Source organism: Odocoileus virginianus, chromosome 5, assembly GCF_023699985.2.
Source record: "Odocoileus virginianus isolate 20LAN1187 ecotype Illinois chromosome 5, Ovbor_1.2, whole genome shotgun sequence".
Lineage (NCBI taxonomy): Eukaryota > Metazoa > Chordata > Mammalia > Artiodactyla > Cervidae > Odocoileus > Odocoileus virginianus.
In genome coordinates this window covers 48,802,665-48,931,343 of record NC_069678.1, presented here as the reverse complement: position 1 = coordinate 48,931,343, position 128,679 = coordinate 48,802,665, and the positions used below count along the sequence as shown (strand labels likewise).

General features: G+C 39.6%; 1 protein-coding gene, 1 non-coding gene and 1 pseudogene across 2 annotated transcripts; 1 reads left to right on the top strand and 2 right to left on the bottom strand.

The window, feature by feature from the left end:
* The first annotated feature begins 7,355 nt into the window (after positions 1-7,355).
* GIPC2 (GIPC PDZ domain containing family member 2) lies at positions 7,356-100,383 on the top strand. The gene is made up of 6 exons (XM_070467870.1): positions 7,356-7,668; positions 34,857-35,042; positions 44,708-44,888; positions 68,805-68,911; positions 74,400-74,481; positions 98,879-100,383. The coding sequence occupies exons 1-6, from the start codon at positions 7,429-7,431 to the stop codon at positions 99,022-99,024; spliced, it is 942 nt and encodes a 313-aa protein (XP_070323971.1). The 5' UTR covers positions 7,356-7,428; the 3' UTR covers positions 99,025-100,383.
* Positions 39,603-39,709, bottom strand: LOC139035323 (U6 spliceosomal RNA). The gene has a single exon (XR_011487993.1). It is a non-coding gene; the product is annotated as a U6 spliceosomal RNA (small nuclear RNA).
* Positions 100,384-126,240: 25,857 nt separating the features above from the next.
* On the bottom strand, positions 126,241-128,128 carry LOC110134954 (E3 ubiquitin-protein ligase RNFT1 pseudogene; annotated as a pseudogene).
* Positions 128,129-128,679: the final 551 nt, after the last annotated feature.

Genomic DNA, 128,679 nt, shown 5'->3' with positions numbered 1-128,679 from the left:
AGGGCTTATATGCCAACTAATTAATACTTTCAGTTTTGAATACAGTTCTTGAGTGATTAAAATATGTGACTTTGCATAGCACTATTTCTGGTACAATAGGTGGGGTTAAGTGGGCTGATATTTCAGCCTCTCTAGACCCAATTTTCATTTTTTCCAATTTTTCCTGGAGACGTCTGCAATGTCTACAATATCAACAGACACTTTCTTTCTCCTCTGGCATCTGGTTTGGTTCATGGTAGAGTTTGGCCCAGTGACCTGGGGAGGAAAATGAGGTCAGGGTAGGCTTATATGTGGGACATGGAGGCCCAGATACCATATCCTAACTGCTGAAAAATAATTGCTTAAAAACAAACTGTCAAATAATGTATGATCTAGCTTCCTTTTGTGATCAATATATTTTAATAATGATCTGAAAGGTCAGGTTCAATATTTGAGGTTCCCAGTTACGTAGAGGAGTATAGCGGGACATGGGGAGAGACAGGTCTATGCCTGAAGTCTACCCCATTCTATTCCTCTGAGGATCTGCTCTGAGCTCCTCCCCTCCCCCCACCTCATACTGTGCAAAGAACGGCTCCTGGGCCACCGCCCCGCTCCCCCCCCACCGCCCCCCGCTGCCCCCAACCCCACCCAGGCATACCTTTGTGAACATTAGGTGTGGGCCTGCCTTGACCCTGGGAAAAACTATGCAGTTTTTGGAACCAGACTTCAGCCCACCTGGGCAGGAAAATCCAGGATCCTGGGTATCCAGAGCAGGTTCTAGAAGGGAGGGCATGAGCTCCAGTGACCATACCCCTTGAACCTATGGAGTCCATATCTTTTCCTCAGGTCTAAGGGTAATATTGGGCTTTTCCAGGTGGTGCTAGTGGTAAAGAACACTTCTGCCAATGGAGGAGACATAAGAGATGTGGGTGTGATCCCTGGGTTGGGAAGATCCCCTGGAGGAGAGCATGGCAACCTACTCCAGGATTCTTGCCTGGAGAATCCCAAGGACAGAGGAGCCTGTGGGCTACAGTCCACGGGGTCGCATAGTCGGACATGACTGAGTACGTATGCACTCGTGAACCTCAATTTGAAAAACAGAAAATTTCAGGCCTGAATTGATCCGTTAGGGAAAAGGAAAAAGCTTGGTATGATGACTCAAATATGTCTGGTTTGGGCCACAGAGTATGTGATCATGATTAGTGAAATCAGGAGAAACAAAGATATTTTCAGGAGAAAGGATGAGTTAGTACAATCTCAATTTTAGTTTCCTACAGTACATTCTCTTTCTGGTAGACTGAACTGCAGATACAAATTTGGAGGTTAACAACATCTACTGAAAGCAGAAGACTAGAAGTGGTCAATCAAGGAGAGTATGTAGGGCAGGAAGACAAGATAGCCAAGAAAAAATGCCTCGCTGAACACAGTTCCGGAAGAGTAGCACTTAGCAAGGACAGGAGAGGTACCCCAACCAGTGAAGTTGCCAACTAATGAAGGTTGATCACCATTCGGCTCTACAAGAATTGAGTTATTAGTCACTGCAGCTGCTAACCTTTAACACATTTTGACAGGGGTCAGACTGAGGTACTCCGCTTTGGCACATACTGGCAGAACAAGCTTTCAGATAGTTAAATATTTTCAGGAGAATTTGCTATGAACCTGGATTCTTGCATCTTTCCACACTTGAACAAGCACCAAAACCATTAATGAAGACGTCTGATCCTCATGACTAGCAGCAACCTTCTACTGAGATGTGTGCCTGCTTGTATGTACTCCCTTTGCCAAAATCACATACACTGACCTCCCCCCTTTACCTCTTCTGAGCAGTTCCTCAGAGCTCTCCAAGAGGCTGTCTCCTGGTTTATAGTCCTAAGTCTCTCAATAAAACTGAAACTCAGAGCTCTCAAGTTCAGTGTTTTTATTTCAGTTAATAATTTTGGTGACCTCTAAGGGAACCAGGGGCTTCCCAGGTGGAGCTAGTGTTAAAGAACCTGCCTGCCAACTCAGGAGGTGTAAGGGACGCAGGTTTGAACCCTGGGTGGGTGCAGAGGGGGGACGATCCCCTGGAGGAAGGCATGGCAACCCACTGCAGTATTCTTGCCTGAAAAATTCCACAGACAGGAGAGCCTGGAGGGCTACAGTCCATAGAGTCACAGAGTCGGACACATCTGAAGCGCCTGAGCACGAACACCAGGGACCCAGAGCAGACTTCTCTGCTCTGCCCGAATTCTATGTGGAGCTGGAGCCTCAGTACCCGCAGGGCTCCTAGTGCGTGTCCACCTCCTTGGTGCGTCCAGACAAACTGGAGCAAGCTCTTCTGGTTCTTAGATCTTCTTATTGGCTGATGAACCAAAGTTCTGTTTAGTGGTACAGAACAGGCTCTCCATTGGAAAGATATTGGAATTTTCTCAGAAAGACACTGAGCGGTCTGGGTGACTAGGCAGGAGGCTGGCCTAGGATCTTTCCTAAATGAGGGTTATCAGAAAGCCAGCCTCCAACCAACACTCAAGTCAGGTTATACAAAACTTATTTTTACAAGCATCAACTTAATTGAAAATTAAAGGAAATTTTGTCCCTCCAAATGGTCAAAATGGGCTCTTTTATTGCTTATGCAGTTAAAAAAAAGCCAGCTTGATGAAAAGTCTTTTCACAATCCTGATCCTAAGAGACAAGTCCTTCTAGGAGAAACTTGCATTTCTCTTTTTGTGTCTTGAGATGTGTATATTCTACCAGGGCTCTTAGGAACTCATCTCTTATCCTAGACCATTGCCAACTCCTGAGACTGAGAAAAAAAAAGAAGGGAAAGGCCTTTTAAAATTCAGGTGAGTAAACTTAATGTATTCCAATTGTCATTTATAAACTAGTGAGTTTTATACTGTAATACTTGGTTCATGGCTAAGTTTTAAAATCAAATTGTGAGATCTCTGTGTCTACATGGATGTATATATGTCTGTGTGTATGTTAGAGATAGAATATGTCTCTACCTCCAGACGGTATAACCAAAATTGGAAATGAGTACTAGTTAGTTGATTTAACAAAAATTAAGGGCTTACATAAATTCTGAGAAATATAAAAGCAACTAACCCAAATGACTTTCAGGTTTTTTTGAACTGGGAAATATTCAGTATTAAATTAATATTTGTTATTAAAGTTAGTTTAAGTTTACTGGTTTAATATAGACATATTGTTAGAGCTATCAACATTAAATATAATAGGATGATTGTACCTAAGTTTACTAGAAGTCAAATAAGACCTTATTATATCTGGTGCAAAATTTATAAGGAAGAAAAATCACTTGGCATGATAAAATTGTTTATAAGTAAATTAAATGTAAATAAGACAAGAATATTTAGGTAAACTCTTTAGGAATAATTATGTTTTAGGCATATCTACTTAAAAATAGCTTCTCTAGATTTTGGAAACTTAAAATTTTAGAGTTTTACTAAATTAAGTTAAATGATTAAAGTTTATTGACTAGGTCATTCTCAAATAAAATAAGATACTGAAACATTAATTACTGAACATTGGGTTTCTTTTACAGAGAAACTAAAGATATTTAGGACTATTAATAAATATGTCTGGTGTAACACTGGGACATTTTCTATAAGAAAGCACATGTTTGTAAACATTATGAATAATATTTAAAATCTTGCCCATGTATAGAATGATAATGTAAAAGTTCCTAAGTGCTTACTTCTTAGTTTTCACTAGAAATTGATTAAGAGTTGAGAATTCTAATTAAAATATGTATTAAAGCTACTAGAAATAATAAGGGAAACATTTCAGTATGCAAGAAAAGTAGAAGTTGTATTTTTAGTAAAAGAGATGAGGAATGAAAATGTGTTTTGTTAAGGGAAAAGAAGGGGCTTCCCAGTTGGCTCAGTGGTAAAGAATCCGCCTGCCAACGCAGGAGACGTGGGTTCGATCCCTGGGTCGGAAAGACCCGCTGGAGAAGGAAATGGCAACCCACTCCAGTGTTCTTGCCTGGAAAACCCCAAGGACAGAGGAGTCTGGCGGGCTACAGTGCATGGGGCCACAAAGAGCCAGACAGGACTTAAGGTCTACAAGAAAAACAATCCTTGTAAGCAGAATTGAAACATTTGTCTTTTCCTCTCTACCTGATCCATTCAGAAATTGGAAACTTTTAGGTTCCCAGCAGCCTTATCAGGTGAATAATGAAGGACACCTCCTGACAAGTGCAGGAATTTCAAGATATCTTAGAGATTTCAAGAAGAGAGGAGTTCATACCAATGTGTAGATATCACAGCTGGAATTGAGTTATTAGCCACTGCAGCTCCTGACCTTTAACACACCCTGAAAAGAGGTCAGGACACAGATTAAGAGTAAGACTCTGGGAACACTCATAGAACAAGGCTTCAGATAGTCAAATATTTTGAGAGGAAATTTTTTTATAAACCTGGCTTCTTGCATCTTCCCACACTTAGAAAAGCACTAAAGCCATTAATGAAGGTTCCACACGACTAGCAGCAGCCTTCTACTGAGATGTGTGCTTGCCTGCATGTACCCCCTTTGCCAAAATCACATACACACTGATCTCCCCCCCGTACCTGAGAAGTTCCTCAGGCTATCTAAGAGGCTGTCTCTTGGGCTATATTGTTGTTCAGTCACTAACTCATGTCTCTTTGTGACCCCATGAATTGCAGCACACCAGGCTCCTCTGTCTTCCATTATCTCCTAGAGTTTGCTTAAATTCATATCCATTGAGTCAGCGATGCTATCTAACTACTTCATTCTCTGCTGCCCGCTTCTCCTTTTGCCTTTAACCTTCCCTAGCACCAGGGTCTTTTCCAGTGAGTCAGCTCTTTTCATTGGGTTACCAAAGTACTGGAGCTTCAGCTTCAACATAAGCCCTTCCAAGGAGTATTCAGGGTTGATTTCCTTTAGGATTGACTGTTTTGACCTCGCTGCAGTCCGAGGGACTCTCAAGAGTCTTCTCCACTGTTTGAAGGCATCATTTCTTCAGCACTCAGTCTTCTTTATGGTTCAACTTCCACACTGCACACACTGGGCTATTGTTGTTGTTCTGTCACTAAGTTGTGTCTGACATTTCATCACCCCATGAACTGCAGCACACCAGGCTTCCCTGTCCTTCACTATCCTACAGAGTTTACTCAAACTCATGTCCATTGGGTCGATGCATTCCAACCATCTCATCCTCTGTCACCCATTTCTCTTGCCCTCAAACTTCCCTGGATCAGGGTCTTTTACAATGAGTCAGCCACATCAAAGCATTGAAAAGTATTGAAGTGACCAAAGTATTGAAGTTTCAGTTTCAGCATCAGTCCTTGCAATGAATATTCAGGGTTGATTTCCATTAGGATTGACTGGTTAGATCTCCTTGCTGTCCAACGGGCTCTTGAGAATCTACTCCAGGACCACATTTGAAAACATCAATTCTTCGGCGCTCTTCAGTCCTTAGTAAATCTCCAAATAAAACTGGAAACTCAGAACTTCCATACTGTACATTTTTATTTCAGTAGACAGAATCCAAAACAAAGGCATGATTTAAGAATAAAGGTGGTCAGTGTAGTCAGATACTCCAAAAGGTGAAGTGAGATAAAGATTGGAAAGTGTTCATCGTATCTGATGACTAAATGCTGAACATAGTAAGAGCAATTTCAGTGACATGTGGGGGTAAAGTCTGATCACAGCGAGTCTAAGAGCAAAGAGGAATTGAGGAAATGCAGCTAATAATTTAAGGCTGTTTTGTTTTGTTTTGTTGTGAAAATGTAGAGGTGACTGTAGGGGTGGAGGTATGGAGGACTTGAAAACAGTGTAAAATATTTGGGCTTTTGACCATCAGCGGGTGGCACCAGGTGGAGAGGAGAAAGACAAGAGTCAGCTGGTAGCTTCAGCATAGAGATCCTTGAGGAATGAAGAGATCAGAACAAGGGTCAAGTAAAAAGAAGAGATTTCTTCAGAGTTTGGAGAAAGGAGGTAAGTGGAGTTATAGACAAGGGGTTGGGAATTGAGGGAGTACAGAAGTCACACTGAATGGCCTTAGTTTCCTCTGTAGAATGAGACAGGGTTTTCTGCAGAGACCAAGGAGGGCAGAGGTGGAGAAATCACTTAGGTAGAGTGCTGAATGTTTGGGAGAGAAGGGTACCCAGGAAAAAGTAACAAGGATTGTTGAGAGTTGTTGAGGGCTCAGCTGAGGATATGTGACTATAAATCTAATATGGTACTAATCTCAAAACTTTTCCTTCCAATTCTGCCTTGCAGGTTATATGCTGCTGCTGCTGCTAAGTCACGTCAGTCGTGTCCAACTCTGTGTGACCCCATAGATGGCAGCCCACCAGGCTCCTCTGTCCCTGGGATTCTCCAGGCAAGAACACTGGAGTGGGTTGCCATTTCCTTCTCCAGTGCATGAAAGTGAAAAGTGAAAGTGAAGTCGCTCAGTCGTGTCTGACTCTTAGCGACCCCATGGACTGCAGCCTACCAGGCTCCTCCGTCCATGGGATTTTCCAGGCAAGAGTACTGGAGTGGGCTGCCACTGCCTTCTCCAATGGAACAGAGAAAAAAGATAGAGATTGTCTTCCACTTAAATTCTTATCCTCTGTGTACAGACATGAAAGCATGTGGCCCGGCCACAAACATGTGAGCACCTACCACACGTTTATGACTGTCACCAGAAGGCCATCATGTTTGTATCCTAAGATGTGGTGTTCTGTAGAATCAGCATCCTAAGGCTTTTATAGAAATTGAGTCACTTGTTTTATTTTTTAAAGAGGGAAAAGAAGCTAGGAGATGAGGGAGTGGGTTATCAACTGAAGAACATGCACAACCTAAAAGTTTCGAGTTAAGTTTCACTTGAGAGAGAGCCTCTCAGATGGCTCTGAGAAAGCTCAGAAGAGGTAAGGGAGGAGCCAGGATATATGAGTGTTTCTGTTGGATAAAAACATGTACTGGAATATCAAAAGATTACTGCTAATCACAAAGAACAGACATTTCAAGTTAATGACTGCAGAATTTTCCTATGTAAGGGAAGATGAAAGAGTCTGGGTTCACTGAAATTATTCCTTAAGATATGCATCTTAGCTGTCTAGGGACACTCTCCAAAGCACAGAATGCTTCCTTGTTTTCGGCATCCTGAATTCCCCTCAGGGCACGGGGTAGCGGTAGGGTCAGCAGCCGAGGCTGATGGCTTGGTCTTCGTAGAACTGGAAAGGCAAGCAACATTCCCTATCCTGAGGTCCAACTTCTCTTCTCGCAGATCCCTCCAGAGGGCTGGTGGCCGCTCCGCCTGCAGGTGCAGCTCCTCCCAGTGGAGGAGGGGGCCCTGACCAGACGGGGCCCGGCCCGAGGGCCTCTGCTATTGGCCCGGCCCAGGCTGCACCTGCCTCGAGCGGGCGGGCCGCTGGGCACAAAGTCCGGGGGGCCAGCCGAGGAGGCAGCAGCCCGCTGGCAGCGCAGGTGGGGCCAGGCAAGATGCCCCTGGGGCTGCGGAGAAAAAAGAAATTCAACACCAAGGAGACCTCCCGATTGGTGGAGGGCGAGCACACGGATGCGGCTGTCCGCAGTCTGCCCAGCCCTCCGGCGCCCACCCGCAGGCTGGCTTTCCACACGCAGCTGGCCCACGGGAGCGCCACGGGCAGAGTGGAGAATTTCTCCAGCATCCAGGAGCTCTACGCCAAGATCGCGGGCGTGTTTGAGATCCCTCCGTCGGAGGTAAGCGCCGGGCCCTGGAGCTCAGCCTCTCCCACTCCTGCTGCGCAGGTTTAAATTGGCTCTGGCTGCGCTTCCGCGATTCCGAGGTCGGAAGAAGGGTGGGGGGTCCCTCGTGAGCGCCCCAGGGGGAGCGAGAGAGTTTTACTGGGAAGGGAAGACGGCAGTCCCAGGACCGGGGAGAGTCACGTTCTCCAAGCTCGATCTGGCTTCTGGGAAACCCGGGGCGACCTTACTTCCTTATGCAAATGAATAGGCTCTAGTAGCCCCAGATTCAGCAGCTTCAGCGGCTTTCCAGCGTCGAGATCTGGTTGGTAAATTAACACCCTTCACTTTATCTGGACCTTGCCCTCCTGCTTCCTCTGCCGGGGTGAGATGACCATGCTGAGCATCTCCTGGATTGAGGGGCTAGGTGATGCTAAACTAGGTGATGCCTTCCAGGTGATGCCAAACTGAGCCCCACTTTGTCCCTCATATGTCATGTCCAGGACCAACACTTTGGTGTTTCCAAGATTATTATTCCAAGAGTGGATAACTAAGAAAGTTATACTGAACTGCATGGGACTAGTTGATAGAAATTTCAGAGGGGCGAGCTCTATATTTGACACGGTATCCTTGAAATGGGACTGAAATTTGCCTTAATTAGATTGATGGTATGTTTGCCAGGAACTGGAGTTTGTTATAGTTAGTTTCAGGAGACATTTATGTAACTTTTTATACTTAACAAGCTAACTGCAAATGCAGGTGTGAGAAGCTAGTCCAAGAAAATATTTTGTCCACATTTCAAGGAGAAGCACAAGGTCTTGAGGCCCTGAAGGCCTCCCTGGTTGCTTAGAGGGTAAAGAATCTGCCTGCAATGCAGGAGACCTGGGTTCATCCCTGGGTGGCAAAGAGCCCCTGGAGAAGGGAATGGCTACTCACTCCAGTATTCTTGCCTGGAGAATTCCATGGACAGAAGAGCCTGATGGGCTACAGTCCATGGGGTAGCAAAGAGTCAGACACGAACTGAGCGACTAACACTTTGTGGCCCTGAACTCTTGGGAGTACACAGAACTATCTTTGGCTGTCTGTCCTTTAATATTGTTTATCAGATTGGCTCAAGTGAAATCGAGGTAAAGACAAAATTCCAAGATGAGATGAAAGAGAGATTGAAGCTAACCTTTCAGGGTTCCCAGGCCCGCTGAAGGGCAGGCAAATCACAAACCCATTCTCTGATGTTTCAGTTCAAAAAGTTAAAAGTACTCTTGCAGGAGTAATGTTCTTTGATTTTCTCTAGAAGAGGTAGGTCATTTGGGTAGTTAAGTACAGGATTTGGAGACTGATAAACCAGGCTGTGGATCCAGGTTCTACCAGTTACTAGCTGGATGGCTTTGAACAAATTTAATTTCTCTCAGTTTCAGCCATTTGTAAAATAGAGGTAAGAGCCTCTACCTTGAAGTGTTGTTGTGAAGACTGGAGCGCCTAGATAAACACCAGATTGTGTTGGCATATGGTCAGTGCTTTATATATAGTAACAATTAATAATATCATTAATACTTAACAATTAAATGATGGGGCGGAGGTAAAATGTGACTGGCCTTTGGCCATGGTCACATAACTAGTAACAAAAAGGCTGGGCCATTATTTAAACTTGGATCTTCCAGTTTCTAAGCTAAGTGAGCCTGTTAGCATTCTTAATTGACAACTTTAAACTTCTCTCCTGTAACTAGGGACTCCAGATTTATTTACTTTGCATTGTCTTCATCATCATAATGTGTTATTATTTTGAGTTCAAGATGCATGACTTTACTCAATCCACTTAATACCTGAGAAGTACTATTATTAGCTCTGCTTCATAGATAGAAAAATAATGCTTTGAGGTTTAGAAAAGTTTCAAAATGACATGTGTTTGTGAGGTTGTTTTTTTGGCTGCCCTTCAAGGTATGTGGGATCTTAGTTTCCCGACCAGGGATTGAACCCGTGCCTCCTGCAGTAGAAGGGTGAAATCAACCACTGGACCTCCAGGGAAGTCCCTAAAATCAGGTTTTTTTCTGGCTCCAAATTCCATGAGGTTATATTGCTATATTGCTTCCCACGTTTTCCAGGGTGTCTCAGTAATAGCTTGACAACCATGTTCAGCGTTTTTGGTTTCCAATGCGCTGACTTGCATTAGAATTTCAAGACAAACGGTGGGTATTTTGATGTGTTTTATCAAAGTTCATAAATTTTTGTAACCCTAGGCATACATGTTAGTATGTTGTTGTTGTTTTGTCATTAAGTCATGTCTGACTCTTTGTGACCCCATGGGCTGTAGCTTGCCAGGCTCCTCTGTCCATGGGATTTCCCAGGCAAGAATACTGGAGTGGGTTGCCATTTCTTTCTCCAGAGGACCTTCCCAACCCAGGGATCGAATCCGGGTCTCCTGCCTTGCATCTGAGCTACCAGGGAAGCCCCATATGTTAGTATGTTTATGTACATAAACAACGTTAATGCAGGTTTTCCATTTGGATTGAAAAGAGTTAAGTATATTCAGGATAAAGTATGTGTATCATCATAGTATATGTCAAAGTATTTCAGTAATTACTTTTTAAAATAATTAATGTTTGGCTGTGCTGGGTCTTCACTGCTGCGCACGACTTTATCTACCTAGTTGTGGCATGCAGGGCTACTCTCTAGCTGTGGTGCATGGGCTTCCCTTTGTGGTGGCTTCTCTTGTTGCAGGCATGGGCTCAAGCTGTGGGCTTCAGTAGTTGCAGTGCATGGGCTCAATAATTGCAGCACATGAGTTTAGTTGCCCCATGGCTTGTGGGATCTTTCTGGAACAGGGATGGAATTCATGTCTCCTGCATTGGCTGGTGAATTCTTAACCATTGGACCATCAGGAAAGTCCTCAATAGTTACTTTTGAAACAAGTAATTTATTAAAATGCACATCAGGGAGATTCCATTTGTCATCCCATCCTCCCAGCAAGAGGAATAGTGCTATAAACTTGAGATGTCAGTGGTGAGGAAAATCCCCCAAACAAAAAAATGTCTCCCTTTTATATGATTATCCCAGAAGTCCTGCCTTTTCTCTAGAGAGGTGGCTCTAAGGATACAAATGGCACTGTCTGAAGATCTGTACTTTCTCGGCTAAGGAAGAAAGGGAAGGCTTTGGCCTGATGGTAGGTGCAGCAGATCCAGGTGGATTTACTGGGAGTCTATAATGTGCCCCGGCTGTGCCAGGCATATAAGTCTATATGGTGGTCATCCCATCCTTGCCATCGCACTGAGGCAAGATTCTTTTAATTTTGCCATTGAGCTAAGTGAGGCTCTGAGAAGCCAAGCAGCTTGCCTAGAGTCACGGGACTGGCGTGGGGTGGAGTTGGGATTCGAAATGTTTCCTGGTTCCAAGTCCACTACATAGCAGCCATGGGATTCTCAGTAACTTCATTTGAATTCCAAATACAAACCAGCAAAACTTCTTTTTTAAACAAATGATCTTTTTAAGAAAAGCCTCAGACTCAACCACAAAAATACTTATTGCCTCAGAAAGAGTCTGTTGTGAATCTGATAATTATGGATTTCACCTATTTCCTGGTTCCTGAAGGAGGAAGCTAACGAAAGCTATGGGTTGCTTGCAGGGTGCAGTCTGTAATCATTACCTTGAAACAGATGGCCAATTATGCAAAAAAATCTCTTACAGCTGATATCATTTTTCTAAACAGCTAAACGAGCAATTCAGTAAAGAGAAAAAAGAAAATCTCATCTAAAAGAGGAGTTAACTCATAAATACTGGGACACTCTTACAAAAAGTTTAACACCATCTTTTAAAATATTCAGGATTCATTTGAGTTGGTCACTACACTCTTGAGCTGTGGTCATAAAACTTGTTGAAAGTCATTTTGATTATCTGAACCACTGTAATTGTTTGACAAACAGTTTGTGTCTTGATGTGTTTTCTTAATTCTGTTAGGTGGAAAGATTGTAGGAAAAGAGTGAATTTGAAAGATATTAAGAAATAAATTTTGTTAGATACTTTACATATCCAGAAACTGAAACTGCTAAAGATTTCTGAAATGATTAACTTTGATTTAGTTATATTAGCTTCTGTGTGATGTATGTGTTGTCACTCAATCATGTCTAACTCTTTGTGACCCCATGGACTGTAGCCTATGAGGCTCCTCCATCCATGGGATTTTCCAGGCAAGAGTACTGGAGTGAGTTGCCATTTCCTTCTCCAGTGTGATGTATAATACTAAGTAATTTGTTGATTGAATGGGTCAAGCAAATACGGCCCCTTCTCTCTCAATACTTAAAGCAGTCAAATACATCAATGTACTTGGGAAGCAGAAAAGGCAAAAATTGTGATTTTTAATTTCAAGCTGTATATTCAACATGCAATCATGCTATTTGTCTTAAAAAATGAAACAAACTTTTTCTTGTCACCTGCTCCCATCCCTCACACTATTACCCCATTTGTCCTTTATGGCAAAACTCAAAAGTTGCTATCTCCAGTGAGATAACATTTTATATCTCATTCTCTGTTCAAGACTGATAGATCCTCATCTGACTTAGAGCAAAAGTCAACATCCAGTGATGGTTACAGGCCCTGGGGTCACTCTGTCGTCACTGTTCTTTATGCTCCAGCCAGTGTGGCCTCCTGGCTAGTCCTTGAACTCTAGAGCCTTAGGGCTTTTGCATCTTTCCCAGAATCTATCCCTCCTTAGCAGAATGCTCTTCTTTTTTCGTTTTTTTTTTTTGGCCAGACACCACCCAGTTTGAGGGATCCTAGTTCCTTGACCAGGGATCAAACCTGTACCCTCAGCAGTGAAAGCTCAGGGCCCTAACCAGTGGACAACCAGATAATTCCCAGAATGCTCTTCCCTAGGTTGGCTCTACCACCGCCTTCTCACTGAGACTGGTACTCATTGTTCCGTTTAAAATTACAGCACCCCTAAAAAAAAGGGAACAAAATCCCTAAATTATCGCACCTCCTGTTCCCTTCAGCACTTAATTTCCTCCATTGATACTAGCATCCTATGTATATTTAACTTGTCTTTTTCCTCTCCCATATACTAGAGTATAAGCTCCACAATGAATTTTGTCTATTTTGTTTTCTGATGCAGCCCACAAGGGCCTAGAATTGTACCTGAAACATAGTTGGAGTTCAAAATATGTTGAGTAAAAGATTCTTCATGAAAATACGGTATTTAAAATCCTGTATCTTTAGCATAAAGCTTTAGTACTGATTACAATACTGGTATCTTGTGTATGTGTTAATTTTTTTTTTTTTGATACTGTAGTGTGAGGAAAGAAACTAGCCTTTGAGGGCCTTAGGCATGAGGAGCATCACTCATATCTTGACTGGGGAGTAGTAAGAGGTGAAGTATGGAGACTGAGAAGCTAAGTAAAAATGACTTGGATCCAATGTTTACACGTCCACGAATTCCAGAAATTGCAAAGCTGGAATCTCTGTTTGTAAGTAGAATGCTTCCTAAGTAAGTTACAGTGTATGGGGTGCTGTCTTGTGAAACCTTCCAGAAACTGAAACTGCTTGCTTTTCTCAACTTGCTGATGCCAGCTCTGAGCCCCTGTGGAAGTCAATATTCTGTCATTGTGGCACTTTCTGGAGACTGTGAGCAGTGCTGCAAACTTGATCATTTCCCAGCAATGCGGATAACTGGCAAGTCGAACAGTGTCTTTCTGGTTCCCATATGAGAAATCTAGGAAGATAGAACAAAATGGGGCTCATTGACTTGTATACTGCTCTCCTAGGAAAACCAGTAAAAACACAGGTAAATGAAGGACTTGGGAGTTTGGTGTGCACTTTATCATTGAGATCTGAGGATTATGAAGCAAGCCCAACAACACTGAGCAGAAAGAGTGTGAGAAAGAGAAAGTCAGCTCCTGACATCTGGGAGCTGACCTGACACTCACAGGCAGGTTTTGATGGTTTCATGTTGGACATGATAATTTCACAGAAGATCATCATCAGAAGGGACCATTCTGTGACTGTGATGGGTCAGACAGAAATAAGACTACTCTGTAATCATGTCTAAACAGAGACAAAAAATGCAAACATTGTCCTTACCACAAAAATAATCAGATATCCCCTTGCCTTGATTAATATAATTGACTGAAGCTCCTTTTTACCAACCACAGCTTTACTTTCGACAGTTTTACCCACCTTGTAATAGGTTTACTAGGTTATTGAGTCATAGATTTGGCCTCACTTCCTGACATCAAGTCCAAGCTGCCCAAGACACAAGCCCAAATCTTTTCTAATACCCTCCTACTCAGACTCTCCCCACAGTTCTCCATGGTGTGCTGCCTCCTTTGTTGCGAAGGGACAGTAAACTAGAAATGAGAATTCCTGGTGGCTTTTGGCTGGAAGGCATTGACAGTGTCTATTACAATGCAGATTCTAAAGGAGCACCCTTAGTATGATTTCCCTGATTCCACCAATCCTTTATTTTTTTCTTTTAAAAGTTTTTTTTGAAAAAAAAAAAAAAAAAAAAAAAAAAAAAGTTTTTTTGGTGGTGCCACGCACTGTGTAGGATCCTAATTCCCTGACCAGGGATCGAACCCTTGCCCCTGCACTGGAAGTGGGAGTCTTAACTATTGGACTGCCAGGAACTGTCCCACACCCATCCTCTATTTTAATATTGATGCTCTGATCATACCAGTCTCAAAAAACTACAGGCCTCCCAGTTACTGTCTTATTCCTTTCAGGCTGCTATAAAAAAGTAACACCAACTGGGTAGTTTATAAAAAGCAAAAACTTATTACTCACAGTCTGGATGCTGGGAAGTCTAAGATCAAGGTTCCAGCATGGTTACCTCTGAAGGCTCAGTTTCCTAGTTCATCACCAGCACCTTCTTTCTGTGTCCTCACTTGGTGAAAGGGGCTAAGGATCTCTCTGGAGCCTCTGTGATCAGGCACTACTCCCATTTATGAGAGCTCCACCCTCATAATTTGAGCAACACCCAAAGACCCCACCCATTGACACTAGGATTTCAACATTTGAATTTTGGGGGAGGGAAGATAAACATTCAGACCATAGCACTTACAAATAACCCCCACCAGCCAAATGTTTTCTAGTCTGGCCTGCCTGTCTAGAGTCCTGCCTCATGCGTGCTTAAGTCTCATATCCTAACAACCTTTTTAATCCAGAATGATTAACTGTTTAATTCCTCTGTGCCTTTTCTCTTGATGTTCTCACTTCTTTGTTCTGATAGCTCCTACTCACCTCTCGAGTCTCAACTGTTACCTCCTCAAAGAAGCCTTCTTTGTGAATCTGTCAATCTAGCCATGTTTCATACCCACAACTGCATATTTTAACATAGCATTAGCACATTGAATTTAGTTACTTCCCTACCTCTTACTGAGGGCTGGGAGGATTTTTTTTCTTAACATCTCATTTTCATAGTTGATAGATGGCTTAGATGCTCCATTAAAGTTTAATAAATAAAAGTAGATGATGGAAGATATATGTATATGTCTAACAGATTCATTTTGCTGTACACTTGGAACTAACACAACATTGTAAATCAACTACACCCCAATAAAAATTTTAAAAAACAGATGATGAATCCAGTAGGAGATGAAGCTGAAGATATAGACAGTAGTGAGATTACAAACATCCTTAAAGCTGTGTAGGTTTTATTCTGTAGGCAATAACAACAACTCAAGTGTTTTTCAGCAGAGGAATGATCCCTGGCTGGTGTTTTATCAAGCTGAAACGCAACTGACTATTCATTTGCTCTGTTTTCTTCATAAAATTTGGTTTAAGTCAAATAGGATGGTATTTTCTGGAACTGCACAGTACTATCTGAGAAGTTCTAAATATACTACAGCCATTATGTGTGTTCGCTATGCCTTCTGAACATCAGCCTTGGTTTTATATGAAGAATGCAAGCAAAAACAAAGAAGCAAAACCCCCACAAGAGCTGTAACTCGTTTTGAGAAGTAGGAAGTTACTCACACCAGACTATAGACCTCGTTGCTATGAGGACGATAAGAAATGGGTTTAAGATTGTTGCTCTGTGTTCTGTAGATCCTCTGAGGTAGGTGTGTAAACAACTGTAGAATCAAGTCTCAAGCCCTCCCCAAGCCTCTGCTACGTCATAGACAGATGGTGGCCTCTTTGCCATCCCTCCCCTGCTCCCACCCCTCCAGACATCCTGAATGCACGTGGGAGTCTCTTGCAGGTGGTAAGAGATGGACACACTCAGGTTACCTTGGACAACGTGTATGTATTTGTTAGGACATACAGGGAGGTGAGGAAGCCCAGATTCACCTCTGCAGCTGGACAGTCCGGTTCCGTAGACTGCTGGAATATCACTCATGCTTGTCCGGGTGAGAGCAGTAACTTTAGACTCTGGAAAACCAAGAGCAAGTCCTTTACCTTCAGTCTCTGCCACTCTCTCCCTACTTCTTACTCTTTTATTTTTAAACTTTCTTTATTTATCTACTTTTTATCTGTTTTGGCTGTGCTGGATCTTTGTCGCTTTGCACAGGCTTTCTCTGGTTGTGGCGCCTGTGGGCTGCTCTTCGCTGTGGTCTGAGGACCTCATTGCAGTGGCTTCCCTTGTTACCGAGCCCAGGATCTAGGTGCGCGGGCTTCAGTAGTTGCAGCGCTCCGGCTTCATTGTTGCGGTGCGGGGGCTCAGTAGTTGTGCGGCACAAGCTTCGTTGCTCTGCGGCATATGGAATCTTCCTGGACCAGGGATCGAACCCATGTCCCCCACACTGGCAGGCAGATTCTTACCCACTCCGCCAGAGAAGTCCCTTTTACTCTATTCTTGACTATCTCTCTCGCCCTTTGATTTTGCTCCTTTAAGGCCCTCATTGCCTCCTCTTTGTGTCTTTGAGTTTTGGCCTCTGTATTTGTGTCCCACTCTGTCTCAGACTTGAGCTGCTTGAGAAGGCGTCTCTGCTGGTGAGTCAGGGTGCAGGACGCGTGGGGCAGAGGGGGCCTGGGGGTCAGTGCTCGTCTCCGGTCCAGTGTGTAGGTCCTGTGGTGCTAAGGCAGATGAACAACAGATAAGGAGTCCTGTTGGAGAGGATACTGGGGAGAATGTGTAGCCTGAGACTTCTTGATTTAGGGGTGTTGCAGGTATCTTCCACGGCTTGTACAGAACACGAGACTATTCCCAGTTCTCTGACTTTTATCTATTGTTCTTCCCTTTACCTGGAAAAATTTCCGTGATTCTTTCCCCATTTACTCTGTTAAAAGATAAACTGAACCTTATTAAAATTGAGTATATTTGAGCAAAAATTGATTTGGGCAGCGGCAAAAACCAGAAGGGGTTAAGGAGTGCTCCACCAACAGGAGTCAGAGGCAAGGTTTTTCTAGAGGAGTGTGTGCATGCATGCTCATTTGGGTGTGACTCTTTGCAACCCTATGGACTGTAGCCTACCAAGCTCCCCTGTCCATGGAATTTTCCAGGCTAGAATACTGGAGTGGGTTGCCATTTCCTACTTAGAGGATCTTCCTGATCCAGGAATCAAACCTGCATCTCTTGCATCTCCTGCATTGGCAGGTGAATTATTTATCATTGTGCCACCTGGGAAGCCCAATTTAGTTATATGTGTACATGTATCTTTTCTTTTTCAGATTATTTTCCCATATAGGTTATCACAAAGTATTGAATAGAATTCTCTATGCTCTACAGTAGGTTCTTATTGATTATTTTATATATAGCAGTATGTGTGTGTTAAACCCAACCTCCTAATTTATCCCTCTCTCTTCCCCTGTCTTCCCTCTGGGAAGAAGATGAAATGTTTTAAACTCAATAAAAATCTTGGGAAATAGAATGCCATGTATATGATTCAGTAAGGTACAGTAATATGAATTGAAATAAAATTTTAGGAGCTAAGACATTTTCTGCTTTTGTGACATCAAACATGTTTCTTAGACATTTGGGATTGTGGTATCACACAAGTTCTTTTGTAGTTACCTCAAAACTTTTTACGTATAAACATGAGAGCTATAATCAATATATAAGATATATTCCTAATCCAGCCTGTCTCATCTCTTGACCTCCTCTTCAATGTTATTAATTACAACCTACCTTCCCTTCCATTTGTTGGTTCTTAGTTAATGAGCATATCTGTGTTTGACCAAAGGCCACCAAAGGAAAATCTTTTCTGTGATTTTATTCATTCACTAAATCTCCAGGCAGAAATAACTCTCTGAAGCAGAAGTCCACAGTGGAGCTACATAGTAAATGTTATTTAAAACCAATGTTTAATTTAATTGAAAAAATAATATATGTACTTAGTGGAAAGGGTAGCCATTTTTTTGGGCGGGGGGGAGTGGGAACTGTAGTTCCCTAGTCCTCTTTCCCCAGAAGCATCTCGCTTGGCCACTTTTTTGACCATCTTTATAGAAAAATAAAATTTGTGAATTTATAAGTATGTGTGTGAAAGTAAATGCGTATCTATGTGGGTGTAAACCTCCTTTCTACTTTTAACCAAATTAGGAGCATACATTATATCTGTTCTGTACAGTTGGTAGTAGCAGAAACAAAAAAGTGGGCCTAACACTGAAGCCTGGAGATGATAAGAGTCCCTGCAGTCTTTTTAGGGTCACAGAGGGCCGTCAGAGTGTCATTCATGTCAGGAGAGCTGATATTGTGTCTTTAATGGCAATGAGCCAATTTTTAGTATTTCTAAGAAGCCTGTCTTCTGAAAATGTTTCCTGTATTTTTGTTTCCCTGTGTCTCCTTATGATAAACCCCTATCACCTGACATAACCAGAGGTATTCATTTTTTTAAAAAATTGAAGTATAGTTGATGCACAGCATTATGTTTCAGGTATACAACACAGTGATTCATAATTTTTAAGGTATATTCCATTTTTAGTTATTATAAAATATTGGCTACATTCCTGGTATTTTGCAATATATCCTTGTAGATTATTTTTTATATATAGTAGTTTGTACCTTTTAGTCCCCTATCCCTATCTTTCTCTTCCCTCCTTCCCTCTCTCTACAGGTAACTACTAATTTGTTCTCTATATCTGTGAGCCTGTTCTTTTTTTTTTGTTGTTTGTTGTACTTTTTTTAGAATCCACATATAGGTGATATCATATAGCATTTCTTTTTTTCTGTCTGATTTATTTCACTTAGCATAATACCCTCCAGGTCTATCCATGTTGCTGAAGTGGCAAAATGTTATTCTTTATGGCTGAGTAGTATTCCACTGTATGTGTATACCACATCACCTTTATCTGTTCACATTTAGGTTGTTTCCATTTTTTGGCAATTGTAATTAATGCTTCTGTGAATTTTGGTGTACATCTAAAGGTGTTCTTGAAACTATTTATTCAATCAAGCAACTAACAAATACTTTTGGGCTAGATACTTGCCGAAATAAAGAAAAGAGGAAGCCAACTGAGAATGGATGACTGTCACTGTTTCTCTGTACTGTGATCCAAAAACTGCTTTTTTTTCTCACTGTCTTAGCAACTCTAGCTTTTCTTTTTGGGGTGTGCTGAGTACTCTGAAGTTTTGGTGATTAAAATGTGGAGTAGGAAGTTGAAGCTTGGACATGGCTAATACCAGGGAGGTCCTATGGCTTCTACAGATAAGTGAAAGGGTAGAAAGGATCTTAGATCTTGTCAGTGATAGAATATTTATTTGCCTTTTAGGGACATATTTGGCTCCAGTTAGTAGTGGTTAAGAGGCTCATGAATACTAGCATTCCAGAAAGTGCATCCTCTATTGTATGAAAATCTCCATGGAGATAATCAAAGCACATGTAGAGGAAAAGTTCCAACCTTAAAAAAAAAAAAGGCTAAATCCAGGATCTACATTTTAGTCTGTAAAAGTCACAGGTTCTTAAGTTACAGTGTTAACTTTACATGGTCTTAAAGGGATACACAGTAACAAGGTTGAAGAAATGATAATTCTGTATCCATTCTTGGAACAATTTGCATAGCCATATATTGCATTAAGTAGTAGTGTTTGTAGTAGTGTTTGTGTGATTGGCATTAACAACCTGTTCTTCATGGTCTAGGGCCAGAAAGTAACTTGATCTAGGGCCAGAATGTAGCTTGAACCTTCTCACATCTGATACTAACAATGTGTCCTGGGTGTAGTTAAGTATTAGGTACTGATCATGATTTGTTACTCCCTTTCTCCTTCTGTATTCTTTATACTTCCTTCTTCCTGTCTTAATTTTCCTGCCTTTTTGTAAAGGTAAGTGGGGGAGGAAAGCACAGCTTGAGCATTGAACACGGAGTTATTGTTGAACACCTATTATTACCACTTAACCTGTGCTATTTTTTCTGAAATAGCAGTTCTTAATAGAACCCCCAGAAATGACTGTGACTGATAGATGAGGCAGTTGTAGCTCAGAACAAAAGTAAACTACTCAAATCATGTACTCCAAAGAGATATCTTTTATCTTATGTTTGTCAAACTCCCAGCTCATGCTCTTTTCTTTATATAAGTGGTTCTTAACCTTTCAGACCCAAAGTTCCCCTGTAATAACAAATATTTTGTGGCATCACTTTTACTTATCCTGAAATAAATATTTAAACAATAACATCTACCTATATATATAATTTTAAAAATTAATATATTCCTTAACAGTAATATTAGAAACAAATATGGATTTCAATGCAAATATTTGGAAAAACTATCCTAGAAGACACAATGAAGCAGTCAGTTGCTTGTACCTATGCTACTGCTTCTGCTGCTGCTAAGTCGCTTCAGTCGTGTCCGACTCTGTGCGACCCCATAGACGGAAGCCCACCAGGCTCCCCCGTCCCTGGGATTCTCCAGGCAAGAACACTGGAGTGGGTTGCCGTTTCCTTCTCCAATGCATGAAAGTGAAAAGTGAAAGTGAAGTTGCTCAGTTGTGTCCGACTCTTATCGACTCCATGGACTGCAGCCTACCAGGCTCCTCAGTCCATGGGATTTTCCAGGCAAGAGTAATGGAGTGGACTGCCATTGCCTTCTCTGGCTTATACCTATACTTAATAGCTAATAAATTTGAATTTAAAAAGAATAGGACAATAGGAATAAGACATGAATATTTTGATTCTATGTTATCTTTTGCTCTCTAAATATTTGCAGACATTCATAGAACTATATAATGTAACAATAAAAGGAGCAGCTGATATGCTATATGTTAAATTCAAGCAACATGGACAACACTGCTGTCAGTGACTTGACTTTCTGAGATGATGAACAACTCTTGATAAGGTTCTATGCGAATAAGAAAGGCTTTCCTTGGTTTACGTGGTAATTGCAGTCCAGGAAAACTCATAACAAAGCCTACTTTATCTGTAACCCAGAGGATCTAGGTTTTAATCATTATATGTATATATTCTCTTCCCAACATGAATCTCTAGTAGGACATTTGAAAATCATGCAGGGGACTTCCTGGTGGTCCAGTAGCTAAGACTCTGTGCTCCCAATGCAGGGGGCCCAGGTTCAATCCCTGGTCAGGGAACTAGATTCTGCATGCAACTAAGACTCAGCACAGCCAAAAAGAGAGAGAGAGAGAGAGAGAGAGAGAGAGAGAGAGAATATCCTGCAGAATGCCAAACAACTCTTCACTGAGCTGAACCTCTCTGAGATTAGAATTCACGCAGTATCCTTACCTCATCCTCTACCTCTCCCAGTGCCAATAGTGTCACATATTCATTGTAACAACCAAAAAAGCTCCCACAACATTTCAAACAGTTTTCCAGTACCACCCCACCCACCCACTGGCAACATTGCTTTATGCCAGTTTGCTTGAGGTGAAGCTCTTGCTCTGTGCCGTGAAGCTAGGCAGTAAAGGTGGGGGTGGGGGCGGTGGGCAAAATGGGAAAGCAACAGGAAGGGAAAAACAGTAGAAAGGCCTCCTGTTTTACATTTTAGTTTTAGGATCATCCTTATAGGATTGTAATTATACAGAGTAAAACATGGCTGGTTAAATCTGTGAGATTCCAAGCTTTTGCAATAGCTCAAAGCTACATATCTGCTGTGGCTACTTCACAGGCTTGTAGGATCCTGTGACAGTCAGTCGGGGTGGCATGACCACAGTGCTTTAGGTCCGTCTAGTGGGGAGGTGCTTTCAGGGTAGGATGGTGTGCCCTGAGTTTAGTGCCTAGAGATGCCACTGAGCAGCTTCAATTTTCTCACCTGGAAAATTGAGTAATGGACTCGAACCTGGAAAATATACAAATAATGCCTGCTTTATAGGAATGTTGTTAGAACTGAATGAAATAGCATATTAGGTATCTAGGACAATGATTCAATAAATGTTAGTTCTCATTCCTTCTTTTCCTCAAAAAAGACGCTTTTTAGGGGCAATTTTTGACTAATTTTTTTTTTTGTTTGTAATTTTTTCCTTTTAATATTTCTATTCTAGACCTGTACAATTTCATTCTCCTACATTTTGCCTAATCCCAGAAAGTAAGGAAAGCAAATTTAAAAGTTTGTCTCTATACATGATCCTCAAACTAAGCTATCTCAGTGTAGAATTCTATGTTACAGTAACTAACATGGACTCTTCTGAGAAGGGCTTCTTTAATAAAGCTTAGTGTAAACTTAATAAACAATTTCAGTCAACAAAAATCTCAGTTAAACTTGAAATATTAAATATATTAATTTATTCAAAATTATTTTTTATTGCATTATCAATGCTTATTTCTCTTGAGCCAAAAATAACTCTGTAGGAATACCCATATTTCTTTTTGTCATATCTCTAGACATCCCTGTGACAGAATTTTCCTCAGTGTGGAATTCTGAATTATTCTATTCCCTTTTGCCACAGAACACTTCGAGCTCATTTTCAACTCTCCCCACACTTGTTAAGACTCATAGAATCTTAATTTTGCTTCAATCATGGACACTGACTTCCAAGAAGCTTCTGGGTGAGATTACTTAGGCGCTAAACGATAGAGGAAGAACTCTACCGTTACCTTACTTCAACATGCAAATCATATGTTTTTCCTTTTATTTCATGTTGCCTGGTCTTATCATCCTGAAAAGGAAGTGTGCTTATTTGATCAGCTTAATAGAAGAAGTATTGTAAATAGATGGCCAGGTAACTTATATTTCCTACCCAGACACTTCACAGAGTTAAAAGGAAGGTATTAATAATTACTCTGGGAAAACAGGGGTAAACTAGGCCTCCGAGTCCCTCTAATTATAGGAAAGGAAAAAAAAACAGTATGTGAGAAAGTTTATTGTACATTTGCTAATTAATCTCCCACAAGACAAGCCAGTTTCCTGGGCAGTTTTGAATGGTAGGCATTTGGGGACGGTGTGGGGAGAGGAGGGTGTGGGGATAAAAATAGAAGCAGGTAGTGAAGGTACAGTGTCAGCACTAAGCTTGAAGCCAGGAGACTCTGGTACTGCCTGTCCTGGCTCTGGCCTGGTGACGCATTCTTGGGAGTTGAGGACGGAACTCTGCAGCAGCCTGCCAGCTTCTTCGGGAAGCTTCCTGGCCCTGCGGGCCGCCTCCCCTCTTCTCTAACTCCTCCCTCTGCCCGGGTCCCGGGAGTCCCACGGGCAGGAAGGGCAGGAACGTTGGCCAGCAGAGGGTGGGAAGAAGCTGCTTCGTGAGGGGGCGGGGTGGGAGCGGGTCATAAACAACTCTGGAGCAAAGGTGAGAGGCTCTAGCCGGCGTTGTGACTAAGTGTCTCCGATGCTATGACAGGATTCTATTCCTGGCAGCTCCTCTCCGGGTCTTCCCGGTCTCTCTTCTTGGAGCTCTCTACCCCTGGGGTGGGAGGTGGCTCAAAATTGAGCAACCCAAGCCTAGAAGAATCTTCACACACTCTCCCTTGCGTCTCACCGGCCCTACCCACGGGTGAGGTTTTCTGTGCATCTCAAGCCTTCTAATGAATTAGGGTTTAAGACGGTCAGTAAGTTGCCTCCACTCCCTCACCCCAGCCCTTAGTCAGCTCTCATGGAGGGAACCCCATGGTACATTTTCCTTTGTCTCCTCTTGCCCTGTCACTCTGCAGTACATTTTTCTAATGTCTTGCAGGTGTCCTAGTTTAGAATAAAAATCAATTGCAATCTTCCTCTCTCTCAAGATGTTTATAGTTTCTTGCATGGCCCATTTTCTTCACAAAGTGCTCATCTCTTTCTGTCAGGATCACATCCCCTCATCACTCTGTTTTGACCGCTGGTCTCCGAATGCTTGCTTTCCAGTTTTCCATGATTTCTTTGGGTGGGTTTTTTGTCTTGTTTTTGTTTGGCCATGCCGCAGGGCTTGTGGTCCTTTAGTCCCCTGACCAGCAATTGAACCCGGATCCTCAGCAGTGAACATACAGAGTCCTAACCACTGGACTGCCAGGGAATGAATTCCCTTGGCTGGTTTTGAAATATCACATACCTCATAGATATTTCATTGTAAGTGTTGCAAATCTGCTTCCTGGTTAACATGAATGTGGTCATACATGAGCATTCTGCGAAACAAATTTCAAAATTTTGTTTAAGGACCTGTTGGGGATCAAATAGCTACTTTTTTTAAAATTCATGTTTGTATATTTATAAACTGGAAAGTTTAGTCATAAGTCTCTTTACTAATAATTATAATTTAATGTCTCACAAACTGCTACATTCTTGGATATAAAACATCTCATTGTAGTTTCTCCTTTCCTTTTGAGGTTCTCTTGCATCTTAAGTGTCAAACAAGAGGAAGCTTTTAAGAGGATAAGTGGTTTAGAAATCTGGAAAATTTGAGACAGCTCCTGACATGGGGAATGTTGGTGATTTATGATGTCTTTCAAATTGGCTCGTAACCTTGCAGCCATTATTATACTAGGCTAAAGCTCAGATATCTCCTCTGACCTGAAGCATATTGTGGAAGAGGATGGATATATATAGCTATTCATGTTTGATTTATCTTACTCGTTGCTTTAGTATCTATGTAATATCCACAAAGGCAAGACTAAAACCTATCTCTATCCTTTTAACCTTTTCATATGTTTCAAGAATTGGTTTGAGCTTTTTACTCTCTTTGATAACATAGTTGGTTTGATTAAATTTCATTAACAAAGGAAAATGTTCTTTTGGTTACTCTGGGAAGTCATTTCTTTTTTTTTTTATTTATTTATTTTTATTTTTTTTTATATATATATATGTATTTTTTTTATTAGTTGGAGGCTAATTACTTTACATCATTACAGTAGTTTTTGTTATACATTGAAATGAATTAGCCATGGATTTAGGGAAGTCATTTCATAAATTAAAACATGTGACTTGATTTTCCCTTTTTGAGGGGTAGGGAATAAAATTATTTTTGTCACATTATTTTGTCCATTAAAAAAAAATGGGGGAAAACAGTGGTTGTACCAGGGAAAGAACAGTACAAAGGATGAATCACCTTTTATTTAAGACGCCACTGCTGACCCAGGACAGCTAATTTAGAAGTGAATCATTTATAGAAAGTTCTACATAGTTCGAGGCAGGGCTTTGTACAATATCCTTATGAAGGTCTAAAATAGAGCATACAGTATCAGGTTTCTAAATATCTGTCTTGTTGCCAATTTTATATCTTTGACAAACTGAAACTTTTTTCTAGATGACTGTAGCCACTGTCAAGGTGAAGGCAAAGGTATTGTATTTATAAAATGATATATATTTAAAAAACAAATCTTTCAAAATTTATTACATGTGTTATGCTGGGAAAATAATAGAGGTCTTAAATACCTATTTAATTACATTCATTTCTTTGGGTTATGGTCAGTTTTAAAATTAACTGGAAGAAATAATTTAAAATGACATATTAAATCAAATTAAACAATGTCTCAATATTTAAAAAAGTATTTATTTGTCTGTGTTGGGTCTTTTTTTTTAATTAATTTTTATTAGTTGGAGGCTAATTACTTTATAATATTGTAGTGGTTTTTGCCATACATTGACATGAATCAGTCATGGATTTACATGTGTTCCCCATCCCGATCCCCCCTCCCGCCTCCCTCGCCATCCCATCCCTCTGGGTCTTCCCAGTGCATCAGCCTTGAGCACTTGTCTCATGCATCCAACCTGGGCTGGTGATCTGTTTCACCCTTGATAGTATACTTGTTTCAATGCTATTCTTTCAGAACATCCCACCCTCACCTTCTCCCACAGAGTCCAAAAGTCTGTTCTGTACATCTGTGTCTCTTTTTCTGTTTTGCGTATAGGGTTATTGTTACCATCTTTTAAAATTCGATATATATGCATTAGTATATTGTATTGGTCTTTATCTTTCTGGCTTACTTCACTCTGTATAATGGGCTCCAGTTTCATCCATCTCATTAGAACTGATTCAAATGAATTCTTTTTAATGGCTGAGTAATATTCCATGGTGTATTGTGTTGGGTCTTAGTTGTAGCATATAGAATCTATAGTTGCAGCCTGCAGAGTCTATCAGTTCCCTTTCCAGGAATGGAACCTGGGCCTCTTGCACTGGAAGAGTGGAGTCTTAGCCATTGGACCACCAGGGAATTCCCTGTATTAGTATTTTGATGTTAATCAAATATATTAGATGGTTAATATCAATATTTTGATTGATATTTTATTTTTTAATACATTTGATTTTTAAGTCCAATTACAAAAACTCCTTTTTGTAAACTACCTTAACTCATTGTTTTAAAAAATTAAAAGATATATTTATTTATTTGGCTGCACCAGGTCTTAGTTGCAGCATTTAGGCTCTAGTTCCCTGCATTGGGAGCATGGAGTTTTAGCCACTGGACCACCAGGGAAGTTCCTTAACTCTTTTAAAGAAGTGGGTGGTTTATTAAATAAACAGTGTATTTGGCTCCATGTAGAGCAAAAACTTTGTAGTCTCTGCCTTCTAGGAGTTTTAGGTTTAAAGCTGAATTTATATTTACATCACAGCTATGCTATCATGGCTTAGAAAAAGCACAAAAGTCTGAATTCCAGTTTTGACTCTGTCATTCACTAGTTATTTGACCTTAGACGAATCATAAAAGGGATGTTGAGCCTTTTTTTTTCCTTCTGCATAGGGCGTGGTGATGCCTGCACTTACGAGCTGATGTGCTGAGTTAATGGATTAACTGAGCTAATGCTTTAGGAAGTGATCAGTAACTTGGATCTCTCTGTGCAAATATTAGGTATGAGAGAGGCAATGTTGTAGGGGAAAGAGCTTAGGGTTGGATAACCAGGGCTAAGTTACATATGCACCAAATACTGCTTAATCACAAACTGTTTTTATCTCTCTAAATATTTATGTTCTCATCTGTAAAAAAATGGGTGTAGTAATGCCTCTCACAGAATTGTCATAGGATTAAATGAGGTAGTAGGTGGAAATGCCTGGTACACATAAGTGATCAATTAGTGTTTCTGATATCCTAATTTTTATTTACTTTGTTCTTCCAGCCCTTTATCTTCCCAGTTCTTTCACTTTTACAGTGGTCTACTAGAGCTGGGAGCCAGTCTCCAAACTGTGTAGAGCTGAGAGGGATGGGCAGGTGTCCCAGTCATGAATGTCACTGAAGAGTTGTTTGAGTTCCAGAAGTTCCTTGATAAAACACATCTACCAAATATTTTTGGGAATCGTGTAGAATAAGACACTCAGTTTTTGGAAGGAGTTTTGAGTAATATAATTCTGTCACTCTGGCTTGGCTATAGTTTCTTTTGTTCAAGCACTCAGGATAAGTGGGTGATCTTTTTACCTCAATAATTATTCTTAGTTTCAGGCTGTTTTTAATTCCTGCTATTTTAAAGGCAATTGATTAGGTGGAAATACAGTCTTTTTTCTCTTTTTGAGAAAAAAGTCTGTGAGGTTTAGATAATAGCCTAAATAGTTATATCTGAGAATAGCCCAGATGGAACCTTAGTCATTAACAAAGAAAACGTAATCCAAGTGGTTTTCTTATGTACAAAGATGGTGGTATTAACTCCGGATGAAAGTATGGTTAATTACTAGGTTTAGTATTATTACGTACTTTCTCATCTTTATTTTCTGTAATGACATTGGCTGATATTTCTATAATGCTTATTTTAGAAAAATATAAAGAGTTAGCAAGGTTCTTGGTAGATTGAGATATAGGAAAGTAGTTGTATTAAAATATTTGGTAACACTGTTATTTTAGATAATCACAGGAGGTAACTGTTTTAGTTGCTTATGTTTAAAATCACATTCCCAAATACTGTAACGTGAGCCATATAAGCCCATAATTTCTTCCAGAGATTTTGGAACATGTGGAATCTTGGGCCAACTCAGTTCCTGTTTAAGGAAGGCATTAAACAAAAAGTTGGAAATGGACTTCCTGGAGTTTTAAAAATGAATCTGATGTGTTTTTGGAGAGATTTGTGATCTGTTTGTGGGTCAGAATATCTTTTGAAACACTAATGGCAAATGATTTATTTAAATGTATTCACAAAGCATACTTATGGAATATATAATGGCACCACCAGAGAAAAACTAATATTATTTTATGTTAATGGCTCTATACAGTAGTTTAGACTCTTATCATCCTAGCCATATTGAGTTTCTAGGGTGAATAATCATAATCATGTGATAAGAACTGAAAAATAGCAATTGAAATATAAAAGCATGGTAAAAAAATGGTCATCAGTTACACTCAACAAAAAACGTTGAAGTATACTGTAATTTATGGGAGAAAATGAAATCCATCCTGGTTATGACATGAAAAAGGAGCAAATCTAATTTTCAGGAAAAATAATGCAATTTAAGAAGCTGTCAAGCGTAGGTGTAAATATTATTCAAGGAGCACCTGTATTCCAGGGATAATACTAATAATAACCTTTAGAGTTTTTTAGTTTAAAAAGCACTTTTATGTATACTCTCTTACTGAGTTTTAGTAATAGCTGTGTGATGTAGACTAAGCTTTACTAATGCCAGATGTCCATGAAGACTAAGAAGGTCAGATGACTGAACTCGTGAGAGTACAGAATTGGGACTAGATGTGGGTCTTTTACCCCTTAACCCACTGTTTCCTTCTTTCTTTTACTTCTATTTTTCTCTTTCTTTTTCATAACCACTCCAGGTATAACCTAGCTCCTTTTTGGATATCTGTTTTGCTGATATTGAAGTAAGGGAAGGCTTTACCTTGTGCCTGAAATTTTTGACAGGATATGAAAGTATAGGATAAGAACGCATAACACTTCAATGCCTAGCATTTCATTGCATAACACTTCAATTCATAGCAATTACGTAATACTTCAACACATAACACTTCTATGCATTAAAGGAAACACAATTCACCATAGATCTCAGAGTTGCCTCTTTTTTTTTTTTTAGGGTTAAATGAGATAGGTAGAAAGAACTTTTAAACTGAATTTTAAGGAGTTGCTGATAGTCTAGTGGTTAGTATTCTGTGCTTTCAGTGCCTTGGCCCAGGTTCAGTCCCTGGTTGGGAAACTGAGGTCCTACAAGCGGTGTGGTGAGGCCAAAAACAAAGCAAAAAAGCCTCCTGTGAGTTATGAAGACACAAAGGATAATAATTGTATCAGTTAGAAATCTGTTAGCCCAGAATCGGTTGGTGAAATTATTGGCTTTTGGGATAGGACTGTGTATCAGATAGGATTTTTTCAGCTACAAGTAGCACAGAGCTAGTTTAACTGCCTAAGACAACTTGTTTTACAAACAAGAGGTATTGTGGTGGTTGTCAGAACTGGTTATCAGAGCAACTCACCAATGTCAAGGACCTAGGTTCACTCCAAGTCTTTGCCTTTCTTGGTGTTGATCTCTCCCTCAGTTAGTAGTAAGGTGGTGGTGGAAGTTCCTAGATCACATACAGATAAGGGTACCTACAGGGGCAGAGGGGACGGCTGTCTTACTGTGTTTGCTTCTTAGGAATGAAAAGACACTTCTCTGAAGCTTCCTGGACTTCCTCCCATGTCTTGTTGGCTGGGATTGGGCCACATGCTTACTCCTATGTCACCACTTTACTAGTTTGAGCCTTATGTCTGTAATGGAGGAGGTGAATTTTCCTCCAAAACACATAGAAGGTATCAAAGTGAAGTCACTCAGTCATGTCCAACTCTTTGCAACTCATGGATTGCAACCCACCAGGCTCCTCTGTCCATGGGATTCTCCAGGCAAGGATACTGGAGTGCTTTGCCATTTCCTTCTCCAGGGGATCTTCTTGACCCAGGGGTCAAACCCGGGTCTCCTGCACTGCAGGCCGATTCTTTACTGACTGAGCTACCAGGGAAGCACTTCATACCTGCTATCTGAAGATTACCTTAGGAGGGGAAGGGGGTAACAGCTTCCAGTGTCCATTACTGAATGTCTTTAGGTGAGACGGGATCCAGAGGCTCTACCCTTCTGCATGTGTCAGCTTTGTCCCCAGGGTCCGTCTTCTAATGTCGAAGTGACAGCTGCAGTTAGTCACATCAGAGTGGGAGAGATACCTTTCTAGGAGCTTCTGTGGAAAAGAAGATTCCTTCCCCAGAAACCTTAACAAATCCCTTCTTGTATCTCTTTAAAATAATTTTATTTGCTTGGCTGCCTTGAGTCTTTTGACATATGGGATCTTCTATTTTTAGTTGCAGCATGTGAGATCTAGTTCTGTGACCAGGGATCAAACTCTGGCAGCCTGCATTGGGAGCGCAGAGTCTTAGCTACTGGACCACCAGGAGAGTCCCTCTTCTTTGTATCTTACTGGCCTAAGTTGGGTTATGAATTAGTCATTAACTGATTTAAACCTAATCATGATTCATTTCTGATGGAACTGAGGGTGGGGTCACTCGTCCCCAAGTTGCCATATGGCAAAAACGGGGAATGAAACTTGAGGGGGCAGGGGAACGGGTACTGTAGATATTGATGTCCAGCACAATAACAATTTAAGGCTCTCCATCTGGCCCCAAAGGGCCGTGGCTTTCTCCTTGCCTTCAGCTGTCTCTCCTATAAATCACAGTGACAGGCATCCAGTAAGACAAATATGACAATAAGATGAATTCCTACCTGCCAGAAATTTACAAAGCAACACATGGTTAAGTTCCACAAGAAATGTATAAAATTTGATAGGTATATAGAAGATGAAGTAATAGCATTAGCTTAGGGTGTTGTTAGAAAATGCTATTTAGCTGGACTTTATTGGATGGGGAAGATTTTGATAGATATAGACTAGATTTAGAAATCGAGTATTAGTCATGGCATTTTTGGCCAAGGGAACAACATGCATAGATAGATGGAGATAGGAAAAATGCAAAGTATAAAATTATTAAAGACAAAAAAAAATTGTTAAAGACATGGGATTCTGGAACAGAGCTGCCCAATGGTAGCTGCTAGCGAAGTATAGATATTGAGCACTTTAAATGTGGCCAGTCCAAATTAGGGGTTTCTCCTGGTGGTTCAGATGGTAAAGAATCTGATTGTCATGCAGGAGACCTGGGTTTGATCCTTGGGTCAGGAAGATCCCCTGGAGAAGGAAATGGCAATCCATTCTAATATTCTTGCCTGGAGAATTCCATGGACAGAGGAGCCTGCTGAGCCCTAGTCTATGGGGTCACAAAGAGACACAAAAGGGTAAACATACATCAGATCTTAAAAAACTTATTAAAAATTAAATTCTCAATTTCATTTTTAAAATAAATGATTAGATGTTAAAATGATATTTTGGATATATGGGGTTATATGAGGAAATTAGATTAGTTTCACCTATATCTTTTGTTGATGTGACTTTTTTAGAAAATTTAAAATTATGGTGCTTGTGTTACATTTCTATTGGGTAGTACTGCTCTAGAAAGTGGAGTAGTCATAAATACTCCATCAAGCTTATTAAAATTGGCAATGGTGTTGGTAAAGCACCAAATATAGATACCCCAAAAGATGTTAAGCATTTCATTTTACAATAAAAATCATCAGAAAGGTATCTAATGGTTGGATAATTTTCCTTATATAGTACCTTACTCTGAGTTTACTTTCTTTTGATTTAATTTGTTCACCATAGCGTATAAAAAATGATGTTAAGTACCATGTTGTCCTGACTTTTTCTAGTATATCTCTGGAAGTGAGTATTTCTTAGAGGAGCATTGATGATATAACTGTTTCAGTGTTTCTTTTCTTGTATTTTTTTTCCTTTCTTTTGACATCAAACATTATAGTGCTAATTGGATAAAGTCATAATTTTCTCATCCACAAAATGAGTTTAGTAAAATGTAGTACACAGATTGGTTTTATTAAATGAAGTAAGTGAATGTGCAGAAAATGCCATTTGGATATAAACTGAGCTGGGCACTGTGTTAACCTTCATGGGAGAGAGAAAGATGACTAAGTTTTCATCTCTCTGAGTCAGGGTGACAAATACATGTTATACCAATTGAACTTGAAGGGAAGGTGACTCAGACACTCAAATGAGGTGCTAGATTTAAACGATGTGAGAGAAGTAGAGTGATCCCACCCAGGCAGTCACATCCCTGCAGAGTCTCAATAGACAAGAGCATGGGGATAGGGTGGGTGTATGGGTGGCAGGCTTTTTAGATTTTGGATTGAAGGAAATGTCTGGATGGAGATAGGAAAGTTCACAATATGTCATGAGATTCCTTTTTTTTGTCTCAAATATCCACGACTCTTAATATATTGCAACTGGATTATGTTGCCCCACTGTATGTCAGTGGGTCATTGCCTAGCCTGGGAGCTTCTTGTGTATGAGGACTGGTCCCAGTCATCTTTGTACATCTAGTATGCACCACGGAACTTGGCAAAAAGCACCTGTCCAATAGAGGATTGTGAGTAGATGAATCAACACGAACTTTCCGGCATTTAGAGAGTTATATACCACTTTTAAACTTTTCAGTTCAAAATACAGTATCTACGAGGAGTATTTGAATCTCTAGACCTTTATGACATATAGATGTATTCACTGATAGTTGTGCGTTGAGTTGTGTGACTGATAGGATTTTATCTTTCCTAAAGCCACAGAGCTTCAGTTTCCTGCTGCTACAGGGGGCTCTTCCTCCACCTCCCAGGGACTATGACATTTCTGCTGATTTTCAACACAACCTTTTGTGGAACTCCATTCCATGGCTTTACTCCTTCCAGGAAAGAAACCCTGATGCCTTGGCTGCCAACTGCTGGCTGCCCAGAGTGGAACATAATTCTGTCTTGGAGGAAGCATAATGGGGAAGGGTTATACCTAACAGGAAATCTAGTATTTGCTCTGCAGTGAAGTATGTGAAAAGATTGAAAGAAAGGACGCAGCTTAGCAACTAGACGTTTACTTTGTGTGGGATTTCCTTTTGGGTTTTTTATCCCCCTACCCTATTTTATCATCATTATGTTTTAATGTTTTATTTCCTGTCTGCTCAGTAAGGTGCTGTATTAGTGGTGGTTGGATCTGCTATGAACACCATTTACCGATTCACTGGAAAAAGAACAAGGAGAAAGCTTTTCTACTCACTTTCCATCATTTTGAGAAAGGAAGTGAGAAAAGCTGTTTTCTATGCATTACTACTTCTCCCCTTTATCCATTAATAATTATTTTTATTAGTGGACTAATTGATACCCCTGAGTTTACAATTGGAGTAAGAAACAGGGGCCATTATTGGCCTAAATGACTTCTCATCACTCCCCACCTTGAATAATAAAAATTTAACACCTGCAACTATTTGCAAAGAGTAACTACAAAGCCAAATGTATTATGTTGTGTTAAAGGCCCAGCAGTTATTAGCACAGCTCACCAAAGACCTGGGTGAGAAAAGGAAAGGGCAGGGGCAGCAGTTCTTGCTTGCAGGCACTGATCCTTCGTACCCTGCGGCCTCTTCCTTGTCCTCATCACTAGCTCCTTTCATGTACCTCTGGGATTTGATCAGGCCTTTGATGAACATGCTGGACCTTTCGCTGTAGAGCAGGGAGAGCTGTTCCAATTCAGACGTATTTTAATAGGGCTTAAAATCCATTTAGCAAGTAGTGATTGCACAGTTTTTGAGCTCCCAGGGGTTTATGGGTGTTTATGGTTTAAAACTCAAGCGGGGAAATCAGGAATGGTGTGAAACTTGGAGAGGTAGGGAGCGGGTTGGAAGTTGAGAGCTGAGGCAAGGCTCAGGAATGGCAATATCTATGGCAAATGTTACTTGATAACAAAAGGTACAATTTTTCACTTAGTCATTTTGGTATCAAAAAGCTGCATTAAAATATCTTTTGTGCACAGAAGGTACTCAGTAAATATTTATTGAACTTTAAACCAATGGCATGTTTTTTTAAATTTTTAAAAAATATGTATTTATTTATTTGGCTGCACCAAGTCTTAGTTGCCTCACACAGGATCTTTGACCTTTGTTACAGCGTGAGGGATCTTTAGTTGTGGTGTTCAAACTCTCAGTTGTAGCATATGGGCTTTAGTTCCCTGACCAGGAATCGAACCTGTGACCCCTTGATTGGGATCAAAGTCTTAGCCACTGGACCACTAGGCAAGTCCCCAGTGGCCTATTCTTAACCCTCCTTCTCCTCTTCCATTTTGTAGTTGGGCCCCACAAATTACTGAAATTATAGTTGGCAAGCTTGAGTAGCATTGCAGATTTTAGCAAAATAAATTGTATTTTTGAAGGAAAATGAGGTCAAACAAAGACTTGGTAAATGTAAGAAGTCCCTTTACAACCTCCACACAACTTCTACCATCCTGTGTATCTGACTAAGTTCCATTAGTCTTTCCAGCCCTCAGTTCCTCCATTTTTAGAGCCAAGGGATTGGACTAGTCTTCCAGGTCCATTTAGACACGTTTTAAACAATTAGAAAAAAAAGACTACATTCACCATTTACTTTTCTCAAGCACAAAAATGCAAGATAAATAAAATTTTCCTTATTTTAAAGAAAACTTATGTGTTTTCCAAAATAGTGTTGCCTCTACTTTTATTGGGTTATACGTATCATGACCTTTGGGAACACAGCCTTTGATGTCAGCATTGTAAATAACAGGTAACAAAGCAATGTAAACCTCTTTGAAGTTGGTGAGAACTGAGCTTGAATCCTGGCTCTGACAAGTACTATCTTTGTGACCTTAGGCAAATAACTTACTCTCACCAAGGCTCAATTTCCTTATTGGTAATAAGAAGATGATAATGTATTTAGAAAGCTGTTGTGAAGATTAAATATAATAATGGATATAAATTGCTCAACACAGAGCCTGGCCTGCAGGAAACACGCAATTCATATTACCTAATGTTAATGATATAACTGCTGGCATCGTAAATTGAAGACTATTTCACTGACATTGTAAATTGAAATATTTATTGAATAATGATCAGAATGTTTTCCTGATGCAAACTGACTTAAAATATTTCTTTCTCTTTGCAGATCTTATATTGCACTTTAAACACACCTAAAGTTGACATGGGAAAACTCTTAGGAGCACAAATAGGTCTCGAAGATTTCATATTTGCCCACATAAAAGGGATCAAAAAAGAAGTGAATGTGTATAAATCTGAGGATTCACTTGGTCTCACTATTACAGATAATGGTGCTGGCTATGCTTTTATAAAGGTAAGTATTTAAACAAAACAAAACAAAAATGACTGTGTGACTTAACTAAGGGTAACACTTAAGAAAAGTTACCAGGAGGGGGGACCGGGATGGGGAATACATGTAAATCCATGGCTAATTCATTTCAATGTATGACAAAAACTACTGTAATGATGTAAAGTAATTAGCCTCCAACTAATACAAATAAATGGAAAAAAAAAAACATAAATGGAATAAATGCTCCAACCAAAAAAAAAAAAAAAGAAAAAAATAAAGAAAAGTTACCAGGTCAAAGAAAGTTTGAAATGATCTATTGAGTGAGCACTAATTCAGTAGGAATGGATGGAGTGGTAATGTTTCCTTTAAAAACTGTTTCAAAGACACCATTCTTTTGTTTACCCTTTCCTTGAGTTTTTTCCCCTTCGGCTTAAACTTCCTCTAGGAGTTTGCATTTACTCAAGAGGAAAGCCTGGCCCTGGTGCCTACTCATCCATAAGGGCTCTTGTACATCTGTAAGCTCATCATCTGGTCACTTCCATGTTGATTTCCGTTGACTTAGTGTTATTTCCAAGTGCATATTTATTTGGCCACCTATTTCTTTAAAACAAGGCTCTTTAAAAATTTCTTAACTATATACAGTTGATTCTTGAACAACATGTTTGAACTGTGTGGGTCCATCTATATGCAGATTTTGTTCAGTAGGAAATGTTATACTATAACTATTAACCAACAGAGGTTGGTTAAATCTGTGGATGTGGAACTATGAATACGGGGAACTGCTGACATGGTGGGATTTTGTACAGGAACTTTCCACTGAACAAAGGGTCAGCACCCCTAGCTCCTGCATTGTTCAAGGGTCAGCTATAATTACTTTATCTAAATACAAAGAGCAATATAGAACTGCAAAGGCAAGAAAAGGAAGTTTGAAATGGTATGAAAAACTGTTAAGAACTGAAGAGAGGTAAAAAGATTCATCTCTTAAATAACAATTCTATTATTATAATAAGTAGTTTTTTTTTTGCTGGGGTGGGGGGACACAGGGCTTGTGAGATCTTAATTCCCCAAAATTGTGAGTCCCTCTAGTGAAAGCTCTGAGTCCTAACCACTGGACTGCCAGGGTATTCCCTGTAATGAGTAGTTGTAACACTGACTGTTATTGAATGCTTCTCAGGCATGTTGCATACATTTTCTCATTTAATGCTTACAACAGTTCTGTTCGAGACCATGTTTCCTTTTTAATTACTTAAAAGATATTTAGCTGCTCTGGTTATTAGTCACAGCATGTGGGATCTAGTTCCTTGACGAGATCAAACCTGGGGCCCCTGCATTGGGAGCGTGGAGTCAGCCCCTGACCACCAGGGAAGTCTCTTGATTACTTTTTTGTTGAGGTGTAACAGATACAAACCTTTAATGAATGTTCACAGATCTGTGTAAACACCGCCCACAGCAAGGGAAATTTCATTTCTACTCCTAGAAGGCTCCCTTGTTCTCCTCTCTCTCAATACCCTTCCTCAACAAAGGTAGCCGTTAGTTTGACCTCTGTCACCATAGTTTTGCTTATTCCTGAACTTCATATAAGTGAAATCACATATTACTTACTCTACTGTTCTGGTTTTTGCTCAACATGTCTGTGAGGTTCATCTCTGGGTAGGCGCTATTATCAGCTTATTATTTTATAGACATAGAATCAGGTTTGGGATGGTTAAGCAGCTTGCCCAAAGTTATGCAGCTAGACAAATTCAGGATTTGAATCCAAGCTATCTGATTCTAGAGCTGGCTGAGCAAAGAATTAGTGATGAAGTTTCTTCATACTTTTATTTTGTCCAAACCTTGATATGCTAATGCATCGTCATCGTTGAAAAAAAAATAGCCTTTGGGAAATTATCCTCTTAACTGTAAATAGTGCTTTATTTAACTTCCCACTTGATAGAATGGCTATTTTTAGCTCTGCAAAAGATATGACTCTGCTGAAGGTTGAGTGGGTGACCAAATGGAAAATCCGTGAGTTGGGAAAGTCATGTCGGATTATCTGGGGGAAGCTCAGGACATGAGGCACATGGAGCAACGCCTTTCTGATGTCAGCAGGGAAGGGCTTGGAAGTTTTGCAAACACGCATGGATTTTTTAGCTCTTAGCTTCTGATGTTCAGAGCTGTGTTTCTATTTTTTTTAATGCCTCTTCAAACATGTGCCTGCCTCAGAGTACTAGTCACTAGTCCCGTGGAGACAGAGAACATGGTGTCAAAGAGAAAGCAGAGTCTAAGCCAAACCTCTGGCTTATAGTTCAACTTAGAAGAGAAATGAATATCATACTGCGTAAAAGATTGATGTGGTTTTTTAAAAGTTAAGGGGGGATGATTTCAAACTTGAAAGTTGTAATAATACAAAGAACTCATATGATATGCTTTACTCAAAAAATTTTGCCATTTGCCATATTTGCTTCATTCTCTTTCATGTATATATATATGAACACACTCATATCTATATGTAAATTTTCCTGAGCCATAGGAATAAGCAGAATGCACATATAATATCTCCTTATTAATTTAAAAATGTAGTTTCTAAGAGCAAAGATATTCACTTCAATATACCTACAGTATAGTTATAAAATTCAGAAAATCTAATAGCAATACAATACTCTCAAACTAATCTAATATTCATATTGCAGTTTTATCAGTTGTCCTAACAATGTATTTTTCCTGGTATAATTCCAATCCAGGGTCATGTATTTTATTTAGTTATCATGTCTTTTTAGTGGTCTTTAATTTAGAACAATTCCTCAGCCTTTTATAGGATGTCCCTCAACTTGGACTTTCCTGATGTCTCTTCATATTGTGAAAGAGGTTATTATGCATTTTTGGCATGAAAATTAAATAAGTGATGTTGTGTTCTCAGTGTATTACATCAGAAGGTGCATTTTATTGGTTTGTCTCAATATTCATGATGTTAATTCCTGTTCCTTGTGCATGCAGTGTCTGCCAGTCTTATTCACTGCAAAGTGATGTTTTCCTTTGTAATAATTTGTGGGGAGATACCTTGAGATTATGTATATGTCTTGTTCTCTTACTTGTACCCCACAGATTTAACATCTATTGATGACTCTTGCCTGACTCATTTGCAAAATGGTGATTTTTATAATTCTATCATTTCCTATGTTTCTTTAAAACATTCTACATTCTATTATAATAAAGCATGCCACTTATTTATTATCTATTAGCAATATGGTACATGCTTAATTGCTCAGTCATGTCTGACTTTTTGTGACGATGGAGCTCCTCTGTCTATGGGATTTTTCAGGCAAGAATATTGAAGTGGGTTGTTAATTTTAAAAAATCACCTATTAGCAATGGACACATGATTTTTAAAAATTAATTTTTATTGCTGTACAGTTGATTTACAACATTGTTCTAGTTTCTGCCATACAGCAAAATGAATCAGTTATACATACATATTTATTCACTCTTTCTTACATTCTTTCCCCTTGTAGGTTATTAGAGTATTGAGTAGAGTTCCCTGCAGATACAGTAGGTCCTTAGTGGTTATGTATTTTTTGTATAGTAGTGTGTATAGGACACATGATTTCTCCTTCAGTGAGTTCGTTACCATCATCTATTTTGATGCTCAAATTTCCTGAGGTTTGGTCTGCAGGAGTCCCATCCAGCTAGCTCCTGTATCCTTTTGACCTGCCTCCTATAATTTTATTGAGCAGTTCCTTCTTTTCTGGTACAAGATGTTCTAAACTCATCTTTTATCTTCCTTTCTGCAGACTGAGAGTCAGCCATGTCTTCAAGGAACTCTTTTTTTGTTTTTTTCCAGTGAGAACTGGTATTTCAAAATCAAGATCTGAATGCTGGTTGCACGCATTCGTTGCTACCAGTGTGTCCCTGTTTCTAGATCCTTTCAGGTGCCATATAAGAGGTTCAGAAACATGTATTTTAGAAATTATGAATTCATAATTATGCCTCCAGTTCTATCCTGCCTCACAGTGTTCTTCCTTGGCTTCCCAACTGAAATATTTACTTTCAAAATTATTGAAATATTTACTTATTTCCTTAGTTCTGTAATATACACAGAATAGTTTCAGAATTGCTATCTATTTGTACTCTGAAAAATAAACCTATTAAGAGTTCAAGATTTGTAGGGAATTCCCTGGTGGTCCAGTGGTTAAGACTCTGCATGAATTCAGTCCTTGGTTGGAGAAATAAGATCCCACATGCCATGTGGTGTGGCAAAAGATTAAAAAGATTTCAAGATTTGTATGTTCTTTTTGTCTTTAAATGCAGGTATATGATCAACTTCTCTTCAGGAGTTATGTGGAATAGGTTCTCACTTGCTCCTCCTCCCTTCACCCCATAATTTTTATTCATTTGAAATACTGTTGAATCCATTTGCTTCTCTTTGAATTGAGTTTTTCCTCTCATGTTGATTTAATTTTCTGAATACATAAAATGATTTCAAAAGTTGAAACTATAATAAAAGTTGTATTCTTCCTGACTCCCATTACTCATTTCCCCCACTCCTTAAAGTAATCAATTTCATTAATTTCTGGCTCACTCTTCCAGTGTGATTTGCCAAGATAAGCAGAAAAAGTGGAATGTTCCAAGAGTTTGCATGTCATCCTTGTTCAGGGGCTATTCTAATCTTCTCTGTATGATTCCAATTTTAGTGTATGTGCTGCTGAAATGAGTACTTATATGCTTTTAGCAGTGGTTGGAAGTCAGAGTAGGTTGGTGTAAGAGGACAGTGTGGTGGGGATTCAGACAAGGGTAAGGAGGCAGGAGTCCCTGATTAAGAAGGCAGTGCAGTGTGGCCCATAGGACCATGGGCTTTAGAATCAAGTCTGTTTTCAGTCTTGTTTCCACCATTTATTTACATGCTGGGTGACACCTTAGACATATCATTGTATGCTTTCAGGTAGAATATTAGCACCTACTTTATATGATTATTTGGGTATAAACTAATGACACATCTGCAATGTTTGAGAGTACCTGTAATTGATAGCTATCTTAATAATAGCAATAACAGCAAACCATCACATAATTAGGAGATGAGACTGATGGCAGATAGATGTGTTTAATAGTACTGCATGGTGCTCACACTAGAGGGGTGGGAGGGAGGTCTAAGAGGGAGGGGTTTATGTATACTGATGGCTGATTGATGTTGTTGTCCAGCAGAAACTGACACAACATTGTAAAGCAATTGTCCTCCAATTAAAAACAAATTGAAAAAAATAGTACTGCAGGGTTCTCATAGATGAGCCCCTTCAGGTGGAGAGACAGCAGACTTACATTTTTGTAACTTTTGTACCGAAGTGTTAACACTTTCCAGGAAAAAGTGTATAAATAACTTAATCAGAAAAATCAGAGTATATTTACAACTAGCTTTGCAAATTCCTAAAATAGTTTAATACTAGAGTTGGGGTACATTTTCTATAAAGGGTCAGATAGTGAATATTTTAGGCTTCTTTAAAATTTAGGGTCATTACAGTCTTTTGTTGCAACTACTCACCTTGATGTTGTAGCACAAAAAGTTATATACAATATTAAACAATAAACATAGATGTCTTCCAGTAAAACCTCATTTATGGACACTATAATTCAAATTTTGTATAATTTTCACATGTCATAGATATTATCTTATTTTTTCCTGACCACTAAAAAAGGTAAAACCATTTGTAACTCATCGGTTGTATAAGAGCAAGTTGTAGACCAGACTCGACCTGTGAACTGTTGTTTGCTGATCCCTAGATTAAGAGTAGAAAATACTTTTAGATTGAAAATAAAGATAAGGGTTTTACTGTGCAATTAAGACATGAAAATCTAATTGGCTTTGAATTAAAGTAACTTATAAATAACCACAGAATGGTCATTTTCAGAATGTCTTCATATAGCAATCTTCATGATTTGAGGTACTCTACTAGAACTAAATCACATTTTAGCAAGATCCTCTGGGAAATACAGTATTCATATATTTCTACCATTTTGATTGTTTAACCATCCAGAACTAATAATTAGTAAGGTTGGACATGTACAAGGTTAAGAGGTGTGGGGGGTTCTGGGATGGGAGCTAGGATCTCTGAGAAGAGGTATGTACAGTGAGAGTATAAGTGGTGAGAAGTGGTGATCTGAGAAAAGAGGTAACATTGAGATCTGGAGGCCTTGATACAGATGAAGAACAGCTTAGTAGAGGTAAGAAAAAGTAAAGTAGGAGGGTGGGAGTTGTTAAAAAAAGAATCAGAGTTCAAAGGTAATAGGTCATTTTTTTCTAGCTTTATTGAGGTATAACACCATGTAAATTTAAGGTGTACAGTGTGCTGATTTGATTTGATTTGATTACAACTTACATGTTGTAAAATGACTGTCAAGGTGATAGGATACGTCATCTGGGATAACTACAAACTCAAACTCTAATCTTGAGGTCAGAAGGCACTGGATTCTTCATCTGACTTTTCTTTCTTTCTTAACCAGCCATGTGGTCTTGAGTTAGTTAGATCTGTGTTGATTGGGAGTGTTTTGAGGAAAGAGCATGATGTCTTCTGATTATACTACCTCTGTTTGAAACCCAGTTCTCTTGCTTATGAGCTATGCTACTTTGATTAAACAGTGTCATTGTTGTGCTTTGAGTTCCTCATTCACTAATGGAATATTAAACATTCCCTCCCAGGCTTATTAGGACTAAATCAAATAACTATGTACAATTTTTATCTAAATGTTTATTCTTATGAACAAGGTTTGAGGACAGTATATGGAGGGTCAGTAGCAGAAACTCAAAGTTGCTGACCATGAGGGCAAGATCAGCTCAAACAACCTTGAATGAATGCTTGAGACTTTGAGGATGATAGAGTGCCATTCTAGAGTTCTGATATGTGATGAGAAGATAGAGTTTTGTAATTATATGGGATGAATTGATAGAAGTTAATATAATAATGATCTGAAATATTTGGGAACTTATAAGTTTAATAATATTGTAAATCTTCTAAAAATATTTAAAGTTGTCTTTACATTTTGTAGCATCAAACTCTAAAGCCAGATGACAGAAAGTTCTAAGTGTTAAAATGATATTAAGTGACTCAGTAAATATAAATATAGAAGTAATACCTCTTTTTTCTTCAAAGTCCTTCATGCTTGAGTAGCACTTTTAGCAATATTTTTAACCCCTATCAAGTTATGGTATGATTATTAAAGTATAATAGATTACAGAAGCTTGTCTCAGTTGCTACCTTATTCTTTATACTTAGGAAGTTGGGGTTCAGGTAACCCACACAGTATATCATTAATGTCTCCCACTCTTCTTCTGCATATGACTCACCTTATGATGCCCTTCTCCAAATTTCTTATGTTGATTTTCCTCTCTCTTCATCCCAGATTATTATCTGCTGGCTCTGATGATTACCTATGCTTTGATTTTTCTCTTGCTCACCTGGATTCTCACCTTGCTGCCTACTGACTTCTGGTAATTGTCTTTCCACTCTCTGGACACTGATCTGGCTACCTGTGGCTACTCACAGGCTCTGGTTACCCTATATTCTGTTACTCCACCCTTTAATTTACTGGTTTGATTCATAGTTGTCTTTAAAGTCTTTCATTTAGTTTTATATAATGCTTATTTTGTAAATAAAACAACAAGTCTTAAAAATGAAAAATATATGGAGCTGAAATTTGTATAGTGTAAGTCATCAAAGGAAAAATAAGTTCAGAATATGTCAAGAAATAAATTAGAATAAAAATTAAAAATGAGTTATAGATTTTCACATTCTCCAATGACTTAAGAATGGTTAGATGACAAAATATTAATTTTTTTCTTTGTTTCTTAAGCGCTAGTCTTTTGTTTGATTTCACTTATGTTTCTATGACAGTTTAGAAACTCCAGTTGTACTGAGTGGTTCCGTGTGTTGTGGTTACCTTTGTTTATTTCTGTAGCTTGTAAGTTGAATATGGACTTACTTAAAAAAAAATATTGTCAGTTAGATTATGATATTTCTAGGTTTTTTGCTTTATAATTACTTGTAATGATAATTTCCAATTGAATTGGTATTATTGTATCATTTTCAGAAAGCATTTTAATAGTTATTACAATGAACATAGCCATGTTCTTAAAATTGGATGATAAAAAAGAAACCTACTGTAAATTTTGGTCTTTTGTAATAAAGTTTAAAAATTAAAAATGACTAGCTTTCCTAGGTTAGTCTTCTGCAGCTTCTTTTTTCTTGTGACAATATTATGGAAATGCTAGGGTACATGGGATCAGTTTTTCTCTTAACTCTTGGACACAATGATCAATCCCCTACTGACTCAGAAGATGTTGTTATTCCACCTGATAAAAATGCAGAATACACACACGTCTGTTACACAATAACAGCAGCCCCTAATAATTCTATCAGGTCATTCTCAAAAAGGGTTTGTGATGCCCAAGGCAGATTGTGACCTGCATTTTGCCATGTTCTTCAATGCTGTTGAAGAATTTGTATATCTTCTGCCGGGTTGTTACCTGTGCAGAGTTTTCTGGAAGTTCTTGTCCCTAAAATTCTTTCAGAAATTCTTAGTATTATCTTGGGGAGTCTTACATCTCATTTTGAAAGTCTGCACTATTGATATGTTGTTTTCATACCTGTGATAGGAGGGCATGGTAACCCGCTCCAGTAGTCTTGCCTGGAGAATCCCATGGACAGAGGAGCCTGGTAGGCTACAGTCCATGGGGTCACAAACAGTCAACAGGACTGAAGTGACTTAGCATACATGCACATACCTATGATAGAGTTAGGAAATACCAGTTTGACATTTCTACTTGGGTCCGAAGTTCTCCTCGCCTGAAATATATAAATAAAAAGTGATATATAGATGAAAATTCTTCTCATTGGCTCCCCAGTGGTGACTCCACCTATCTACTAGATATCAATTTTCTTGGTTAAGGTTGTACTAATTCTTGTCTTGCCTTTGTCACTAAGGGTTTATAGAATGTAGTCGATAGAAAAAGCTCAAGCTTTATTCTGATGTAATGGGCTTCAGTGAGTGAGCACAACAATAACAATGGGTCTCATGTTGAAATGATTCAACAACAATTTTTGGTAGGTATTGTGCTAGGCACGGGGCATGCAATGGTGAATAAGAGCATCTCTATCCCCAAGGATATTACAGTTCAGTAGTGGAGTTTGTTGTTGTTTAGTTGCTAAGCTGTGTCCAACTCTTTTGCCTGCCTATGGACTGTAACCCTTCAAGCTGCTCTGTCCATGGGAAAGTGGAGACTGACAAGAAAATGGACAGTTGCACTGTGGTCTGTTGAACTTGGCAAGTTGCTTGATCTTTCTGATTTAAGACATGAGACTCTCATAAAGGTTGTTAAATGAGATCATGAATATAAAGTGCTTAGCTTCGAGCTCAGGACATGTAGCAGAAAGTACTACAGAGGCGTGAGATTAGGCACCTTGACTAATCTTGGAGGAATGGGCTGGCAGTTGTCAGGAAAAGCTGCTGAGAGGAGATGGTGACCTGATGGAGCTGAATTCTGAATGAGAAAAAAGAATGTTTGGGAGCAGGATGCTTGTCTTTGTTGTTTGGTCTTCTCTGTCTTTAACTGAACGTTAAACTGCATGGATGGGTTTTTGTCAGTATATTATACATAATGTCGTAAGAGCTTGAAAAGTAGTGTTAAATGTTGCTATTTTTTATTATTACCCTTAATTTTCTTTCAGAGAATTAAAGACGGTAGCATAATTGATTCAGTTAAAACAATCTGTGTGGGGGATCACATTGAAGCCATCAATGGAGAAAATATCGTTGGGTGGCGTCACTTTGATGTTGCTAAGAAGTTAAAGGAACTAAAAAAAGAGGAACTCTTTACCTTGACATTAATAGAACCTAAGAAGGCCTTCGGTAAGTCATTTTGGCTTATCTTTCTCAGGGAAATGAGTACTGTGATATGGTGTCATGTGCTTTTGTATATCAGTGAAGAACATAGGAAATGATAGACAAGCTCTACTTATAAGGAAAGCAAACATGAAAGAAAAAAATTGCTTAGAAGAACATTTTCTTAAAAAGACATTTGGAGTTATAAAGTCTAATGTCTAGTGACTGTGAATTTGTCCCAAGCTCAAAGAACAGCACACTGCATTGATTCATCTTGCTGAGCAGGGGAATGTGTGACTGAGCTCTCTAAACAGTAGTAACTGCCATTCAAGGACCTCAACAGCAGAAACTGTAGTTACACATAGAATTGGTATTTAAAGTAGCTATCTAGTCTATTTTAAAGACTTCCTTCAATACTTTTCCTCCACTGGCATTTTGAACTTGGCAGCATGGAATGGTAGGGAACTGCTTCTGCTTTGGTGTGGCATCTGTACTCGCTTGGTTTTAGCCCTGGCAGCTGTGTTCCAACTGTTGTTCAAACCTCCAGGGCCATCTCATCTACAGGAAAATGTGCCAGCCGCTCTCTCACTACCCTTAATCACAGCACTATTTTAATGAGCCAAATGATGGCCTAGTGCTCATCAGTGTTAAAATATCTTCAGCAGAATCATCCTAGGCCTGCCCTTACTCATCCGTGACTCCACTTACCTTGTGTTCTTTTGTCTATCACACAACATAAAGATTCCTTATAGTTTGTTTCCAATGGCTCCTTTCTCAGGGCAGTTAATGACAGTGATGTGAGAACGCGACAGGTCTGGGCAGTTATATTTCCACACCCTTAGCAAGTAAGGGGCAGATCCTAGCCATATGAAATTGAAAACATTTCTCTGGCTTCCAAGTGATTCTGTGCCATGTAATAGAAATGCAGTGTAGGTGGCATTGCTCGTGGGAGACAGAGTTCCAAGAAGATGTCAGAAAAGGATGTCTTATGCCCTTGCTGCTCCCGGAGGGGCCATTCTAGAAACTACTGCAGATACCGTGATTCTACATGGTGTATTATTAGCATCTGAGCTCACTTCCCACAGAGGAAGGTGGGCCAGAACTCAGGTTTCCATCTAGCAGCTACCCTTTTTTTTTTCTTTTTTCTTTAAAAAAACCTTTTTATTTTGTATTGGAGTATAGCCAGTTTACAATGTTATGATAGTTTCAGGTGGACAGCAAAGGGACTCAGCCATACATACACATGTATCTGTTCTCCCCCAAACTCCTCTCCCATCTGGGCTGCCACGTAACATTGAGCAGAGTTCCCTGTGCTAGACACTAGGACCTTGTTGGCTATCCAGTTTAAATATAGCAGTGTGTACATGTCGATCCCAAACTCCCTATTTCTCCCCTCCATCCTTTCCCCTGACAATTATAACTTTGTTCTATAAGTCTGTTTTTGTTTTGTAACTAACTTCATTTGTATAATTTCTTTTTAGATTCCACATATAAGGGATGTCATATGATATTTCTCTCTGTCTGACTTACTTCACTCAGCGTGACAATTTCTAGGTCCATCTATGTTGCTGCAAATGACATTATTTCATTCTTTTTAATGGTTGGGTAATATTTCTTTGTATATATGTACCACATCTTCTTTATCCATTCCTCTGTTGATGGACATTTAGGTTGCTTCCATGTCTTGGCTATTGTAAGTAATGTTAGCAGCTCCTTTCGAAATGGCTTTGTTTAGTAACCAGCTTCCCAGACATCGTAGCATATGGAATGATAGGATGTAGGCAGCTTGAGATAAATATTATTTGATTTAGGCTGTTTTTAAATCTAAGTTTTTCTCTTAGAATAATTCAAGTAATATAGTTTCTTTCTATATTTATCTCTACTGCATAATCTATTTTCCAGAGTTAATCTCTTCCTATTTTCCTTGTCTGCATATGAATTTTGTGGTCCCTGTGTTTTTTGTAGAGAGTTGCTGATACATTTTAAGGTGGATGTTGGGTTGATAATAGTCTTGGATGTTACAGACGTCATTGTATTTAGCTATTCCTGCTCCATGATTAGAATTTTCCTTCAATATTTGAGACACATGTGTAGACAGTTGGTGTACTTCACTGCCTTACATGCCTGCAATGGCTGAACCTGGTCTTTGCTTCATGTGAATTCCACGGACAAATTTGAAAAGGACAACGAATAGATTTTTCCTAAAGAGGTTACGTTATTTTGGCAGCTCACATTCTGGTGATAAAGGTTAAGGTACCTAAAGATTGATTTGGGAAAGTAACAAGGTTTTGTTTTCCAAGGTTTCAAGGGCAGCTTCACTCAATTTAACCCAAATTATATCTGCTGGTCTATATGCATTTTCCACTTTGTTGATTGATCTCTGCCTCTGGGCTCTAGCCTGGGGTGTTTTAGAATAGGACTTGCTTCTCTGCCTAGCTTTGAGCCCTTAATTTTGGTGCCTTTCTTTTTGCCCCTTGGATAAAGGCAATTCGTTTGTTCCTCATCCTGTGACCTTTTTCCAGCACTTAGCTCTTTGCCAGGAAGGCAGTATACATCAGGAGGTACTTGGGGGACCAGGCTTGGCCCCATTTTCTCCATCCCAATCTTATCTTTTGCTATGTTTCCTTCCCGCCTGTGTTTTCCTAGCATTTTCATTGATGCATTGATTCAGATTTAAAGTTCTTCATGATTATCTGACTCTCTGTCATCTTGGATTCCTACCAGGAGAAAGGGCCAGTCTAGGTAAGGCAGAATTTTATAGCTTCAGCCAAGATGACCTGTCATTTCTGGGGCTTTACCAAAAGCTGTCAGAAATAGCCACACACTCCAGTATCTTGATGTTTTCCTACCAACTTCTCAACAATTTAGCATGTGGACTGTGTCCCAAAATCTAGGAGGGAATAATGTAGTTGGCAGCTATGTGCTCACACAGCAGATATGATGAGCACAACTTCTTAACCGTTGATGAGGGACTCCTTGCTGCCCACTCTATTTCCATATTTTACATTCACCACTACCAACACCCAACTTCTGGGGCCCATATATGTGTCCAGATTCTTTGAGAGCTACACAATAAGCACTTTCTAATGTTAGGAAATGTCAGTTTTTGGAGAGACTATCATTTCAGTCTCAGAAACAAAGACAGTTCAATCAAGTCTTGGAAAGGTAGGAACCAAGCCTGTTTCAGGGATGTGTGAACCAGGAACCCTTCATGGTAATGGCTTAATTGACTCCCTCCAGTTGTTTCCTATCTTTATGTTACTCCAATTAGGATCCAAATTCCTTGGAGGGGGAATTTATTAGATCATGTGTCTATCTTGATAGTGGAGAAGGCAGGCTACTTAATTGACAGATGAACAGTGAAGGGGAGGAAGTTTCTTTTTGGGTAGGAAAAGGCAGATGTCCATGCCTTTAAACCATTTCTTTAAGCTGTTACACTTTGTTTTTTAGATAGAGAAGTGTTCATTTTCTCTTGACTTTGATTTTAGCCATGCATGATGTTAAGCCTATGATGATGTCTGAGCATATCAGAATGAGTCTGGAGAAAAAGAGAATATTGTCAACTGGCTTTGGGTGTCCAGTCTTAAGGATTTGATTATTCCACTAAGTGTTGGGTTCTATATAAATGGCTGTTTGGTACTGGGCCATCTGGAGACCATGGCAATATCAAGCTCTCTTTCAGGGAAGGGCTAAAACTCTTCTTGATGCTGGCCACCAAACTTGGAAGGGGCTTCACTCCATAGATTTGGACTGCACTCCTGGAAGATCCTTCATTTATATATCCCACAAATAATTTGAAAATCTGCTGTGTTCCAGGTACTCTGAAGGCATAGCAGATACTAAGAAAGAAGACTTAACATCTAGCTCCTGCCTTTTGAGGCACTCACAGTCTAGGAGGCCGTTATGGACTGAATTGTTTCTCCCTAATATTTGTATGCTGAAGTCCTAGTCTCCAGTACCTCAGAATGTGATTATATTTGGAGATAGGATTTCTAGTGAGGTGACTAAGTTAAAATGAGGTCATCAGAGTGGCCCCTGCTGCAATATGACTGGTGTATTTATAAGAAGAGGAAATTTGGACATGGAGGTACATAGAGGGAGAATGCCATGTGAACATAAAGACAGCCAAATGCAAGCCAAAGAGATAGACCTCAGAAGAAAGTGACCCTGGCAACAGACTTCTAGCTTCCATAACTGTAAGAAAACAAGCTTTTGTTGTCTAAGCTATGTGGTTCTTCATTGTGATAGTGCTGGAAAACTGATGCAGAGGCCAATAAGCAAAAAAAAAAAAAAAAAAAGAAAGAAAGAAAGAAAGAAAGAAAATATAGTGCAAGTTCTTTTACTATGGCAGTAGTTCTTGGACTTCCTGACAATATAGAAGGCATAGGTAGGGTATCTTAGCAGTTCTTTGGCCCTGGGCAGATGGCAAGAACATACTGATATGTTTTCATTTAACAAATAATTGAGTAATTAGCATACAATGGTCTTAGGGTACAAGTTTGCTGGGGTAATAGTCATTGTTTATTGAGAGCCTCCTGTGTGTTCCATTACCACACTACATAATTGGTATATCCATAAATAAGATCAGTTCTTGCCTTCAAGAAACTCATATTTAGTGGGAAGAGATAGATATGAAAAATTTCAATAAAGGATGTTAGAGGTGATAGAAGGTACTGGAGGTCTTAAAGATGGTATACATCAAACCAACCAAGGAGTTTAGGAAAAGCTTCCTGGAGAAGGAATTTGAGCTGAATCTTAAGAGGCTGACTCAGAGAACAAATTAGACAAGGTTGTCCTAGGGAGTAGGACTAGAATAAGCAATGTGCAGAATCACAGAGCAGTGTTGTATATCTCAGAATATGAGGTCTGGGGGGTGTGATTAGAATAGAGATTCTAGGTGGTGGTGTGGTAAGAGAAGAAGTTCAGGAGTCAGTGGTGACCAAATTATCAAGGACCTTATGTATGCAGCTAAAAAGTGGACCGTGGAGAACCACTAGGGTATTAGGCAGTGGAGAACCTTAATGAAACTTGGATTTTAGATAGGTATTTTGGAGACTATGTCAGAAGGTAGGGCATGATTTAGAGGTCAGGAAATCAATAAAGACTGTTGTGCTGAGAAGAAGAAAGATGAAATCGTGAATTAAGGCAATACCAGTAGGTATGGAGATAAGAAATGGTTCCTTGGAATAGATAGTATTGTGCTGGAACCATTCATACCCATCTGTTTCAATTCCATGTTCAGTGGCATCCAGTTGATTGCTTGAAATTGGCCCTGGGTGGGTGTTTACATCATGGAAATAGGCAAGTGCTGCAAGTCAGGGCTTCTTCTTTTTTTTTTTAATCTGGAAGGTTGATTGTTAAACATTTGCCTGCACACTACTGAATGTTTGCACCAGGACATAGCTGCAGCATGCAGGATCTTCCATCTTCATGTGGCAGTGGGATCTTTAGTTGTAGCATGTGGGGTCTAGTTCCCTGACCAGGGATAGAACCCAGGGCCCCTGCATAGGAGCACCAGAGAGGTTTCCTTACTGAATATGAAGAATGTAGAATTGGTAACCCATTGGATGTAAAGATATAGGAAAAGAAATAGCAAATTGTGACCCACGATTTGTGGATTATGTGTTGCTGTTCTTTGAGAGGAGGAAAACTGGAAAAGAAAGATTCGGGTGAGGAGACAGGGAAAAGAGATTGTACTTACAGTACAATTTTGAGTCTAAAGAGTTTGAAATTGTGGGGCAATTCAGTTGGCCATCTGTAAGAGGTAGGTGAGCATCTAGACGAGATCGGGCGCGTTCAGGGTGGTATGGCCATAGACTGTAGGTGAGCATTTAGAATTGGGACCTACAGAATGGAATTTCTGAGTAATTTGAAGCCATGGAAATAAAATCCAGTTACTCAGAGTAATAAGAGAAAAATGCCAAGACCAGAGCTGTGGCGGAACCCTGCATTTAAGGACTAGAAAGTAGAGTCAGCACAGTGAGGAATGGCTGGACATGAAGAAGCCAGTGTCTGACTGTTCTTTACCCAAGCACTCAAGAGCAAGTCACTTGTCCCAAGAACAGATGCGCCATTGCAGTTTTCCTAACTTGTCTGTGGGGCTCTGCAGGAGGAATAATGGCTATTATTATAAAGCATACCCTCAGAATCTCCTCTGCTGGTTTAAATCACTGTTTTCTGCCAGTAGGTCTCAACCACTGTGTTGAGAACGCAAAGTAGAATAGAATTGAAAACTTCATAGAGGTTTGTGCTTAGTAAGATAAGTGTTTTGGTTTAAATGTTTTCATATATGCATATGTGTATTTCAGTTAGGTATGTATTTATGGGTCATGATATAATGTATATGGGCTTCCCTGGTGGCTCAGCTGGTAAAGAATCCGCCTGCAATGCAGGAGTCCCCAGTTCGATCCCTGGGTTGGGAAGATCTCCCGGAGAAGGGATAGGCTACCCAATCCAGTATTCTTGGGCTTCCCTGGTGGCTTGGATGGTAAAGAATCTGCCTGCAATGCAGGAGACCTGGGTTCAGTCCCTGGGTTGAGAAGATCCCCTGGAGGAGGGCATGGCAACCCACTCTAGTATTCTTTCCCGGAGAATCCCCATGGATGGAGGAGCCTGGGGGGCTACAGTCCATGAGGCTGCAAAGAGTCGGACATGACTGAGTGACTAAGCACATGTGCGCGCATGCGCGCGCACACACACACACACACACACACACACACACACACACACAATATGTCTATTTCTCACTTTGTATCACAGTAGCAACTGGTTTAAATGACTCCCTTGTTAAAACCTTGCAGTTTAATGGGAAATCTTATTCATACCTAACATGGTTTCTCCTGGTCAGCTGCTTTCAGATCCAAATTTTCCTCCTTCTAGCTAGGAGTTGATGGCAGCCTTCCCAGTCCTTATCAAGTAGCGGCTGGAATGTCTCTAGTGGTAATTTTTTTTTTTTTAGGGCATGGCTCACTTCCTTTCCTCTTTTGCCAGTGAAAAGGAACATGTCTCCACAATGAGCTCAACCCTCCAGAGTCTGCCCTATAAACCTAGGTTTCCCAAGGCTATGAAAATTCGTTCTTCCATTTAACTGGCTTTAGGATCAGACTTGCTCAACTAGTTTATTTTTCTATGAGGTCTTTAATAAATGTTATGAGGCTTTGATTCAATTTTATTTGATGAGTCTCCACTTCACTTATCCTGGAGAATTTCTTTACTTTGTTATTGTTGCCCTTTATGGAAAGAGGTTTGCGGGAGGAGGTCTGAAACATTTCTGTGAAGTGTTTTGAAAACCAAAAAGGGAGTTGAAAGAATGTTTGCCTCCTAAAGCACTGATAGTCTTTGTTTTGAGGTTAGATTTTGTTACAGATCTCTGGGCTCTGTCTTCTTTCAGAGACCTCATTTCTGTGCTGTGTGCCCATCAGAATAGGATGTTCAGTATGTGAAGTACGTTTGAGCCCTTTCAGTCATTCACAGCTGGAAAACTCGGACCTCATCTTTGTGATCCAGCCTAACGGATGTGTTCATTTTCAAGGACTTAAGTCTATTTGCTATTAAGGGAAACTCTATGACTTTTTAGATAGACACTTCAAACATTTAAAAAATAATTTCTATTATTCATGGTATTTCGAGTAAACATTATTCAAGCAACAGTGCTTTTGGTACTTTTTTATGTACTAAGGAATATGTTTGGAGAAGGAAATGGCAACCCACTCCAGTACTCTTGCCTGGAAAATTCCATGGACTGAGGAGCCTGATAGGCTACAGACCATGGGGTCGCGAAGAGTCAGACATTACTGAGCAACTTCACAGGCAAGGAATATGTTACTAAAGGGACACCAAAGTGTAAGTAGTTAAATCCATAGACTCTGCCACATCTGGGCTGTGTGTTAATATGACATTGGATGGATTAATCTTTCTGTGTGTTGGTTTCCTTCCATAAAAGTAAGGATCATAACATCAACAACATTGGGCAGTTGTGAGGATTAAATGATTAAGCACATGAAAATAATCGTAGAATAGTCCCTGCTGCATAGAAGTGTTTGATAAAAGTTAGCTGCTAGTATTACTGTTATCTTGAAGGTGTAGCCCTTTCTTTAAGGAGTAATTTTATTTTATTTCGAGAACTATTTATTTGGCCATTCCAGCTCTTGGTTGCAGCACGCAGGATCTTCGATCTTTGTTGCAGTATGTGGAATATTTAGTTGTAGCCTGGGGAATCTAGTTCCCTGACTGGAGATTGAATCTGTGCCCCCTGCATTGGGAGTATGGAGTCTTAACCACTGGACTGCCAGGGAAGTGAGGAGTAATTTTAGCAATAAAATGAGCCCACGTGAAGCAAGGAAAAAAAGTGGGTGAGTTGGTGATTAGCAAGTGTTTGTTGAGAGCTCTGGCCCTCTTCTGTATCCTGGAAGGACAGATGGTAAATCACATCTCATATCAAATAATGAAATATATCCGTCTGTCATTGTCATAGCTGCCATTCACTTTCCTAAGTACTTTCTAAATTGGAAATAATTTAATCCTTACAACCATTCTAAAAGGTCAGGCAATCTGTCCAAGGTTTTAGAACTGGCTAGTGAGGGAGGGAGGTAGGCTTCTAACCCTGCAATGAGCCTTCAGAGCCAGCTCCCTAACACTTGTTATGGATGAGTCAGCATGTTTTTACTCTCCTCATGGAGCTTGCAATTTACATAAAGAGGCAAATACATTAACAATCAAGTAGTTCTACCACTAGCAGTCATAGCTACATTTGAAGCAATATGCTATAAAGAATAAGAGCATATTAGGAGTAATATGGTATAATGGATAAGAGCATAGATTCTGAGCCAGACTGCTTGGGTTGAATTCCTACCTCTGCTGCTTACTTCTTATGTGATCTTGGACTACTTACTTATTCCCTTCTATGTCTGTTTGAAGTCAAGTGAAAGTGTTAGTCACTCAGTCTTGTCCAACTCTTTGTGACCTGCCAGGCTCCTCTGTCCATAGAATTTTCCAGGCAAGAATGCTGAGTGGGTTGCCATTTCCTTCACCAGGGGATTTTCCTGACTCAGTGATTGAATACGAGTCTCCTGCATTGCAGATGGGTTCTTTTACCCATGAGCCACTGCGGAAGCCCCTATGTCTGTTTACTTATCCATAAAGTGCTGTGGGGGTTGAATGAGTTAATATACATAAATCACTCACAATAATGCTTGACACACAAGTCATTGCTACTAGGATTTCTACTATTCTGGCTTGACTTAATCCTTGTGTTGTTCCTATGAGGGTTTTCCAGATAATTAAACTGAGGTTTTGGGCAGTTTAAAACCTCCTTGAGGTCATTTAGTGCAAGTATAGTACTCCATTCCTGTTTGCTCCTGAGGCTTCTATTCTTAACATTATGTGTTACTGTTAGACTGTGGTGGTAATGGTGGTGGTTTAGTTGCTAAGTTGTGTCCAACACTTGCCACTACAGGGACTGTAGCCCACCCGGCTCCTCTATCCATGGGAGTTCCCAGGCAAGAATATTGGAATGGGTTGCCATTTCCTTCTCCAGGGAATCTTCTCAACCCAGGGATTGAACCTGAGTCTCCTGCATTGCAGTTGGATTCTTTACTGACTGAGCCATGAGAAAAGTCCCTTTCTTAGAGTATAATGCACACCGTATGATCTATATGCTGTAATACAGACTTAAACAAAGCGTAGTTCAGCTGAGAGCTGTTATGTCCATGATTGGGAAGGGTCCTGAGGCTGAGAGTGAGGGAGGCTGGGAGATGTGGTAAGACTGGGAAGGAATTTCCTCAAACAAATAAGCCACGGGACAGATAGTTTTAGCATGTCTCAACAGTACCAAAGACCAGTGTCCCTGTTGAGTTCAGTAGCTCAGTCATGTCTGATTCTTTGCAACTCCATGGACTGCAGCACACCAGGCTTGCCTGTCCATCACCAACTCCTGTAGCTTACTCAAACTCATGTCCATTGAGTTGGTGATGCCATCCAACCATCTCATCCTCTTTTGTCCCCTTTTCCTCCCCCCTTCAATCTTTCCCAGCACCAGGGTCTTTTCCCATGAGTCAGTTCTTCTCATGAGATGGCCAAAGTGTTGGAGTTTTAGCTTCAGCATCAGTCCTTCCAATGAATATCTAGGACTGATTTCCTTTAGGATTGACTGGTTGGATCTCCTTGCAGTCCAAGGGCCTCTCAAGAGTCTTCTCCAACACAGCAGTTCAAAAGCATCAATTCTTTGGCGGTCAGTTTTCTTTATAGTCTAACTCTCACATCCATACATGACTACTGGAGGAACCATAGCCTTGACTAGACTGACCTTTGTTGGCAAAGTAATGTCTCTGCTTTTTAATATACTATCTAGGTTGGTCATAATTTTTCTTCCAAGGAGCAAACGTCTTTTAATTTCATGACTGAAGTCACCATCTGCAGTGATTTTGGAGCCCAAGAAAATAAAGTCTGTCACTGTTTCCATTGTTTCCCCATCTATTTCCCATGAAGTGATGGGACCAGATACCATGATCTTAGTTTTCTGAATGTTGAGTTTTAAGCCAGCCTTTTCACTCTCCTCTCTCACTTTCATCAAGAGGCTCTTTAGTTCTTCTTTATTTTCTGCCATAAGGGTGGTGTCATCTGCATATCTGAGGTTATTGATATTTCTCCCAGCAATCTTGATTCCAGCTTGTGCTTCTTCCAGCCCAGGATTTCTCAAGATGTACTCTGCATATAAGTTAAATAAGCAAGGTGACAATATACAGCCTGACATACTCCTTTCCCGATTTGGAACCAGTCTGTTGTTCCATGTCCAGTTCTAACTGTTGCTTCTTGACCTGCGTACAGATTTGTCAGGAGGCAGGTAAGGTGGTCTGGTATTCCCATCTCTTTAAGAATTTTCCACAGTTTGTTGTGATCCACACAGTCAAAGGCTTTGACATAGTCAATAAAGCAGAAGTAGATGTTGTTCTGGAATTCTCTTGCTTTTTCATTGATCCAGCAGATGTTGGCAATTTGATCTCTGGGTCCTCTGCCTTTTCTAAATCCAGCTTGAACATCTGGAAGTTCACAGTTCACATACTGCTGAAGCCTGGCTTAGAGAATTTTGAGCATTACTTTGCTAGTGTGTGAAATTCCAAGATGGCAGAGTAGAAGGACACGTGCTCATCTTCTCCTGAGTGTACTCCAAAATTACCAGCATCTCATTCCCATGCAACTCCCCATGAGAGGTGATAGGACTCCTGATAGAGTTGCAAAGTGATTTCAGAGCTATAAAAGCTGTCTCCTTGCAATCTGAGGTTAAAGAGTCTCTCTTCCCTGGGCATGAACACATTGACTTGGACGTTGAGATTCAGGGTAGCATCTGTGTTGGACTCAGCACTGCATCAGCATTTTGGATCCTGAGAGGGGGAGACTCCAAAGCAAAACCAAGACTCAACTTCTCACCAAGATTATAAAGTGAGGGGCTCCTAGTCAGATTCCATCTGATATTCTTTTCTCCAGAATGGTGGAGCAAAGATTTAAATCCACTGGAGAGATTTAAGTCTGTATAGTCTTAAGGTCTGTATAGTCAAAGCTATGGTTTTTCCAGTAGCCACGTATGGATGTGAGTTGGACTATAAAGAAGACTGAGCACCGAAGAATGGCTGCTTTTGAACTGTGGTGCTGGAGAAGACTCTTGAGAGTCCCTTGGACTGCAAGGAGATCAAATCAGTCAATCCTAAAGAAAATAAACCCTGAATATTCATTGGAAGGACTGGTGCTGAAGCTCCAATATTTTGGCCACCTGATGCAAAAAGCCCACTCATTAGAAAAGACCCTGATGCTGGTAAAGACTGAAGGCAAAAGGAAAGAGGCAACAGAGGATGAGATGGTTGGATGGCATCATCAACTCAATGGACATAAGTTTGAGCAAACTCCAAGAAACAGTGAAAGACGGGGAAGCCTGGAGTGCTGCAGTCCATGGGATCACAAAGAAATGGACATGACTGAGCAACTGAACTGAACTAAATAAACTAAGAGCTCTCAGAGCAAAGAGCTGGACATGCCTTAGCAAGTGAACGAATGAAGAAAGGGTAAAGATATTAGTAGGTGAGGAAGATTGTTGAAGAATATTACAGTTGAATTTGGACTTATAAGATGGCAGGGGGAGTACAGACAAAGGAGAGCTTCCTGTGGAAAACAGCCTAGTCTTGGAGGGACTACAGCAAATCAGGCTGCAAAAGCAGCGCCAAGCCATGTTAAGATCTCTGAAAACTAGGTGGGGAACCTGAGCTTGTTGGAGAGGATAACAGGGAATCATTGAGATATTAGAACCAAAGAATGAAATAATGAAATCCTTTGGGGAATTAAGCCTGGAAGAGGAATGTTGGCTGTATTTGATTAGAGGAGATGCCATGTCAGAGGCTGCTGCAGCAGTCCGGGAAGAAATAATAGGGCCTGGGATTGGAGGCAGCAGTGGGAATTTGACAGAACAATATTGCAGAGGCACAAATGAGGGTTGGAGGTGGGATTATGCTCTTTAGCTAAAAGAGGGAGGAGACAAGGGTTTGGACGAAATAAATGTGACCTCAGGTTTCTATTATCAGAGCCTGTGATAAAAGTGATATTTGGAAATGGGGCAGGTGGATGTAGAAATGGTTTGGGAGAAAGGGAAAGAAGTTTAATTTTAGATACATTGCATTTTATGTGACAGTGATGCTATCATGTATTTTTTTGTCAAAGATTTAGGTCAAATTTGGGGGCTGGAACATGTTGCTTAATCATCTCTTTATGTCTTAGAGTTTGTTCTGCCCTTCTTATATCTAGATAAACCTGGGTTTGGCATTTACCACAAAGATACTATGGGAGAAGATAAATGAGGAGCCAAGTTCTCTTTTGTGGGGTGTGGCGGATGTGTTAGATGAATGCTGGGGTGTAACTGATAATTGTGTTTTCCATGTAAAGACTCAGCTGGATAAAGTGAAAGTTGCTCAGTTGTGTCCAACTCTTCGCAACCCCATGGACTATACAGTCCATCTTCCCAACCCAGGGATCGAACCCAGGTCTCCCACATTGCAAGTGGATTCTTTACCAGCTGAGCCACAAGGGAAGCCCCCAGATGGATAAAGACCCAGGCTAAATATTCAGTCTTTTCTACTCTAGCTATAAACTCTCATTTAGGAAAACTTATTAAGTGTTCATGTTTTTAATCCATGAAAAGTAAAACTATTATATTCTATTATAGGAAAAACTCTGTCATCTGTATTTCCCAGTTCACTTACCCTAAACAGTGATTGATTTCTTAGAACTACAACATTTAAGGAGCCTTCGGAATTAATGACAACCACAAATAGAAGGTAGATATCACTTCAGTTGTGTCTGACTCTTGCTGACCTTATGGACTGTAGCTTCCAGCTCCTCTGTCCATGGGATCCTCCAGGCAAGAATACTGCAGTGGGTTGCCATGCCCTCCTCCAGGGTATCTTCCTGACCCAGGGATCAAACCTGAGTCTCTTACATCTTCTACATTGGCAGACAGCTTCTTTACCACAAGTGCCATCTGGAAAGCCCTCATATATCCAGTGAAAACTATAATTCTCAAAGATATATGTACCCCAATGTTCACTGCAGCATTTTTTACAATAGCCAAGACACGGAAACAATGTAAATGTCCATCAACAGAAGAATTCCTAATACACACACACACACACACATATATGTGTACCGGCATAGACACAAACACACACACAAACACACACAATGCAACACTACTCAGTCATTAAAAAAGAATGAATTCATGCCATTGGCAGCAACATGGATAGACCTAGAGATTATCTTATGAAGCAAGTAAGTCAGACAGAGAAAGATACATACCATACCATACCATTTGTATGTGGGATTTAAAATATGACAGAAATGAATTGATCTACAAAACATAAACTGACTCATAAAGTCAAAGCTGTGCTTGCCGAGGTAGAGGAGAGTGGAAGAGGGATGGAGTGGGAGTTTGGGATTAGCAGACGCAAACTATTACAAATAGAATGGATAAACAACAAGGGCCTACTGTACAGTATAGAAAACTAAATTCAGTATCTTATGATAAACCACATGGAAAAGATGAACAGAATGTGTATATGCATAATTGAATCACCTTGCTGTGCAGCAGATATTAACACTATATTGTAGATCAACTATATTTCAATAAAATTTTTAAAAATAAATAAATGTGATATTTTAACTCAAAAAAAATAGTTCTTGGCTGTTTGTAGGCTTAGTAATTAAAATAGCAATAGACAAAGGGGTCAAAACTGATGCTAATATGTGATATGTCTTCCTTAATATGGTATAACAGTGTGAAGGTAATGTCACATTGGTAAAATTGCTCTTTTGATAATAATGCATATTCTATTAATAACAGTATTTGTATAATGAGAGTTGTTATATAATTGTAGGAAATGAATCTGACAAATTGCACTCAAAATTGTCAGAGTGTGTCTTCAGAAAAAGTTAAGCATAAGCAGTTCTCTTAATGTATAGGAAAATATTTGATAGATTAAGTGAAAAGGCAATTTCAAAAAAATGTACAGTAATATCCTTTTTTAAACTATATTTAAATATAGAAGAAGAATAGCTTGCAGTATATATATATTGAAATGTTAACAGTTATCTCTGGCGGTGGGTTTTGAATGACTCGTTTGTATGTGCCCAGTTGCCTGCGACTCTTTGCGGCCCCATGGGCTGTAGCCTCCTAGGCTCCTCCATCCATGGGATTCTCCAGGCAAGCATACTGAAGTAGGTTGCCACTTCCTACTCTAGGGAATCGCCCCAATCCAGGGATCGAACCCATATCTCGATCTCCTGTGTTGGCAGGCAGATTCTTTACCACTTGGGCCATCTGGAAAGCTTGGCTTTTTTCTTTAGGTTTCTTGTATATTTCACATTTTAAATATAAACTATTAACTTTCATAACCAGAAAAGAGTTATTTAAAAATAAAAAAAAAGACTAGGATTCCTAGTCTATGAAGTAGAGAAACAAATCATTTTGCTTTTAGAGGCTTTATAATTTTTAACTATATACTCTTTTTGGAAAGTTTTCTTTAGTATTATCTTAAGTGGTTCCATGTTAGATATGTGGTAGATTACAGTGTATTGACTTTTTAAATTGGTGGGATTGTTTTTGCAACTACTAAACTTTTTAAAAGTTGGAGGAAAAATATGTGTAATAGACCACTAATAAAAGTGAACAGTTTTTGAATTCCCATAAAATCATCCTATGGATAAAATAAGTATAGAAGGATGAAAATAGCCATCCTTTTAAATTCTTTGTATTAATATTAGAGTCTAGAGGTTTATAATATTTTTTAATAACACAGTCCCCTCTGGATTAAAATTATCCCAGAGATGCATTCTGTAATTTCAGGGAGTTGTGAAAAATAGGGTTGAGTTTTTCTCAAATGACACCTTATCTAAAAGAGCAAGATGATTTTTGGCATAGTGTTTCCCTTCTGACACTTTTCATGCACCATTCAGTCTCATCAAAGGAACAGTTAAGTCACTTCCTTTAGCCTGTTTTTGTGGGAGGGTGGGGTGGGGAGGGTTGGGTCACGTGTTGCCAGCCCGTTGATCCAATAGCCACCTTGTGTATGTGGCATTCACTTATCTCCTTTTCCTTCTTATCTGTGCCAGCACCCTACCAGCTGAATCAAAACAAAAACAACCCCATTGCTATTCTAAAGACATATAAGGAATGTTGGGGAGAGGAAGGACACATAGAAAAAGGGAATGAACAGTTAAAATTTTTAAATTCTGGGGCAAAGCTAGATATTATGTCAACTATTCAGAGAGAGAAAGAGTGCATGTATGGTAGGGATGAAGGTAGAGGGGAGCACAGGAGCTGTTTATGGACAGTGCTGTTTGTGTAAATTCAGGCATTGGAAGTTCTTTTTATTTAAAAAAAAATTTATTTATCTTGCTGTGCTGGGTTTTACTTGTTGCATACCGGATCTAGTTCTTTAACTAGGGCTTGAACCTAGGCCCCCTGCATTGGGAGCGCAGAGTCTTAGCCACTGGACCACCAGGGAAGTCCTGGAAGGCCTTTTTAGAAGGATTGCTTCATTGCTCAGACACAGTTCTGTATCTGTGAGGTATCTTTCAGTTGGAGACAGTAGAAAACCTTACCAAACTGGCTAATGCAGAAAAGGGAATCTGATAAATCAGCCATCCATGAGTAATGCTGGCATCAACAAAGCTCTATGTAAGGGCACATACAATGTGATCAGGACCCCATTCATTGTCCTTCCTTTCCATTCTGCCACCTGAAGCATCAGCTTCATCATCTATAGGTCATCTTAAGGTGGCCCATGATGGTGGTCAGCAATGGCTGGGACCATGTGCTTTCTTATTCACACAGAACAGAAAAGGAGAGTGTCCTTATTTCAGAATTTCTAGCAAAAGTCCTTTTTTTCTCACTGACCTTTGTTCATGTGTCTACCTCTGAAACTATCACTGTGATAGAGAGGATCAATTAGGTTCCATTTGTGTGTCCCATCCCTGAAGCTGGGAGCAACCAGCTGGGAGAATTTCTAGCACCTGGGACATAGTAAATTGATCAGTTTTTAAAAAATCACCTTTATTTTATTTTTTAAATATTGGTTTTTTTTTTGATGTGGACTGTTTTTTAAAGCCTTTATTGAATGTTACAATATTTTTTTTTTTTAATAAATTGTCCTTTAAAATTGTATTTGTTTACTTTTGGCTGCATCAGGTCTTTGTTGCGGCTTAGGGTGGCTGCTCTCTAGCCATTGGTTTCACTCTCCTCATTGTGGTGGCCTCTCTCGTTGTGAAGCGCTGGCTCTAGGCAAGTGGGCTTCAGTAGTTGTGGCTCACTAGCTTAGTTACTCTGCAGCAGTGGAATCTTCCCGGACCAGGGCTTGAACCCATGTCCCTTGCACTGGCAGGAAGATTCTTAATCGTTGGACCACCAGGGAAGTCCTGCTTCTGTTTTTTTTTTTTTTTGGCTGCAAGGCATGTGGGATCTTACCAACGGAGATTGATTCCATACCCCCTTCATTGGAAGGTGAAGTCTTAACCACTAGACTGCCTGAGATGTCCCAACATTACCTTTAAATTGTCTTCCCCAGATGATCCATGTTATTGTCCCTAGATGACTTATATATATATGTGTGTGTATATATTTATTCCTTTGAAATAAAAGTGTGCTCTAAGACTGGCACTGGTATAAGAAATGGCAAGTAATGCTTCATAATCATATGTAGTGAGAAACTCTATGTCTTGATGAAATTTGAAATTGAAACTGAAAGTTGCTCAGTTGTGTCCGACTCTGTGATCCCATGGACTATAGAGCCTGTGGAATTCCCCAGGCCAGAATACTGGAGTGGGTAGCCTTTCCCTTCTCCAGGGGATCTCGCCAACCCGTGGGTTGAGCCCAGGTCTCTCGCATTGCAGGTGGATTCTTTACCAGCTGAGCCACCAGGGGAGCCCAGGTGTCTGAAAAGGAGGGCAGAGAGCTGCAGACCCCAAAGTAAGGTTGTCAACTTGAATTATTATTGTTTTGTAGGCTTGTGTCAGCCTCCAAGAAGAACTTAACATTTGATTTTTGATGAGAAATCACCCAACTTTTAAAAGTTGGCAATTAATTTAAAAAGTCTGAAAACACTGCACACTCCACAAACATGCCTGTGGACCACATGCCACTGAGCTACTTGTTGACAGCCTTGGCCCCTAAGAATTATCCTTTGTGCCCACGTCCATTTCCCCAGCGTCAGCCACGCGCTCAGTAAACTTCTTAGGTACCCAGTGGGAAAAAAATTTCAAGTGATTTATTCCCAAGATGGGTAGAGGCCTGATAAATGGAGAGTTGCGCAGTTGGGAGGGACTCTAAAACATCGAATGTCCATCGTTTGCTTTTGGAGTCTTGAAACCCAGGGTCTGGGGCACACTGCCTTCTCCTTCCCCCTCTAGCCTTGCTGTCTGGGTCTTTGCTTACACATTTTGCCCAGGAAGTTTCTGGCTCGTGAGAGGGAAGCACGGGAGCCCACTTGGACCCTATGATTAATACAGTGATGTGATGACATCTGTTCTTGTGAATTTGGTTAATGTGAGTCAGTCCCTAAGACTCAGGTCAGCTCTGGGAACACTGGAAAAAAGCCTTTCTGGGCCTGCAATGCTGAAGGTCATTGGCAAATACAACTTGCAAACTCCTGCAAGTCCTGAGTTGCCATCTGGCTGCTGTTTTGTTGCTGTGTAACTCCAGAGCTGGAAATTATAGAAATGCATTAGTGAATCTGGTAAAGTAGCTTAGTTCGCCTACACAGGTGGTTAGAGGAGGAGGCTGTTTATTTCCTCTTCCAGGAGGGAGTATTCTTGTGTCTGCTCACGTGACCACATGGTGTCATGTAACTCTAACAAGAGACGTTTTGAATGGGGATTGGGGGGTCCAGTGAGATGGACACTGGAGGGCCCCCACTGCTGAGTGTTTCCCTGAGAGACTTGGCTTAAATTCAATTGGGCCACTTTGGAGAATCTGAGTAGAGTAGTGGATCATCTTTTGTTTGTACCCTTCTGTAAATGGAAGGGAGAAAATCATAGTTCTATAGGAGATAGAATAGGAGACCTTTGTATTTGAAGTGATAGCTTTCTGAACATTCGAAGAGAGACTTCAGCATGTTTCTCATCCTGAGAAAAGCAATGCAAATGGTTTTGTGGGAGAGGGTGTGGGAAGAGCAGATGGCTCTCTTTCCAGGGTGGATGTGTCAGCAGAATCAAGTGCAGCAGCAGCCGCCCCACTGTGTGAGTCGGCCGACTGGGCATGGCACCTTTCACCTGGCAGCCCTCTGAACGCGTTAGACCGCATTCTACGCGGCTGGTGTTCTCAGGGCACGTGCAGATGAGGTGTGGCAGTTTAGTTGCTAAGTCGTGTCTGACTCTTCTGAACCCACGGACTGTAGCCTGCCAGGCTCCTCTGTCCGTGAGATTTCCCTTCTTCGGGGGATCTTTCTGACCAAGGAATTGAACCCAGGTCTCCTGCATGGCAGGCAGATTCTTTACTGACTGAGCTACGAGGGCATCCCTACAGATGAGGCCTTATTCCTAACTTCACAGAATTTGTACATGGGGAGCTGTGTTTAACTCAGAGTCTCTGATTATGAAGTCCATCTCTCGTTGGGTACAGCTGTGTCTGTACCTACCCTCCTCTTATGGACATCAGGGCTCTGAGCCTACTCCGAATTGTTCTCCAGGCCAACTTAGGCCCTCAAGGGAACAGAACAAAACCTTGTTCTGTGCAAAAGCAGGGGAATGCCCCGCCTCCCCACACACGCCCTGTGGGGGTTGGGGAGCTCAGCTTGGTTTGCTGGTTCTCTGCCTGAAGACAGGGCCTTGGCTGATGTCAGCCTTCCTCTGGCCCTGGGGCTCAGGGTGGGACCAGAGACAGACACCTCCCCACCTCCTCTGTTCCCCCATCTCTCCCTGAGTGTCATGATATGGCAGAGGCCGGGCTGTTTACTGATAATGCCAGTTAAAATGGTATCATAAAAAATGACAAGTAGGTATAAGCATTTTATTTAAAACATAAATCTTCATTCTTTCCCTACTCTTCAGATGTAAAAAACTCTGAGAGGACACAAATTGAAGTGCTATTAAGTCTTTCTTTAGTAATCAGAACGGTAATGCACATCTATGGGGTCTGTTTCATATCTAAAACCCAGATATGTGAAATGCTGGATGTTTAAAGATATTTTTCTAATCTCTTTGTGTCATCTTGCCCACACCTTTCTTTTCCCCCCGCCCAACTCGCCTTTATGGAGTCTTTCCAAAGCAGTTAACCTAGTTTTCTTAGTAATAATAACTCTTTTGTTTCACACTTTTCATCAGTTCATATAGTTTTAAATTAAATTACATAATTAGAGTAATAGATACAGTTGCCACGAAAGGGTTTGGGAGCTGAGACGACTGCTTCCTGGTGATGTCCGTCTCAGCTGTGGGAGCCCGCTGTAGCCTTGAGCGGTGAGTGCCCTGGGCTCTGGGTGACATGGGGTGGGCATGGGGAGCCCAGGGGAGCCCAGAGTCTAGTGGATCCTTGGAGCTGCAGACTGATTACCGGGGTCTCCTGTGTGAACTGCATTCCTCTCATCGCTCTTCCCCAAGGGAGGCCTTGTGCACATTCATTCATGAGGAGTGAAATGGGGGATTTAGGGCTTGGCCTGGCTGGTTCGAGAAGCTTAGACAGGCCAGCACCCTACAAGTGAGCCAGATTAACAGCATTTACAAACATTAAAAAAAACAAAGCTTTTCTTTCCCCTGCAGGCTAACAGGACCATCCTGCCTGGTTATATATATAAACCGGTTGATTTTCTTCCCAGAATCAGAATGGTAGAGGAACATGGCTTCTTTCTTCAGCCATAAAAACTGCCTTTCTGGAGGCGAAGCCAGAATGAAAATTTCAGCTTTTGTTTTGGCGCCACCAAGTGGCTGGCTTTGAGATAACACTTTGGAGCAGAAGATGACAAACATGATTAAAAAAAAAAAAAAAAATCTGGGTGAACAGGCAGTGCACAGAGAATTTTTAGGGCAATGAAACTACTCTGTACGATACTGTGATGATGAATACATGGCATTATTAATTCTTCCAAACCCATAGGATATGCAGCACCAAGAGTGAACCACGATGTAAACTGAGCTTTAGGTGATGTGATGAATCTGTGGAGTTTCATTGATTGTAACGAATGTACCACTGTGGTGGGGAGTGTTGATCATGGGGGAGGTGATGCATATATTGGGGCAAGACGTGTATGGGAGAGCTCTGTCTTCTCAATTTTTTGTGCACTTAAAGCTGCTTTAAGTCACCAAGCCATGTCTGACTCTTTGTGACCCCATGGACTGCAGCATGCCAGGCCTCCCTATCCCTCACCATCTTCTGGTGTTTGCCCAAGTTCACGTCCACTGAGTTGGCAATGCCATTCAACTATCTTATCCTCTATCACCCTCTTCTCCTTCTGCCCTCAGTCTTTCCAAGCATCAGGGTCTTTTCCAATGAGTCAACTCTTCACATCTGGTGGCCAGAGTACTAGAGCTTCAGCTTCAGGATCAGTCCTTCCAATGAGTATTCAGGGTTGATTTCCCTTAGGATTGACTGTTTTGATCTCCTGAAGTCCAAGGGGCTCTCAAGAGTCTTCCTCAGCACCACTGTTTGAAGGCATCAATTCTGTGGCCCTCTACCTTCTTTATGGTCCAATTCTCATATCTGTACATGACTACTGGAAAGACCATGGCGTTAAAAAATAAAACCTATTAGAAAACAATTTTCCATTCTATATCACATTTTCTCTTTTAGCTACTGGTGTTTCAGGTGAGAGCCAGGTGCATAGAGACATAGGGAAGCTGGCTGACTTCTCAAGCCTGGATGACAATCCCTCCGTGAAGTTCCAGCATTCCAGAGCCTGGGTCCTTAGCTTCATACATCCCAGAAATCTTTAATTTCTTCAGTGTATCCAGACTTGGGCAATTTTCTAGGGTTATATCATGCTTACCAAATTTACAAAAGACTTGTTGATAAGTTAGAACGCCTGTGTATTACTTTGCAATCAGAAATGTGTATGTAGTGGCAGACCAAACATAGGTGTTAACTGAGCATTTCCCACCCCGCAGGACACTTCCATGGGAAGACAAATTATATGGAGTGGGTTGCTTGGTGAAATCTCAGTGGATGTGTGTAAGGTTGTTTATCTTGGAGGTTAGCATCATTCAGGTTGAGGCTGTCTTGACTGCCATCCGTCTGTACATGACTCCAGCCTGGTCAGTGCAGAATCGTGGTCAGTGTTGGTGACTGACCTCACCTTTTTCTGTGGGTATTCTGTTGGAAACTCTGTGCTGAGTGAGCATTTTCCTGCTGTTAATTTTCTTCCCTCCAATGGGACACAGTGTGACTGCCAAGGCAGATGCTGTAAACTTGCTGATACAGCTCTAGTCTCCTGAGCATCTGTCAGGTCATCGTGACCAGCATGAGCACTGTCAGCTATCATTTAGAGGTTTGGGGTTAGGGGAACTGTCCTGGGTACCACATGATCTTTTTTTTTTTTTTTTTGGTGGACCATTTTTAAAGACTTTATTGAATTTGTTACAATATTGCTTCTGTTTATGCATTGGCTTTTTGGCCACAAGACATGTGAGATCTGAGCTCCCCAACCAGGGATTGAACCTGCACCCCCTGCATTGTAAGGTGAAGTCTTAACCACTGAACCACAGGGGAAGCCCCTCAATTATTATTTTTAATAATTTCACTCTCAGAGGAAAACTTATGTTTATGTTTTGGTGACTCTGTCCTCAAATACATGTTAAAATTAACATGTAAAATCCTACCCACCTTGGTGTAGATCCCCAATAGTGAAACAGGGCTTGCTAAAGATGGAAATTACCATTGATTATAAGGAAGGATGCATTCGTGCAGACCACCTGATGTCCTTGAGTGCTCTGTACAGACCTCACTGCCCGCTCATGTACCACAGCCTGCCCTGCAACTCTGCATCAGAGCTCAGTTATCTCCTAGGCTGGTTGCTGTGTCTTCCCACCACCCCCCCCTCCATCCTCGCCCCAAACTGCTGCCCCAGAGTCCTCAGTCAAGAGGACCCGGGGGAATGCCTGCAGGAGCTCAAAACTGGTGGCCTGTGGTTGGAACCCGATCCACAAATCTTTTATTTTTGTCATTGTGTTGTTTTAAAGTTTGATTTAATTGCTAAAAGTTAAAAATCTGGCACAAAACTGAGCATTCATTTTCTTTGCAAACAAACAGAAGATCTGTCTGCGCAGTGTCTACTTTCTGACAGGGCAGGCAGTCGCTGGAGTGGCCTAGATAGGGTACCTCCTAGGAGTCATCTTCCATTTCCATTCTATCCTTTCACCCATTTATGTTACTGTCTGGTACTAAGGGGTAACTCTTGATATGTTGGAAAAATGCAACTGAAATAAAACACACACATAGAAAGAAGCAGCACCCTGTGAACTCTTGTTCCATCACGCACCCTGTTCTCTCCTGTCTTCTCAGAGGACCTCCTTCCTGGGAACCTCTTCCCAGCCTCCTGAGGACTCTGCCCCTCTCATCCATCCACCTCTGAATGTATTCCTTGTGCTTCCAAGAGGTGTGGTGGTGAAGTGTTGTGGAGAAATGCATACAGACTTTGGGGTCACAAGACCTGGACTTGAATCCCACCTCCAGCTGCTTCCCTAGTTGCTCAGATAGTAAAGAATCTGCCATCTGCAATGTGAGACCCAGGTTTGATCCCTGGGTAGGAAGATCCCCAGGAGAAGGAAGTGGCAACCCACTCCAGGATTCTTGCCTAGAGAATTTCATGGACAGAAGAGCCTGCTGGGCTGTGGTCCAGGGGGTTGAAAAGAGTCAGACGTGACTGAATGACTAAAACGTCACTTCCGATCTCTACTGAGTTCAGTTTCCTTTTCTGTAAAGTGATGGCTCTCACTTGCCTCTTAGGTTAGTGCGAGAACTAAATGGGATTTGTAAAGTGTCAGTCAGAGGGTAGGTCCTCAAATAATGGTGCCTCCATTCCTGTCTTCTCTGAAGACATGACTCTCCCTTCTCGTGACCCTGATGAAGTCCAGCTGCACACCACCCTCTGCCTTCACGCCGCATAGACTTCTTTACTCTTACAATAAGAGCAACTGTTTTAATTTTTGTTCCTTATGACTTCCAGTCTTCCCCATCAGCACATTTCACATATTCCCTTTTCTTTTTGTAGCCAGAACTCCCATACCTCTCTATCATTTGAGAGACTCTTGTGTGAGAAAAATGGATGACAGGTGAATTTACTTTGGGAAGTTCTATCAAGAGGCATAGCTTTTATCAAATTTCACAATAATGTACAAAAATTTGTGATGGAAACTCCATTAGCTTTTATAGCCATCAGTTGAAATTCTTAATATATGTACCTTTCCCTATCCGTTGTATTTTTATAGATATGGAGCCCAGGTCAAAAGCTGGAAAGTCATCAACAGGAAAGATTGGTACGGGAAGGGAGACACTTCGTCTGAGATCGAAAGGCCCTGCCACTGTGGAGGAAGTGGTATGTTAGGTTCACTTAATTCCTATTTGGCTTGGAAATGCATGAACATTCATGTTTGTCAGAGCTGAAAATAAAGGTAAAATCACAAGATTATGTAAAATGCCTTGTATTCTAATTAAGGCATGGTCTTTAATTCATTGCCTACTTAGACAATATAAAAGTTATTGAAGGCATTTGAGAAGGAAATACAGAAACTATGTGTGTGAGGAGAGATTGTGATACAGCAGTCCTCAGCTACCTGCAGTCAATTTTTTCTAGAGTATACAGACATCTGGACTGCCTCAAAAACTTAAATCAGCCAAAGCTCTCTGAGATCTAAGAAAAAGTCACTGAGCCACCTGTAGGAGTAAACAGACTTGAGATTTTGATAGTGAAGATGATGTTCATGAAAACCAGTCTCCTCAGGCAAAGCATTTGATAATCATCTGGTCTCCTCTTTCATGTCCCACATCCCTTCCATCAGCAGATCCTGGTGGATCCACCTCCACAGCAGACCAGAGCGACCAACTTCTCCCCACCTCTGGCCCCACCACTCTGACCCAAGGCACCAACATCATCTCAACTATTGTGGTCACCAGCTCATGCTTCCTGCTTTCTCTCTCCCTTGCCTTCTTACCCTCTTTACCCACATAGCAACTAGGGTTATCCTTTGAAAATACAAATGAGATTGTTACTTTTCTGTAACAATCTGTTACAGAATCTGTAACAATCTGTAACAATCTGTTCAAAATCCTCCAGTGGGTTCCCTCAGAGTAACAAGCTAACACCCTCAGAGGGACCAGCATGATCTGACTGTGTGTTTCTCCTCTGATCTCATCTATGTCTCTCTCTCCTCCTGCCTCCCCCTGCTTCAGCCACTGGAGTCTCCTTGCTGTCCACAAACACTCTAAATACATCCCCATCTCAGGACCTCTGTATGAGCTGTTACATCTGGCTGATGCTCTCCCCGCTTATGGGCACGGCTCACCCTCTTGCTGCCTTCAATTTCTGTCTTTGTCCCTCCCTGTCTAACCTCTGAGTGTGCTAGTATAATAGCAGCTCCCACCACCTGCCCTCTGCCCGATCTTCCTTGCCCTTTATTTTCTCTAAGGCGCTGAACCTGTTGGGCCTCACTGTATCTTTGTTTCCTTTTTGCGCCTTGTCTTGTTCTCATCTGACCTCATCACTGCCCTATCTCCAGCACCTAGAACAGTGCCTGACACTTCAGAGGAGCTCAGATCTTTGAATTTAATGAATTAGTGAGTGATTCGTGTATGCTTGATGGGAGGAAGGGTTTTGCTGATTGTGTCTATGAGAAGGTCAGTATTTAAGTGAAAAACACCAGGAGAAGAGATGAATGGAGGGAAGGAGAGCAGAAGAGGGCAGCAATGATGAGGATTCAAAGTGGCAAATGCAGGCCTGCTCACCACAGGAAGACAGCAGTGATGAAGCCCTCTGGGGCGGGGAGAGCAGGACAGGCAGGCCTCTGAGCCCCAGAGTGCCTGCCTGGGGTGGGAGGGATGTGTCTGTGTCTGTCCTAGGGCTCCCAGCTGCTCAGAGAGTGAGACAGATGAATGGTAAGGAGGCTGTTATCATAGGATCCAGAGCTTGTGGGGGATGGTGTCAGGGTCAGTCATGGGTGTGGTTTGTTGGAGCAGATACTTAAGGAACCACAAGGCCAAGGTTGTCTTCCTGAACGTTGGAGTCACCCAGATTGTTGTCAGTTTTGGGGACTCCAGAGGAAGATTCCGAGTTGGGTGTCTTGTTCCTGGGTGAATGAGTAGATTGAAATGGAGGCTGGTGATGGCGGAGAGGCCCTGGAGAGCCAGAAGCATTTTGAAAGTGAGAGATGATGAGGTTTGTGAAAAAACCCTGGGCAGTAATTTCTGGTCAATTCAGAGTCTTTACTTTTTCGGTGCCCAGCCTGCTGCCAGGCATATTGCTGAAGGCCAGTAAGTGTTCATTGAACAACGGAACACACCTGGGTGGAAGAAAGGCCTCTGTAAGAGGGTGAAAAGACAGTGGGAAGGAGTTGGGGGTCCCAGCTGTGCTCTGGGTGGAGGCTGGGAGGGGAAAAGCACAGACCTTCAAACTGCTTGCTTAGGAAGTGGAGTCGGCAGGAAAAGCTCCATGTCACTTCAGGAGGGGGGCCGTCTTCTAACAGTTCCTGTGAGTCACACAAATCTGTTTATTTATGAGCAGCAGCTGTGTATCAGGTGCTGGAATGAAAAAGAATAACTGAAGATCTGCCTGAGGCGGTGGGAAAGATTCATTCCAAGATAAACATCTAAATCTCTCTTCCTATTTGCATAGCCTGTTTCTTGAAATAAGGCAATTAAAGTAGCTCATAATAAAGGGGAAAAAAAACTAGTTTGGCACTAATATTAAATTTGATACAAATGATCTATGATTTAATTTCAAACAGTAAAGATTTGAAACCAAGCAGCCCCTCATCACCTAGCACAAATTCTGAAAACTGAACAGTACTCCACTTGCATGAGTTACTTGGTGTGTTTGTTGAGACAGGCACAGTCCAGGTGCTGGTAACACAAAGTGATTAAAGACCTTGTTTTTCCTTTAAAGGGAAGAGGCATGAAAATAAACTGTTACAAACCAGAAGGGCAAGGTTAATGTCACAAGGAAGGGGCTAGCTGATGAGCTACAGTTAGGAATCAGTGAAGAGGGAAATTGGGAGAGTTGCTTCCATAAGAAATAGTTGAGTTAGTCACAGATGGAGAGTGTTCTGGGCATGAAATGATAATGGATATGGGACCTTGTAAATGTTCGTGAGGCTGGAGTGTGGCTGCTGAAAGTATCTGGTGGGAGGTGTTGACCCTGGAGATAGAGGCCTGGGTCAGGGCGTGAGGGGTCTGTAAATAATGCTGAGGATTGGAGGGTGGCTATTTAAAAATTGCCAGGGGAGCAGCAAGTCGGTTTTGTGTTTTAGAAAAATCCCTTGGTTCTAGGGGATGGAATGTTGAACAGAGTAGATTTGCAAGGGTGAGGATTGCAGGTGGGGAGACCAATTAGGAAACCTCTGCAAATAAGAAAAGACGAGGGAGGATTATTCAGTCAAAAGAAGGAAATCCTGCCATTTGTAGGTTGTGGATGGACCTGAACAATAGTGTAATACGTCAGAGAAAGACAAATATTGGATGACCTCAGTTTTATTATCTCCCCCTCTCCCATTCCAAACAAAACAAACCACACCTTGTATAGAAACAGAGCAGATTGGTTGTTGCCAAAGGCAGGGAGTTGGGCAGGTGGGGTGGGTGAAATGGACGACCGGGGTCAGAAGGTACAAACTTTCAGTTATAAGAAGTCCTGAGCATGGACTCACAGCTTGGTGATTATTGTTGATAATACTGTATTATATATTTGAAAGTTGCTAAGAGGCTAGATCTTAAAAGTTCTCCTCACAAGGAAGAGAAAACTATGTGTAGTGATGGGTAACTAGACTTACTGTGGTTTTTTTTTTTACAGTATATACACATATAAAATCATTATGTTGTATACCTGAAACTAATAGTATATGTCAATTATATCTCAATTAAAAAAAATTAGGACTGAACACAGGCAATCAGAATGTGAATGGAAGAGGGATGATGAGATCAAGAACTGTTTAGAATAGTACGATATTGGTGGCCATTTTTGTGTGAGAAGTACTGATACTTGTTGCAATAACCTGCAATGTATCTGGATAGATGCAAAGATAAATACCTAAGTTACTTTGCATAGCCTGTCACTTTACACAGACTATTCAAAATACATTGTAAATATGTCAAGAGTGATATATCATGTCTTCTGTCTCATTGTTAATGTAAATAACTTTATTTATATATAAATACATATATAATACATAATATATATATACATATACATAAATAAAATATATGTGATCATGTTTTTTCATAGAAACTTTTACTAAATAGTTAGGAAGAACAAAAATACTTCAGTACCCTTAATATACGTATTATGTATGTAGTTGATAAAGAATGGATACAGTAGTCTCCTCTTATCCACAGCAGACACGTTCCAAACCCCTCAATGGGGGCCTGAAACTGTGGATAGTACTGAATCCTGTGTATACTGTTTTTCCTGTACATATATACCTATGATAAAGTTTAATTTATAAATTGGGCATAGTAAAAGTTGATGACAACTAATAGTTAAATAGAACAAGTAGAAAATGTACTATAATAAAAGCTGTGTGAACGTGGTCTCTCTCTTCAAAGATCTTATTTTACTGGACTCACTCTTCTTGTGCTAATGTGAGATGATAAAATGCCAGTGTGATGAGATGGAGTGAGGTGATGATGCAGGCATTGTGACATGGCGTTAGGCTACCATTAGCTTTCTTACTCTAGGTCAGGAGGATCATCTAGCTGTGATGATGGGGAAGGTTGGATCTTAGGAGCAGATGATGTCGATGGTTGGGGGTTCTGGGATGGAGCAGGTGGTGTGAGGTTTTATATTACTCAATGGCACACGATTCAAAACTTAGGAACTGTTTATTTCTGGCATTTTCCATTTAATATTTTTGGACCTCAGTTGACTGAGGTAACTGAGGAGGAAAGGAAAACCACAGATAAGGGTGCAGGACTACTGTACAAATAATTAGATGTATGTGTTCAGGATATTGTAGTCTTGGGGTGAGCTCTGCCCTTTTCAAGGCACACAAGACGCCTTGAGATCTAGTCATGTTGGCGCTCTATTTCCCATCACATGGGATGTCTTGCAGTCCCTTTAACCTGCTGCACTTTTCTATCAGACTCTGTGACCCCACACTGACTTCATGTCTCTATTGCTTCTATCTGTCCTGGTTTATCTGACACCAGTTAATTTTGAAAACACAGTTCTTAAGTCACCTTTCTGAAGTCTTCCTGGACTCTTAGAGATTTAAATTTACTTCCACTGGGACTTCCCTGGTGGTCCAGTGGTTAAGAATCTTCCTGCTTATGCACGGGACCTGGGTTCTATCCCAGTTCTGGGGAGATCCTCAAATGCCGAGGGGCAACTAAGCCTGAGTGTTGCAACTACTGAGCCCATATTCTAAGGTCCATGAGCTGCAACTACTGAACCCTTGAACCTCACCTAATGAAGCCCACAAACAGCAAAGAAGACCCAGCACAGCCAAAAATAAATTAATAAAAAAATCTATTGCCCCTGTGATGCCTCCATGCCTTTGACATCCTTTAGAAATTGTCCTTATTGTGGTTAAATAGCTATTTATTTTCACATCTCTCTCCCTTCTAGATTGCTAGCTGCTTGGAGACAGCATTCCTAGTTTTTCCTCTTTGAATCTATAATACTTACCACAAACACTAAAAATAAGTATTTACTGTATTGATTTGTATTGAATTGCAGGGCACATTCTAGATTTATTTCCATTAAAATTAGCTGAAGTACACAACCAGGAACTGGCTCCACTTCAGATTTCCCCCATGTATGCCTCAATGTTCAAGCGATTGCATGTAAAAATGTCTTATTTCTCTTTTATTCGATAAAGCCTTCTGAAACCAAAGAAAAGGCGATTGGAAAGGTTGATGATCTTCTTGAATTATACATGGGAATTCGAGATGTCGATTTAGGTAAGATTATACTATTTAAAAAAGTCTTATATGTCTTAATTTTATGGAACTTAATGCTTATTTATGTCTTGCTTGCATTTATAGTCAATTATACTTTTCAAGGTAAAAAGTATTTGTGGAGTAATCAAAAAGCATAATGAAAATGAAGATAGTATATAAACATAAGAAGAACACTTGGCCCTTATTCCTTTTGAGGCCTCAAAGCCAAGTCAACTTTTCTAAACCTCAGGGTTTTATTATTTTTTTTAACAGGAAAATGTTTAACTATTTTTAAAAAGTTGAAGTATAGCTGATCTTACAATATTGTTTCAGATGTACAGCAGAGTGATTCAGTTATATATTGATATATATTTTAGATTCTTTTCCATTATAGGTTATTACAAGATATTGAATATAGTTCACTGTGCTATATAGTAAATCCCTGTTGTTTATGTTTTATGTATAGTAGTGTATATCTGATAATCCCAAACATCTAATTTGTCTCTTCCTCCCTTTCCCCTTTGCTAACAGTAAGTTTGTTGTGTATGTCTTTGAGTCTGCTTTTGTTTTATATATTAGTTAATTTATATTATTTTTTAGATTCCACTTGTAAATGATATCATATGATATTTGTCTTTGTCTGATTTACTTCACTCAGTATGCCAGTCTCTAGGTGTTAGCATATTTTTCTTTATCTGTCTTACTTCACCTCATGTTGCTACAAATGGCAATATGCCACTCTTTTCTATGGCTGAGTAGTATTACATTGTGTGTGTTTGTATATATGTATATATACATATCATATCTTTTGTATCCATTCATCTGCCAGTGGACACTTAGATTGTTTCCATGTCTTGGCTATTGTAAATAGTGCTGATATGAACACTGGGATGCATATATCTTTTTGAATTAAAGAGTTTTGTTTTCATCTTTTCTGGATATGTGCCCAGAATGGGATTGATTGCTGGGTTATTATTTTTTAAAATTAATTAATTAATTTTAATTGGAGGCTAATTACTTTACAATATTGTAGTGGTTTTTGCCATACATTGGCATGAATCAGCCATGGGTGTACATGTGTTCCCCATCCTGAACTCCCCTCCCACCTCCCTCCCCATCCCATCCCTCAGGGTCATCCCAGTGCTCCAGCCCTGAGCACCCTGTCTCGTGCATCCAACCTGGACTGGCGATCTGTTTCACATATGATAATATACATGTTTCTGTTAAATCATCCCACCCTCGCCTTCTCCCACAGGGTCCGAAAGACTGTTCTTTACATCTGTGTCTGTTTTGCTGTCTCGCATATAGAGTCATTGTTAACATCTTTCTAAATTCCATATATATGCATTAGTATACTGTATTGGTGGAGAAGGCAATGGCACCCCACTCCAGTACTCTTGCCTGGACAATCTCATGGGTGGGGGAGCCTGGTGGGCTGCAGTCCATGGGGTCATGAAGAGTTGGACACGACTGAGCGACTTCACTTTCACTTTTCACTTTCATGCATTGGAGAAGGAAATGGCAACCCACTCCAGTGTTCTTGCCTATTGTTTGTAGACTTTTTGATAGCAGCCATTCTGACCAGCGTGAGATGGCACCTCACTGTGGTTTTGATTTGCATTTCTCTGATAATGAGTGATGTTGAGCATCTTTTCATGTGTTTGTTAGCCATCTGTATGTCTTCTTTAGAGAAATGTCTGTTTAGTTCTTTGGCCCATTTTTTGATTGGGTTGTTTATTTGTCTGGTTTGAACTGCTTGTATATTTTTCAGATTCTTTGTCAGTTGCTTTGTTTGCTGTTATTTTCTCCCATTCTGGAGGCTGTCTTTTCACCTTGCTTATAGTTTCCTTCATTGTGCAAAAGCTTTTAAGTTTAATTAGGTCCCATTTGTTTATTTTTGCTTTTATTTCCATTACTCTGAGAGGTGGGTCATAGAGGATCCTGCTGTGAAATATGTCAGAGAGTGTTTTGCCTATATTTTCCTCTAGGAGCTTTATAATTTCTGGCCTTACGTTTAGATCTTTAATCCATTTTGAGTTTATTTTTGTGTATGATGTTAGAAAGTGTTCTAGTTTCATTCTTTTACATGTGGTTGACCAGTTTTCCCAGCACCACTTGTTAAAGAGATTGTCTTTTCTCCACTGTATATTCTTGACTCCTTAGTCAAAGATAAGGTGTGCGTAGGTGTGTGGATTTATCTCTGGGCTTTCTATTTTGTTCCATTGACCTATATTTCCCGCCTTTGTGCCAGTACCATACTGTCTTGATGACTGTGTCTTTGTAGTAGAGCCTGAAGTCAGGCAGGTTGATTCCTCTAGTTCCATTCTTCTTTCTCAAGATTGCTTTGGCTACTCGAGATTTTTTGTATTTCCATACAAATTGTGAAATTATTTGTTCTAGTTCTCTGAAAAATACCATTGGTAGCTTGATAGGGATTGCATTGAACCTATAGATTGCTTTGGATAGTATACTCATTTTCACTATAATGATTCTTCTGATCCATGAATGTGGTATCTTTCTCCATCTATTTGTGTCATATTTGATTTCTTTCATCAGTGTTATAGTTTTCTATATGTAGATTTTTGTTTCTTTAGAGAGATTTATTCCTAAGTATTTTATTTTTGTTGCAATGGTGAATGGAATTGTTTCCTTAATTTCTCTGTTTTCTCATTGTTAATGTATAGGAATGCAAGGGATTTCTGTGTGTTAATTTTATATCCTGCAACTTTGCTATATTCATTGATTAGCTCTAGTAATTTTCTGTGGCGTCTTTAGGGTTTTCTATGTAGAGGGTCATGTTACCTGCAAACAGCGAGAGTTTTACTTCTTCTTTTCCAGTCTGGATTCCTTTTATTTCTTTTTCTTCTCTGATTGCTGTGGCTAAAACTTCCAAAACTATGTTGAATAGTAGTGGTAAGAGTGGGCACCCTTGCCTTGTTCCTGACTTTAGGGGAAATGTTTTCAATTTTTCACCATTGAGGATAATGTTTGCTGTGGATTTATCATATGTGGCTTTTATTGTGTTGAGGTACGTTCCTTCTATGCCTGCTTTCTGGAGGGTTTTTTTTTTTTTTTAATCATAAATGGATGTTGAATTTTGCCAAAGACTTTCTCTGCATCTATTTTTTAATGTGGAGTATCACATTGATTGATTTGTGGATATTAAAGAATCCTTGCATTCCTGGGATAAAGCCCACTTGGTCATGATGTATGATCTTTTTAATATGTTGTTGGATTCTGTTTTCTAGAATTTTGTTAAGGATTTTTGCATCCATGTTCATCAGTGATATTGGCCTGTAGTTTTCTTTTTTCAAGGCATCTTTGTCTGGTTTTGGTATTAGGGTGATGGTGGCCTTATAGAATGACTTTGGAAATTTACCTTCCTCTGCTATTTTTCTGGAAGAGTTTGAGTAGGTGTTAGCTCTTCTCTAAATTTTTGGTAGAATTCAACTGTGAAGCCTGGGCTTTTGTTTGCTGGAAGATTTCTGATTATAGTTTCTATTTTTGAGCTTATGATGGGTCTGTTAAGATTTTCTATTTCTTCTGGTTCAGTTTTGGAAAGGTATACTTTTCTAAGAATTTGTCCATTTCTTCCAAGCTGTCCATTTTATTGGCATTTAGTTGCTGATAGTATTCTCTTATGATCCTTTGTATTTCTGTGTTGTCTGTTGTGATTTCTCCATTTTCCTTTCTAATTTTGTTGATTTGATTCTTCTCCCTTTTTTTCTTGATGAGTCTGGCTAATGGTTTGTCTATTTTATTTATCTTCTCAAAGAACCAGCTTTTAGCTTTGTTGAGTTTTGCTATGGTCTCCTTTGTTTCTTTTGCATTTATTTCTGCCATAATTTTTATGATTTCTTTCCTTCTACTAACCCTGGGGTTCTTTGCTTCTTCCTTTTCTAGTTGATTTAGGTGTAGATTTAGTTTTTTTTTTTTATTTATCTCTTGTTTCTTGAGGTAAGCTTGTATTGCTATGAACCTTCCCCTTAGTGCTGCTTTTACTGAGTCCTATAGGTTTTGGGTTGTTGTGTTTTCATTTTCATTCATTTCTATGCATATTTTGATGTCTTTTCGATTTCTTCTATGATTTGTTGGTTATTCAGAAGCATGTTGTTTAGCCTCCATATGTTGGTATTTTTAATAGTTTTTTTTTTTTCCCTGTAGTTGACATTTAATCTTACTGCATTGTGATCAGAAAAGAGGCTTGGTATGATTTCAATTTTTTTTTTAATTTACCAAGGCTAGATTTATGGCCCAGGATGTGATCTATCCTGGAGAAGGTTCTGTGTGCACTTGAGAAAAAGGTGAAATTCATTGTTTTGGGGTGAAATGTCCTATATCTATCAATTAGGTCTAACTGGTCCATTGTATCATTTAAAGTTTTTGTTTCCTTGCTAATTTTCTGTTTAGTTGATCTACCCATAGGTGTGAGTGGGTTATTAAAGTCTCCGGCTATTATTGTGTTACTGTTAATTTCCCCTTTCACCCTTGTTAGCATTTGCCTTACATATTGCAGTGTACATTACATATGCATTACATATGCACCTATGTTGGGTGCATATGTATTTATAATTGTTATATCTTCTTGGATTGATCCTTTGATCATTATGTAGTGTCCCTCTTTGTCTCTTTTCACAGACTTTATGTCAAAGTCTATTTTATCCGATATGAGTACTGCTACTCCTGCTTTCTTCTGGTCTCCATTTGTGTGAAATATCTTTTTCCAGCCCTTCACTTTCAGCCTGTATGTGTTCCTTGGTTTGAGGTGGGTCTCTTGTAGACAGCATATATAGGGGTCTTGTTTTTGTATCCATTCAGCCAGTGTTTGTCTTTTGGTTGGGGCATTCAACCCATTTACATTTAAGGTAATTAGTGATAAGTATGGTCCTGTTGCCATTTACTTAGTTGTTTTGGGTTCTAGTTTATACAACTTTTCTGTGTTTCCTGTCTAGAGAATATCCTTTAGCATTTGTTGAAGAGCTGGTTTGGTGGTGCTGAATTCTCTCAGCTTTTGCTTGTCTTTAAAGCTTTTGAATTCTCCTTCATATTTGAATGAGATCCTTGCTGGGTACAGTAATCTGTCTTCTTTTTCTGGGACTCCTATGATTTGAATGTTGGGACTTTTCACATTGTCCCAGAGGTCTCTGAGATTGTACTCATTTCTTTTAATTCTTTTTTCCTTTATGCTTCATTTATTTCCACCATTCTATCTTCCACCTCACTTATCCTATCTTCTGCCTCAGTTATTCTACTGTTGGTTCCCTCCAGAGTGTTTTTGATCTCAGTTATTGCATTATTCATTATTGATTGACTCTTCTTTATTTCTTCTAGGTCCTTGTTAAACATTTCTTGCATCTTCTCCATCTTTGTCTCCAGGCTATTTATTTGTAACTCCATTTTGTTTTCAAGATTTTGGATCATTTTTAACCATCATTATTCTTAATTCTTTTTCAGGTAGACTCCCTATCTCCTCTGCTTTTGTTTGAGTTGGTGGGCATTTATCATGTTCCTTTACCTGCTGAGTATTTCTCTGCCTTTTCATCTTGTTTAGATTGCTATGTTTGGTGTGGCCTTTCTGTATGCTGGAAATTTGTGGTTCCTCTTTATTGTGGAGGTTCCTCCCTGTGGGTGGGGTTGTCAAGGTTTCCTGGTTAGGGAAGCTTGCATCTCTGTTCTGGTGGGTGGAGCTGGATCTCTTCTCTCTGGAGTGCAATGAAGTGTCCAGTAGTGAGTTCTGAGGTGTCTATGGTTTGGTGTGACTTTGGGCAGCCTGTATATTAAAGCTCAGGGCTATGTTCCTGCATTGCTGGAGAATTAGCGTGGTATGTCTTGCTCTGGAACTTGTTGGCTCTTGGGTGGAGCTTAGTTTCAGTGTAGGTATGGAGGCTTTTGGATGAGCTCTTATCAAGTAATGTTCCCTGGAGTCAGGAGTTCTCTGGAGTTCTCAGGTTTTGGATTTAAGCCTTCTGCCTCTGGTTTTCAGTCTTATTCTTACAGTAACCTCAAGACTTCTCCATCCATACAGCACCACTGATAAAACATCTAGGTTAATGGAGAAAAGCTTTTCCACAGTGAGGGACCCCCAGAAAGGTTCGCAGAGTTACATGGTGAAGAGAAGAGGGAGGAGGGAGATAGAGGTGACCAGGTGAAGAAGAGGGGGAATCAAAAGGGGAGAGAGCAATCTAGCCAGTAATCAAATCCCTGTGTGCTCTCCACAGCCTGGAACACCCAGAGAGGTTCACGGAGTTACATAGAGAAGAGAAGAGGGAAGGAGATCGAGATGACCAGGAGGAGAAGGGGGGAAATCAAAAGAGAAGAGACAGATCTAGCCAGTAATCAGTTCCCTAAGTGTTCTCCACAGCCCAGAACACACAAAGAGATTCACAGAGTTAAGTAGAGAAGAGAAGGGGAGGGAGGAGATAGAGGTGACCTGGGGGAGAAAAAGGAGAGTCAAAAGGGGGAGAGGGCAATCAAGCCAGTAATCACACTCCTAAGCAAAAATGGGTACTGAAGATTGGATTCTTAAAGGTACAAAATTGATAACAAATACCAAAAAGCAAAGATTAAAAATCTAGAGTAGAGGTTAAACTCTCAAAAATACAATATTAAAAAAAAAAATCACAAAAATTATTAAAAATATATGAAATTTGCTTTAAAAATAGGGTCTTTTTTTGCAAGGTAATAGTAGGTTATAAAAATGAAAATTAAAAAAGTAATAAAGGACTTAAAAATAAAAAAATTAAAAAAATGATAATAGTAAAATATATCTAGGAATTTCTCTGGAGCTGTTGTGGGCAGTGTGGAGTCAGTTCAGTTTCAGATAGCTCCTTGTTCCAACTTATACTTCCCAAGGTCTGTAGGCCCCTTCCAATAGAGTCGGTGCTAACTACAGGGTTTTAATCTGTTGCACCAGTCACTTCCAAAGCAGTACCCTCTGTTTATTTTGGCTTCTTCTGTTTGCAGGTCTCTTCAGTGTCTAATTTCCACCCTGACACAAGGGGGCACTGGTGGTCACTTATTTAGGCTCACTTGCTCAGTTGTGCTGTGGGCAGGGAGGAACGCTGCAGACAAACATCACTGGCGAGTGTGGGGAGTGCTCGCAGTGTCTCAGCCGCACTGGGTTTGCCCCCGCTCACGTTGTGTGCGTTTTCCTGGTCTACACTGCTCAGGCTCCAGGTTGCTCTGCAGGGAACTGTCTAAGGCAGGCTGTGGGTTGCTTGCACTTCCCAGGTCTAAGCCGCTCAGGTTCAGGCTCTTGGGTACTCCACAAAGGTGTTTTGTGCCCTTCCCAGGTCTGAGCAGTTCAGGCGACCAGGTGCTTGGCGAGTGCACTCTCCCCAGCTGGGCGGTGCGTCTTATCACCTCCCCTGTCCCAGCTGCTAGATTTCCTGGGTGCGCAGCAGGAGCGCCATGTGTCTCTTCTGGGGATCTCTGGCTGAGACCCTCCTGGTGGATATCAACCATCCAGGATCCCAGGAAGACTTGGTTAGCAGATGGGAGCCTGCTCGCAGTTTGGTAGAGGGTGCCGTCTCTGGGGCTAAGGTTGCCCCTTTCCGGCTCTGGCTGTCACCTGCCTGCCTCTCTGCCTCCGGCGGGCAATGGGCCAGTGCGCAGCTGGTTACCTCTCCTCTGGTATTCGCTCAGTTCTTTGTTCTGTGAGCGGGCCAGCAGTGGTGCCTTAGGCTAGAGCTTTTCATGGGAAGGTTCTCTCTCTCTTTTCTCTCTCTCTGGCTATCCCACAATTTGGGTTGCTATCTCATGTTAGATCCCTCAGATTGTCCTTAGGACATTCAGGCCCAGCCCTTACCCTAAGCAATGCAGCCCAGGCCTCCCTGTTCAGCCCCCGTTTGCTGGTGGTGTGCAAGCATCTGGGCTACTTCTGTGCTGGGAGTTGCAGTTAGGCACATAATCTGTGGGTTTTATTTATTTATTTATTCCTCCTGGTTATGTTGCCCTCTGAGAATCCAAAGCTCCCCACAGACCTGCCGGTGAGAGGGTTTCCTGGTGTTTGGAAACTTCTCCTTCACGACTCCCTCCCCGGGATGGGTCTCCGTCCCTAACTCTTTTGTCTCTCTTTTTATCTTTTATATTTTGTCCCACCCTCCTTTTGAAGACAATGGGCTGCCTTTCTGGGTGCCTGGTGTCCTCTGCCAGCATTCAGAAGTTGTTTCGTGGAATTTGCTCAGCGTGCAAATGATCTTTCAATGAATTTTTTTGGGGAGAAAGTGGTCTCCCCGTCCTATTCCTCCGCCATCTTAGGACTGCCCCTCTGGATTGCTGGGTTATATGGTAACTCTACTCTTAATTTTTTAAGGAACCTCCATACTATTTTCCACAGTGGCTGCACCAATTTACATTCTCACCAACAGTATAGAAGGGTTCCATTTCTATCACACCCTTTCCAGCATTTGTTATCTGTAAACTTTTTGATGATGGCCATTCTGACTGGAGTGAGGTCACCACATGATAGTTTTGATTTGCATTTCTCTGATAGTTAGTGATGTCAAGCATCTTTTCATGTGCCTGTTGGGCATCTGTTTGTCTTCTTTAGAGAAATGCCTATTTAGGTCTTCTGTACCATTTTTTTGATTGGGTTGTTTATTGTATAGCTCTTTTAAACTTCAGATTTTAATCTATAAATAATATTTCCTGCATAAGTTGTTTTTTGTTTTATGGACTTAAATAATATATATGATGATAGATGTTAACTTGGTTTACTGTGGTGATCAAACAGTTCAGTTCAGTTGCTCAGTCATGTCCAAATCTTTGTGACCTCATGGACTGCAGCATGCCAAGATTCCCTGTCCATCACCAACCTCCCGGAGTTTACTCAACCTCACATCCGTTGAATCAGTGATGCCATCTGACCATCTCATCCTCTGTCATCCCCTTCTCCTCTTGCCTTCAATCTTTCCCAGAATCAGGGTCTTTTCCAATGAGTCAGTTCTTTGCATCAGGTGGCCAAAGTATTGGAGTTTCAGCTTCAATATCAGTCCTTCCAATGACTATTCAGGACGGATTTCCTTTACTATTGGCTGATTGGATTTCCTTGCAGTTCAAGGGACTCTTAAGAGTCTTTTCCAACACCACAGTTCAAAAGCATCAATTCTTTGGTGCTCAGCTTTCTTTATAGTACAAATGTCACATCCATACACGACTACTGGAAAAACCATAGCTTTGACTAGATGGACCTTTGTTGGCAAAGTAATGTCTCTGCTTTTTAATATGCTGTCTAGGTTGGTCATAGCTTTTCTTCCAAGGAGCAAGTATCTTTTAATTTCATGGCCAAAGTCACCATTTGCAGTGATTTTTGGAGCCCCCAAAATAAAATCTCTCACTGTTTCCATTGTTTCCCCATCTATTTTCATGAAGTGATGGGACTGGATGCCATGATCTTAGTTTTCTGAATGCTGAGTTTTAAGCCAACTTTTTCACTCTCTTCTTTCACTTTTATCAAGAGGCTCTTTAGTTCTTTGCTTTCTGCCACAAGGGTGGTGTCATCTGCATATCTGAGGTTATTAATATTTCTCCCGGCAATCTTGATTCCAGCTTGTGCTTCATCCAGCTGGGCATTTCACATGATGTACTCTGCATATAAGTTAAATAAGCAGTGTGACAATATACAGCCTTGATGTACTCCTTTCCCGATTTGGAACCAGTCTGTTGTTCCTTGTCCAGTTCTAACTGTTGCTTCCTGACCTGCATACAGGTTTGTAGGAGGCAGGTAAGGTGGTCTGGTATTTCCACCTCTTGAAGAATTTTCCACAGTTTGTTGTGATCCACACAGTCAAAGGCTTTGACATAGTCAATAAAGCAGAAGTAGATGTTTTCCTGGAACTCTCTTGCTTTTTCGATGATCCAGCAGATGTTTGATCTCTGGTTCCTCTGCCTTTTCTAATTCCAACTTGAACATCTGGAAGTTCACAGTTCACGTACTGTTGAAACCTGGCTTGGAGAATTTGAGCATTACTTTGCTAGCGTGTGAGATGAGTGCAATTGTGGGGTAGTCTGAATATTCTTTGGCATTGTCCTTCTTTGGATTGGAATGAAAACTGACCCTTTCAAGTCCTGTGGCCACTGCTGCATATTCCAAATTTGCTGGCGTATTGAGTGCAGCGCTTTCACAGCCTCCTCTTTTAGGATTTGAAATAGCTCAACTGGAATTCCTCCACTAGCTTTGTTTGTAGTGAATGCTTTGTAAGGCCCACTTGACTTCACATTCCAGGATGTCTGGCTCTAGTCCAGTGATCACATCACTGTGGTTATCTGGATCATGAAGATCTTTTTTGTATAATTCTTCTGTGTGTTCTTGCCACCTCTTCTTAATATCTTCTGCTTCTCTTAGGTCCATATCACTTCTGTCCTTTATTGTGTCCATCTTTGCACGAAATATTCCCTTGAGTTCAGTTCAGTTGCTCAGTCACGTCCAACTCTTTGCAACCCTGTGGACTGCAGCACACCAGGCCTCCCTGTCTATCACAAGACCTGGAGTTTACTCAAACTCATTTCCATTGAGTCGGTGATGCCATCCATCTCATTCTCTGTTGTCCCCTTCTCCTGCCTTCAATCTTTCCCAGCTTCAGGGTCTTTTCCAACGAGTCAGTTCTTCCCATCAGGTGGCCAAAGTATTGGAGTTTCAGCTTCAATATCAGTCCTTCCAATGAATATTCAGGACTGGTTTCCTTTAGGATGGACTGGTTGGATCTCTTTGAAGTCCAACGGACTCTCAAGAGTCTTCTCCAACACCACAGTTCAAAACCTTCATTTCTTCAGTGCTCAGCTTTCTTTATAGCCCAACTCTGACATCCACGCATGACTACTGGAAAAACCATAGCTTTGACTAGATGGACCTTTGTTGGCAAAGTAATATCTCTGCTTTTTAATATGCTGTCTAGTTTGTTCAAAATAATATTCCCTTAGTATCTCTAATTTTCTTGAAGAGATCTCCAGTATTTTCCATTCTATTGTTTTCTTTTTGTTTGCATTGATTACGGAGGAGGGCTTTCTTATTTCTCTGGGCTTTTCTTTGGAACTCTGCATTCAAATAGGTATATCTTTCCTTTTCTCCTTTTCTTCCTCATCTTTGCTTCTCTTCTTTTCTCAGCTATTTGTAAGGCCTCCTCAGACAGCCATTTGCATTTTTGCATTTCTTTTTCTTGGAGATGGTCTTGATCACTGCCTCCTGTACAATGTCATGAACCTCCATCCATAGCTCTTCAGGCAGTCTATCAGATCTAATCATTGAATCTGTTTGTCACTTCCTGTTTATGATCATAAGGAATTTGATTTAGGTCATACCTGAATGAACTCGTGGTTTTCCCTACTTTCTTCAATTTAAGTCTGAGTTTTGCAGTAAGGACATATTTAACAATATGTATATATTTAAAAAATATGCATGGTAAAATTTTGTAAATGACATATGAAAAGTATTTAATACATCAGATTTAATGGATAAATTGTATATTTCTTACAATATTAAAGTTGTACCCATTTAATAAGATTACTGAAAGCTTGTGAACAATGAATAACATGAGGAAAGTAGACACACTTGGTGTGTGACTAACAAGGCCATTTGAGCATTATGTGCATTTCTTATTTCATCATTAGGATATCAGAGTCTTGACTTATCTATTAAGACTCTACTAGTTGCAAATAACAAATGAAACAAATGAACTCAAGAAATCTCCTACTGGCTTAAGGGAAAAGAGGAGGGAAAATGTCTTGGTTCTCACAGCTGAAAAGTTCAGAGGTCAATCCTGCTTCAAAAATGGTGAGATCTGGAGTTCTCATGCTGCCATCAGGATGTGGTTTCTCTTCTCTCAATTCTGGCCTCATTTCAGGTCTCCATGGTATCCCCTACCAGCTTCAGACCTGCCCTCATGGAGCCAAAATGACAGTCATGGCTCCACCCTCTGCATCTTCTTGGTGGCAAGCACAATGGGAGAGGGGGAGGGCCTTTTCCAAGTCATTCAAACAACATGCTCAGAATTGTCTCATTGTCTCAAGTGAACCAGTCCCAGAGACCAAGGACGTGGTTAGGTCTGGGTCTCAGGCTCTGTCTATGGAATAGAGAGAGACTCTGAAGTACAAGGGCTGAGATTGTGAAGGTCCTGGCCCATCCCATGTTGAAGCAAGATGATAAATAGAGAGTTCCCTTTAAGAAGGGCAAGTGGGTACTGGGTGGGGACATAGTGAGTGAACATGATAGTGGTGGAGTTTGTCACCTGTCTGCATCTGTGTGTGTTGGCGTGAGTGTGTTTGTATCAGATATTTAATAAGTTTTTTAAAGTCAAAGATTTGGAATATTTGGTTTACTTGCTGCCAAGTAAAGTATTTTACTCTGCATCAGCTAGAAATATTTAAAACTCATTCTTCCTTTTCTACTTCTACTCATCTTCTTTTTTTCTTATAGACTTTATCCTAATTTCTTCCCTGCCTGTCTGAACTTTAAAACCAAAATTTATGTTGGCTATACAGATGATGTAATTTTAAAAAAGGGTACTCTTTTTTAGTTCCTTAAAGAGAAATATAAAATTTGCTTATAATACCTCCCTACTGTACATGGATCCAAGGTAGGAGCTGAGATGATCCTATAGAAAGGAAGTGCTTTAAAACATTTCTCCCAACCTGTTTGTATTTGGAAAAATATAGAGATTTGCATAAATGATGTGGACCTGTAACAGTTATGCAAATGAACTTGCCAATGAAAGTAAAGGGGATTTAGAGATGTCAATGTTCTTAAACTTAGGTGAAGTGAAAGTTGCTCAGTCGCGTCCAACTCTTTGCTTTGCTACGCCACAGACTATACAGTCCATGGAATTCTCCAGACAAGAATACTGGAGTGGGTAGCCTTTCCCTTCTCCAGGGGATCTTCCCAACCCAGGGATTGAACCTAGGTCTCCCACATTGCAGGCAGATTCTTTACCAGCTGAGCCACAAGGAAAGCCCAAGAATACTGGAGTGGGTAGCCTATCCCTTCTCCAGCAAATCTTCCCGACCCAGGAATTGAATAGGGGGTTCCTGCATTGCAGGCCAATTTTTTACCAACTGAGCTATCAGGGAAGCCCGCTTAAACTCAGGTATTATATGTTAGAAAAATAATATATCTCTATTCAATTAAGAGGTTTTCCTATTGTATACTGTATAAATATTGTAAGATTCAGGAATTAGGGTATCAGTTGCTGGGTCTTGATAAGCCTTAGGGTAACCACACTTTTCAAAAATGAGAACTTAAAGCAGTGCTCAGCTTTAGAACTTGATTTTGGGCATAGGTCCTATTGCTACTTAAGTATAAATTAGGCATAGCTAAATAAATTATATTTAACAATAAATCTTTTGTCATTAAAATATACAAGTGTACAGGGAAGAGTGTTGGGCAATGGTACCATAATTATAGATGAATTAAGAAACAATCTTAATTAAAGTAGGGTCCTTACTTTAAGGATCAATTTTCTTTCACTTTGACAAATTCAGGGCACTAAACATTTCTCATAAATTCCTTGTAAATTAACTAGTAATCACTTTATAAAGTTAATTAATCATCTGTAGCAAATTCTCCAGTGACACAAAAAGTCATTATCATTATACATGATTAGCAATGTGATCAGTCACCTAGGGAGGCAAAGTTTAAGGAAAGTAATTATTTGGAGAATGTCAGCCATTGTTAAATTAGGAATTTCTCTCATCATTTATATCTGATTAGCATTAAATATGAATCACAAATGTGACACTGATTCAACAGACAAATGAATATACTTGTTTGTATTCCAAGTATTTCTTAGCTTTCAGAAATGTTAGGTCTTAATGCAAATTACATTGATATCGTGTTATTTTGGAGTTGTTCATATGCTTTTGTTAAAAGTTTAAAGAAGTAATATGGCAATAAAATGACTAAAACCTGAAACACTATCCTCAGACAAGCACTGGTATGTATTTACCATTAGGAAATGGAGAACAATTTGAATGAGTTTATGAAGGGCTCCCCTGGTGGCTCAGTTGGTAAAGAATGCAGTCAGGAAAGAATACTTGCAATGCAGAAGACCCTGGTTCAATCCCTGGGGTGGGGAAGGTCCCCTGGAGAAGGGAATGGCTGCCCACTCTGGGATTCTTGCCTGGAGAATTCCATGGACAGAGGAGCCTGGCAGGCTACATCCTCACGGGGTTGTAAAGAGTCAGACATGACTGAGCAACTAATACTGTGTTCTTCTACTATTGGAATAGTATTTCATTTGGTTGTAAAGTTGTGACCTATTTCACAACCAACCCAATGTCAGCCAGTGTGGCTTGCCTTGGTATGTTATCCATGGGAGAAAATGGTTTCTGGAAGATTTTGAGTCCTGTAAGACCTTATATGGGATTGACCTAACTTAAAGGGAAGTTGTCATGCAAGTTTCTTCATGAATATTTCAGGCAGTTGTGTAAATTGTATATGGAACTACAGTAGGTTCTGATGATATCAGTTTAGGAGTTTGGAGATCATTCCAGCAACTTCAGAATTTTAGGATTTCTAATTTATAAAGAGATCTAGAAATGTGTCAGAAGGAAATTTGAATGATAGTTTCTTAGTAATTTTTTTCCTGTAAAATCTTTTGTGTGCTAAGCTGCTTCAGTCATGTCCAACTCTTTGTGACCCTATGGACTGTAACTTGCCAGGCTCCTTTGTCCATAGGATTCTCCAAGCAAGAATACTGGAGTGGTTGCCATGCTGGAGATCTTCCCCACCCAGGTATTGAACCCATGTCTCTTATGTCTCCTGCATTGACAGGCAGGTTCTTTACCTCTAGCGCCACCTGGGAAACCCTGTAAAATCTTTAAAGCTCTTTTAAAAGTGTATGATAATATTATTTAGAGATAATAACATTTCTTCCTAGAATTATTTTCTTTTTTTTTCAGTGAATTCAAAGTAATGAGCACTATAGAAAGTCATCCTTCTCAGATAAAGCCAATGAAATTTTGGAAATAGATTTTCATTAAACATTCTATGCTGGTTGTGTTTTTTGATGTTTGACACATATGTAAGTTGCTTGAAATGGGTCGATATTTATGGAAAGTCTTAGGGAAGGTAAGTGTTGGAGACCTTACATAGAGGCACAGTTATAGATTTAATGGTTAAAATGAACCATAGCGATCACTTACCTTTATCTAAATCCTGCTACGTGCCATTTTCTAGATTTGAGGACAGATTCAGAGACATTTGGTAACTTGTCTAAAATCAGCTAACAAGCTAAGGACTGACTGAGATTTAGTTTTGGGACTTTGATTCTAAGATTTTTCACCTGCAGTGGTATCTTATATCTAAAAGTTATGTTTAAGTATTTAAAAATGGAAAATATAAATTGACCTATATCACCAAAATAAGTTTGTAATTAATAATGATGTAAAGGTTATTGAGGGTGTTCCTCGTAGCTCAGTTGGTAAAGAATCTGCCTGCCAATGCAGGAGACTCAGGTTTGATTTTCAGGTGGCTCAGCTGGTAAAGTATCTGCCTGCCAAGTGGGAGATCAGGGTTCGATCCCTGGGTCAGGAAGATCCCCTGGAGAAGGGAATGGCAACCCACTCCAGTATTCTTGCCTGGAGAATTCCATGAACAGAGGAGCCTGGCAGGCTACACTCCATGGAGTTGCAAGAGTCACACATGACTTAGTGACTAAACCATCACCAGAACATGTTAGCTAGCATCCTTCGTGGGGCCTGTGAACTTCCTCCTGGACCACTTTTCTCCCAGAGATCTGCAGATATTTACATGGCTCATAGTTACATGCATCTTCTGATATTTCCATAGCTCACTGCCTCACTTTCCTCAAGACTTTCCAGCTTCCCAGGTGCTAGCAGTAAAGAACCTGCCTACCAACGTAGGAGATGTAAAAGACGTGAGTTCGATCCCTGGGTTGGGAAGATCCTCTGAAGGAGGGCATGGCAACCCACTCCAGTATTCTTGCTTGGAGAATCCCATGACAAAAGAGGCTGGCGGGCTACAGTCCATAGCGTCTGAAAGAGTCGGATACGACTGAAGCGACTTAGCACGCAGAGATTATTCAGGAGTGGTATTAATATAAAGATATTCTCAGTATGGCCACTAGAGGTCAGCACTTAGCTGCTTTATGTGGTATAACAAATTCTGCATTTTAGTGGTATTTTTTTTTTTTGCCAGGTTATATTCAGGTGATAAATATTACTGTGGCATATTGCAGACCTAATATAGTTAATAGATTAAAAGCATTTTAGTAATTGTCACTATGTCAGTGTAATAAAACTTTCTAAAAAGTACTTCCTTTTTTAAAAGTTTCCTTTGCTTTTCTCTTAAATCAGAGATTCAATCTTTTATAATACCAGCTTATTTTTCCTGTAAAACATATTCAAAATCTATGTTTATTATTTATAGACATATCAAATTTATGAACATTAGCAAACAATTCATAATTTGTTCAGGGCATGCTCTGTTCTTAATTTCTTTTAAAATATATAGTAAATTACAGGTTTTGCAAAGATCTATGGAGCACCATATTACATACAATATTTCCAGCATAACTATGAAGCTGCCTAATTGATACTTTTCTTGCTTCTACAAGACCAGGGGTTCATGAAAGGCAGATAACTTATTCCGTTTTTAATCCCAGCTCCTACCCCAGTATTTCTCCAAGAGTAAATACTTGGTAAATGTTTGTTGACTGAATGTCTGTTAAGAGGCACAAAAAATAGTGAATCCACTGGGAGTAAGAGTCCTGATATCTTTTTTGAAGCTTTAGCCATTGGCAAATTATTAAACTTTGAACCATGATTTATTTGTCTTTGTAAAAGGGTATGATAAAAAACCACCTTACTGGGTTGCCAAGGCATTACATTAAATATGTATAAAGTTTCTGTCGCATCATGAATCATTGGTATAGCTATTATCATTCTCAGCAATGATTGCTAACAATTATTACTAGTAATAGTGGCAGTGGTGGTAAAGGTAGAGGCATGTAGTGGGTCTGGCCAACTCTGGGGCTGTATTTAGGATGGGAGTTTTCTTTCTGCTGTGTCAACATAGTGAGATTGTACAGTTAGGACTTTAAGGTTGTTGTTTGGGCATTTTAAACCATCTTCTTTTTTTTTTTTTTCATCTTGAGACTAAGGAACACAAATCAGAGATTGCAAGTCAGGGTAGATCTGATTCAGTGTCCATCAGTGAACATCTATCTGATCCTGGTCATTGTTGCCTCCAGCATTTAAGAGCATCAGTGATATGCACCGTTATTTTCTGCTTCTGAATGGTCCATAGATTTCCTTATATCTTTTATTTTTTGCTTTATTGAAATTTATTTATTTTTAATTGGAGGATAATTGTTTTACAATATTGTGTTTGTTTCTGCCAAATATCAGCCTGAATCAACCATAGGTAAATGAATATCCCCTCCCCCTGGTATCTTATATTTGTGCACATCTTATTTCTTCCTTAAAGAGATTGTATATCACCCATATGTCAGTATGATCATCAGGTAACTGTCTCAATAAAGGCTGTCTGTAGGCCCTATGAGAAATATTTAGCATTGTAGCCTATACAAAATTCTGAACTTGAATCCTACTTTTGCAATATTTTAAGTTTTGGCTTCGCTTTCACATCCTGGCCACAGTCTGGGCCTCACTTTCTTGAGTGTGTGCTAACTGTGTGGGTGCAAAAATTCATTAAGTGTAATTACAAGGATTCTTTCTGTACCTACCCATCTACCAGCACATACTGTATATAAGATTACAAACTAGTTCCCCTGGGCATAAAAGACTGACTAAACTATTCAAGATCTGTTGGGAGTTAATTTTTTTTAATAGGGGTGATATGTAGATGAAAATAATGACAATGTAGAGCAATGTTAAATATGCTCTATAAGACCTTATTCCTCAAAGTGTGGTCTAGGGACTGGCATTACCTGGGGGTCATTGGAAATGCAGAATCTCAGACCTTACTGCAGAACTGCTGAAGCAGTATCGGGATTTTGCCAAGATCTCAGGCAATATGTTTACATATTCAAGTATGATAGCACTTTGAAGGCAGAGGCTTTAGGGAATGCAGGTATCACTTCCACCAGTTGGGGACCCAGAATTTCACGGAGGAAGGAGCTTTGAGGGAGACAAAGGAGTTTAATGGTGGAGCTGGGATTAGGAGGAGGCTGTCCTGGGCAAAGGTAGGAAGGAGAGGAAAGATGGGTTTTTTGGAGTTGTCAGATTTCTAAGATACAACATTAGTGCAAAGGAGTAGGCCATTTGGGAGGCGGGGGTACTTCGGATCAGAGTGCCAGACCAGGGTGTAGAGTTTTTAAGATTGTACCTGTGACCAAAGGAATATTTTCATGTATGTGAATGACACAGTCCAGAGGTGGAGAGGAGATTCCTGGTCCTTTTGTCTTATTACCTATAAGGATCAGAGCTGTGCTTTAGGAAGAGAAATATAATGTGCCTCTGAGAGATGGTTTAGGACTAGACCTGGAGATTACAGAAATAGCTTGGTATAACCTCAACAACAAGCAGGCTAGAGAGATGCTCACCAGTCCCCAGCTGTTCCAGTCATTCCAGCTGAGATGCAGACATGTCAGTGAAGAAGCCAGATGAGGCTTCATATGACTCCAACCCCTGGTGCTGACTGCAACAACATGAGAGACCCAAGGGAGAACCACCCCGCTGAGCACAGTCAACCCACAGAACCGTGAGCCACAAAGGTTGGGAGTGCTTACCGAGCAGCAATGGAAAACTGCGATGGGAAGCGATGGTGACATCTCCCTTTTAGGACTGTCACAAAGGTAAAAGAAGATTTTTATTTGCTAAATCCTTAGCCCACAGCCTGGAATAAAACAAGCCTTCAATGTGTGTGTGTGATTTATTATGTATATATATATATATATTTAGCATAAAAGGAAATAGCATGGTGGCAGAGTGGAGTGAAGATTAGGGAGGTTGCAGAAATAGAATCAAGGGGAGGCAGTGTTTGGTATACAGGCAGGAAGAGAAAGGTAATAGGGAGAATGATTGCACCGCTAATGACACCGGCAGCAACAAAAGGAGTAGCAGTTCACTCAGAGAGAAGTCATTTGGTTTCTTGACATGCTGCTTGAGATGCTAACAGAACACAAGCTAGAAGACTTGTGCACTCTTTATTCAGAAAGGAATATTGTAAACTGTGAGAGAAGTCAGAGATAGAAGCAAAGCGTTGGGACTTCTCTGCAGCCAGCCATGGTGAAGCTCATGTTGTGGTTAAGACCCAAGGCAAGACTACCTAAGGAGCGAAGGGACACGGAACCTCCCGGTGAACGGGGAATATCAAGAGTTGTTTCCTGAGCACTTGGTTCTCACTGTGTGGAAATGCACTCTCAGGCCCGCTTTCCTCCTTTCTTGACTGCGATACAGTTGAAAGAGCAGCATTCCTTGTAGACATTAGAGTGTTTCTCAGTGGCATAGGAAATAATTTCTAAAACACAGCTGGTACCCACGAGCGCATATAGTTTTACTGCAACGAATAGGCCATAGCTAAAAAAATAACCTCAAAAACTTTCTCTCCAATTTGGGTTTATCTACTGTATTTTAAATTTTCTTCCATTGTCTTGTGTAGAGGTCTCTCTCCCTAATATTTTATAATGGTGATTTTCAAACATACAGTATGGTTCAAAGACTTTTAAAATAGTACTTCACAGCAATTGCCTAGATTCTAACAATATTTTTATTACAATTACTTTAACATATACTTCTCTTTTTACCCATGCTATGTAGAAATTTTTGTAAAAATGTAATGTGATTGTAATATAAAATTTTTGTACTTTTTCAGTAAATATTAAAACAAAAATATTTCCTCACATTATTGCAAAGTTATAAACATTGTTTAAAATTACTTCAAAATAGTTCATGTAATTTATTTCATCATACTAAAGGTGACTTCATGATCCTGTGTTCTTATTAAATAAAAAAATGATTCTGTATCTTGTTTTTTTATTTTTTTTATTTTTTATTTTTTTACACTATATATTTTTCTTTTTTCTTTTATTTTATTTTTCCATTTATTTTTATTAGTTGGAGGCTAATTACTTTACATCATTGCAGTGGTTTTTGTCATACGTTGAAATGAATTAGCCATGGATTTACATGTATTCCCCATCCCGGTCCCCCCTCCCACCTCCCTCTCACCCGATCCATCTGGGTCTTCCCAGTGCACCAGGCCTGAGCACTTGTCTCATGCACCCAACCTGGGCTGGTGATCTGTTTCACCCTAGATAATATACATGTTTCGATGCTGTTCTCTTGAAACATCCCACCCTCGCCTTCTCCCAGAGTCCAAAAGTCTGTTCTATACATCTGAGTCTCTTTTTCTGTTTTGCATATAGGGTTATCGTTACCATCTTTCTAAATTCCGTATATATGTATTAGTATGCTGTAATGGTCTTTATCTTTCTGGCTTACTTCGCTCTGTATAATGGGCTCCAGTTTCATCCATCTCATTAGAACTGATTCAAATGAATTCTTTTTAATGGCTGAGTAATATTCCATGGTGTATATGTACCACAGCTTTCTTATCCATTCGTCTGCTGATGGGCATCTAGGTTGCTTCCATGTCCTGGCTATTATAAACAATCTTAAGTTTTTTAAAACAAAATATTAATGCTAAATTCCTTTCTATTTTTAAGATTTTTTTTAAAAAAAGTATAGATTCTCTTATGTGAAGAAAATGAAGATACTATGTTGAAGAGATATCTGTACCCTGTGTTTGTAGCAGCATTATTCACAACAGTCTAAGAAAATAGACTTAGCAAATAACCTAAGTACCTATGGGCAGGTAAATGAAGAAGTTGAGGTATATATACAATGGAATATTATTCAGCCATAGAAAGGAAATCCTGCCATTTGTGACAACATGGATGAGACTCGAAGACATGCTAAGTAAAATAAGTCAGAGAAAGAATAACACTATATGATCTCACTTATATGTGGAATCTGAAGACAAAACCAAACACCAAAAACTAAGCTCGTGGAAAAAGATCAGATTTGTGGCCACCAGAGGTGGAGGGTAAGAGGAGGGAGAATTGGCTTAGGGTAGTTAAAAGATACAAGCTTTGAGTTGTAAGATAAGTAAGTACTAGGAATACACACTTGCTGACTATAGTTAACACTGCCCTAGGGTGTTTATGAAAGTTAAGAGGGTAAACCCTAAGAGTTCTCATTGCAAGGAAAAAAACACTTTTTGGTATCTGTGTGAGATGATGGATGTTCACTAAACTTACTGTGGTAATCATTTCATGATGTAAATAAGTGAAATCTTTATGCTGGGTACCTTAAACCTGTACAGGAATGTATGTCAATTTTATCTTAATAAAACTGGAAGAAAACATACAGATTTTCAGAAGTGGAAATAGTAATAATACATCAAAGGATGTGAACATTTTAAAAGATAGATACTTGTTGTCAAATTGTTTTTAAAAGCCAAATTTATTAATACCAAGTTCCACACCAGTATATTTGAGTGTTTGCTTCACTATATCCTGGCCAGCCTTGGCGTACATTGAAAATAACATAAAAGTTTCAAGAAACTTGGCAGGGCCCTTGGGTTGGAACAGATCTGCCTGCAGCTGGACCTCCTTCCCTTTTTAAGTGTGTATTTCTAGGTTAATGGTAAATGGAGAAGCTTTGGGGTCATGGTTGAAGCCTGGGGCAAGGTGAGAGATGAGGGGATGATGAAGGGAAGAGATTCAATTTTCCCTCGCTTTTTATTGCTTAAAATATTTTTTGAAAAAAAAAATTTTTTGAGGCAATTTCAAAACTTATAGAAATGTTATACAGTACAAAATTTTTTTTCTCTTGAACCATTTGAGAATAAATTAATAATATACTATTGCCCCCAAATACCTTAGTGTGTATTTCCTATAAACAAAGGTATTCTTCTGTCTAACACTAAAATAACCATCCAAATCATGAAATTAACATTGACATATTACTAACACCTAATCATATCCTATTTTTGTTTCACCAAGTGCCTTAATATCCATTACAGCAGAAGAGCACATTCAAAATCCTGTGTTATTTTTCCTTGTGTCAATTTGAAACAGTTTCCCAGCCTTGATTTTTATGACCTTCACACTTTTGAGGGGTACAAGTCAGTTATATTGTAGAATGTGCCTCAGTTTTGGATTATTTTTTCATAATAGCATTCAGGTTGCACCTCTGGCAGAAATATCACAAACGTGGTGTTGTGTTCTTTGCATTATATTTTACCTGCAGGCGCAGGACTTTGATTTGTTCTGTTTATAATGTTATGTTGATGACTTCTTTAGGTTGTATCTGCTAAGCTTCTCCACTGTAAAGTTATCCTCTTCATAATAAGTATTTGGTGAGGACATATTTTGAAGCTATGTAAACATCCTGTTCCTTGTGAATCAACCAACCAACCTTTCATCCATCTATTTGTCAATCAACCAATCATTCATTATGGATTTTTGGTTTCCTGTTTGGTTCAATAGGATTATAATTTATGACCATCACTAATTCTGATGCTCAGATTGTCCCTCATTGGTCAATGGGAATTCTCCCACCCTGATTTCTGTGTCTTTTCACGTGTTCCCACCATTTTTTGGGAGGCATTACTTTCGGAGGAGATATTCTTGGTTCATATTGTACTTTGCCTACTCCAGCCCTGGAATCAGCCTTTTGTCTGAGGAACTCTGATTCTTTTTAGTGGAGAATGATACTTAACAACCAAGATCTGGGTGTTTTGTCTGCTCATTACTATTGGGATGTTGCTTCTCCCAGGCCCTACCAGTGGGTTGGGGAATGTGTGTGTTCATGTCTTTACCTCTGTAGTTTTTCATCTGCCTCTAAAAATACATGTTTCACTGATCCCTACAATTCTAATTTAGCAGGGTTCACTCTAGTTTTCTCCTTTTTCCTATTAATCTTTCTCTGACAGTGACAAAACTTGGTTCCCATTGTTCAGTGTTTATACACTTCTGTGACCCGTGCCCATGTATATAACCAGTCTCTCATCAGTGTGGCTGCTGTCTTCCTCTCTGCTCCTCCATGCCCCCTTGACCACACCTGGACTCCACCCTATGCCAGACTGTCCAGCCAAGAGGAAGCCCTTCTTACTTACTTAGGACTTTGACCCTTGCCCCAGGTCACCGCATCCACATCCCACTTCTGCCCTGATTATGGTGCTCCGCTATGGGCCACATCTCCCCCCTTCCCCCTAGCCTACCCTTGTTAGTGCTGAAATGTTTGAGATGAGGAACAGTTCTTAAATGTCCTTAAGAGACCTAGTGGATTTTCACTGGAAGGACCAAGCTCTTGGCTCATTCATAGAAATCTTTGGTTTGTTTAACCTTAACCTGAGGACTGCCCTGGTGGTACAGCGGATAAGAATCTGCCTGCCCATGCTGGGGACACGAGTGTGAGCTCCGGTCTGGAAAGATTCCATATGCCATGGAGCAACTGAACCCATGAGCGTACTTTCGGAGCCTGCATGCTGCCGCTACTGAAACCTGTGTGCCCAGAGCCCGTGCTCTGCGACAAGAGAAGCCAGTGCAATGAGAAGCCTGCTCACCACGATGAAGAGCAGCTCCCGCTTACACAACTAGAGAAAGTCTGTGTGCAGCAGTACCGGCACAACATATATAAACCTGGGGGAAAAAAGAGGCTGGGCTTTGCCGTTTCCCTTCACCCAGCAGTTTTTCATCCAAGTCCCAGATCGCATCCACACTGTCTCTTCTGGTAGCTAGTGCTTTAGAGGAATGACAGAAAGCCAGCTGAGTCTTACGGGGTCCCCACCAGGTGGGGCAAGTCTCATGGGAATGTTTTCTCCTGAAGATGCTGGTTTCCCAGACATAAAATATGTCCAGGCAACTCATTAGAAAAACGGAACAAGGGTACTATCTTCACTTTCTAACCCAAACTGGAAACGGACTCAAAAAAAGCTACCTCAATTCCATGAGTAGACAGATCCCCCCCCCCCCCCCCTTCTGTCTAGCTTGATTGCTCCATTACAAGCTGTTATTCTTTGTCTTTTTTTCATAGTTGCTGGTGGGGGACTGGCAGAGGGGACAGACAGAGCTGGTGACTATGGGGAGGTGAGGAAGGGTGTACTCTGGGTTTCCTGTCTGAGTTAGCCACAGGGTTTTCTTTCACGAACTCTTGCTCCACCCACAGGAACATCAGCAGTTCCTACCTGATGGACTTCAAGACAGAGGAGAGGTCAGGGGTAGCAGCTGCAAACCTGGGTGCAGAAGATAGCTGGTTTAAAACGTCTTTGCTAACTTGATATGTGATGATAGCATCTTATTTTTTTGTGTGTGTGCTAGAAGTATGTATATATGTATCTGTGTAACTTTTAGAAAATGCTTTTCCTGTTGCCCCTTTTCTCAGTCCTCTGATGCTGTTTCATGTATCATTAATTTTTAAAAATTATTTTTGATAGCTACTACAATGTTTGAAGCTGGAAAGGACAAAAATAATCCAGATGAATTTGCTGTGGCACTTGATGAAACTCTTGGAGACTTTGCGTTCCCAGATGAATTTGTCTTTGATGTTTGGGGAGTCATTGGTGATGCCAAACAAGAATGATTATGATGTGAATGATCGACTCTGGAAGAATGAACCATTGTTCCTTAAGAAAAAAGTAAGATCTGCCTTCAGACACTGTTATGGACTCTGGCTAGGTTTTATGTGTATGAGTACATTCTTCTGAAATATAGTCTTGATTTTGGGGGCACTTTTTTAATGCAGTTGTATATGTAGTATGCTTAAGATAAATTACCTCAAACATAACCAATTTTAATATTCATTCAAAAGCTTTTTAAAAGTTAGTTTAGAGAGTATTTCTAGATAGATTATTTTGTTTCCCATTGACAGCTGTGTTTTGTTTTTCACATAAAAGTTGATTGCAGTAGCTTTGTAGTTCTTTTGCAAGATCTTAATGCAGTAAAAACTAGGATTGCAGTATAGTTTGCCTCATAGCATCTTCATTTTGTTATGCTAGTTTGAACAGGATGGGTTCAGAACATGAAATGTGAATTATGCCTACTAGATGTCTAGTAACATATATATTTTTTAAACCTGCTGAGTTACGGGAGGAAGATTCCTACAGCTTATTAAAGTCTGGGGCCTACTTTCTGTCTTTGTTAAAACAAGGATTGATTAACTTTTATTTTTTGCTTCTTTGTAATTGCTTTCTTGATTCTTAAACTTATTGAAATCTATTGTGTTGTATATGTGTTTGCACGTGTAGAAGAAGATGAAAAAGAGGAAGATAGCTAGAAAACACTAATGTTTGATTTTTTTTTAGCAGTTCTTACAACACTATTTCTTTTCCACTCATACCTATTCTTATGTTACCCTTTATAAGCATTCCAGAGAAAGTTTTTTATAGTCTTTGTAGAACTTTTCTTTTGAAAGATGTTTACTCAGAAAATAGCTGTGTTTGAGGACATTTTTGGGGGTGGTTAAAGAGCAAAACTTTTAAGCCTCCTAAACTTTAAAGGAGATACTATCAGAATAGATTTCCCCCAAGTGAAAATGCAGGAGGAAGGGAAAGTTGAGAAAAATATATTATTCTATTACTTTGGAGTTCTAATGCACTCTCTCTAAAACCTTACATTATTGAGAAAATTGAGGGTAAATGACTGTCTTATCACTGTTTCTTGACATTTTACAGATGTAAGGGAGATGGAAATGAATGGTTTCAACACAGATCATTTAATAAGGCAGAGCATGGTGTGACCAAGCATTTTTCTAAAGTGTTAGATGGAAAATGCTGCATGCTGCCATAGTAATCGGAAATAATAACCTGTGTGAAGTATATTCTAGGAAATCAGAAGTAGTTCCCTTTTCATGCTGGGTTAATGCTTACATAACTTGTTTTCTTGTGCAACTTCAGTTTTACTGCCTTCCACCCTCTTTTTCACATACATTTAATTCTTTGAAGCTTGATATTCTTTGTCTCATTGATCTGAAACCTTTACAGAAACTGTCATTAACATGTAACAAAAATAGTTTAGAGGAAGTGGATTGTCTTATTGCCCTTGCCCATCATTTGGAAATAGGATCCAGCCTAGGCTGTAATAATTTCTTGCTGCATGTTTAGTGAATTTTCTTATGGAGGTTCCCATGTACTGTTAATTCTTAATACCATTTCTCATAGAAGAACATACTATAAAAGAGCTGATATTTTTAGAGATAGGAAGGTTATTGGATGACTTAGGAGGCTCACAGAAATATTTCAGTTTAAACAAAACATAAATTTTTTGGCACTAGATGTTAGATTTGAGATGATGAAGCATTGTTTATTATTGCTGCTGTCTGGTTCTCTTTCCCTTTTGGGTATGGATGAATGGCGACACTTGGTGCAAATTCCCTGTGATTTACGGAACCTCATATTTACAAAGTGGCTGTCCTTCCCATGATCTCTCTAGAATTTTGATGTGTAAGGTACTGCCAATATGTGCAATTGCGACTGTAACTTGCTTGTTAACGTTAGATGAGCATTTATCATTACGGGTCTTAGCTGGGCACAGGTGCTTTCCTAGTAATAGATTTTTGCCTTGAAATGTTCTCTCTCACGTCTACTGCTAAACTGATAACAAGGTCAGTTTCTTTATGTCATTTTGTTCTCTTACCTGAAAATATATCTCTTTTTGTGCCTTTGGTAAAATTCCCAGTGCATGAAAAAAAACAGCTTTTCGGGTCTCACAGTCTACAAGATGGGGCTACCCTGCTACAATGAGACAGGCATTTTTTAAACTCTGCCGTGTTTCTGGGAACCGCTAAACATTTTCAGAACTCTGTTGTTTTCTCTCAAAGAACTTTTCTTTCCTAGTGGAGGATGATTGCTTTATTCTTTTTAAAATGTTGATTTTTGTTTTATTTATTTATTTTATTCTTGTTTTCCTTTCACACAAAGCAGCACCTTTCAGTGACCACTAAGAGCTCACTCCATTTTTTTTTTTGTGTGTGTGTGTGTGGAGAAAATGCAAAGGATGTTTGAACATTGGGTTCTTGAATGTAGCTTGACTCTGACCAGGTCTACACATTCTGATGATTACAAATGAGTACATTTTGGGTTTCTGTGATGTTTCAGAAACAGTTATATAATTATACCATGTGAAACTCTTTAAGAATTCAATTATAAAAGATTTAATCAGTTAATCTCTTTTTGGAGCTGCTGTAGCCAATAGTCTAATATGACAGATATTTAGCTAAATAGAGATAATTTTTCCAAATAATGTTTAATTTGCAGCATTCCCCCACACCTTTAACAAGTAGACATTTTCCAAGTGAGGCACACTTTGTTTAGCTCCATGTTGTTGCTAGACCTCCATCAAGTCCAGAGAGAGCCTTCCTGTTTCCTTCAGTTATCATTACCTCCCTAGCATAGTAGCAAAATGAATTTCATCTGCAAATGGTGTTTTCAAAATAATGGTTCTTCTAATAGGGCATAATTATCCATCAAAGATTTAAAAGAATGATCATATGACTACCCTTTCACTCTGTGATACAGCTGAAAAATATGGATACTAATAGTATGCTGTGGTTCTTGAGGAAGTAATAGATTAAAAGGACAGGTGAGTATTTTACTCAAGCTGTGAGTGAGTAAAGAGTAGATGCTATTCAACTCACAGTCCCAAGGATTAGTGTTATGTGTAAAGTTCACTTTTATTATCTTCTTGACACAGGTTGAAAGCGCTATCAGAGTAATTTATTATGATTATAAAATGTTTCTAAGATTGTGAAGTGTACCCATGGCACAGCCTGTCCCTACCTATTACCTGAAAACCTAGTTCTAAGAAATGACTCACAGTTATTATCTGCTAGAAGGGCAAGCAAAAGTTGAATATGACGTTCTTTATTTCTTTGGAAGCATTACATCTCCATGACACTTATGGACAGTCATAAATATTTTCAAGCTATAGAAAAAATTAAATTAAAAAAATTCTGAAGGATAGTTTTAAGTAAACATTTTATATTTTGAACTGTTTGTGCCATGCATACAGCACTGACTATATAGGTAAAATATTCTATTTTTTCAAAAAGAAATGTTTTTTCTCTTTTATAAAAATTGTATCTTATACTTTAAGATGTATTTTTGAGATTGAACTTGGAAATCTATTAATATGTGAAATTAATATAATTAAAAATTATATTTGATATTGTTTAAAAACACTACTTACTGTATTTCTACTTACAGTGTATAAAATTTCATGTATTGATCAAAAATAAATTATTTGTAAAGCTAACATAACTTTATAATTCTTATATTCAAAATAGAAATCCTCAAATAAAAAACCTTTAATGAAAAAAAGTGATGAGTGTTTTTATGATGAAAACAACAAAAATTTTGGGTTTTGAATGTCAGACTCTTTAGTTTTGTCCAAATAAATGGCGGGAATAACACACGTGATTGTCTAGGCCTTTGTGTTTTTAGCATGTGTGGTGCTGTGTTTTAGTTGTGCAGTCGTGTCCGACTCTTTGCGACCCCGTGGACTGTAGCCCACCAGGCTTGTATGTCCCTGGGGATTCTCCAGGGACGAATACTGGAATGCATTGCCAAGCCCTCCTCCAGGGGATCTTCCCAACCCAGGGATTGAACCAGGTCTCCTGCCTGGCAGGCAGATTCTTTACCATCTGAGCCGCTAGGGAATCTCAAGAATACTGGAGTGGGTAGCCTGTCTCTTTGCCAGGGGACCTTCCCAACCCAGGGATTGAGCTGGAGTCTCCTGCATTGAAGGTGGATTCTTTACCAGCTGAGTTACCAGGGAACCTGACCGCTACCCACGGCGTTCCTCAGGCCTTGGGCCTATCCCCTACTTTACCTCTTCTTAGGTGACTCACCTGTTCCTGTGCCTTTAAACATCTGTATGTTTTCAACCCCCAAATCAATATCACCAGGATGGGCCTCTCTCTGAGCCCTACCCTCAGATATTCAACTGTTTCCTTGATGTCTCCACCAAGTATGTCAAAACCTTAACATGTCTGGCAGGAAACATTAGACTTTTCTTAAAAGTCTTACTTTCCTTAATTTTCTGTGATAGGAAATGGCATCATAATTCACCTCGTTGCTCTTTTACTTTGTCAAATTCAGCAGCAAGTCATTTCAATTCCAAAAAATACTTACTGAATATGTCTACTTCTTTTCAGTTTCACTGCCGCCTATTTTATCCACACATCATTTCTCCGTGGTGGCTCCAGCAGGCTCTTAGTGACTGGTAATGAAGGTGCTCTGAAGAGGTTTACTGCAGGACATGAGTGTTCAGATTCCTTTAAAATGAAAGTGTCAGCACCTCATTTTTTTTTCTTCTCTGAAAAGGTTTGACATTAAGCTCTTTTCTTTCTTTGAAGAAAGGGGCGCTGCTTCTTGGATGACTCAGCTTCTACTAAAATTTCAGAGTCTACTGTGAAAGAACTAGGGGGACAGAGGCAAGACAAAGAACTTTCACAGGTGTAGACTAAAGCGGGGAGGGGAATGAAGAAATCTCACAGGGGTGGACTAAAGGCTATGGGCTAAAGTGTGTGTGTGCACGTGTGTGTGTGAAGGGCAGAAAGAGAGACGTGTCTTAGGGGCCCAAACAGAGGAGGATGGGACCTTGCTTTCCTGCAGCCACATTATGGTTAGATGGAGTGTTTAGATCAACAGGAACAAAATTCTTTGAAAGACTCCTGATCTTTCATCGTGGCACAGAGGGAGACAGACCCATAGTGAGAGGTGGTGTTTGAGCACCCAAGACCTGTGAGGAAGCTTGAATCCTTGCCCAGAGAGCACCAGCCTCCATAGAGCCAGCTCTTCCCATCCCCTATTTGTTTCTATCATCAATGTTTAGTGAAGGTTTTGTCAGCAGAACTGCCGGTTGTCCTGCAGGAGTGTTACCTCATCAGCTGGAACATCTGGCTTATTACTCTGACGGCCCTATTTCCAGGCTCTTTTTTCCAGTTTTCATACATTTAATGTATATGTATATAACCATAAACAACATGTAGCATTGCTCTTTGAGTTCTTATAATTAACTCCAGTTGTATCACACTGACTGTGCCCTTTTGCAACTGATGTTTTTCATTTAATGTTATGTTTTTGAGACTTAACCATCTTTTTTTTACCCTAGATCTATAATTTTATTTTTAAATGTCATATAGGACATACAGAAAGTGTATGAATGGTTGAGAAAAGGGAACACCTGTAGCTACTACCCAGTTACAGCCCATCACTGTCACCCTGGAAGCCCTGTTATTATTATTGTCTGAATGCTTGTGCAGCCCCTGTATGCGTGTGTTGAACCAGACTCTCGTTTAAAAAGTACACATAAGCTTTAGAAAAGTGAAATGACCTCTTGAACACCTAGTGACATGTGGGGGAATCCTTGCTTCTATACTTGGGAGGCTGACCTGAGCTAGCACATGAGGCCCTGCTGAGACACTGGCAAATAACATGTTAATAGGATGACAGAACTCCCATTCAAGCTCCTTACTGTGCTCTAAAGCACTGCCCGCCCCACTGACTCCCTCAGCTCTGTGCTCTGGTTATATTGAACCTTCTTTTGACCTCTGAGCTCTTTCCTTTTTCAGATATTTTTCACTTGCTATTTTCCCTGCCTTGAACACCCTTTCTCCTATTTGCACAGCTTGGTCCGTGTCATTTTTCTGTTGTTAGCTAAGGCCAGTTCTTCGGAAAAGTCTTTTTTGATTTTCTCCATCCCCTTATTCTCTGTATTCTTGATCTCAGCCCTTGTTTGTTTCCATCACAACACATTGTTATTTGTGATTATTTTCTTAATTTGCCTTTATTCTATATTTCCTATTTGAATATCAGCTTCTTGGGGTGGGATTGTTTATGTCTTTCTCATAGTTTCACCCACAGTACTCATCATGGAGCCTGATATATATCAAGCACTAAAAGAGTAATTGGACTTTCCTGGTGGTTCAGTGGTAAAGGATCTGCCTGCCCACGCAGGAGATGTGGGTTTGATCTCTGGGTTGGGAAGAGCCCCTGGAGATGGAAACAGCAACCCACTCCAGTATTCTTGCCTGGAGAATTCCATGGACAGAGAGAAGCCTGGTGGGCTACAGTCTATGGAGTCACAAAAATCAGACACAAATTAGTAACTAGACAACAACAAAAAGGTAATTATTGATGAGAAATTTCAACAAATATATGCTGAGTGCCTACTGTGTGTCCGACTGCAGGAAATGTATCACCTCACCTAGTCCTCAGCCACCTCCAAGGTAGGTAAAGATTATCCCCGTTTTAAAGATAAAGAGACAGGTACAAAGAAATTAAATAACTTGTTCTAGGGCACATATTTTGGTTAGTGGTAAAGATAGTATTTGAAACTAGTTTTGAATTTGTCCTGAACTCTCTGCAAAATTGATCCTGTTAATACTTTACCAGAGCAATGTTCTGAATCACTCAGCTGATGAAAGATGTGGAGGGGATCAAAAGTAGGAGAACAAGGTTATAGACCTAGTTAACTGCTCTTATTGGCCTGAGTAAGGGAGCAGATACACAGAGGTCAGGCCCAGAAGTATAAAGTAACAGATTTTAGGTTAGAAACCATGTGCTAAAGGATTTTAATAGTTCCAGGTTAAAAAGTATTAATAACAAGTCCAGATTTTTTATAGTCACTGGCATAATAATTTCTTGCTAGTTTGACTGAAAAAAAAAAAAAAGATTAAGGAAAGAAAGGTCCTGACCATTTTTTGGAGAAAAATGACTGGCCTTAGAAATCCTTCACTGTTTCTTTGGGTTGAAGTGATTTCATGGTTTAGTTGTTTTGACTTGGGCTTTGGGTATATTGCTTCTGGAGCCATTATTTGTTTCTGTTTCAGTAAACAGTTAAGGAGTGATTGCTGTATTTTTCAGGCTTGTTTTTAATAGGATTCAACAAATTAAAAAAAGCAGCAGCTTGTTATCAGATATACTGCATACCATTTACTGTTTGAAAATGTCATTAGCAATTGAAGTTTTGTGGGGCATGGAATCTTATCATTAACCATTTTAGACTAAGATACTTGAGTTCTGAGAAGTGAATTGGTAGTTATATTGCAGAAGGCTTATTTGTGGACTCATATTCTTAATTTATATGCCAAAGGGGTGAGTTTATAGAGATGATGATAAATTCTCTGAACATATTCCCTACTCTATTCTTTTGTATACATGAGTAGTCAATTTCAACATATTAACTTTTGAGTTGATGAGTAGGGAATATTTGTGAGGCTTCCCTCAATATTAAACTGAAAGTAAGACTATTTGTAACTGTGGTGATTTAAAAATTAAATCAATCATGTTCCTTCCAGGGGGTTACATATTCATTTGTAATTTGGACATGTTTATTGAATTCCTATTGAAATGAGGTGCAAGGAAATTCTGAGTGGGAAGTTACACTGACTGAAATAGAGAGAAGTGGCTTTTTCAAGAGTGATCCTTCTAAAAGTCCAAGAAGTATGTCTATGGCTCTTCTTTTTGGTTTTCTTGATAAACATTGTTAATAACCTTGGCTTAATCTTTAAAAATAAATTAATTAGCTTCCAGAAAGATTCCTCCAGGTGATCTAATGCTTATTTCATTGACTAGAAACTCTCCACTACCTCCTTGCCCAATATGGCAGAATTCACTAGGCAATTTAGCACATTAACCTTGGTTGTCCAGTATGTGGCATCGCCTGCCTTGATTTCTCCCTTGAGTCTGTCTTCCCCCTATGTGAACCTGAATAGCAGATCAAGTATTTGTTATACTTTCGTTGTATCCATTCTGACTTGTCTACAGATTTTGAGCTCATCAGAGATCCCACTAAGCATAGCCCTTTGACAACTAAAGTGTCTTTGATACCCAGATAGCTTCTCCTCTGACTCTGGGGTATTAGATTATGCAGTTTCAGGTAGTATTCAGAGGGAATGACTAATCCTATGAAACCAACCAAGATTCCTCTAGACCCGAAAGGCAGAGAAATGACTGAGTGCTGATATGCTGCAGAAGTAATTATGGTTAATATCCTGTGAAAATTACAGCCGGCTTCATACCAAGCATAAAATTAAATAGGTACATTTAAAACTTTAAAACCTCATCCATGACTTCAAAACTTTTAAATAAGACTCAAGCAAACAGTTAATTGTGAATTTACCTGTTCTTTGCCTGAATAAATAAAACAAGTTGAACTTCTTTGGACTTCACACTGAATATCATGGTGATGATTCACATCACTAAAAAGCTTGTTTCCATTGAGATAGAATTCTGGCGAGACACTGATTCATATGTTACTCTTTCAACAGTTATTACTTGAACTAGCTTTTCTTCTCTCTGATATTTTTCTCATTTGAATAACTTGCCAACACATTTGAGGTACATCAAGGACTTTTACACTTATCATAGGATATTTCCTTCTTACTGCATATTAGCTCTATTAACAACTGATGTTACTTGAGAGACTCATCAACTATCATTAAAGAGCATTTGATTTATAATGATAACCCTATATGCAAAACAGAAAAAGAGACACAGATGTACAGAACAGATTTTTGGACTCTGTGGGAGAAGGCAAGGGTGAGATGTTTTGAGAGAACAGCATCAAAACATGTATACTATCAAGGGTGAAACAGATCACCAGCCCAGGTTGGATGCATGAGACAAGTGCTTGGGGTTGGTGCAATGGGAAGACCCAGAAGGATGGGGTGGAGAGGGAGGTGGGAGAGGGGATAGGGACGGGGAATACATGTAAATCCATGGCTGATTCATGTCAATGTATGACAAAAACCACTACAATATTGTAAAGTAATTAGCCTCCAACTAATAGAAATAAATGGTAAAAAAAGAGAGCATTTGTTAGAAACAAGAGTGTTTAGAGTTGGAATTATAATAATTTCCTTTCATTAGAATAATATAGAATGGCTTTCTTACAGATCATACCTGTTAATTCAGGTCCAGGGTATGTATGAATGATTTTCTGCTGCTGTATGAGGTAGAGTTGCCCATAAAAGAAGCAGTTGAATCACAAATTAACACCATCAATTAAAAATGTTTTCTCTGGGTTTTACATACAGATGGCAAAAAAACACATGAAAAGATGCTCAACATCACTCATTATCAGAGAAATGCAAATCAAAACCACAATGAGGTACCATTACACGCCAGTCAGGATGGCTGCTATCCAAAAGTCTACAAGCAATAAATGCTGGAGAGGGTGTGGAGAAAAGGGAACCCTCTTACACTGTTGGTGGGAATGCAAACTAGTACAGCCGCTATGGAAAACACTTTTAAAAAGAAATCTTTTTTAAGATTTCTTAAAAAACTGGAAATAGGACTGCCATATGACCCAGCAATCCCACTTCTGGGCATACACACCGAGGAAACCAGATCTGAAAGAGACACGTGCACCCCAATGTTCATCGCAGCACTGTTTATAATAGCCAGGACATGGAAGCAACCTAGATGCCCATCAGCAGACGAATGGATGAGGAAACTGTGGTACATATACACCATGGAATATTATTCAGCCATTCAAAAGAATTCATTTGAATCAGTTCTAATGAGATGGATGAAACTGGAACCCATTATACAGAGTGAAGTAAGCCAGAAAGATAAAGAACATTACAGCATACTAACACATATACATGGAATTTAGAAAGATGGTAATGATAACCCTGTATGCAAAACAGAAAAAGAGACACAGATGTATAGAACAGACTTTTGGACTCTGGGAGAAGGCGAGGGTGGGATGTTTCAAGAGAACAGCATCGAAACATGTATATTATCTAGGGTGAAACAGATCACCAGCCCAGGTTGGGTGCATGAGACAAGTGCTCGGGCCTGGTGCACTGGGAAGACCCAGAGGGATCAGGTGGAGAGGGAGGTGGGAGGGGGGACCGGGATGGGGAATACATGTAAATCCATGGCTGATTCATGTCAATGTATGACAAAAACCACTGCAATGTTGTAAAGTAATTAGCCTCCAACTAATAAAAATAAATGGAAAAAAAAATGTTTTCTCTGTGTTTTATGACTGGTCATGGTACAACAGAGGCTCACAGAGAATAGTGGAGATATTAAAGCAAATGGAAGTTGGCAAGAATCAGTGGCTTCTAGAAAATTTTCCTTCAGTAGATGAACTGAAAAGCCCTTCTGTAAGCATTGATCTTATTTTGAATATCCAAATTATTCATGTTGTTTTGATAATAAGGATTTCATAATCTCTAGAGTTTAGTAATTGGTTGCAGGAGTAGCATAGATGCTTAGGTGGTTAATGATGGACCATAAACTATTGTTAGATTCCTTAACATAACTTGTTTGTGGCTCATTCTTGCATCACTGTTTTCTCTGTCCACAATGCTTTAATATATGGCATGATCCTCCTTTTTGGAACCAAATATCCTAATCAAATGTTGGTCTTGAATTTCAGTAGCCTGTGAGAGACCATGTTCCCTGGTTGACCGCGATCAGTTCAGTTAAGTTGCTCAGTCATGTCCGACTCTTTGTGACTCCATGGACTGCTACATGCAGTCCATCACCAACTCCCAGAGCTTACTCAAACTCATGTCCATGGAGTTGGTGATGCCATCCAACCATCTCATCCTCTGTCGCCCCTTCTCCTCCTGCCTTCAATCTTTCCCAGCATCAGGGCCTTTTCCAATGAGTCAGTTCTTTGCTCAGGTGGCCAAAGTATTGGAGTTTCAGCTTCAACATCAGTCCTTCCAATGAATATTCAGGACTGATTTCCTTTAGGATTGACTGATTGGAACTCCTTGCAGTTCTAGAGACTCTCAAGAGTCTTCTCCAACACCACAGTTAAAAGCATCAATTCTTTGGTGCTCAGCTTTCTTTATGGTCCAACTCTAACATCCATACATGACTACTGGAAAAACCATAGCTTTGACTAGACAGAACTTTGTTGGCAAAGTAATGTCTCTGCTTTTTAATATGCTGTCTAGGTTGGTCATAGCTTTTCTTCCAAGAAGCAAGTGTCTTTTAATTTCATGGCTGCAGTCACCATCTGCAGTAATTTTGGAGCCCAAAAAAATAAAGTCTGACACTGTTTCCATTGTTACCCCATCTATTTTCCATGAAGTGATGGGGCTGGATGCCATGATCTTAGTTTTCTGAATGTTGAGTTTAAGCCAACTTTTTCACTCTCCTTTTCACTTTCATCAAGAGGCTCTTTAGTTCTTCTTCACTTTCTGCCATAAGGGTGGTGTCGTCTGCATATCTGAGGTTATTGATATTTCCCCTGGCAATCTTGATTCCAGCTTGTGCTTCATTCAGCCAGGCATTTCGCATGATGTACTCTGCATATAAGTTAAATAAGCAGGGTGACAATATACTTGATATACTCCTTCCCCAACTTTGAACCAGTCTGTTGTTCCATGTCCAGTTCTAACTGTTGCTTCTTGACTTGCGTACAGATTTGTCAGGAGGCAGGTAAGGTGGTCTGGTATTCCCATCTCTTGAAGAATTTTCCAGTTTACTGTGATCCACACAGTCAAAGACTTTGGTGTAGTCAAGAAAGCAGAGGTAGATGTTTTTCTGGATAGCCAGAATGTATTTATATAAGTTGGTAAACTATCTGTGCCACCACACTTCTACTTTTAAATAAAACCAGTAGTTTAGTGAATAAGAAATAGATAGCATCTTTTATAGATATTTATTTAAAAGTTGGTGAAATATTGGACATAGGATAAAATAGTACCACCCAAGCAGACCCTGTTGCCTTAAGAAAACATTGTCTACATTATAGGATTTTCTTTTTGAAGATATGAAGCAAAAGTGAGCTTCATAGATTAATTGTTGAGGTGTGTGGAGAAGGGCAACTTGTTAGTATACTCCTTTGTCTGTATTTCTCATTGGTGATATGGGACATCAGGGCTGTTTTTTGTCTGGGACTCAGGGAGTGGGCAACCATCCACTGTGTTTTTGTTTTGTTTGTATTTTACTTGTTGGGTGATTCAAATGTTTCAATTTTCTTACTTTTCCTTAAAAAGATCCTTTGTTCCTATACAAAAGTGGACTTTTATTAGGCTTACTTCATTATTATAGGGGATTTCATTGCAATGGGCACAGACAAATCATATTAGGGAACTAGTATGCTCCTAATTGATCTAAATGAGCAAATGGCTTTCTTGCCTCCCTGCTGTTCATGCCAAAGCATCTTCTCAATGAATTACATCTTTACTTTCCAAATTGGATTTTGTTAATGCAAGTGATGCTAAGTGGTAGTGATACTTTTCTTTATTTGTGCAAAGAATTGATCTGATTGAATGCTTATTCGCTAATTATTTTAGTCACTGACTTGTGGCTACTATAATTCCACCCCTGACTGTTTGATTGTTGTGATACTGGTTTGGCCATTCTCATAATAGATATTTTGACTTTTGCTTTAAAAATTGTAGATAATTAATGTTTTAAATGACCCACACACTGAGAAATTCATGCTTCTTCAAATCTCTTGGCTCAAAGATACCAAGTTGAGTGACAATATCATTGCCATATCATTTAATGTACCATAGAATAAGCTTTGCACTTAGAATTCCATTGTGGCAAGACAATGCTGTAGATTTATAACATTTTCAATTTTTGGGAAAGTCTGGAATTTTCTATGCCTATTCCTCTTACATGGTGGTAAAGCCTTTTATATCTAACAGTGTCAAATTCTTTTTCCTTCTTTTTCAGTTAGATTCTGCAATAAGTAAGAGAAATAATTAATATATGTAAACATATCAAAAGGAACAGTAGGGAAAAATGGCTCATAATGGGAGATGTATTGCAAAATGGTTAAGGAAATGACTTGGAATCATTCAGACTTGAGTGCTAGACCAGGGCCACAACCTACAGATTGGACAAATTATGTCTCCAATATTCCATTTCCTCATCTCTTAAGTGGGAATAATAATACCTGTGAGGTATTAATAATAATTGCTGTGTTGTTGTATTAAGAATTAGATTAGAGTATATACCTAAAGCACTTAGCATTTTATCTGGAGCATAGTAAATATTTAACAAATGTATTATTTTTGTTGCTGCACTTTCAGGCAGACGTTGAGTTTTTTAAAAAATTATTTTACTGAAGTATAGTTGATTTACAATGTTGTATTGATTTGCTATTCAGCAGACTGATTCAGTTGTACGTATCTGATAGGATGAGATGGCTGGATGGCATCCCTGGCTCAATGGACATGAGTTTGAGCAAACTCCAGGACAGGAGATGGTAAAGGACAGCATCTCTTGGTGTGCTGCAGTCCATGGGATTGCAAAGAGTTGGACATTACTTAGCAACTGAACAACAGCATTTATATTTTCATCTTCTCCATTATGATTTATTACGGGATACTGAATATAGTTCTTTGTGCTATACAACAGGCTCCTTACTGTTTATCCATTCTATACATTAATGGATAGTTTATATATAGAAAGCCTCTGGTAATCCTAAACTCCTAACCTATCCCTCCCCTTTTGCCTCGTCCTCCTTGGCAAAGTCTGTTCTCTATGTCTGTGAGTCTGCATCTGTTTCATAGAGAAGTTCATTTGTGTCCTATTTTAGATTCCACATATAAGTGGTATCATATGGTATTTTAGACATTGAGTTTTATAAGCTGGTGGAGAGGTTCTTGTATATGATTGCAGCAAGCTATAAGTACCTGATTTGCCTTCTCATACCTTCCCATTTAAATAATCTTGAAGCATATGGAAAACTATGATATTCAGCAACAATCTGCCCTGGTTGAGAAGGACTTTTCAGCATCAATAAAATATGTAATTTTCTGGAAGAAATTACCTAAATTGATTTAATGTAAATAGAAAATCTAAATAGTTCATCACCTCCCAAATGACTCTTAATGCAGATAGTTAGAAAAAGTGAGTTTTTTCAAGTTTTGGAAAAAGATAAATCCCATTTTATAGGACCTGTTGCAGAGCATACAAAACATAATGTTAAAATTTTATCAATTAATATAAAATAGTAGCATAATACTGATATAAAACTTGATAACATTTTTGAACACTTGAACAGAGTTTTGGATACAAAGATGATCATCATGATGGAATGTCATTTAAATGCTTTATTTACTATCATGAAAAAATGTATAGTGTTAAGTGAAATGAAAATACATATTACATTTAGGATCCATTTTGTTAGCAAATTGTATAAAAGGAAAGTAATTAATATAAATATTAACAGTAGTAAAATCTGGGTATTACAATTATGGATGACTTTTGTTTCCTCCCTTGTTTGTACCTTTGTCTCTTTTCCAAATTCTCTACAATGAGAGAATTATATATTATTTCTATACTTGGAAAAGGAATGTTACTATAAAAGAAGACTGACTACATCAAAATATAATCATGAAGGATATAATAAAATTGATAATATTTATGAAAGAAGATTTGTTAATGCTTTCACATGACTAAATTTGTCTTTGGAAAGCTTGGGAGGTTTCTCTTTTAAAATTTTTATTTAAATTATTTTTTAATTGGAGGATAATTGCTTTGCAATATTGTGTTGGTTACTGCTATATATCAGTTCAGTTCAGTTGCTCAGTCATGTCTGACTCTTTGAGACCTCATGGACTGCAGCATGCCAGACTTCCCTGTCCATCACCAACTCCCGGAGCTTACTCAAACTCATGTCCATGGAGTTGGTGATGCCATCCAACCATCTCATCCTCTTTTGTCACCTCCTCCTGCCTTCAATCTTTCCCAGCATCAGGGTCTTTTCCAGTGAGTCAGTTCTTCACATCAGGTGGCCAAAGTATTGGAGTTTCAGCTTCCAATGAATATTCACCACTGATTTCCTTTAGGATGGACTAGTTTGAGCTCCTTTCAGTCCAAGGGACTAAGAGTCTTCTCCAACACCACAGTTCAAAAGCATCAACTCTTCGGCTCTCAGCTTTCTTTATAGTCCAACTCTCACATCCATACACGACTACTGGAAAATACATAGCTTTGACAAGAAAACTTTGTTGGCAAAGTAATGTCTCTGCTTTTTAATATGCTGTCTAGGTTGGTCATAGCTTTTCTTCCAAAGAGCAAGTGTCTTTTAATTTCACGGCTGCAGTCATCATCTGCAGTAATTTTGGAGCCCAAGAAAATAAAGTCTCTCACTGTTTCCATTGTTTCCTGATCTATTTGCCATAAAGTGATGGGACTGGATGCCATGATCTTAGTTTTCTGAATGTTGAGTTTAAAGCCAGCGTTTTCACTCTCCTTTTTCACTTTCACCAAGAGGCTCTTTATCAATTGGATCATCCACAGCTCTGGTAGATAAAATTCATCTGCTTAAATTTTTTTTTTAATTTTTAAAGGATAAAATAGAAAATGAAGAAACATTAAAAGAGAAACCTGTGTTTAATTTTTCTTCATTTTCTATTTTGTCCTTTAAAAATTAAAAAAAAATTTTTTATGCAGATGAATTTTATCTGCCAGAAGCTGTGGATTATCCTAATTTGTAATATAGCAGTGTTCTCTAGGGGATGTTTAAAGGTTGAGGGGATTTCTCTTTTAATTTTTTTCCTGCTTCCCATAATGTAACAAAAATAGAAGGCTGGTTTACCAAAAATTCAATAGCAAATAACTTTTATCAAAAATTTAACACAATATGGTAAAGCAATTATCCTTCAATTAAATATAAATAAATTTATTAAAAATTTGTTTTACACATAAATTCAATGAATTAATTAGAAAATACTGTTAGACACATTAAAATAATTTAATATAGTGAACAAAAAAATTTTATATGCTAACTTGGATCTTATGTTTACAAACTAGCAAATTGAATTTAAATCTGTAGAAGTATCTCCCTGCACAATAATAGCTGCTCAAATAGTACAGAAAAAAATTAATTTCTTCAAAAACTTTGTTATACTCCATGCTCTTCTCCAAAGAGATTTTATCTGGAGGAATCCTAGAGTATTGATTTTCCCGCTTGTTCTTTGTCTTAACATAATATTCTGTTTACTATGTAAGATCGCTGTAACTTTATGAATTTTTAAAACCTTTTAAAATCCATTTATATTACTTGAATTTCAAAACTTTTTGGTACAATAAGGATTATTTAAAGCTTCCATCAGGAATTTCGGGATAACATTGATCACATGTATACTTTATATATTAGTGATCTAATACTAAAGATTAATATTTAGTAGATACTAAAGAATATCTAAGACATTAATCTTAGATATTCCATTGCTGAGAGGAAAGAAAACATTATTTATAAATAATAACAAACATTTAATACATATAATAAGAATATATTAATAAAATATTCAGTTCTGAAAGTTGTGAAGGGGAAAAAACAGTTGCGATTTTAATACCCAAAGGTAAATTCTTAATATTTTGGTGCACATACTTCCAGTATTATTCTTATGTGTTTACTTATATATTTTAGCAAGTAATGATTATACTCTATATATTGCTTCAGATCTTGATTTTAAAAAATTTAACAATATAAGTGTTTCCAATGTTCTAAATGTTCTTCTACTAGATGATTTTAATCCTTTAACATTATTATTAATTAATGATGACTATATCATAATTTACATGGGTTTCCCTGGTGGCTCAGACAATAAAGAATCTGCCTGCAGTGCAGGATTCTCTGGTTTGATCCCTGAGTTGGGAAAATCCCCTGAAGCAGGGAATGGCTACCCACTCCAGTATTCTTGCCTGGAGAATTTCATGGACAGAGGAGCCTGGTGGGCTAAAGTTTATGGGGTTGCAAAGAGTTGGACATAACTGAATGACGAACATTTTCACTTTTCACGTCATAATTTATATACAGTGAAAATTTAGATCTTAAAAATAGCTTGCAGGTATTATAAATAATGTGGTGATAGAGTTTTTCTATTTCACATTAGAGGAACACAAAATCCCCTAAAGACATACACATTCCAAAAAAATCCATCAATTTATCACCAGAAAAATATTTTTAGCTAAAACTTAAGTGTAAAATAAAAAAAAATGGACTTTTGCTATTTATTTTTATATACTTACAGACTGTGAAGGAAGGGAGTTGAGGGAAATAAAAGATACTTTTAAGGAAAAGCAGAGACCTTGCAAAAAGACCAATTGGACAGGATGATGTGGTAGGCACATTCCTAAGATGGCTCGCATGGATCCCGCCTGTTGGTATTATGTCCTGGTGCAATCTTCTTGAGAGTCGGCTGGGCTTCATGAGTTAGTTCTAGACAGTAGACTATGGCTGGGACTTCTGAGATTGAGTTAAAAAATACTGTGACTTCCCTGTTGCTAACAGATCCGCTCTGTTTTCTTCTCTCATGCTTTGGTGAACTGCTGCTGAGGGGAAGAGGCACATGTGGCCAGGAGATGAGAGAAACTTCTGGCTCACAGGGAGCAAGGAACTGAGGTCTTTAGTCCGACAGCCTGTGAGAAACTGAATGCTTCAGCAATCATGGAGTGAGCTCGGGAAGTCAGTCCTTCCCGATTTGAACCTGTAGATCCTGGGCCAGCCACTTGACTGAGAGACCGTGAAGCAGAGAGTCCAGATAAGCTGTGCCCAGACTCATGACCTATGGAGACTGTGAGCTGAAAATGTGCACTGTTTCCAGCTGCTAAGTTTTGGGGTAAACTGTCTAACATTTTACTAGAAAGAAGGGACAAGAATGAGCTCAAAGATCATGGAAAAGAGGCTTGTACTTGATCTCATAGGAAACAGCAACTTTTATTTTTTAGGTATCTTTTGCTGAATGGATGATACTGACTATATTTAAATACTTTAAATCTATTTAAGCACTTCCGTAGAAAAGTTAGGAATATGGAAAAGTTCAAGGAAAAAATAAAAATCATGCATAATTTTACCACAAATACACAATTACATGATTATGTTGATACACATTGTTCAGTCCTTTCTCTACAAAATTGAATTATTCTCTAATAGTGTTTTATAATCTGGCTCCTAAACATGTACTACATTTTCTATTTCATATTCTTCTACGCATCTTTTAAATGACTGTACAGTTACCCATTGTTTAATATATTGCAATTTATTTAACCAAACCTCTATTAGTTGACATTAATACTATATTTTAATGCATGAAATTTGGACTGTCCCAGAAAATCAAGGTTACCAGGATGGCACTTGTGTTTTGTTTCATGCTTTGCTTTATCTCATAGACATAAGTGGTAAATTTTCTGAGCTAAAGGAGGACATAACTTTTATAGCCAGCTATCCCGGGCAAAGAGCACATTACTCTCCAGAAAATCTCATCAAGGCCATTTCTGTCTAGTGTTAAATGAAAGGGCTTAGATATAATCAAGTAACTGACTAGTGGAAATAAGTATTGGGAAGCATTAAAGTGTGAATCATCTATGACTTCCTTATTTAAACAAAGTTTTGGACTCCAGGGTAAAAAGAAATCGTCTTTTGAAATGAAGCTGAAACAAAGAAATAGAGAAATGTTATAATAAAACACCTGCCTCTGTTGGCCTTAGTTGAGCTTGAAGGATCAGACAGTGGCCCTATGTACGTGGGACAGAGACCCCATTGTGAGCACCACAGCCAGCAGGGACACGTGTTGTGACACAATGTTCACATTTGACAGAGAAGCAATGTCCATAGTGACAGACTTTTTCCTGGCCTCCAAAGTCACTGCAGATGGTGACTGCAGCCTTGAAATTAAAAGACACTTGGCCCTTGGAAGAAAAGCTATGACCAACCTAGACAGCATATTAAAAAGCAGAGACATTACTTTGCCAACAAAGGTCCATCTAGTAAAAGCTATTATTTTTCCAGATCCAACAAGTCAATCCTAAAGGAAATCAATCCTGAATATTCATTGGAAGAGTTGATGCTGAGCTTGAAGCTCAAATACTTTGGCCACCTGATGGGAACAGCTGACTCATTGGAAAAAACCCTGATGCTGGGAAAGATTGAAGGCAGGAGAAGAGGGGGGCAGCAGAGGATGAGATGGTTGGGTGGCATCATCGACTCAATGGACATGAGTTTGAGTAAGCTCTGGGAGTTGGTGAAGGACAGGGAAGCCTGTCCTTGGGGGACAGGCTGTCCCCCAAGGGCTCTGTCCATGGACAGAGCTGCAGTCCATGGGGTCACAAAGAGTGGGACACAGCTGAGTGACTGAACAACAATAACAAATTCTTGTAGATGCAATGTTGGAGTTTGAAGAATCTCAAGGCACTTTTCTCAGATGTAACAGTCTGGACCCCAGACCAGGAATTCTGCTCTTGCTCTGAAAGTTGTGAAATGATAGCTTTATTTAATTGGTGCTTTACATATATTGATGATAAAACTTTGGGTTTCTTCCCCCAAAAATGTACTCTATGAAGGGAAAAGCTTTTTGGTTTGCTGTATATGTATTTGTATATATGCTATGTACAAATCTCAGTTGTTCAGTCATGTCCAACTTTTTGTGGCCCCATGGACTGTAGCCGACCAGATTCCACTGTCCATGGGATTTCCCAGGTAAGAATATTGGAATGGACTGCTATTTCCTTCTCCAGGGGATCTTCCTGACCCAGGGTTCAAACCTTCCTCTCTCTTTATGTCTGAATATCTGCAGGAGAATTCTTGGGGCTTTGAAGGAGTGTCCGACTTGTGAATGCATCAGAATTTCCACAATGCTACACATAAAGTGAAACTGACCTTGCATTTCTAACAGGGCACAAAGATTAGATACAAGTGCTTCAAAAAGGATTTTTCAAGATGAAAAGCAAAGTGCAAATATTTGAAGGTGGTAGAAAGAAATATTAGAAAAGAATTGCAAATGAATACTCATCTTAATTAACCTAGAAAAATAACTAGCTTTTTAGAAAAGAAGAAAAAATCCAGCTGGTGGATGAATAAAAGAAAGCAGTAAAGTTCTTGGATAGCTCATTTTTGATATGACCTATCGCTCCAGTACTGTTGCCTGGAGAATCCTGTGGACTGAGGAGCAGGGCAGGCTCCAGTCCATAGGGTCACAGTTGGACCCAACTGAAACGACAGAGCATGCACACGTTTCTCTAGGGAAGAAAGGGTTTTCTTTGAATTAAGCTAGCCCAGCAGACCTTGGGAACTTGCTCTCATGTAAATCTTACAATTTTGATGATCCAAAGAGGTCTTGGAGTCTCCGCCTGTGTACTTAGTGGGGCTGTAACCAAGCCGCATCACATCCCTTTAATTCATTTATTTTTGCCCACATGTCATATAGGATCTTAGTTCCCTGACCAGGGATCAAACCTGTGCCACCTGCATGGGGAGGGAGGCATCTTAACCACTGGACTGCCAGGGAAATCCCTACGTGCCTTTCTTATTTTTTTCTGTTCCCTCTGCTAGTTTATTTTTCTTCAAATATCCATCTATTAACTTAAAAAATTATTGAACAATTATTGAATTGTTATTGTAAGGCCTGTATTTTGCCACACATAAGGTACACAAAGATGTGATTCCTGCCCTCAGGGAACCTAAAAACTGAGACCTAGTCCTAACTCTTGCACTAATCCTTTGCTCTGAGCAGGAGAGTAGGGACTCATTGTTCTAGATTTCGTTCTCATAGTTCTAAAGTTTGCTTTCTTTTCCACCAGACGTTCTGTTAACTGCTGTTGTTAATTCTGTTAGTAGTAATATTTCTTGCCACTGGATTTAAGCTTTTTTTCTGCCCCCTCCCTGGTGGCTCAGAAGGTAAAGTGTCTGGCCGCAGTGCGGGAGACTGGGTTCGATCCCTGGGTTGGGAAGATCTCTTGGAGAAGGAAACGACAACCCACTCCAGGACTCTTGCCTGGAAAATTCCATGGATGGAGGAGCCTGGTGGGCTACTGTCCATGGGGTTGCAGAGAGTCGGACGCGACTGAGGAGTTCACTTTCATTTTTCACTTTCACATTGTGCCTCCTTAGTACTCATTTCCCTGACTTGTTTTCTTGTCTTTGTCTATATGGTAAATGTGAAAAAAATACTTATTTAAGTAATATTTTTATTAGATAGGAGCTTAATCCTGACAGTTAATTTCAAATCTATGTCTTAGTATATTTACAAGTTTCCTAAGGACATAGTAATTGAAAAATCTTCATTTATTTTTTTTTCCCATTTATTTTTATTAGTTGGAGGCTAATTACTTTACATCATTACAGTAGTTTTTGTCATACATTGAAATGAATTAGCCATGGATTTACATGTATTCCCCATCCCGGTCCCCCCTCCCACCTCCCTCTCCACCTGATCCCTCTGGGTCTTCCCAGTGCACCAGGCCCGAGCACTTGTCTCATGCATCCAACCTGGGCTGGTGATCTGTTTCACCCTAGATAATATACATGTTTCAATGCTGTTCTCTTGAAACATCCCACCCTCGCCTTCTCCCAGAGTCCACAAGTCTGTTCTATACATCTGAGTCTCTTTTTCTGTTTTGCATATAGGGTTACAATTACCATCTTTCTAAATTCCATATATATGTGTTAGTATACTGTAATGGTCTTTATCTTTCTGGCTTACTTCGCTCTGTATAATGGGCTCCAGTTTCATCCATCTCATTAGAACTGATTCAAATGAATTCTTTTTAATGGCTGAGTGATATTCCATGGTGTATACGTACCACAGCTTCCTCATCCATTCGTCTGCTGATGGGCATCTGGGTTGCTTCCATGTCCTGGCTATTATAAACAGTGCTGCGATGAACATTGGGGTGCACGTGTCTCTTTCAGAAAAATCTTCATTTAAAATCTAATTTAAAGTTTAAAAATAAGAGGTACAAGTGTAAATGATATCCCTAGTTTCTATAAAGAGAATTGTGGGTTCTTAAGTGTTTGAGACTAAAATGTACTTGCATTAAATCCCAGACTAGTAAAGTATATAAATTATAAAGTTACTATAAGAAAGGTTTGAGAGGGAGGCTCATTTTAAATGTAATTGTGATGATTAATTTTATGTGTCAACTTGACTGGGCCATAGGGTGCACAAATATTTGGTCAAACATATTTTGGGCATTTCTGTGAGGGTGTTTCTGGATGAGATTAACATTTTAATGGGTGGAGTGGAACAGACTAACTTCTATAATGTGAGTGGGCATCATCCAATCAGTTAAAGGCCTAAACAGAACAAAAAGGCCAACCCTCACCCAAGTAAGAGAAAGTCATTAGCAGCCTATCTTTGGACTTCATAGCTACCATCAGCTTTCCTGGGCCTGTGCGTGCTGGCCTTGGGATTAGAGATGCACCGTCATTTCTCCTGGGTCTCAAGCCTGCCATTCCACACTGCAGGTTTGGACTTACCAGCCTCTGTTTTCATGTGAGCCAACTTCCATAATAAATATATACACATACATATATCCTATTGGTTCTGTTTCTTTGGAGAATGCTGAGTAATACAATAATGTATGTAGCATTTGCTAACAGTATGCTTATTTTAGTACTTTATACAGTATAGATGCTCAAAAAGTAGTTGATTAATTGACTTGTTAATCATTATGCTCATAGGCTTCACAGTCATATAAATAGTTTTGGACTCTGGTCCTGCTACTTACTAACTGTGTGAACTTAGTCAGTTCTGTTCCTCAGTTTCTCCATGTTTAATATCAAGATAATTTTAACTTCCATGTAAAGTTGTTGTGAGGATTAAATGAAATAGTGACAGAAATGGAAAGCAGAAGCTTTGACGAAAGCTTGGACCATTTACTTTGCTAACAAAGGTCCATCTAGTCAAAGCTATGGTTTTTCCAGTAGTCATGTATGGTTGTGAGAGTTGGACTATAAAGAAAGCTGATTACTGAAGAATTTATGCTTTTGAACTGTGGTTTGGAGAAAACTCTTGAGAGTCCCTTGGACTGCAAGGAGATAAAACCAGTCAATCTTAAAGGAAATCAGTACTGAATATTCATTGGAAGGACTGATGCGAAAGCTGAAATGTCAATACTTTGGCCACTTGATGTGAAGAACTGACTCATTGAAAAAGACCCTGATGCTGGGAAAGGTTGAAGGCGGGAGGAGAAGGGGACGACAGAGGATGAGATGGTTGGATGGCATCACTGACTCGATGGACATGAGTTTGAATAAGCTCTGGGAGTTGGTGATGGACAGGGAAGCCTGGCATGCTGCAATCCATGGGATCCCAAAGAGTTGGACATGACTGAGTGAATGAACTGAACTGAACTGGATCATTTACATCCATTCTGGGCTTTCCTTGTGACCAACAGTCCTATTTGTTCATAGAACATGGGGCAGGGTGTGTTTAGTTTTGTAGATGCTTTCAGAAAAGACTATGGCCTCCATGGCATTTCATAGTCTGCAGTGAATCCAGTTCAGCCTTCCCCTGTGATGAAGCTAACAAATTCATGTTTGTCCTGATACCAGTCATAACTGGCCAATGCTCTGAAAGTACTAATTCTGAACTCATGTAGTATGAAATTTTATTTTTTTTAATATAAAACTTTTTTTCTGAATTATTCCATCAATTGGAATTGAGGAAACACACAATGACAAAAAGCTTCTAAGAATTCAGGAACACTTTTAAGTGAATTTATATGAGAAACTCAGATACTGTACAAGGTCCCCTGAAGAACAGATTAAATTAGGCTTGAGCTCTATTTCCAGGATCTGTAACAGGCAAAGTGCTACCCGTGATTCCTTGAGTTTCCTCTCTTTAATGCTTCATGCTTCCTTTTACTCCCACTATTTTTTTTTTTTTTTTTGCTATTTCAAATGATCCCAGCACCAAATCCAGAAGTTCAGCCCCTTAACTATTTCCCACAAAAAAGTAACCATACACAGAATTTTATGAATGTGGTAACTTTCCAAAGATCTGAGCAGTCCTACTGCTCACTGCAAAGCCTATGCCATTGTGCTGACTCCACCACCTCTCTTTTCTGCTCAAGGCTTTTCAAAGCCCATGCTCCTGCCGTGATCATTTGCATTGATCATGTACACCCATGATGGTGATGAGTAGGGTCCCATCTCTGCCTCTGACAGCTCTTCCCACGTGATAAGCTAGATCAGCCTACCTGGTTCCCCCAACCTGTCTTACATTCTGTTACTCATCAGTGAAATATCTACATGTTTGTGTCAAATGGTAGCACGTATGTGTAGGTGTATCCACAGGCAAGATTTGCTGTGCCTGTTTAAGTTCTCCTTATAATAATTACAGTGGTCAAGGGGCTCCAGAACCCAACAGATTGGGACCACTTCCACAAAAATCTCTCTACTATCCATATACTCTATGGAGGTGTAATCCATAGATTGATTTATTTATATTTTCTTTCTTGTCTGCTCTTGTTAACAAAAACTTAAAGTTCACCTCAGTTACAAAAAACTTGTGCATACTAAAACGTTTAGCTTCTAACTCTCTTATGACATCATTGTGGGAAACTTATAGTCAATATTTTCTCCTCACCTACCTATCCTCACTCCAATAGCATTTGCTAATGGTATTGATATTCAAAAGGGAGGCAGTCACCCAATTTCTTCTTTCTGATTGTTCAAGAGCAAATGCTGAGCATGATATTTTGAAAGTTAATAGAGATTCTTCCAGAAAAGATTGCTTTGCAGCACAGAAAACTTGGAGATTTCAATCTTTTCTAATCAGTAAACTACTGCCTATTGAACTTTCTTAATTTTTGTGAAACAGGTAAGCATTATTTTTACTTTCTTGTCATTATCACTGAATCCTCTTACAAAGTTGCCCTCCTTCCATGAGAAAATATAATATCACAACCAACATTTAAGCTCTGGGCAAAAGCATACAGTGACTACTGCTATGTGCTGAGTCAGCATCCTCAGCTAGTGAGTTGTGGATTTAAAATTCTAAATTCAGAAAATACCTATTGAACATCCACTATGTACCTACAAAGTGCCATACCTGGTACTGGGAATATAAAAAATGACTAGAAACATTCCTGGTTCTCAGGGGGTTTACAGTTTAGTCTCCATAAAAAAGACCAGCAAGTCAGAAAATAACTATGATACATGGCAGAGAATGATAGCTTCCTGAGAGGCAGTGAGAACCAATGGGAGCTCAGAGAGAGAACAGTCCACCTCATTGGCACCAGAGACAGTTTCATGGCTGAAATCTTAGTAGCATTTTAAACAGTGCCCAGCAATGAGACATAGAGAATTTGAGGCAGAGGGCAAGGCATGGAAGTAGAAAAGTGGAGCTTGGATATGAGAGCAAGTAATTGTGTGAAGAAAAGGAGTAATATTTCAGCCTTCAAAGGCAGGTTGGGTCTGATCACGAATGATCTTCAGTATTAGGTTAAGGAAATTCAGTTGCTCCTGATTCTTTCCCAACCTTTGTAGTTCTAGTGGGTTGTATTTTTATAATAGCATGTGCCCTCATGTATCCTGGTTAAGCTGTCTACATGCCTACTGACTGTATTAGTCTGTGAGTGATTCTAAGTCCTGGTGAATCATTTGTTTATCTTCCAATCATAGACACCTTGTGGGACACTTGCCACATGGAGGGAGCTTGGAATATGTGGCATGAAATGAAGACCATCTCAAGTTATATTTTGTTGCATGAATATCATTCACTATCTGGAAACATACCACACATGTGTGTGTATGCGTGCTCATACACAGTTTCATAAAGAAGCAGACTTTAAAAGTTTTTTAAAATCTTCTTAAAAAATGTCCTCAAAAAGAAGAATTTTTCTTCTCAAGGTTGTTGATTCTTAATTTTCTTATTGAATTCAGAAAGATCCATTTTGGTATGAGTTGTAGCTTTGAAAGTGAAGTCACCCAGCTGTGTCCGACTCTTTGCGACCCCATGGACACCAGACTCCTCCATCCATGGGATTTTCTAGGCAAGAGTACTGGAGTGGGTTGCCATTTCCTTCTCCAGGGAATCTTCCCAACCCAGGGATCAAACCCAGGACTCCCGCATCGTAGACAGACGCTTTACCATATGAGCTACCAGGGAAGCCCAGTTGTAGCTTTAGCAGACTGCAAAAGCTGTTGTCAGCCTAGTGATCACACAGCATGTTCTCAATTTTGGGGGGCAACAGCCAAAGGCTGTCCAGGTTAAAATCATGTTTATTTGGCAGTATAGTTTACCCAGAAGTTTAAAATGTTTTTTATCTGTTAGTTTCTAGTCAGTTCCACATGCCAGTATTTATATTCAAAGTTTTGCCTAGATGTTATTCTCAAGTTTATTTATTTGCTTCCTTGCCCCTATGCCCTTCTGTTTCAGCTTGATGGTGGTTACCTTGAGGACAATAGGTTTGGGTGGAAGCCACACGATAATGTGTGCATTAACACATTGCATTAACACTGAGGTTTTGAGATAATTTAATGGTTAATTCTTACTGACTGCTAATCATATAACAAAGAGTAATACAATATTAAGATATATCAGTCTCAGTAAATTAATATGCACTTAGAAAATCTAATGGTTTTAGGTAAAATATAGCATATGAAGCTTTCACTTAAAATATATCTTATGAAAATTTAAAACATTTCAGTGTTTGGATAGATATCTATCTTAAAATATTATGAAAAATATTCATTATTCTGAAACAGTGTCAGAAAGGAAGACCCAAATTCCTCTAAAACAATTAGTTCTAGTTAGCTATCCAGTTGCTGTTTTTGGTAAAATTAACAAGAAAACATATTTACAATTTTACATTGCAATCATAGCTCAAGTAATTAGGACTGAAGAAGTATTGCTGACATACAAATTAGGTTAACTATGATATTTTAAACAATAGTGTTCTTTCACTCATTTAAATTAAAAAAAATTAAAACATGCTTAAATCTTATTCTAGTGTTCTAAAAATGTTTGGAAGTATTTTTCTTAGTTTTTAGTACTGAAATCCATCCTAATGCCTTTAGCAATAGTGACTGTAACCAAATGAAACTAGTATTTTGTGGTTTTAATAGTTTATAATAATTATATTTGAAGGTGTGATGAGACAGCCCCATCTTTCCATTTGGGACTATGGTCTAAAATCACAGTCCTGTGCAGTGGACATACATTCTTTTTGTAAAACCATAAGTTAATGCACTCTTCAAAAAATATATGCTGACAGAGGGAAGAATAATTTTCTGAAATTCAGCTTCACATATTGAACGAATATCACCCACATCTGAATAAGTCACTCTGTAACTGGTTGCGTAAAAAATATTCACAAACATATCTGAAAGTTCTTAGATTTCCAAAAATCCAAAAGCTTTAAAATGAGGTAGAATAAAGCCAGTAATATCCAAAGAACCTATTTAATTATATTGTTAAACTCCCTGAGGCAAATAAGGTAATGAAACCAAAACTGATAGGGGATAAAATTCAGTAAAACTGACTTAATTCTTCTAAGAGCATACCCCAGGAACCTTTGACTTTAAAAAGCATGATGAAAGAAGGCACCGCTATAATAAGACTTTTTGAGCCATGAAAAGCAATTTCAAAATGAAGTCTGTAATTCCAGTAATCCAAAGTACTTCTGAGAAGTTCGAATGATCCAAAATAGGATTTAAAAAGATTAAGTTGTAATAAAGAGACCAAGAATGAAAGAGAATGGAAAATCCTGCTAAGAATACAAGTAACCAAGCTTACTGGATCTTTGAGCACCTATTTCTTAGAAAAGCCTGATTTGAAAATTATTTGGAGGCCCAGTTCCAAGAGAAATTTCACATTTTTCTGGAGTTTGGATTTTCAGCATATCCTTTAGGCTTGGCATTTGTCTGGGTATGAATCTCTAGATATGGATCTCCAGAATGAAGGCAAGGTCCTTCTCCTGTCCACTTGGTTGCACAGGCACTTTGGGAGGCTAGGCAACCTCACGTCCTGCAGTTTCTGGAGGACTGGCATGGCCCTGGTATGCTTTTTCTCTGATCCAAATTTCTTTGCATTAGGACTGTGCTTCCTCTCATGATGAGTGAATGGAGGCCCCACAGTGCTGTCAGGGACAGCAGGAGACAAGACTCAATTTATTCAAATTGCTGCAACAGAGCCTGCTGGGACCAGAAACTGAAGCTGGGGAAGGAGGGGTCCAGAAAGGAGAGTGGATGATCAGGGGAGCCACTAATCCTCCTTCGGTAGCAGTGGCGCGGTCAGGCCAGAGCTTGAGGGGAGTCTGCTGGGAGGGATCACTAAGCAGGCGAGTGTAGAAGTCTGCGCAAGGCTGGGACCTGGTCCTAGATACAGCCTCTGTGCATTGGCATTCCAGCCTTTGGTCAGCGGAGGAGGCAGGCAGCATGAACAGCTGGCCCTGGAGGCTGTAGCGTGGGGAAGGAGGAAGAGGGCAGACTGGCATCTGCCACTCTTCTGTGTCTGCCTCACCTTACCTCTAACTGTGACGACCTTCAGAGCATAAGGGCTGCAGCTTCCTTTCACTTTCCAAATCTTGTGCAATTTCGTGCAAGTTTCTAGCACAGGAGGTGGGAGGGAGGTTCAGAATGGTGAACACATGTACGCCCATGGCTGATTCATGTGAATGCATGGCAAAAACCGCCACAATATTGTAAAATAATAATAAAAAATAAAGAACCACATCTAACTCAGAATTAAATAGGGAAGGGGACTCTAAAATGTGGTTACAACTTAAGATTCACACAAAATAAAGCCATTTTATGTTTGTTCTCTCTGCATCACCTTCTTCATCCAACCAGCCACCAACTCCTGTTGATTTGATATCATTATTTCTGTGTTATGAACCCTTCCTGTCTCTGCCACTGACCTTTTCTAGTTCAACTCTTCCTACATTTTATGTCTGGAGTACCTTATTAACCTCCTTACTTGCAACTACACTAACTCTGGCCGTGTAGGTCAGGCACTGCACCATGTCAAAGGTGCCATTTCCTGACTCTTCCTAGCTTGTAGAGGATACAACACACAGTACTGTATGGAGCGGTTCCATCTCATATGTAGTCCTGTTTCTTCCACCCAGTAACTTGGGCCATCCTTTTGAAAGGCACAGGGGACCATGTCATTCTCCAAAATTCTTGGCTGCCCATCACCTCCCAGGTCAAATTTTAATTCCTAGCATAGCATAAAATCCGTTCATGCTGAGCAGATGAGTTGTGGCTCTGGAATAAGAATTTTTAAATTGAAATTTTATCTTAGTCATTTGTGAAACATACAACCCTCGGCAAGTCACTTAATCTCACTGGGCTTGTTTCTTTAACTGTGAGATGGAGGAGGAGGGTAAGAATAGCCTTTTTTCTGTCGTCAATTTTTGTCAGCATTCATTGAGGGTAAAGATGGAATATTCTTTCCGGTATGCAGTCTCTCACCACTGTCTGTCCTCACCCCTATTTTGTGCTTCAACTAAACTGAACTTCTTATAGTGGTTCTCCACCTTGTGGCCCATCCTGCCTCTGGGCCTTTACACAA

Coding starts and splice junctions, on each gene's coding strand:
- GIPC2 (XM_070467870.1), top strand. CDS start 7,429: ATGCCCCTGGGGCTGCGGAGAAAAAAGAAATTCAACACCAAGGAGACC. Junction 7,669..34,856: donor TTGAGATCCCTCCGTCGGAG/GTAAGCGCCGGG, acceptor TTCTCTTTGCAG/ATCTTATATTGCACTTTAAA. Junction 68,912..74,399: donor CTGCCACTGTGGAGGAAGTG/GTATGTTAGGTT, acceptor TATTCGATAAAG/CCTTCTGAAACCAAAGAAAA.